Source organism: Zosterops lateralis (assembly GCF_965231275.1).
Source record: "Zosterops lateralis genome assembly, chromosome: 3".
NCBI lineage: Eukaryota > Metazoa > Chordata > Aves > Passeriformes > Zosteropidae > Zosterops > Zosterops lateralis.
Window position 1 is genome coordinate 51,284,450 of NC_139764.1, and position 144,179 is coordinate 51,428,628.

The following is a 144,179-nucleotide window of genomic DNA, read 5'->3' on the forward strand; positions in this document are numbered from 1 at the left end:
TTATATGGATAATATTATTTAGAACACAGAACTCACAGAGTCACATCACCAGTCAAGGAAGCACATTAGCCTCAGGGTAATTGCTCAAGTAAATTGTTGGGCTTCTGTATGTACAATTTAGATCGTAATTCTGTTCACAACAAAAATAACCCCTAACTTTGCCTAAGTTATCCTTTCAGTGTAAGTTCCTATTCATGCTTAAAAGAGGGAATTTTCTCCCAAGTGAATTAAAAAAACAAATTTATTTATCTTCAGGTATCTGTAATTGAAAAATCATTCCCTGAGCAGTGTCTGTGCTTGTTTATCATGAAATGAAGGCATGGTAAGAATTGAAGTAGAAACCAGTATGCACACTGATTTAATGCAATCTTGCTTTATAAACCATTTGTAAATCTAAGCAGGAAATGTATTCTATTGCATAAGACAGGATAAATGGTGAGTGATAAGCCAGTCGCAATGCAAAAATCACAAAGCCAATTATATCAGTTATAACTGATAGAACAATAAACACAGAACATTGCAGATACATTTAGTTGATTTTGTTGACAATGGACCAAAGCCACTAAGTTCATGAATTTTAGCCTTGCAGGGAGGACTAATCTCAATGTGTTTTGCAAAGTAGACTGAGAGCATTTTCCCTTGCACAAGAAAAAAGATAGCTGATATATCTGGACACACTAGGAAATCATAAAGCACACAGATATAAATGGCCATCATTCTTGGTACAGTAATTAATTAAAAAAAAAAAAAACCACCACCTGGTTTAGCAATAATTACTGCCATTCCAGATGAGGCAATTACAACCTCAGCTTAGTTAAAATTTCATGTTGTTTAAAACATCACAATTAAGTCAAGCTGGCTTATAAAATGGGTCAGTGGTAAAGAGAAATGCCTTATGTCAGCTTGAAAATCAATCAGGCTCTGGGGGGGGAAGCATGGAACTGTAGAATAGAAACATTAACTAGCAGATCACTGAAATCAGACCAAAGTAGATTTAATTCAGGATACATTTTCAGTGCAAAGATGTGCTAGAAACAAGATGTATAGCTATTTCCACCATTAAACTTTTTAATTCTATGAACTCATCACCCATCACAAATTAAAATGGCTTTTGCCTTCTTAGACTGTTCAATGCCACCCTAAACACACCTTCTCAAACATGACAGGTGATCTGCACAAATGATCTTCTCTGCTCAGAAGAATTATGCTTTTCTGTGGGAAATTACAGAGCCTGGCACTGTCTCTGCTTGCATTTCACATTCCCTGGGTTAATTGATCCTCCAGCACAAGGAGGCACGTTCTGATCTGTTCTTGAAAACACATTCAGGTTGCTTTGAAGTCTCTAGCAGTGTTTCTGCTGACTTCAAACAGCTTAAAAATAGCTCTGTTATGGGTAAACAGGGAAGAAAAATAAGGTAAGCAAGGAAAATTAGCTTGGAAAAAAAATACTGTTGGTACTAATCTAGAAAGAAAACATATATATGACGCGGCATACGATAACAAGTTATTCTCATGTAAAAGCTGCATCATAAATGATCAATTTTACATGCACAGGCATTTAGGAGGGAAGTTTCAGCAAAACTATCAAGATTGCAAGCAGTACATTGCTGAAGTTAATGCTTCACCTTTGAGGTAACTTTTCCTAGACTAGTTTCATGCCAGCAGACTCCTCAGACTATTGCTACCATTACTCAACCCATCAAGGCTGACAGCCTGGAAGCTGTGTGCACCCAAGATTGCCCCTGAACTAACATGCCCTGCCTCCAGACAGCACCTCCTGCTGTGGATGTGACCTCTCACACTTGCCAGGCACTGCTGCTGCACCGTGTGAGCTTGTGTCCAATGATAAATTAGGGACTCCCTGCATTGGTCTCCCATTTGTACCGCAAGCATGCTTTCAGGCATCTGGAGCATTAATAATCCATGGTATCTGCTGCTTCTAAAGATAATAAATTAATCAGAAGGTTTCATCACAACTGTACAAATGTTCCAGGTATCCCTGGCTGCTCCTAGTCTGCTCAGATTTGCCCATTGCAAAATGAGTTCCCTTCTATTTGTACAAAGCCTTCAGTAACTAGAAAAAAATAGGTAACCTTCTGCATGAAGAAGCATTTGCTTGACTAGGACAGTTTTCTAATCTTAGGCTGTTGTTTTGACAAACAGAACCTTAGAATGCTGCAACTGTGCTTTTAAAAAAAATTATAAGATGCTTTTAAAAAAAAATTGTAAGTCCCCATGGCTGATTTAAAAGCATGAGGGAATATAGGCTAGCTCTGCATTGTAAGTGTTTCACTTTGCAAGCCACAGTCCCAATTCTAGTGCTATAAACAAAGTCCTACAGATGTGTCAGCTACAGTGCTGTTCTGACTGTACATCTGCTCAATCTTTGCATTTTGGAGCAGAAATTCGTGGGGTGTATTACCACTCTCCAGATTACATAGCTGGAGGATATTTATATACATATTTGTATATGGAAGCAGCATTGCCTCATCTCCTTCAATATGCTTTATGAATTGATCAGTTGAACTGGCAAGTGCTATTGGTAATTCAGACATAAAACCATTTTGCTGAGTATTACCTCCATCAACCTTCCTTATCTTTCTAAAAAAATCATCCTCAGTGTAAGCTGGCTGTTAGGTAACGACCACAAGAGTTTTTGGAAGAAGAAAGGAAAGAAGAGAGAAAAGTATTGCAGGAGATGTACAGAAACCCATTTCCCCTTTTCAGCACTACTAATTCACTCCCACACACACATCCCTTAGGTCTGCTCCATGTATTGCTACTGAATACACAGTATACTGGCTTAAAAAGGTAGGTTTGAAAATGCTGATGAAAAACCCAAAAGCTAGGAAAAACTAGCCAGTTCTTTGACTTCTAGTGTATCTTGAATTTCTCTCAGTTATTTTCATATTAACCTCACTAATTTGAATTCAGCCAACGTGCATTCCCAGAAATAATTCAAGCTTCATTTGAAAATCTCAGTAAGTGCGATAATAAAAATACTGCTCTTGTTAATATTTACAGCTTATCTTGGTGGTTTGGATAATTGAGTAATTATGGCTTTTGTAAAAGTGTACTTAATTTTTCTCATCTAAACTATACAGCTTTAAGTCCAGAACATTTACTTTCTTTACTTTTTTTTTTTAGAGTGAGCAGGAAAACATCCTAAAATACCTACCATTTTTCTTCCTGAAGATACTCTTACAACTGAATCACCGTGCCTCTCTTACTTTCCTTAAATACACTTTAAAAAAGTGAACCCTTCAATTCTTTGGAAGAAAGCCATGTTTTACAGATCATTCGACACTTCTAGACTTAGACCCTCCATAAATGCAAATTTTAACAAACCTTCTAAAAATATGGATACCCATGGGATTCAGCGTGTTCCTTTCGTAGGGGAAAAAAAAGCCATTTACAGAGGTAAAGCCATGTATTTGCTAATTCCCTCCCTCTATAAATAAGGATAACACTAGATGTTGCAAGCCCCAACAGGCTGTGATGCTCAGAGATGTTGGTTGAGAGCCCACAGTGGCTAAGAAGAAAGATGGACACACTCAGATGCAATCCGAAACAGAACCAGTTTAATAGGCAAAATAACAAACTGCTGAAAGCCAAGCACCAGATATGGGAATGCACCAAAGGATAGGGTCCAGGGTGGACACAGTATTTATATAAGGTAGGGTTAGGGTGGAGTTTGAGGGGCTGGATCCAACTGGGGAACCTGATGACAAATATTCATAACAATGCAGCAAAAATAAACCAATCATTGAACAAAGAACAGAGAACTTTCTAGTCTAATTAATATAGAGAACTCATGGGGCTTTGAGAGAGAGATTTCTGTCACCCTAACCAGGTGAGAGAAATTTCTCCCACACTTAACTCAAAATTTTCTTTGACCTCACCACCAGACTCTTTGTCTAATGTGTACGCTGGTATTATTTTATTTTTTTTAATCTGGTTCTTGGTTACTGATGAGTATGTTGAGTCATGCTGCACTGAAAACTACTTGAAAATCTTCAATGAAAATTCCCACACTAGGTACTCCATTCACCTCTTATTTCTTGTTAATGACAAGTTTTGAGAGCTTCGGGTCAGCTCTCATCTAATTATCTTGAGCATAAATGCCAGATTTCAATCTGAAGGTCATAAAGTACAAATCAAACTGCTTACTCAAAGACTTTGTGTTTTACAGAGCCTTTATCAGCCAAAGTCATTATGTAAATTCAAACTGATGTTATATATTGTAAAACAGATATACTCGGGGGGGGGATTTTTTAGCTTCTGAGGTGTTTTTTTTTTCTGATGTTCTTTTCCCACACAGGAAGCTACAGTGGCTGCCATTAATCATCTTCTCTTCCATCACTTCTTTATGAATTGAATCCAGTCTGAATTTTTCTTTTTTTTTTTTTTTCTTATTCCCAAGAAGACTGTGACTCTCCAAGCAAAATAGTGTCCGGTCTGCGGGAGAGATAAAACAGCATTTGATGCTGGTGTCATGACAGGCCATCTACAGAAAAAGATCAAGATTGTTAATCAGTGTAATATATGCAGTAGCAACCACCACAGTAGGTTATTTTTCTAATTCACTGAATCTCCAGGAAGTGGGGAAGTTACCACCAAACACCCTGCACACTGCAAAAAGACTTGCATTTCACAAGGCACCCTTTCAGTTACTAAAATTTGTTATATCAGTAGAAATGCAACCCAGAGCTTTCAAATTTACTTATCTGTGACCTTTATACTTGATTTTGTATGAGCTCTGAATCCAAAGCAAAATTTGAATGATGATTGCACCTTTGCTTGCGAACTTTGAACACTATTGATTTTGCTGTTTAATTTTTGTCTCAGTTGTATCAGTCAACAGCAGCTTTTGAATGTATATGCTTGCTTATGTTGCTATGGTTCCCTTTGCTTTGCTGAGCAAAACCCTGTGAAATCAATTCACATTTTGCTGAGAGAAATCTGTCTTTTGCCTCTTCTCACCAGGAGATCATTTTTTGTGATATTTCAGTCTCTTGCTGAGAACACTGTCTTAAAATTGCCAAGAATTAGGCTTTTTATGGGCTGATAATAACAAAAACTATACATGATTATTCTTAAAGCGAATACTATTTTTTTTATCAAAATGCTATGTTGAAATGTAACAAAGATTATTTCATCAAGATAAAACAAGAGGACTCTAACAAAATACAGGACAATGTACTTAATATTTTGTTATAATGCAATAAAAAGGACACCTCAAACTTTGTTTCCTTCTTTTATTTTTTTCTTTACACATAAAACAGGAAGAAAAGAACTATGGTATTGAAATAGGTGCAAGGAAGTAAATAAAAATTGAAATTGTTTTTATTTTCATAACTCCCTACTAGAAAAAGGTCAGTCATATATCGAAGAAAACCTTCTAATATTTAAAGTTTTAGCCCCAAAATTGAGCCAAAAATAGAAATAGGCTATTGCTTATATACAAATTTTGTAAGCCAACACTTTGTGTTGCTGTCTGATATACTTAATACTGATATAACCTAACTAAAGTGCTGAAATCATGGATTAGGGAATAAAACTCACAAAATATCTACATCTCCTGAACTGACTGAATTTTTGAAAAAAGATACTGTAACTGCAAAATGATGTAGTGGTTTGCCAAGCTGTTGAAAATTCAGGGGTGTGATTTTGCTACTGCATCAGTCTAGAAAAGGCTGCACCCCAAAAGTCTAAATGATACTCACTGCCAGCAACCATGCAAAGATGCAAAGATATCTATGTACCTTGAGAATATATAACTTGTTCCTCTTCTTAGCAGGAAAGGAGCCGACAAAATCCGGAACTGGAGCCCTCAGGACACTGTAGGTTTTCTGTTTATATGCCACACATACTGGAGTGCTGTTGCCAGTGTAACTTAGGGCAAATTGAGTGCTTTTCAAAGCAGAAAGAGTTTAAATTCCCTGCCTTAATGAAACATGGACTTTGGAGTGACAGGCACCCACATCCCTCATCCTTTCCCCCCTGGGGCTAGGGAAGGAAGAACTGGGTATTCACAGGGTAAAGTGGTAGCACTCTTTCTGGTGTTAAAAGGTGATAATGCTAGCATGTGGAGCTGCAATTTTTGTCAGAAGGGGAGACAAGTTTTTTGTTACAGGCCAACAGGCAGAAAAAAAGTAGCACACTGCAAGGATCTCTAGGAAAAGAAAGACTCTATTAATAAGTGACACTTTTTAACAGTAGGGAGAAATTAACCTAATCCAAGCATAATGTGAGATCTAATATTACATTCCAAAATAATCAAAATGTTTAAACTTATTCTTTGTAGTATCTATCTAGTAGCTTGAAGTTGCTTAATATTCCAGGTCTAGCCATCAGAAGATGGTGACATCTTCAACTCAAAATGAGAAAAGTTGATGACAAAAATAGCCATATGTGGTATTGGAATTATTTTCTAATGCTAGACTTAGACTCATAACACCTGCAAGCCCTACAATATCAGAAAACATTGCTAGAGTGTTTGTGTCTAACACAAATTTTCTTCTCAGAAAGAAATCTAAGAGCACATGTTCATAAGCTTAACTTCACCCAGGCATAAATAAGAGCAAACATCCTCTTTAGCTTCATGTTAAAGGTCATTCTTCTTCAAAAGCTGTCAGGTGCCTGATCACAGCCAGCATTTTTTCAAGCAGATAAGTCAAGATTTTGTCCTTAAGGGAGATGATAACAGAACTACACTGATTAATGTAATTAAGTGTAATCCAGCATAAGTTTAAATAGCAGAAGGAAAGCTCAGTAATGCCAACATACCAAACATCTGGTTAATGGTATTAATTGGCAAGGCAGATTATGGAGCCACAATGCCTGGAATTACCCATTTATTTCAAGCAAGAAATCTGCTGTTATAGGGAACTCACTTCAAAAACTTTTTAAATCTTTTAAAGTTCTTCTCAATTCATCTTATTTCAGGCTTCCCCACTACATCTCTTCTTTCACCCCAGTAGACACAGAATATTATTTACGCCTTGAAAAAGTCTTCATTGGAGATTCCTTAACAAAAAAAAAAAAAAAAAAAAAAAAAAAAAAAAAAAAAAAAAAAAAAATTAATCCTTATGGCCTCTTCTATAAGTGTGCTGTCGCTAATACGAGAACAATTGCACAATATAAGAACATGAAAGAGTATTCAGGAGAAAAAAAATCACAGAAAGTGCTTGGATGTAACAGAAAAGAACAAGAACAAAATTAACACACTTAGAACAATCAGATGAAGATTTTAATTTTGTATCTCTGTGGTCCCTCATGGGTTATGCATGCTTTCCATTTCACATATCCCCTTAGGCATTGTTGCAGGTAAGACTGCATTTAGCTGTCTGTTCACTCACCAACACACTTCCCAAAGGCAAGTTTGCATCTGTTTAACCCTTTGCTTCTCCTTTGAACACGTCTAGTTCCCTTCAAAAGACAGTATCTACCTCCCAATCCCCCTTTAAAGAAACAAGTGAATTATTCATGCAAAAAAGTGCGTGCGTGTGTGTGTGTGTGTGTGTGTGTGTGTATGTATGTGTGGTTGGGAGAGTGGGGGGTCATGAAATAAATAAGAATAAAAGAATAAGAAAAATAATATCAGAATCATAACAACGAGAATAAAACGCTGCAGAAGAAGATTCCGTAGAAGTAAATATTAGAAATAAGAACAAAAAATTAGTAAGAATACAAAGTTTTGAATAAGAACAAGAATTATAGCACTATAATGAAGACCTGATGGAGAGCATTAAGGGGACATCATTGGGATCCACAGAGCAGAGAGGTTTTCTACTTAATCTGGCTCAGTCACTCACTTTCTCTGCTCCCATCCCTTTTCTCTTTCTTTTTTTTCTTTTTTTTTTCTTTTCTTTTCTTTTTTTTCTTTTCTTTTTTCTTTTCTCTTTTCTTTTCTTTTCTTTCTTTTCTTTTTCTCTCTTCCTCTCTTTCTTTCTCTCTCTCTCTGTCTCTCTCTGTCTCATTTACTATTAAATACAACCCATAGTATGGCCATACATATGGCCTCATTTGCATTCTAATTCAGGCAAACGCATTTCTGGTAATTTTAATGACCAGATCATAACAAGCGGGTAGAAGCCCACCGGTCTGGGCGCTGCTCCATGCAACTTCCAGTGAAATCGGCTTTGGAAGGGGTGGTGGGTGTGGCCCTTTGTGACACAGGAGCATTCTGTCAGGGCCCTCAGTGATTCGGGACATTGTGGGGCCTAGAGACTCTTGCGGCATGTCAGATCCACGCCCTGCAGGGGGTATGTAAGGGGTGCAGGCACTCGGGTTCCCAGTCCCAGGACAGTCACTCTTTCAACAGGAAGCAGCTCCAGAACTCCTCTGCACTAGATGATGTCAGAGACAGACGAGGACAAGGCAAACGCCAACTCTCAGCCACCCAGCCCCTTGCCCTGCTGGCTGGAAGACCAGGCCCTTAGCAGGCAGTGGGTAGGGGCAAGTGGCAGCTTGGTCCTGTCACTGTAGGAGACTGAGGAGGAAGAGGCCTTTGTCACCATGGACGAAGAGTGGGAATACAGCACGAACCAAGAGCTTTCTCAGTGGGCTGATGTCAGCAGCCCCAGAGCCTTGCCTGTGGGAAGTGACAGTCTGAGAGTTTTACCAATGGCAAGAAGTCCAGGAAGTTTCTCCATGGGGAAAATTGTACCAGTGCAAGGTAGGTGTGGGAGTCCAGTGGGGAGATGGCACACATCAAGAGCTGTACCACTGGGAATAAAGTGTAATAGTCCAGGATCTGTATCAATGGCACCTCTCTTACCCTGGAGAGTCCCACAGTGGCTGAGCCAGCAGCTGCTGTTGCCCCAGGCTGGACTGGCTGAGGAGGAGGAGCCACCTGAACCTCTTGCTCCTGAGGTGGAAAAAGCACCAGATTCTCCTCCCCTCAGTGAGGAAGTGCTATCAGCAATGACAGAGAGCCCAGTCCCTGCCTCACACAGCCCCCCAGGCTGCAGCCAGACTCTGCTGGACTTAGTGTGGAACATTAACATGAGCAAGGCTGTGCTGGAGATTCAGGCATCTGTTCAGATGCCACCAGCCAGTGGAACAGAGGGACCTGGAGCAGAGCATGGCTACACAACTAAAAGCAGCAGCTCCAGCATGAAGGGTAGAGACCCAGATCTCTATCCCGCACAGCCCCTGCTGCACCCCCAGCCCACCTCCAAGCCCCCTAGGAGCACACACCCTGAGTGAGCAGCAGGAGAAGGTGGAAAGGGGGTCAGTACTGCCACAGGAAGACAGCGAGGAACGGGTTTGACTGGTGAGCTTGAGCTTTCCCAATCAGATGAGAAGGAAGACTAAAAGCTATCTAAAGGAGTAAGAACAAATACCAAAAAGTGACCCAAGGGGAAGCCTGCACTGAACCAGAACTGACCCCAGGAGATGCTGGTTGACACAAGGAAATTTGGGAGGAGGAAGCCTGCATGAAGCACAGGCTTACCCCAGGAGAAGCTGGCTGACTCCAGGAAAAATGGTGTCTATTTGGAGGTTTTCCAAGGAGAAGCCTGTAGTGAGCCAGAGCACTCCTCTCAAAGTAAGATGCTGGTAAACACTAGGAAGAATCCAAAGAGGAAGCCTGCACTGAGCAAGAGCTTGCCCAGGGAAATGCTGGTCACTACCAGGAAATGTTCCTAAAGAAAGCCTACAGTGAGCAGGAGCTCTCCTCAGGAGATGCTGATATTTACAAGAATGTATCCTGAGGGGAAGAGAGCCAGAAAAAAAAGTAAGTCCTAACAAGCTACAGCTAACTATCAGGAAGCTTCCCAGGGGGAAGCCAGCATTAAAAAGGAGCGGATGCCAAGAGAAGCTGGTGGCTACCAGAAAGAATCCCAAGTGGAAGCTTGCAGTGAGCCAGAGCTGTTCCCAGGAGATTCTAGTATCTACTGGGATGTATCCCAAGTGGAAGCCTGCAGTGAGCAAGAGCTGCCCCCAGGGAAATGCTAGTAGTAACAAGGATGTTTCCCAAGGGAGAAGCCTGCAGTGAGCAGCAGCTGACTCCAGGAAAAGCTGGTAGCAACCAGAATGTATCCCAAGGTAAAGCCTGCAGTGTGCCAGAGCTGTCCAAAGGAAAGGTTGATGGATATCATGAAGTATCCAAAGGGGAAGCCTGCAGTGTGCCAGAGCTGTCCCCAGGAGATGCAAGTAGCTATTGAGAAGTGACCCAAGGAGAAACCTAGAGTGAGCCAGAGCTGTCTCTTGGAAATACTAGTAACTATGAGAAAGTGTCCTACCAAGGAGAAACCTACAGTGAGCCAGAGCTGTCTCTTGGAAATACTGGTAACTACAAGAAAGTGTCCTACCAAGGAGAAACCTACAGTGAGCCAGAGCTGTCCCTTGGAAATACTGGTAACTACAAGAAAGTGTCCTACCAAGGAGAAACCTACAGTGAGCCATTGCTGTTGCCTGGAGACGCCGATATCTACTGGGAAGTATCCCAAGGTGAAGCCAAGAGCTGACCCAGGGAGATGCTGGTATCTACTGGAAAGTATTCCAAGGGGAAGCCTGCAGTGAACCAAAGCTGGCACCAGGAGATGATGGTAGATACCAGGAAGTGTCCCAAGGAGAAGCCTGCAATGAGCCAAGAGCTGACCCCAGGAGGTGCTGGCAGCTGTCAGGAAGATTCCCAGGGGAAAGCCTGCACTGATCAGGAGCTTACCCCAGTGTTGACAACTTGATTGGCAATTGGATGCACGCGAAGTTACACCCTGCCAGTTCCTGCAGCCTGGCTCTGGCCTTTCAAATCAGTTGAGCCACCAGCTCTTGTGGCTTAGTGATGCTTTTGGATTGTTGGTAGCTGAGGAACACCTACTCTGTGATTAAGAGGGGATCCCTCTTGCCCTAATCTGTGTCCCACTGAAAGATCACCCATGGAGGTGTGGCAATCTTCCAAACACAAATTTGAATGGCTGGTCCGGCAGGCACTGACGAGCTTGCCTGTCGGACACTGCAGCTTGCACTTTCTCCAGAGTCAGTTTTGCCACTGGGGTCAGTTCCCTAGGTGAATCCAATTCCTTTCCTCCCATAAATTGAAGAGGAAGGCTAGGTCTCGGTGGGAAAACCCAGCCAGGGCCTGATCCAATTCAAAGCTCCACACAGTTGATAGACATCCACCAAGGTCCTAGGATTGTCTTTGATTACCAGCTTCTGAGGTCGAATTTTCTGCTGGGGATCTCCAGGCCCAGAAACCTCCAAGGGGGCATCCTTTGAATCTTTTCCTGCTGGAACTTGAACCCTGCAGACACAAGAGCGTTAACCATCACGTCAAGTGCATACTGGAACGTCATTATCCGGAGTGCACACGAGCACATGATCCATATAGTGCAGGATGATGGCTTTCCCTGCCTTTGTGTGCACTGGGGACAGCAAGGAGGCTGCATACCATTGGCAAATGCTGGGACTGTTCTTCCATTCTTGAGGAAGCACTTGCCAATGGTAGCATCTCCTTGGGTCTTCTCAGCTGATGGAGGGAACTGAGAAGGCAAGCCACGGGGCATCAGCAGGGTTGAGGGGAATTTGGAAAAAGCAATCTTTGATATCTATAATGGCCATATTCCAATTTTGGGGAAGGTATCCCGGATTGGAGAGACTCCATGTCCTCAATGACATCATTGATCTTTCTGAGGTCATGCAAGAGCCTGCACTTGTCCTTCCCCAGCTTTTGAATAACGGAGAATTTCAAGTGCTAGTGGTTGGCACGATATGACCTTTTGCCAATTGCTCTTCCACAAGCTCCTCAAGCACCTGTAATTTCTCTTTGCTAAGTGGCCACTGATCTACCCAAACCGGGCAGTTTTCCAATTAAGCTCCTGAGTAGGGCGATCCTCAATGGCCAGTATGTAAAATCCCAAGGGGTTTTTGGGATTTTGATTTTCACCCCCCACTGAGACACGGTGTCCCTTCCTCACAAGGGAACCGCAAAATCCAAAACAAATTGACGTACACTCACCAACTGCCCATCTGGCCCCTCAATTTGAACAATGCTCTTAGATTGTCTTGCAAATTGAATGCCCCCTATACCTCAGACTTTACCCTGCATGGGTTGCAAATCCCAATGTAACAGCTATAGAACGGAATGTATGATCATCACATCCACCCTCATGCCCAGCAACCCCTAAAGTTAATGTTCTTCACCCCAACAGATTCTACATTGTATGATGGGCCTGTCCTCCCCCCACCACCGCCATCCAGGAGACTCCCAGTCTACTGGGCACTTGGCCAGAACTGGGATGGCTTGCCTGACCGTTTGGCTTTGGGGACGAAGTAGGGCAAGTAGACACAGCACACCACGAGAATGAGTTCTCCCAGATCTGATGTTATGATCTTGGGAGAGATCTCAATCTCATGGGGTGTGTGCTTAGTAACCCCAATGTACTTACAGTCAAGTCCATTAATAGAAATCCAGTCCTGTGGGTCCACGGCAACTACCTGCCAGCAGTGCAATCTAAAGTGAATGTTCTGTATTGTCACCAGCATAAATGGCCTGTGTGGTTCCCAAATTTTATTGCTGTTAACCAATTTTCCCCCTGCCCCCTCATGACCTGCCCCATTTTTATCTTCACACAGGGCAGGCCCGCACTCCCATTTAGGTTTGTCAAAGCTGAGCTTGCCCCATGTTCTGGTTTGGGTTGAATTAGGGGAAAACCTTCAAGGAATCCCCTAATAACAAAACCTCTACCACCCCTCCCCCCAACCCTGGGTTTGGGAAGGAATCTCTTGAACACAAAGTGGAAAAAACCGGTTTATTAACAAATGAATAAACACCCCCCGACACAAGGGAAAAAAAAGAACAGAAAAAGCTCAGGTTACTGTGAGGGGGAGGGCGCGCAGCTTCCTTTACAAGCCCCGGCGATCCTCTTCGGACTCCTCCAGCCAGATCAGCTCCGGGTGCCGGTCCTAAATCTTAAAGGGGGGGGGGGGGGGGAAAGGGAGAAGAGGAAAAGGGAAAAAAAAAAAAACAAACAGAGCACAGAGGCGGCAGAAAGAAAGGAAGGAAAAAAAACAAAAGAACGAAAGGGCAAGAAACTAGCAGGAAAATTGCGAGACAGCAAGCGCCTAGAAGCAGAAAAGCCAAAGCCAAAGCCAAAGCCAAAGCAGCAGCGGAGCCAGCCAGCAGGCCAGTGCCCGCCCCCCCTAAAGGGGACGGAACCTCTTAGACATAACAAGGGAGTCCACGATATGGGATTATGGGATAGAGAGCACTGTCAACCCAGGACACCCCACCTCATCCTGTGTGTTCCGTTTTCCTCCCTGCTGAGGTTTTGCCTGCAGGCAAAACTTTGCCATGTGTCTTTGTTACAAATGAAACACTGTAGTAATCCCAACTGCCAATGGGGCAGTCCCAACCATGGTCCCGTTGGTGTTGATGCAACCACTAGTCTTCTGGTCCCTCCTCTATGTTTTGGCAGCTGCGGGATGACGAATTGGCGCAGATCTGCAGCATCATCTCTAGGGTCAGTGGTGGCTCTAGCAGCAGGCCCAGGATAACTCACTTGCACACTTCATTGGCGTTGGCCTGTGCTATCGCTCTTAACACTTCCATCTGTACCAGCCAACCCTACACCTGCCATTCGACAAAATCTACAAAGGACTCATGGGAGGACTATTTGATGTTAACATAGCTCATAGCAGGTTCACACGTGGGCATCATGCTTAAAGCTTTTTTGGCAGCTTGCTTCATGTGATCTAACACTAACTGTGGAACCTTTTCCACGTGCTTATTTGCCATCACCCGTTCCCCTTCACCACACAAGTGTTCACATATGATCTGATTATCATCTGTGTCAAAGACACATTCAGGAGCTCTTAAAATCTCAGGAAGGAGCTCCTTCAGTAACCTCTTTCCATGCTCCTTCCTACAGAAAATAGTCTGTGGGGGCGAGGAAGCATGAAACAACTATGGAGGTCACTGAGAACTAGCACATTCAAGAAGATAGTGGCCTTAATAAGCCCTCTGAAATATTTGATTCCTCTCCCAAACTCTTTCTGAGCTTTACAGAGCTCCTTTTTGTTTTGGTACAAAAACAGTTCCTATGAAGGGTTCTGTCTTGTACGACAGTAATGAACTGGTGCAGCAAAAGGAATGGGTTCCTGTTCAAGGTTCAGGTTCCCAGGCCCATCACATCCCATCCCCAGAGCGTGGGAACTGGAAGTCAAAAGGGGGGGCGGAGCTGCCTCAGACATGGGAGGTGCCGGGGAGGAGCAACAGCCTGAGCGGATGGAGCTAACAGATGAAATCGTGGGAACAGGAGGCAGTGTGGCAGTGCGCCTCCTCCCGGCTAGCCCCGGCACACTCAACAGCAGCTGTCCAGTGGGCTCTTCTGCCACCACCCCACCAGCCTGTCTGGATATGGTGGCGAATGAAGGAGGGGACTCAGAGGTTGAACAGGAAAGGAGTTTATTGGAACACTGGGGACCCTCACCTCCAGACCCGGTGCCTCAGAGAGACTCCGAGCCTGGGATGAAGACGGTTTTTAAACGCTAGGCTAACTCAGGGTGGGTACAAACACAACCAATAGCAATAACTCGGGGAGTGGCTGCATGCCTGACAGGAACAAATCATAACAAACTGGGAGGGGGAGTGCTGGGACCCAGCCAATCACCCACTGTCCCCTGGGGGAGGTTCCCCTGCTTGTGGGACAAGCCTGAGGGTGACTGACAGGGGGGGTAAAGTAACCTGGAGAGACTGACATTTAACAAAGGCGGGAAAAGAAAACCAATGGGGAGCTGTCTCTGGGGCAGGGTAGGGGAGAACGCATAAAATGTATCAAATGATGACTAAGAATAACTCGGGAGAGGGGAGCAACCAAGATGGGGTACAAACAACTTACAGAACATTACATGGAAGCCATATTAAACTTTAACAACAAACTTGCCTTAGCTGAACACCCACAAGGCGGAACCGACTGGGAGGAAAGGGAGGAGTCAAGGGGAAAGGAGGGGTTTTAGGACAGGAAGGGGTTGGACAAGGAAAGAAAGGGATTCTGGGAAGAAGCAGCACAAGGGAGGGGCCTTGCCAAGTGGCCTCCACCATTTTGTGCCCTCTGGAGGCCATTTTGGGTACACAGGAAGACTGGGGGAACTTGGACACTCTCCCTAAAAATAACCTGGGGATTACCAAATGGGGAAAAGGGTCTCAGGAAGGGGTCCCTGCCAGTGGGTACCTCACTGACAGGGCTAGGGTGCTGAGGAGGCTGGAGGGAGCCAGGGAGACGGTAGCTACCCAGCACTTATCACAGTCTGCTTCATGCATGAGCAAGAGCTGCCCCCTGGGAATGATGGTAGATACCAGGAAGTGTCCCAAGGGGAAGCCTGCAGATAGCCAGAGCTGTTCCAGGGAGATGATGGTAGTAACAAGGATGTTTCCCAAGGGAAAGACTGCTGTGAGCCAGAGCTGTCCAAAGGAAAGGCTGGTGGATATAATGAAATATCCTAAGGAGAAGCCTGCAGTGTGCCAGAGCTTGCCCTGGGAGGTGCTGGTAGCTACAAGGAAGTGTTCCAAGCGGAAGGTTGCAGACAGCCAGTGCAGGTGCCTGGAGATGCCAGTAGCAACAGGGAAGTATCCAAAGGGGAAGCCTGCAGTGAGCCAGAGCTGTCCCCAGGAGATGCAGGTAGCTATTGGGAAGTGACCCAAGGAGAAACCTACAGTGAAACCTACAGAGCTGTCCCTTGGAAATACTAGTAACTATGAGAAAGTGTCCTACCAAGGAGAAGCCATTGCTGTTGCCTGGAGACGCCGATATCTACTGGGAAGTATCCCAAGGCAAAGCCAGAGCTGACCCAGGGAGATGATGATAGATACTAGGGAGCATCACAAGGGGAAGCCTGAAGTGAGCCAGAGCTAGCCCCTGGGAGATGGTGGTAGCTGCCAGGAAGTTTCCCAAGGGGAAGCCAGCAGTGAACCAGAGCTGACTCCAGTAGAAGCTGGTATCTACTGAGAAGTTTCCGAAGGGGAAGCCTGCAGTGAGCCAGAGCTCTGCACAGGAGATAACAGTAGATACCAGGAAGTGTCCCAATGGGAAGCCTGCACTGAGCCAGAGCTGTCCCTGGGAAATGCTGGTATCTACTGGGAATTTTCCCAATGGGAAGCCTGCAGTGAGCCAAAGCTCTTTCAGGGAGATTGTTGTAGCTACTGGGAAGTTGCCCAAATTGAAGCCTGCAGTGAGCTAAAGCTGACCCCAGGGGATGACAGTAGATACCCTGATATGTCCCAAGGGGAAGCCTGCAGTGAACCAAAGGTGACCCCAAGAGGTGCTGGTAGCTACTGGGAAGTTACGTGGGGGAAGCGTACACTGAGAAGGAGCTGACCCCTGGAGAAACTACTAGCTACGGGGAAGTATCCAAAGGCCAAGACTGCAGTGAGCCACAACTGTCGTAGGGAGATGCCGGTAGCTTCCAAGAATAGTCCAACTGGGACGAATGCATTGAGCAAGAGCTGTTCCAAGCAGACATCAATAGCTTCCACCAATTTCCTGATTGGGAAGAATCTATTGAGCAACAGCTGTCCCTGGAAGTTGGTAGCTACCATGAACTCTCTGATTGAGGTGAATGCAACAAGAAAGAGGTGTCCCACAGAGAAGTTCATAGCTACCTAGAACTGTCTAAATGAGAAGAATCTGCTGGCCAAGAGTTTTCTCAAGAAGAAGACTCCATTGGTCAGGAGGTGCAAAGAGGGAATAGTAGCCAACCATTCATGCTGTCTAGGTGGGAAAAGGACAGTGACAAAGAGCTCATGCAAGACAACTTGGAACACATGAGACTCCAGAAAATCAGGGTCAAGCCCTTGCTGCGGGAGGAGGACGAGTGGGACAAAGTTACCATCCTTAATCTGTGCAAAGAAGACAGAGAGCAAAGACTGGGAGGTTTTGCAGGAGATGGGCTCCCAGTGCCTGTCCCTTGCAAAGCTTGCCTGGTGGAGTGCCAGGCATTTGAGCTGTGCCCCTAAGAGTCGCTCTGTGTCTCAACTGCCCAAACCTCCAGAGGACAGGCAGCTTCTCCTGCCTTCAAGGAGGAGGCACCAGAGGCAGGGACAGAGACCCCAGACCCTGCCCTGCACATCTGCTCCAGCCCCTCAGCTTCCCAGCGGGGAGCCCAAGCCCTCAGCCAGCAGCCGGCTCCCCCTTGGAAATGTCCCTCCCTCCTCAGGCTGGTGCCGTGGGCACTGCACAGCCTCTTCCACTCTTCCACCTCTTCCAGGTGCCCCTGCCTGGCACCACAGTCAGAAAATTACTGCCCACTTGCCAGCGCCAGAATGGGCCCCACAGATTGTGGCTAGCCCACAGCCTGCCCAGTGTCCTGAGGGAGCCACACGGGCTGCCTTTGCCTGGACATGTCCTTGCAGGCTGAGCAATCCCTGGCTGCTTTGGATGACCCCAAGTGGCTCTCCCCAAGACCAAGCATTTCCCATGTGGCCGGCCCCAAACGAGCTATTTCCTCCCATCCTGAAAGAATGACTCGTGATCCCTTGGGATTTTATCCATGACAAATGGGTATAAACAAAAAGAATTGCTCCCAAGACTCAGAGAAGTGAGCACACAATGGGCAAAGGTCTGAGCTGGGGAAGTGTACAGCTAACAGCTTTTTAAGAATCTCCATTTTCAGTCACTTCAAAACTACCAGTGAACAAAGCGAAAGTTATTGTAGGGAACTGCAGACTAAAAGTGATAGTTTAGGTTGTGAAATGTTTGTTTTCATTAAAAGCAGAGGGTTTTCAAACGCAGGAGTTTCTGTGGGCATTTGACAGCGTTGTCTTCACCAGACATTTCCCAAACCACGACCTGTCCTGTTTCAGGAGTACAATCTTACACAGCTTTGCTGCGTGGAGACCTTTAAAACGGAGGAGCGCCTGCTCGGGGCGTCCCGCCTTGGAAGGTCCTGTCCAGGCTCTGAGGAACCGAGCCGGGCCAACCAAAGCAACCACGGCTCCCAGCCCGGCAGGTTCCCGGGCGGGTCAGAGGAAGCAGAGCCAGGAACGTGAGGACGGGGCAGAACGCCTTGAGGCGCCGCTCTCCCGCCCATGGGCTGGCGAGGAGCAAGGGAGAAGGGGCCCAGCAGCGACCCGCGATGGAGGCGGGCGAGCAGCGGGGACGGCTGCGGCGGGAGGAGGCCGAGTGTGCCGAGGGCACCGAGCCCTGCAGGGGATGGAGGGAGCGCCGAACGCCGCGCTCCCGCTGGGCCACGGGGTCTGCCCCGGGAGCTGCCCCGGGAGCTGTCCCGGGAGCTGCCCCGGGAGCCGTCCCGGGAGCTGTCAGCGCGGGCGGCGGAAGCTCCTGGAGGGGGCGGAGCGGCCCCTGCTGGCCCCGTGTCCCGCTGTGGGTGCCCGCCGTGCCCCTGCCCCCCGCCAGCCCCTGCCCTCAGGCGAGGAGCTTGACGGCCCTGTGGTGACAGTTCAGTGGTTCCCCTCAGGCCCGGGCAAGGACTGCAATGGTTCTGTGTTTGTGGCCACTGGCACTTGGGCGCTGCGCCAAGCATATATCCGCAGCAGCCGGGCTTGTCTGGACCCAAAAAACCACAGCAGTCCACAACATAAACGCCCCTTAACAAAACTGCTCACAGTGACGAGTCTGGGTGGGGCCAGCAGCGACAAGAGCCTGGGTGCTGTTGGCACTGCAGCTGCTCATGAAAGGCAAATGGGCCTCGCTGGAAGGGCCGAGAATCAGACCAATTTTATCTGTTCCACTTGGCAAAATACTGTTGACAGTAGACCTAATTAGTTGACAGCAAGCTCAATTAGTGTCAATACTAGAATTGCCAGTACTAGAATAGTAAGCTACTCATGAAAAAAAAATGAATTCTAGTATGTTCTTTGATGGGAGAGTGGCTGTGGAATTTAAGTATTTGATTCCATATTTGTAAAAATATTTGATTCTTAAACTGTTTCCCATCTCCAAGTGTTTTGCCATCACTAGTGGAAGGGACCAGAACTGGTAACACCTTTCCTTGCTGGTTGGCACGTTCCTCTTCTTTGTAACTCTTAGTGATTTCCTAGTTTTCCCATTTGGTGAGTCATGGTTTGCTGAGTCTGATTACAGATGAAATAATGAAACTAGGAAGGAGTCATGTAGTAAACCTCAGGTGGCAACTTAATCCTTTTTCTAAACCAACACTGGTGTTTATTAACTACAGAGACACAAATATATTTGATTATGATAGTTCATCAGGCCCACTGCAGACCACATTGAAAGAAGAAAAAACTGCCTACTATAAGGTTTGATTTCTAAATTTCTCACAGGCTCAGAGCTTGCTGGAATGTATAAATCATAGAATATGCTGAGTTGGAAGGGACTCGTAATGGATTTGTTCAGTGGTGGATTTGATTGAAGCATATTTCATGGAACAAAAAGCTCTTTGTCTGGAAATTGACTTTTAATGAGGTTCTTTCTCATTCATTTAAGGCTAACTTACTTGTCTAAATGTTCAAAAGCTCCAGTAAATATGCAAATTAGTTGGAAGAAAAGTTCTTGATGGAGTTAATCAGCCAATTAGAAGTGGAATTATACTGCACAGTTAAAAAAGATAAGAAGGTATGAGCTGCATCTTTCTGTTTTATTTTACTAGGTCAATATCAGAGAGAGGTGCTGTTCTTCTCACATCCCAAGAAACATTTTATTTTCCATTTTTATGATGAGAAGTAAATCTCTGTGACTCAGTTGAGTTACAATTGAGTATTGTAATTTGGGGGAAAAAAGGTGTCATGAAAAATTAGATAGTGGCAGCAACTATGAAGACTTTGTTTTCCATTAATTAGACAATATTTTATAAGTGGGATCTCATAGAATATTGTATATTTTTGTAAATTTTTGTATATTTTTGTAAATTTTTGTATATTTTTGTGTATATTTTGTATATTTTTTTCTATCCTAATGATTGTGTAGGTTTTCCTTACACGCCATACTAACCTTATAAGTTCACTTTTGTTTTATCTTTTTCTTTAAATTTCAGATCCTTATGTTTCTCTTTGTATGATACTCTCTCAGAAAAATACAGTAGAGGTGAAAGTATAGGTGAAGGCTCTTCTTTTACACTAAGCTGATAGGTTGTTGTGGGTGATAATAAGTCAAACATATCCATGTAGGACCTGCAGTGCAAAATCGATGACTCATCTTTTCCCCAGCCTGAAATATTCAAGTTAGGTGTTTGCAGCTCTAGCTCTCGCGGAGAAATTATTTCTAATTTCCCTAAGTTAAACTCTGGTTCACTTCATTCTTGAATTATGTGTAACTTCATAGATATTCACTGGATGTAAAGCTAATACTGTTAATGCAGGCAACTTTGTGAAAATTTTAAATGACGTCTTCCTAAAGTGAATTTTCTTAATATCATTTATTCATCTTTACAGAAAGATAGGTTTAAATTATCTAAGACAAAAGGAGCTGATCATGAGAGATGTCCTTAAGCATGAATGCTGCTAAATCATGGTACAACAGGCTGCCAACAGCTGCCATAAAAAGTGTCCTAATGACTGTATGGTCCTTAAAATAACTCCATTCTACTCTGATAGCATTTTATGTATATGTAAAGCAGATCTGTCAGAGAGTTTTTGCGTATGTAGTTATAATTTAGGTCAAAAAATTGAATAATGTGTGCAATTACCAAAGTATAAGAGGCTACAAAGAAAGTGCTGGATGAGAAAAGATAAATGGAGCAAATAGATGTGGAGATATGTACTTGTAGAGTTGGTAAGGACATGGGTCTTAGTCTTTCAAATGACATTTCCAAGTTATAAATTAAGTAATGTTTTAAAACTTTTTACATTGTTTTGTTGTTTGCTTGGTTTTTTTCAGAGGATTTGTTCCACTGTAATGGCTACTCATTCTCAAAAAATGCTTTAGTTGAATGCTGAAAATGCTTTAGTAGAAACAACTGAACATGATGAGAAAGAAAGAAATCACTCTGTTCGTACTGCCGTGGAATGGGTCAGCAAATCACTGAACACAATGTTAAGAGACATGGGGCCTACTGGCCAATGTCAAGCTGATAAGATGCTTGGTAGGTCTTGCATATTATGAAAATTACTACATTTGCAATATTATGAAATATAGTGTCAAACAAAAGAGAAAGAAAGAAGGGGATGAGATGGGAACAGTAGGTAGTATAGAGTAAAAGGAAATATATAAACATCCAACTAGAGGAAAAAGGAAAAAATGGTGTGAGAGTAGAAAAAAAAAAGGTAAGAATACACAGCCAAAAAAAAAGCAACCCAAAGGAAAAAAGCACACTATGTTATCTCCATCTATTCATTAAACTCAGACAAAAAAGGTTGTTACCATTTATTGGAAAAGCAGAAAATTTTGGCAAATTATTATTTATCAGTTTAGTTGCAACTATCATATACTGCCAGTAAAACCTTCCAATTCATACGCTGGACGTGTGCACAGTAAATTCATCTTTGACCTGAAATGTAGCTTTTGCAGCTGTTAAATCCATCCAGATGTCATCATGGTGTATATTATATTTTCAGTCAAGCTGCTGCTGATACATGTATTACTGTTTTGCACTAATTGAGACATTACATACAGTACTTGTTTTCATGAATTGTGACTTGACTGTGTGTTGGTGCGTGTCCTCCAACAGCTAGCTTGGCTAGCCCCAACACGCCCCCACAGGATCTGTAGTGTGTGGGATCTTGGCTGCCAACCTGCCCTGCTGCATTGCGATGGTAGAGGAAGAAAGACAGGACCCTCAAAGGCTTAACAAGAACTCAGGTTTATTGGGCAGGAAGGAGGGAGCCCTCACCCCAAGACCAGTGCCTCAGAGAGACCCTGAATCTCAAGGGGGAGAGGGTTTTATACAGTGGGTGGAACTCAGGGTGGGTAGACACACAACCAATGGGGTGTAACTGGGGAGTGGCTGCTGACATAACATACATTGACATCAACCAATGAAACCGGAGGAAGGAGGGGAAAGCTTGCAACCCAGCCAGTCACCAGAGATCTCCCTTCCAAGCATCTGGACCTGGGGGACAGGCCCTGGAGTGACTGACAGGGTAGGAGGGTTTCCTAACATGTGATGGACAGGTAACCAAGGCGGGAAAAGTAAACCAATCAGGGGCTGTATCTGGGGAAGGTCGGAGAGAAGCTTACAACTTGTAACAAAAGGGGAACTAAAAATAGAACTGCACTGAACCTGCCTACAAAGAACAACTGTCTTACAGTAAAACTTATTATGAAAATCACCACCACCACCACATGACTGTAATATTATTGTTAGACTCAGTGCCTGACTGTTTGGAGCCAGTATAAAACAGTCCCCAAATACAGGGGTTCTTGGGAATCAGATCAGTTATTACAGCTTCAGTAGGTTCTCCCTGTAAGTGTTCATGTAAGCACTGTGGACAGTAAATGTGGTAGTGGGAACTGCTTGGGTTTAAGCATTTTGGATCAAACTGTATCTGAAAGAGAAATAAATTCCTATGACAATATAATAAGACTGTGGATGTGTAATATTTAAAACACCTGTTTTCTATTTTAAAATGCCAACTGAAATAGGCCTATTTTTTCACATTAATTATTAGAAAAGTATGTGTACTCCCAGTAAGCATAAAACAACTGACAAAATTAAGGTTTTCAAAAATCATTGTTTTTTAATAGATTGAGTACACACTGAAATGGCAATACTGTATTTATTCACATAACTGTGATACACAAGCATATGTTTCGAACCAAGAAAATATTTAGATACTACAACTGTCTCTTAGGAACACAGGTGTCAGTGGAAGAGAAACCCATCCCATCTGCAGAACATGTTGAATCAGTGCTGTGTGGCAGCTTGGCTACTGGGGGAACATCACTTGCCATAGCAGAGGATGGGGCCGCCATTAGCCATATCCCATTGTACTTATATATTGCACTGCTGAAACATGAGCAGGTACATGAGGCTTTTGTTATTTGGTTAATTTTATCACAGTTATCATAATTATTGCAGAATTCTGATGCCAGTTGTGACAGCATTATTAAATTTACCTCATACAATACACCCTTTACCCCATTGCCTGTAGCAGTCTTTGAACCCTGTGCCATACTTAAAATACGTCAGAAACTGTTCTGATTTTTTATTTTCATCTGGTATTCCCGATTACAGGAGTCACATAAAGAAACCATTCCAAATGGTTACTCTGTTGAGCTGTGAAAAAATTTCTGCAAAACTGAAAGTAGTGACAGAAGTTATGCTTATACCACCAGTTGAGTTATCACTCAAACAGGTAGTTTCATTTTTGCTTTTTATAAGTGTATTCTATAGACATCATACTAACTGTATATGTACATAAGCATATAGGTCTTTTCAATATAGTTCTTACAAACTATATTTTTTCATGTTTTGTTAGCTTGCAAGGCCAAAGTTTTAACAAAGGCCAGTGCAGAATTCTAACATCAATAACATTAAGTAAAAAAAATATTTAAAAGAAGAACTATGAAGATTTAAGTTTAAAACATAGGTTAATTTAGAGGAATAAATCAATGAATTGAAGATGCTGTCAGGGAATTGTGTTACAGAACAATAGATTAGAACATGGTTTTGCATTAGTAGATGATAAATATTAACAGTTGATTGATGTACCATACAAAACAGCAAAATGTATAACAAATTCCCAGGAAAGCATAAAATGTTTGGAAATAGGTTGCTTTAAAATTAAATTCTGACACTAGAAGGGAATACAGAGAGCAAGAAAGATGGGTGAGATAGATGGGATCAACCCTCTCTTTTTTTGTTTAGGCATGTGTTGCATTAAAGAATCTGCACAAGATGCCTACATTACAGCTGTGATTTCAACTTTATATGCTGGTGACCTGAACAAATAGCTGGGCCTAATTCTCTTTCTTTTTGCTTTTTCTTTAACTTTTCCAAATTCTCCTCCGGATCTGTTAATAAGGTTACTAATTAACAGTATAAAAATTTTGGAAGTTAACGAAGTTCTTTAAATATGTTTAAGCAAGACATTCTTCCTTGTGATTTAATCTTTTGCTTGAATTCCCATAAAATTATACAAGTCTATTACCTGTGAAGGAGCTATGACTAGAAAATGCAGATTTTTAAAATTGATTTTATTTTCCTTTCACTGTGAAGATTTTGATTTTTTTTTCCCCTCTATCCTCTGTCTACTATTCTTCCCCTTCTTTTCTTTTTTTTCTGTTCACTCTTGGCTACAATAGTTGTCATAATAGTAACTCATGCTCTTAAAACCCACATGGTGTCCCTGTAATGAATCAGGAGATTAGGAAAGTGGTTGCAGCAAACTTTTTTGGACCTAAAATAATTTGCCTCCTGGAGGACTGTTCTGTCATATGTTGGCAATGCATAGAAAGGAATAGAAATGCATAGAAATATTGTTGTATTAATACCTGGCAAATAAATCAGAGAAAGGGATTAGACCAGTATTTGCAGTGCCTGTGATTTGGATTGGCTTTCTTCCCAGTCAAAGAAATCAAATGCCTTTAATTTTATCAAGAACTAATACTGTGTTGAAAAGGCAATAGATTTTGTTAACTCATCAAAGTGGATCTATATATTCAGATCTAAATGAAAGATACTTCATTTATAATCATCCCCTCTTTTCTATACCTGCATATCCATTAGTTTAGCTCTTTCTTATCACATTACTGAAAATGAGTTTGCTCACGTTTCTATCATCATTTGCAAGCAATTCAGTGAGAAAAGAACACCTAAACTCTCTTTTCGATTTCAAGTTCTTTGGTCCTTGAAAAAAGCATTTCCATGGTGTGGCAACTGAAATAGAGCAACTAATCCCAGTGATGGAAGAGCCTTCTTGTAGTTCTCATAAGAGTTAGCACACTGTAAAGAATGGTAGGAAACCAAGCACGTACCCTGAGTTGGTATCCTGGTAAGAACTACTGACATTTCATCTCTGCTGTTCCATGCTGTTCAGTGGCCATCATTATCAGAAGGTTCTGCCTTGGGGCACAACTGAGTGTCCACCATGGAAAATAAATAAGTAATAAAATAGCTAGAGTGAAATACAGCAAGAAAATGTATATTTCTGTTACTTAAAGATGAAGTCCATCTCCCATGAAGACAGAAAGTTCTCCTTGCAAAATCATTAATACACCTCTGGGATAAGTCTACACTGCCCTTCCTGCGCTGCAACTGGCAGTGACAGGGACATTACTTAGAGCAGCTTTAAACTGGTCTGTCATTGGCAGCAGCTTTCTCTTAGTTTGTACTGCCTCAAAAATGAGCTGAAATGTAAGAGACCCTGCAACACACTGTCCACAGATTATTGGCTAGCAATTAGCTAATTGTCAGGCAAGTGTTTTTTAGGCAGACCTATGTAGAAGGACAACCAATTTGTTCTGCAAATAATAAAGAACCTGCAGTAATAGTGAGCAGCTGCCAATGAACCAGCATCTGGAGCTTTCATCAAAGGCACACAAGGCTTCTGTCCAATTCATTATTTGAGCCTGCCTCTTCAAAAGATAGTCTCAGAAGTACTTTCTCTGCCTATGTCATGAAAGCTGTTGCAGAAAATACCTGGATGTTCTCTGGAGCATGGATCCTGGAGGGTTTGAGCTGAATGGTTTTCATTGACCATGTACAGGGAGATGACAGTATCCACCATCCCCTACTAGAATCCACCTATTTAATCACTTTTAAAAATTAAGGTATCAGGTGATTTGTGCACCATCTGCAGGTTTCCTCCCTTCCCTGTTTTTTCCACGGGATGAAGACTCCAGAGAGTGCTGCATGTGTCAGGCAGCATCACCTAGAAATAATCAACCTTCCTCCTTGCTTCCCAGCTAGATCTTTTTCACAGAAAACAATACACAGTAAATTGAAAACAAATCAAGCTGATACCGCAGCTGCCAGAAGTCCCACAGGTGCTGCACGGTTTTATCGTGGAGTCATTATCTCTTAGTGCAGCTGTCTTCCTTGAAGCTCTGGGAGTTTCTGCATGGCCAAAAGGCATATGTGACAGCAGCCTACTGACACACTCACCAGGTGGCTTCAGCTTCCCCTAACCCAATTTCCTGCCTCCAGGATCACTGCTGCATGTTCCGTATCTTCAGGCTGTCCAATCCTGAGTCACTGGTTGGTTTCATCTGCTTATCCCAGCCTTTCCTGTGTGTCCTCTCACACCCCCGGGATTGTATGACAGCCTCTTGGCATCTCCCTATTCCTCACACCTGGTCTTGTCTTTTAACACCTACTTCACTCTAGGTAATGCTGGCAGGCAAATTAATCATTCTTTCCTTCCTCCCCCATTCACTTTTGTCATTTACTCAAGGCATGATGGTCACAAGCAGATCACTTTCTTTTTTTCTAGCAGGTAACTCTTCAGATTTGAAAGCTATGATTCAGTCCAATGTGTGGAAACTGCTTGTGGTCCACACTCTGCTAGGATTATTGGCTTCCCTGACAGGGTGAGTGGAACACATGCTTTATAAAAGCTAAACCAAAGTGTGGAAGGTAAGATGGGAGCATGTTCTATGCATGTTAATCAGAAATCTAAGTGGAGAATTATCAGACTTAAACTCATTGTGAATGCCCAGAGAAGGTGGTAGATTGGAAGAGTACACTTCTGAAAAACATTTAGGTGTTGAAACTCACTGCATAGGTTTCAACTCCTTGTCTACTTACCACATTAGTGCCCATTGTGATGCTTTCCTGATTTTTAAAATCCCAAAAAGGGCATTCAGAGAATACTTCCTCTCCAAGATGACTATTGTCTTTGTGTGTATCTTAGACAATTGCAGTCACTTCAGTTATGAGTGATGGACAAACCACTGCTACTTTTGGTCCATCACATTGCTGTTCACACACCAAAAGAGCACCCCTTTGCCCAACAGAGAATATTACTCTTTTTGCAGGGTTGACTCTTCATTTCTTCCTCCCAAGAAAAATCTTCTCGTTTGCTTATATTGATGAAAAACCATCAGCAAAACAAAAGAGTTGGCTTCAGGCAAATAGCTAGAGGATTAATTACTTGAGAGAAACATATATTTGGACACATTTTTGGTCAGTTCTGAGTACATGAATATTTTGGAAATCCTGCCTCAAAATAGATTATTTTTCTGCAGAGCCAGAATATCTGCCAAAACCTATTAAAAAGCAGCAATTGTGATTTAAGGTACTACATCAAAAACTTGTGGAAAAAAAATTAGGTGTGAGGTCAAATATGAAATACTATTCTGGGGAAGTGAACTGGCAAAAAGTTTGAGAGGCCAGTTTTTAGGGATTAAGTAACTTCAAATCTCATTCAGCTGTGTCAACTGAAAGTTTAATCTTTTGTGGATTGCTACCAAAATGTGAAATTCACTCTTGGAGAAAAAGCCCTAATTTGAAAAGCTACCACAGTATGTACTAATCAGCCTTCTTCTTGAGACTCATTACAGATATGCCAACAGCTGAATGAGCATGAAGTGTGGAAACAAGAAAACTGCTGACAGTTTTTGAAAATACAATGTCCACCTGAGGAAAAAATATTTTATTATATGTTCTAGGAAATTAATCTTGTACTTAGGGGAGAGGACTAAGGCTCATATATGCAAACTAGGGACTAGGTTTCTGATTTTCTCCCTTCTTTTTTACATAATAACCACCTTTCTGCATTTCTTTCCCTTTTTTAACAGCTGAATAGAATAGTTTATAAATAGGGAATGACAAATCAAGCAATACACTTTTTGTCAATTTATCACAAACACTTCTCAAGTGAAAGCTGAGGCGTAGTTCATAGCAACATTTTTTTTTGTTCTAAGTAAGATTTCATTTATCATGCCAAGAAAGTAGGGGAAAAAGGAAAATATTTCATGAATTAATGTTTATGTGGTTTAATGGTACATCTGCTTGTCAGCTCGGTGCAGGAGACGGTAAGTCTAAGTTTATAAAATGTTCTTATAGAAATAAACCATAAGAAGGGTAAAAGTCAGGCTCTCAAACCTCACAGTGTTATTTCCTGAATGGTAAATCACTGAGTCATAGAGTACACCAAAAGTAACCAATTTATTTATCAGCATTTACAGAAATGAATAAGAGTTATGTAGCAGAATTTTTTTTAGTAGGATGTAATGAAAATATTTGCCTAACATTACACTCAGACCAGAAATAGATAACATGAGCTTATTTTTATTAGCACTAGTTTCATTCTGCTAATGCTTAAAATACCAAGAAAGAGAGGGAACCTTCAAAGGTATTACACATACACATATTTGCAGGACAAATAGATAATCTGGTAAAAGAAAAGGAAATAAAATGGATGACACATCTTAAAACACATCATGCCCAGGAAAAGACTTCACTCTTCCAGCACTGTTTAACATCTTCTTGAGCAACATGGACAGTGGGATTGAGTGCACCCTTAGCAAGTTTGGCAACACCAAGCTACATGATGTAGTCAACATGCTGGAGAAAAAGGATGCAACCCAGAGGGACCTTGAGAGGCTTGTGAGGTGGACCTGTGTAAACCTCATGAAGTTAAACAAGGGTAAGTGCAAAGTCCTGCACCTGGGTCATGGCAACCCCTGCTTATCAGTACAGACTTGGGGATGAACTGATGGAGAGCAGCCCTGCTGAGAAGGATGTGAGGGTACTGGTGGACAAGATCCTGGACATGAGCTGGCAGTCATGTCCAGGAAGGTCACACAGACTCCGGGCTGCATCAAAAGCGGCACAGCCAGCAGGTCGAGGGAGAGGATCTTGCCCTCTGCTCTGCTCTTGTGGGATCCCACCAGGAGTACTGTGTCCAGCTCTGAAGGCCCAGTTTAAGAAGAATGGAAACCTTCTGTACTGAGTCCAGAGGAGAACCACAAAGTAGACCAGTAGGCTGGAGCACCTCTCCTACAAAGAAAGATTGAGAGAGTTGAAATTATTCAATATGGAGAAGATAAAGACTCTGGAGAAAATTTATAGCAGTTTTCCAGTATTGAAAGGGTTCTGCTAGAGAGCTGGAGAGAGACTTTTCACAAGGGCATATAGTGGCAGGATAAGGGAGGAATAGCCTTAAACTGAAGGAGGGTAGGTTTAGATTAGCTGTTTGGGGGAAATTCTTCCTGCAAGGGTGGTGAGGCACTAGAACAGGTGTCTCAGAGAGGTTGTTTATTCCCTATACATGGAGGTGTTTAAGACCAGGTTGGACAGAGCTTTGAGAAACCTGGTCTACTGAAAGGTTCCCTGCCCTTGGCAGGGATTGGAACTAGATGCTCTTTAAGGTTCCTTCCAACCCATTCTACAATTCTATGTAATTATCGTGTCTGTGTTCATCACACTGAACTAGTGGAACATCTCAGCAGTGACCTGCCCTGTAACACATCTAAAGCTACTCAAGGCTGGATGTGTGACTAGGAGAGTGAAGCACTCAGAGCCAACACATAAATATTTTAAATTAACAGTTCTGGTTAGATTTACTGCTGATCATCTTTTTCACCAGAGCTATCTGCTTAACATTAATTCTTACCAGTACTTCATTTGTGTGTGTGTGTGTGTGTGTTGTGTGCATGTTAAGGGAGTATTTGGACTCTTGTCATGGGCCATGATTCTGTTTTGCTGAACTGTGCCCAGAGACAGAGCCTGTGACTGTTAGGAGTACATATAGCAGAAGTGTAGTGTATCCATCAGCAGTTTCCAATCTGTGCATAAGATAAGTTATGGACGATATTTAGGGAGTGTAAGGTCTGCTCAGCCTAAACAGATAGCCCCAACACATTGCTGCCTTCATATCTTGCATGCCTGAGAGCCCTGAGTACAAGCTGTGCTTATGTCAGACTGCTCAGCTGGTGTCCACAATGGGACATGTACTGTGTTTGCCAGTTCTCCCAAGGCTGTTTTTTTGCAGCAAGGTCAGGCTGGTCAGTCAGCACAAAAGGCATATTCATGCAGTGGCAGCCTGATATGTCTCAATCTTCTTTGGGGCGATAATAGTTTGAGAATTTTTCCAGACATGATCTGCTCATGAAATTTCCTTTATTTGGTCTCTGTAAAGTAACAGTGTCCTATTTCAGTAAGGCTTTTAAAACAAATATAAGACCTCTTCAGTCAATACAGGATGCTGGGATTTACTTTTTAAAGTAAATAATATCATTTTAAGGTCCTTTTGCCTACCTTCTCAGCTACTTTCCTCTCTCTTTGTCGTATCTCTAATAAAGTGCTCATCCAGATCACAGTAAGGGTCCTATCACAAAGACCTACCATTCTTTTTTAAGAGATCACTAAAAAGAGAAGTTTCCTTTTTACTAAAACTCTTTCAGTGTGGCAGCCTTAACATAACTGTATTTTTTCTTCCTGGAAGGCATACTGGTGCAGTAAGAATGTTTTGTATTTTTAGACATTTTCCAACTTTCAGGTCTGAGTGAATGTCCTACCTATATCCAAGCTTCATATCAGCACAAGACTCTGGTACTTGCTATATCCTCCAGAACATCACAGACAGACTGCTGACAGGTCCAGGAATTTTCCTTCCTAAACACTGTAAACATCTTGGAGGCAAAGTTAGTTCTGCATAGCCTGTGAAGTCTCCTATATTACCTCTTAAGACTTAAAGGCTGTTCTCAGATGCCTTCTTTCCCCATCCATAAAATTATAATCTTATGAGGACCATTAATTTTTCAAATTAATGTTCTGTCTTCAATTCGTACTATGGTGAAAATGAGCTTGCCCTGTTATTTGCACCATGGAGTTTTTCTAGAATGAACAACACTAACTTTGCCACTGTAATGGGGAAGGAGAGGAAAAGCCAAATGTTATTTATCGCCATTGCCTGAGGGTGTAAAAACAGACTGAGAATGTCATATTCCTCCATCTTTTCTTTTAAGGCATTTCTATCATGATATTACTGTATAAAAGATTAATTTCTAGCTTTGGGGTTTTCCTTTCTCTTGTGGAGTTGAAAAACTTACTGAATTTAAATAGGAAGAGAAAAAATAATTCTCTTAACTGCTACAGAACAAACTGCAGCATATGAAACTGTCCAGATGTTTCTCATGGTGTGAACAATCAGGAAGTCTTTGTGTGTGTATTACATTGCAATACACAGTTAGAAAGGCCTGACGAAAGGAAGCAAAAGAAGCTCCATCTCTGTCCAAAATCCCTGATGATTTATTGCTAGATTCTTCCTGTTTGTTCATGTCACCCTTAACCCAATCATCTTCCTATAGAAAGGACTCCCCTACTAGGAAGATGTGCATAGATAGCATCAACTTGTTCTACTAGCCATAACCTAAGAAAATACAATGAGGTCCCTTAAGTGTGCTTCCACTTGGACTCCAAGTCCAAAATGAAACCAAGTCAGGTTTTCAGAGAAATGTCTCCTATTTTGAGGAACTTTAGGGGCTTCTCCTCTGGTACCTTTCTATTGTCTTCTTTCATTATTTCCTCATCTCATGACAGAGGAATTCCTCCTTCTGGGTAAGCATGTAGCACCCACTGTAGCACCATCATAAGAGCAAGTGTAATGCCCAACTTATTGGGCATGCTGAGCAGCTATTGAATTGCACAGGAGAGGCTGCAGGACTGACTGACCAAACTCTTATTCAGACGTGGAAGGGAGATTTTTTTTCAGGTTATCAGTGAAGCGTGCACTATGGTAGTGATACATTGTTCTCTGAAATACTCAACTACTTCTGCTTCAGCACTGGTCTTACAGAGGTTATGCCTTTCTGTCCTGGCAGAGCACCATGATTTGCAGATTATGGGATTCTTCTGTTAATGAGTCTTCAAAAGCAAGAAGAATTTTCCACCTTCTTTTCTGTAACAGTTCTGAGGACTATAGTGAGAAAGGACTTTGTACAGAAAACAAAGTGGGCTCATTTATGACTGCCTAGCAAACACTTTGCTTTTAAAGGACTGTATAAATATCCAGGCATTCAGGCTGTGCATAACTCTGGATGAGGGCATAGACATGTACAGAGCAACACACTCTGTAGAAGGTGAATTACACATGTATGCTAGATGGAGTGGGTTGCAAATAAAATGAACACCAATCCTGGAAGACATGTCTAGACTACACTTTGGTGAATAATTTCAGCCAGATGAAGCACACTCTTAATTTTTACATTAACTTTGTTATATTAAATTAACATGATTAATATTTAATATCTTAATTGATTCATCAGAAAACTGATAACTATCTGGTGTTGTGGGGTTTTGTCAAGGGCATTTTCCTGGTGGGTTTGGTGCTGTTATCCATTCCCACTTCTGACCAATGCCATAAGACAACACACTCTCTGAAGGGTACAGAAGCCACAGCAGTCCTATGGGAGTGTCTATTCAGCAGTATCAGATATGTGCTTTATTCCAGTTCTCTGTATTTATGGATTGTGACAATTTTATATCTTTTCAAACCTATTTGTCACTTAGCAAAAAAGTGCAAAACAGATGCATTGTAAAATGAGTATTTTCCCATTGATTATATCCCCCACAGTATTTTCTGCTCACTTATCAGACATTATTTCCTGCATTTTTGAAAACACGAGAGAATGTAGAACTCAGACGTGACATTTTCTCTTATTCCTTATGAGTACTGCACGCAGCCATTGATCCAACAGGATTACATGAAAGACAGCTACAAAAAAGGAAAGTTTTAATCTATCTGACATGTCTGAAAGGTGTACCCAAGGACTATACCTGCTGTGTATATTCTTTCTTCAGTAAAAAGAGAAACTGCTTTTGCATTGAAAGGTTCTCTTGGTTCTGCCAAGAGAACATTTGCAAACTCTGGGAAAACACTGAAGTGTTCTGATGTGCCATGGCTTCTTTTGTTCCGTGTCTGATATTAGACTGTGTCAGAAAATACCTTTATTTTTATCTGACAGTCTGATGGAATAAACACTTTTCCTTTCTGCCTTTCAGTCAAATTACTGTGTTGTGCTTGTTCATATCTTTCACATAAATAAAATCATAATCTTTCACATTAAATAAAAGCCATATATAATGTTGCTAAATATAAAGGTGATCCCCTAGTAAAAATTCTCTGTATACATGACAAATCCTTTAAAATGTGACCTTTTACACATATCACTTCTGCATGGGGACTGTCAAACAGTTCCCTAGATTTAAGATTTATGCCAGAGACTTAGAACTGGGCGGTTTGGGTTCACAGAGTCACAGAATAGTCTTGAATTGGAAGGGATTTACAAAGATCAGCTCTTAAGTGAATGGCCCATACAGGGATCAAACCCACAACCATCCCATTATTAGCACCATGCTCTGACCAACTGAGCTAAATGGAAATGTTCCTCTCCTCAAAACCAGAAAAGCTCGATCATTATGTAAAAACCTGATTTTTCTCTGCTTTTTTGCTCAGATTCAAGAAGTACTGTAATTTTTCTTAAAAGGTTTATAATTCATTTTTTCACATAAAATGTGACATTTTCAATAAAAATTGTTGATATCTTTTGCATAATTTCTTTTCTTGGGAGCAATTTCCATTTTTAAGACAATCCTAGTGGATAGCATCACACAGGACAATTCGGTTGTTAGTTGTTCTTTGTTGATTTTGTGCTTCTATGGGAATTATAGAAGCTAAATGAGATGAATAAATGGATTTTTAACAGGCTTATTACAATGAACACTTGCCAACATGTTCTCAGCTTGAAACATAAAGCTCTTAAGATTTAATTTTTAGCTGCCTTTCTCCAAAAGTAAAATTTAATTAGAACCCAATTACACTGAAATTGAGGTAACTGCTGAGGTAGTGCAATGGATACTCAGTCCCATATGATTTGATTTATAATCCACAAGCACTTTGAAGAACTACCTTGTTGTTTTCTCTACATTTATATGCGTTTCCTATTAATATGATTTAGAATTGCATGACTGCTTTGCATGTATTTGAGAAAAAATAAAAATAAAGTTATATAAGAATGTCTATTTTACTATATAGACTATAAGAATGTCTGTATTTACTATGGCTTTACACTGCTAAGAATAAACATGCATAAATTGATGTTATATTTCAGGGCCTGAGAGTTTCTGTTGGAAAGATAAAGCGGAAAGTAAAAAAATCTTTCAGAAACGCCAGTATCACCTTAATTCCTTAGTGCAAAAAACCTTCCTAGAAACTACAAAAAAAGGTTTCCTATTTTGTACTCACACCTATGTGAGCCCAAAATAACGTTTCTAAACTCATGATTTCTAATTATTCCAGACTTAAAATGAGGTTTTAATAAATATCTCTAAGCTATATGTGAATCTATTAAAATACTAATTAAAATATCCATTAAAAATTCCCAACAACAACAGAATAACACAGAGATACAGATTATTTTCTTACCTTCACCATTTTTCTTTGAGGGAATTCCTAATGCTTTTAAGGGATTTTATTTGAGATTTCTAATTAATTACATGACTAGAACTTAGAGCAGAAAGTATCTTCATGCTATCTCTACGTAAGGCACAACATAAGGTTGTGAGACCTACTCTCTTGTGACAGTGGAGGATCAGAAGGGTCAGAAACAATAAAGAGACAGAGGCCTGAACAAATGGCCCTTCTTGACTCATGCTCTAATAATTTTTGGTCAAATTTCAAGTCACAAAATGTTGCCATTCCTTATTTTTTAATGTTTAACAGGAAATGTTAACAATTAAATGGTAATTATTTACCTACCTGATTAGCATTTCCTGCAAGGTAATTCAGTGTGGCCTTAGGTTAATTTGTTAAGCTCAAGCTATTTTCTCCAAAAATCATTTTGTGTTTTCAAAATTGTTTATGTAGGATAGTAATCTATATTTTAAGAACAATTTTCTGGATGATCAATATGATGATAAGGTTTGGCAGGTTAGCTAAATGGCAGTAAGGTAGCAAGTACTAAGTGTTGTGTAATGAACTAAAAACCCTTTTTTTTTTTTGTTTTGTTTTTTTTGTTTTTTAATGGAAAGCTCCTCTGACTTCCTCTCATTCTCTTACATACAAGAAGCTTAAAAAGATATTTATTGTATCTATTTTCTCCAGTTACACATCTGGTTACAGATGTGATATGTCATGGGAATTGCCAACAGCTCTGCTTCTTGGCAGCTGAATGTCACTGAATGTTGATACTGCACATCACCACATAACTTCTCAGATCACACTTGCATCTACAATCCAAGCACTGCCACAGAAACCTGATGACTGTTCCTAAAGAGGAGGAAAGACTCTACAACCCACCAGGTAAACAATAATTGATCCGCAGCATTCATACAACCATAGAATCACTAAAGTTGGAAAATACCTCTAAGATCATCAAGTCCAACTGTCAACCCAGCAGCACCAGCATGCTCACCACTAAACCATGTCCTGAAGGGCTGTAGCCACATGTTTCCTGAACACTTCCAGATATGCTGACAGCACCACTTCCCCGAGAAGTTGAAATGCTTTGCAAACCCTTCTGTGATTTTTTTTTTTCCTAATATCCAATGTAAACTCTCCCTGGCACAACTTGAGGCCATTTCTTCTCATCCTGTCACATGTTACCAGGGAGAAGAGACCAACACTCACCTGGCTACAACCTCTTTTCAGATACCTTTGGAGAGTGATAAGGTCCTCCTTGAGTGTCTTTTTCTCCAGGCTAAACAGCCACAGCTCGCTCAGCCACTTCTCATAAGATTTGTGCTCCAGGCCCTCCACCAGATTCGTTGCCCTTCTCTGGACCTTGCTCCATCATCTTAATGTCTTTGGTTCAGTGCTTGATTACATACTGTTAACAACTGCCAAAAACTCCTTAGCAATATGCTCCATATTTTTAGCCCAATTAAATTTACACTGTCATTATAAAATAATCATAAAACATCTTTACATCTTTGAAGAGCAGTTCGGAAGTTGGGTAAATTCCTAGCATGTGCTTGCCCATTTGGGAGTCTCACAGGGTGTGATCATCAGCATGCTGCTCCTCCCGTGCATAATGTTTTAAAAGGATCATTTCCTCCTCTCTGCACGTAGTCTCTGTTCCCTATTGCACTTGTGGGCAAAAGAGTCAAACTGGGAGTTTGCATCTGCTCAGGTTTTAATAATATTATTCAGAAATACATCATGATTAGCTGATTTTCTGGTCAGCTGCTGCTAAATCCTTTCCAGGTATAAGCTGATTTGAAGCTTTGATGTTTAATTGAAATGCATTTTTGAGCCTGTTGTTAGTACTGGTCAGCACACTGGAAAGTGCAGCCTGACTTCTTGTGATATGAACTGCCAGAGTGATGCAGACACTTTTTTTCAGTAAAGGCTAAACCCACAAAACTGCTCTTCTCTATAAACCACACACAGAACATTCAAGAAAACCAAGGTAAAAGGTCATTTTTCAAGTGGCAAAACAAAGATCACCAAAATAAGTAAATACAGGATTTACAGTGATCCTTACTATGTTTATCGCCTTCCCTGTGTAGTGCATAAAGAGAAGTCCTTTGGGACTGGAAGAGATTGTGGTCCTAGAAGTAATGATATCAATAATGTCTCACTCAAAATTTAAAAGTGACACACCACCAATTTTAGCCTTTTCTTCTTTGTGCTCTGGTCTGCAGCTGAGACAGATTGCTAGAGCAACCATATGTCATAAAGTCATGGAAGAGACCTTAAAGATCATCTAGTTCCAATCACCCTGCCATGGACAGGAACCTTTCACAAAGCCAAGTTGCTCAGAGCTCCACCCAACCTGGTCTTGAACAATTCCAGGGAAGAGGCATCCACAACCTCTCTGGGAAACCTTTTCTGGTCCCTCATGACTTTCTTTCAGTTTGATCCCATTCTCCTTTGTCCTGTCACTATGTGATCTTTTAAACAGTCTCTCTCCATCTTTCTCACAGACTTTCTTTTTCCCTTTTACTCCTGGGACTTTACCTCACTGCTATGACTTTTCTAACATCTTAGGAAATAAGATGTTTGAAAAGGAAACATCTTTTCAAACTTAGGAAAGTGACTTGGTAACTACATCAGTCAATTCCCTCAGAACTCTGGAATGTGTCTCATCAGATCCCATTGACTTACATTCAAGTTCCTCAGTTGGTCATGAACCTGATCCTTATTTACAGTGGGAGGGACTTCACTCCCCCAGTCCTCATCCTGCTGTACATCCCCTTGAAATGTGCAGGAAGAGAGGTTGCCACTGAAAACTGAGGCAAAGAAGTTGTTGAATACCTCAGTCTTCTCATTTGTTACTACCAGTTTTCCGAGATTGTTTATTGGGGTGGTACACCTTCTTTGACTTCTTTTTTCTGGTTAATATACCTGTAGAAGCTCTTCCTGTTATTTTTGTGTCCTTTGCCAGGTTCAGTTACAGCTTCACCTTGGCCTTCCTCATCTCCTCCCTACAGAACCAAACTTCACCTTCTCACAGGTTACCTGTCGTTATTTATACTATGCCTTCCTTGCCCTATATCTTACTCCTGGCGATTGCTAACTATTGCACTCTGTAGAAGACATTCTTACAAATATACCAGCTCTGTTCCACAAGCCATTGTCCCTGAGGGCAGCATCCCAGGGATCCCACTGACTATCTCCTTGAAAAGCTGAAATTCTGCTTTCCTAGAGTTCAGGAGTCTAACCTTACTCCTTACTTCACCCATATTCCTAAAGATGGCAAACTCCACCACTGTGGCACTGACTGCCTCAAATCTTGATATCCCCAGCTAGCTCACTTGCATTGGTTACCATCAGATACAGTCACACTTCCCCTCTGGTGGGACTGTTACCTGGCTCAAGAGGTTATAATGATGCCCATATCACTCCTCAGAGCACAGAGGTGGTTTAAAACCCTGCCATTCCTTCATTGCATGGAAATCTGCTGCAGTCCATGTGTTTTATTCAATGTGTCTGTATGAAAGTGGTAATAATGGAATGTGTCAAACACATCAGCTTTTGCCATCAGAGGAAAAGAAAGCAAACAGTGTGTAGACATAGGAGAAGCATTTAACAGAGGCTGGTGCACAGTGAAAGCTATAATATTTGCCATTGCTGGCATTTTCTTCTACAGATAGATACCTCCTCTGCTGCTGACAGTTTCATTCTCCACAGCCACAGAATCAGATTGGAGAAGCTGCCTACCTAAAGCTATGCTTTTATGAAATGTGTGCACTGTTACAGAGGTTAAGTAAATCTGCTCTCAGACAGGCTAAGCTGATTGGACTCAGCAACATTTAGTTGCAGACATTGGGATGTTCAAAAGTAAGAGTACATTGTAATTTTAGACTTGGCAGCAGTTTTAGATCATATTGATTATATTGCACTGTCTTGAGATCATCTACCCTTAGTTCTGGATATATCTCCAGACTTTCACATCTCATAAAATACATCCAAATTCTAGTTTGGCTTTTCTAATCTTCTCCCTACATAACATTGCAATATCCTTATAGTCCTCACAAGATACCTGACCCTCCTTCCAGAGACAATAGATTCTCTTTTTTTTTCCCTAAATTCTCTGTTTAATCAGGCTGGTATTTTTCCCTTATGACTTGTCTTTCTACAGTTGGGGGCAGCCTGGTCCTGAGTATTTAACAATTCCTTTCTAAAGCACATCCAGCCTTTCTAAACTCCTTTACACTTCAGAACTGACTGAAGGGACTCTGTCAATCAGTGTTCTAAACAGGCCAAAGTCTACTCGTTGTAAGTCCAGGGTGCAACTTCTGCTGGTACCCCTCCTTATTTCACCCAATACTGAAACTCTAACATTTCCTGGCCACTATGCCCAAGATAACCATTGACTAGCAAATCACCCACTAGTCCTTCTGTGTTCACAAACAACAGGTCTAGCAGGACACCTTCTCTGTAGGCTCATTTACCAGTTGTATTAGGAAGTTGTTTTACACACTCTCCAGGAACTTCCTAGATTGTTTCCTCTTTGCTGTGTTTCCAGAAGGCATCTGGCAAGTTGAAGTCACCCTGAATGCAAGGGCTAGAAAACATGAGACTTCAGCCAGCTACTTTTAGAATGCTTCCTCTGTCTGTTTGTCATGGTTGGGTGGAATATAACAGACTCCCACCACCATGATGTCCACCCTGCTGACCTTCCCCCTGATCTTTGCCCACATGACATGCAGTTCCACCCCACCACCTCTCCTGCTTTGCCTGTGTCTTCTAAAGGGCTTATAGGTATCCTGCATATAGGTATCCGGCTTATATTATACTGCAGCACTCCTGTCATGAGAGTCATCCCATGTTTCCATGACAGAAAATACATAACCTTCCTGTTGTACAATGGCTTCCAGCTCCTTGTGCTTGCTGCCCATACTCTGTGCATTGGTGTAGATGCACTTCAGCTGGGCTAGTGGTTTTGCCCTCCTCACAACCCTGCTACCCTAAGGCTGATGTCTAGTAGCCTGGTCTTACCCCTTTCCCCCTTTGAGCATGGTTTAAGACCTCTCAATTAGCCCTGCTAATTCCTCAGCCATGGTTTCTGTGAATCTGTCTTGACCGAGTTAAGAAAAATATCTATGGGGCAGATGTGTTGTAAAGATTTGTCCTGTATTTTAAGTGAAGTGCTTTTGTTGAAGATAACTATCACATCACAGTGTAATGCTAAATGAGGTATCTCAGGTCGGTTGAGAATTTAACCATACTGACATTTCAGGATTCAGCAGTGTATGTAATATTTCTAGTATTGACAGGGTGGAGTGAGAAAATGCTATCAGACTTATGTTGTACTAGCTCTAATCTACAAAACAATAAATGTCTTACACTGAGGAAACAGTAATTATCTCTATTCCCTCATTTTTCAAAGACTAAGAAGGGATGGTAGTTTTCTCAATTGTTGCAAAAAAATTTTTGAAAGAAACCATCTCAAAAGTCAGGACAGGAAGATAGAAAAGAACTGACGTTTCTGAAATAAGAAAATTTTCATAACAGAAAAAAAAAAAACAGATGGCATTTTAACAACTATTTTGGCATAGATCTCAAGGTAGTATATGAAAAGCTGACATGATCTTATTTGCAGATTTCCTTTGTTTCTTTGAGTTAGAAGAAAATACTTCATAAAATGCATTCTACAGTCATTTTAATTGTTAGCAAGCAGTTGTCTGAAAATAGCTTTATACATACAGCTTATATACAATGTGTACAGAAGCACAGTAACAGACACTTCCAAAATGTGCACATTGGGTTAGCAACATGCCTAGTAAAGCTCCAGACAGACTAACTGATTCCCCCACACCATGCTACAAGAATTTGAAAGGAACTATATACAATTTAGTTTACTTACTTGAAACAGACTTTGAATATTAGGTCTGGGAAATGAAAAAGCAACACTTTGCTGATTTCCTGACAAGAAGGAGCTATAATCTACCCCAGAACACCTTCCCCTCACAACGAAAAGGGACAGACTGTAGCTTTCCATTCTGCCAGAAAGTTGGCTCACGCTGTCCATACCACACACAGCAATTTAAGACATTGAGTGGAGAGCATGAATCAAACAGAAGCATCAAATCTACTACAAATTAGATTACTATTTTTCTGCTACGGCACCTGTATCATCTGGTAATGTCCACATCAGAAAAATTCATTTAGGAAATAAAAAGCCCAGTGGATTTAGAAGTTCCATGAAAAGCTATGCAGTGTAAAAAGATTTTCAAACAAAATGAGGAGCAGAGAACCACAAAAACTGCAGCAGAAATAAACAGAAAACTTGATCACAGTCAATGATAAGCATCAAGAATTGACAAAGGAAGATTTTAAGCTTTAATGCTTTGCAGGTGTAAATATTTATGAGTGAAAAGGACTTGAGACAGATCAGAAGAGCAGAATCCAAAACTTTGTCTGGCATCCACGAGGAACTAGTGATATAAAATTAAAAAGTCACTCACAGAACATGCGGGCTCATACAAAACTAAGACATGAAGAAAGAGAAGAGGCAAAATGGAGAAAAAGGAGGATGAGGCAGTGTTAGGCAGTTATGGATGTGTCCTGGTTCCAGCCAGAAGAGGGTTCATTTCTGCAGTAGCAAGGAGGGACATGGCCAGGACCCCAAGGTTTCTCTACACCACCTCATGCCAAAGCAGGGGATAGGGGAAGGATGGGTTCCTTCCAGTCAGGCCAATGGTGAAGTGAGTGGTCCAGGTAGTGTCAAGTTCCCTGTGGTGGGTGCTTGCATGTGAATCCTTCACTTCATGTTATTTAATTTTAGTAACACTCTCTTATTAATATTGTTGTTGCTATTATTTGTTGCTTATTTCATTGCCTTTTCTAGTAAATTATCATCTTAACCCTTGATTTTCCCTTGAGGTACCTTTTGTGCCTCCAGTTTCTCCTCTCCATCCTGCTGCAGGGGGAGGGAGAGAGGGAAGTGGGGAGTGAGACAGCAGCACATGGTTTGGAGTGTTTCAGTAGAAACACTAAATTGGGGAATTCCATTCCTAAACTATGACAAAATGACCATTTTCTAAAGCATTCTACATAGATTTACAAGTTTATGTTAATCAGCTCCATTGTATAAAGATTTCTAAGGAGCCACTGAAGCCAGACAGCAACTGCAACCAGCTAGGTAGGCTAGGGCCATATGCAGCCAGTCTAAACCGAATTTAGTAAGTTCTCTCATTTGAATGCTGCACACAACTTTAACTACATTACATCTTCCTATAGCTCTCACCAGCTGAACCATGCTGGTTTACATTAAGAACTTCAATCTGTTACTTTCCCTCTTGAGTGGTCACAACTAGGGATTTTTTTTTTTTTTTTTCAGATAATTTGCTAGAAAACTTACAGTTTACATCAATATAACTTCTCACTGCTTTAAAAATTGGAGTAGGGATATAACTAGTCTTGAAGAAAGAGGAATTGAGAAAAAAAAATTTCAAACTTCAGGTGGTTCACAGAGTTTCAAACAGAACTAAATAAGCACAAGTGTATCACTAAGGACAAAACAAACAATGAACTGATGCATTGCATTTAGCACTTCAGCTTTTGAAATTAAAAGACTAGCAACTAATTCCAAAATCCAATCTAAATTTCTAGTGTGGTCTCTAGTATTCACCTTAGAGAAGTCACTGCAGAAGTACAGGATACAGTGTTCTGACAGAGACAGACCTGTGCTGGAGCAGGGGTAGTTGTAAAGAAAAACATACTGGAAATTACATTTGGCTCATGAACTGGCCATAAAAAACTGCTTCCACAAGGCGCCTTTGTCTGCTGCTACTGCCCCTTCTAAGAAAGATCCTGTGAGCACCTTCTCTCTGGATCTCAGACACGATAGTCTCACCTGGCTTAGGAATGATTATTTGTCAGATTCTATGCCACTGTATAAGGAGGGATTCAGCTCTGACATCCCCCTTCAAACTTTTCTATGAACAGCCTTGTATAAGTTGCAGCAATAAGCTTCAGACATTGTGTCTATTTGACTACCTGTGCTGACATGTGAGCTGGTTAAAGAAAAAATAAATTAAAAATAAAAGTTTAATTGAATCCAAAATGCGTAACAGTCTTAATCAGCCAAGTTAGCACACACCACAGAGCTAAAATCATGCAAAATCTATTAAAGCAAAATGTAAACCTGGATCAATATTTAGTTAAAAATACATATTATCAGATCAGAAAATCTATACTTTTTAAAGCAATGTTATATCAGATACACTGCTTTCCGTTATGTGAAACATCTATCAGCATCACCTTTAAAGCACAATATGATGCCAGTCAGTTTTGTTTTCACAATAAAACATACTCTTCACTTTTAAGAGTCAGATGGTGTGAAATAACCTCAGATTGGCCAAAATTTAGCAGATCTTCTCTTCTGAGGATTGTCTTAAGAGTGAGATTCAAAAGTGCTGCAAAGGAAAAGTTCAGATTTGTTTCACAGCCAAAAATCATTAGATCATAATGACATTTCTTGTTTCAAGTTGTGCCCATTCAGTTGTGTCATGGTAGTTACTGTGTTCCTGGTATTGCTTTTCAGGGAAGTCATTTGAATGGCAGAAGAGTTGCACAAGTAGCTGGCAGATCTCTCTTTCTGAGCTTTCTTCCTGCAGCGAAGCTGGTTGTTGAAATGTCTTCTAAAACTCTCACTGAGAAAATACAGTGCAAATGGGTTGACGCAAGAGTTGCAGAAGCTTAGCACTCGGGCCACTAAGGTAACAACCATATGTCCCATCGATGGATCAATCTTATTGTAATGAAAAGATCTGTACATGTACAGCACGTGGTTAGGAAACCAGCAGATAGCAAAGAAGCCAACAAAAACTAAAACAATTTTTGCCAGACGTTTCCGAGTTTCCATCTAAAAAGATGAAGAGAACCCAAATGAACAACAACGAATAGAGCTACACCATATAACAGACTTAATTAAAATATGTCGCATTTTACTCTCTATTAATTTCAACAATTGTCATGAGTAAGGCCAGCAAAAATGCTTCCTTCAGGGCCTGAATTACTTTTGCTATCTCATTTACTTTCCTTTTCCTCTTTCAGTTTAGTATCAGTGAACTTTCTTAGCTGTTCAGAAGGTTGCTTGTTCTATATGATACACACAGCAAGAGTGATTCATGACCCAAGGAAACACTGCCTTTAGGCCTGTAAGCATGCACCAAAGGACATCATGAAACATAACCTTTTCTGTCAAGATCTCAGTGCTTGGCTTGAAAGTTAAGTTTTAGTTAGAAAGCTAATTGGAAGCTGTCGGCTTCAAAATCTAGAGATACCATGAGATAGACATTACAAGGGTGTTAGCTACAGAGTGTACTTATATCCCTTTGTTTTTCACTGAGGGTCTCAGCTTGCAACTCTCTCTTAGGGAAACCACCAAAATTGCATCACACCATCTGAAGCATCATAATTCCAGGGTAAAGTGAAAGGTTCCATAATTGCAATAACATCACAAAATTACCTTAATTGCAGTGCTAAGCTATAACAGAACATTGTAGATACTGAGAGTGGCTGAAAAGATGGCAGGATATGAGCCTACACAGTGGTTCCAAATTGAGAGAGGGAGATAAACTGGCCAGGCAGAAGGCACCAAAGAGGGGTAGAAAGTTTCCCCATATTCCTCTTAAAAGATTTATTAGCAGGCATGAAAGTTTTGCAGAGGAAGGAAAGTTTTCTACTCTGCTCAATTTTCTGAGAAAAAAAAATCAAGTGAATTTATTGTAACAGTTTTTCAAAATCTGTGAAATTAAATAGTTTTCTTGGGTCTATCTGAACAAAAAACAGTGGGGAAATCAAAAAAGATGGGAAAATTCTAACATTCAAATTTGGTAGCATTTGCACTCAGACGGATTGCAAGAGCAGACTAAAAGGTGCAGAAGTATAGTGTGAATATTACACTTGGCTAAAGTAACATGAGCTGATAGCAATAGTCTGAATTTATTTCTTCTTGCTGGGAGATATGTAGGTACACCAGAATTTTCTATTCTTCTGAGCTTCATAGATTAACAAAGAGAATAAAAAGCTAAATATAATGAAAAAATGTGTTCTTACTTTGAAAATACATGTGAGTTCAGAAATGTGGTATAAATTAAATATTGTTTCCATTCAGAGGGTTCAGCCAAAAGGCTCTCTATATTTCATAGGAAAATAAAATAATACATGAAGTGCTAATATGTATGCACTTTTGACAAGAAACAGACTAGAGTAGAAATGAAATGTTGCTCAAAAAGGACGTTAAGGAATGTTGTCTTTCTAAAAGAATGTGTGCATGCGAAGAGATTTCTGTGAGTATGAAAGTTTTCTAAATTACTGGCAGAGAAAAGCACTCAAAACTGTATAAATGGGCATAAGTATTTTTCTCTATCAACACTAATGGTTTTGCACAGTAGTTGAGGCACTTTCACTGCAAAAGCTGTTGTTTGTACATATGTGTGTTCCTACTAATGTTACTATCTTATTGCTTCCTGTGTCTTACGGAGAAGATTGGCCTTGTAAGATTGGCATTTTAAAAAGCTCTGTCTCAAAGATATACAGCATCTATACCAAGAGTTTTATAGCATTTCTAACAGAAAGGATATTAGAAAGGTGCAAGTTCAGTATTGTATCCCAGAAAGTAAAAAAAAAAAAAAAAAAAAAAAAAAAAAAAATCAGTTAATCCTTTATGTTCACGTTTCCAGCACTGCTTCATCTGAGAAGAATCTTAGATGCCCTAAGTAAAGTTTTCCCTGCCTATGTCAGTCTGTTGCCCTGAATTTTCTTGCTTTTGAGTCTTTGAATCTTTGTAGTGAAGATTCTCACACAGCTTGATGTAAACTATGTATATTTTTAGAATTTATCTGTGTGTTTATATATTTCTTCTCTGGCAGGAGAAATATGATTGATGTTGATGTTCACCAATGAGGTCAGAGGGGTGGAAACCTGTATAGCCAATCCTTGGCCCTCTGACCAAAATGTATATAAGATGGAGTCAGAAAATAAAGACTGAGCTTTCCTTGCTTAACTTTCTGCTGCCTACCTTGTTCCTTGTGTGTCGTGAATAGCGACATCAGTCTTCTCATTTCCAAGCACAAATTAAAAGGAACAACTGTCAAAACATTCATGTAAGATTTCTTTCCTAAACTGACTGCCTATAGAGACAGGTGAAGCCACTATCATTAACTACAGAAACATCATTCCTTAGTAAGAATACAACTTACAGCACATGCAAACATATATACCAATCTCACTTGCTGTTAGTAATGTGCATTCATGGCAATGAATTTATAATTTTCCTTGTTCACAATGACTTACATACTGGACTGAATATTGAGTAATTGTGAAAACAAGGAAAATTTTGAGATAATTCTTTGCTTATTTCATGTGGAAACTGAACTAATCCTCTGCAAAATCCAACAAGTTAGATGTTATAATTCCTTGACTTTCATTTATAAATGTATACAGCACACAAATCTTTTACCAGGATGTAAAAAGCAAATTGCTTACCTGTCTTTTGGAATGCTCACTGTGTTCCCCAGGGATGTTGTGAGCACTTTTTATTAAACTCTTTGCAATATGATAGTAGTAGATACTGATAATTACAAGAGGGACAAGGAAATACACAAGGAAAAGCAGTACAGAATGGATCTTCGGGTGCATGTCATCTGTCATGGGGTATGGTATGCAAGCTGTGAAAGTGGCATTATCTGTGTCATTGATGTGAGCCAGTTCGGAGAACACTGCTTCAGGAACTGCTAGGAGCATGGAGATTACCCAGATGGCACTGGCTTTGAGACAAGTCCATAGCACTGCACTGGAGGTCTGGATGTCCATGGGATTTACAATTGCTTTGTACCTGAAATTGATCAAAATGCAGATGCAAATTAAAAGGTACTCAAATTCAATACACAATGCACAAGCTTACTTCATATCTGTGATTAAAATAATGTCATGTTTTTTTCTCATTTGAAATGTCAAGGAGCTTGTAATCTTTCTTTAACTTGCATTCTCTAAATCTTTACCTTTTTTTGTATACACTCATCAGAGGAGGCAGAAAGAGCCCTGGATACAACCTTTGACTGTAGGTGTCCATTCTGTGCCAGTGTGGTGAAAATGAAGAATCAGCTATGGCTCTGCCCTTTGCTTTTCCAAATACTGCCAGCAAATCTCCAATTATTCATCCTAGCTCCATACTCCATGTGTACCAGCACATGCACACTTAGTGTTTCCTTCCTTCTTTCCTCAGCTCCTGAAGCCCAGGGCTCTCTCTTGCTGCCACCATAACTTTCCCACTCTAGGACACTCCCAGCCTCTCCCAGAGGAATATATGCATCTTCATAAACTCAGGCATATATGACTCCCAATGGCCTGTGCAGAAAGTATTAAACTCTTACATAAAATAAACATTTCCATATCAATAGCTGGAAGCTGCTGCTCTACACTGCATTTTGGAAACTGTCTCATAATGTATGATCGCATATAAACCTTTGTGGAACTGAAAACTTCATAGAGCCCTGCAATGGAAACAGGAAGAATTGCACAGCATGGAAATATCACTCTAGACCAAAGTAAAATAAATTAACAGAAGTAGACTTTGGTCCAGAATTCTTTTATTTAAAAAAATCATTGCAGGTGGTGATACAAAGTCAAACTTTCCACAAGAATATGTACATGTAATAAGGACAAATACAATTTTAGAAAAATATTTCAAGGATACCTTAAAGTTCCACTTAGATTTTTAATTAATTTTATTTTTTTGAATGTAAGTAAATTATGCTTTAATGATTTTATTAAAAACTAAACCAAAACATTACATTTTGTCTAAGCTCAAAGCTGAAGCTCATGGGATTTTTTTAAGCTTCATCATTTTTTTGTTTCTACTTTCAATATCATTTGGAATGGCTATGATTTTTTCTGAAAGAGCAGAAATTTTGAGAAGCACAAAAAATTATTCTTCTTTAATATTCAAAGAAAAGTTGACAGAATAAGGGGAGTCAGGAGGGATTCATACTCCAGATACATAAGTTTGTTCATCCTCAGGTGTTTGTAGTCAGCAGAGAAACACTTTCAAAGAGTGATTAAAATTTTAGGTATATTAAATCACCCTCTGGGGTGCTTGGTTTTTTTCTCTGTTAGCTACACAATGAGCTTAGATTAAGGAGAACAGTAAATTAGATGCCTCTACTTTGTGATAAAATTCCATATCCATGCCTGTTGATAGATATACAGGCATATAGATGTGGAAATATGTACGGGTATGAGCAAGTGTCTAAATATTTACCAAGTTTATACCCAAATATGACATGGCTGCTGAAGGGAATGCTGATAAATGCAGCTGTGATCCCAAATATTCCTTAGGGCTATTTTGCAGGTCCTGACAGGTGGTTCCTAACCCTTCAACGCCTTAAGCAGATGTTTGCAACTGGCTATGCCATGAAAACCTCTGGAGCAAAGCACTGTCATGGTACCCAAGGAAACCTTTCCTTCAGAGAATATATGAGTCAAAATGTGCCTTGGGGTCCTCTTTCTCAGGTTTCTGATAAATTTTTTGTATCATTAAATAATTAAAAATAATGGCTATTAAGGTTCATATCCTCTTTAAATTCAGAGAGAAAATTTTTACTGTATTTTCACATATCATGGAGTAGAAAACAAAACCCACCAAACTGTCTCTGTTAATTTATAGTTACCATTTCTGCTAACACACAGTGAGAAACTCCCTGGGCACCAAGGTGTAAAGAAAGCCTTTATACTGCCATAGGAAGGACAGAAGTTTCTCCACAAAGCATGAATACTCCCCAGCACAAACTGTGACCTTATTATTTAATAATTGCTTCCTATTGCTGTCTGTCTTTATTTCATTACATAAAGACAGACCCTCTGTTTTTGATGTGATGTCAGGTCCTTACATCTGCTCCTTTTTAAAAAAAGTTTGCATTTGCAGGGAAGAGCTAGTTTGGGGATTTTGGGGTAGGGGGAGGACACTGGATAAAAATAATGTTTTGCATTACAGATCTTTTCCTCTAATTTTCTATTTCATTGCTTCAAAATATTTTTACTACAGTCCTATGACCCAAGTAAATGACCATGTCACAAATAATTGTTTTAGCAGCAAATTGGCCGAGTTAATCTCTAAATAGAAGACTTTTTCAGAAGTCTTTACATTAGCACAAGATGTGACATACATTTGTAGTTTGGCACATATTGCTGTTTCAGCAAATAATGTTTTCCTCTGAGCTATAACTTACTCCAAGTGGAAAGGCATTGGAGCAGACTGCCCTTTTTCACAAAACAGCTGAGTTTAGTGCAAGAAAACCCCCTTATTTTATTCTACTTGCTGCTTTACTGACTACAAGGTGGCACTTGTCCTAGGACTCAGCCCTTCGCAGTACTCAGTGTTAACAGGAAGAAAAATGCATTGCATTCTACAAAACCTGTCATCTTGTTTATGTCTTTAAAAAGCTATTAAGTTAAAAGAAACAGGTTACAGATAAAATAAAATGTGAACTGAGTGCAGTGAGAAGTGTTCCCAAAGTTCTCTTTCTTTGTATAAAACCAGTGTAAGGCTAAAACATACCACCAACCATTCAAATTACAAAGACCGTATTTTCCATCAATAAAACCAATGTCAGTAAATTAGACTAATGGTGCAAATTAGCCAAATTAGTAAGTAAATTTGTCTTTTCTTTTACTTCACTGATGAAAAAAGAGCAAATTATAGGTTGTCATGAAGTTCAGGAAATAATTATAAATATGCATTTGGTTTTAATTAAAAGCTTTCATTTAAATTCCATCTTCCTATATACTCTATTATTATCACTGCTGAGAAAAGGACCCCAACTCAGGAAACCCTTCCTGTCTTCGGAGCTGTGGTTTCTGCCAACAAACACTAGCACAGATTTACCCTCTCCTTCAGCAGATTAGTTTTTTTGTATAGTGTTTTTTTTTTTTTTCATTTTAAAGCAATCTCCTCCCTTCTATGCAATCCCAAAATAAATTCATGAAAAGAATATCCTCTTTCTCCAGAGGTATAACATTTTGCTGCCTTCTAAACTCCAATCTATTTTATCTACTTCTCCTAACTTTTGTTTTCCAAGACTTTCTAAAGGTATTTCTCAGCTCCATTAGAATGGAAAGCTCTGCTTCTGTTTCTGCTGCATCCACAATGCTGTTTCCCTCCCACACACTCGATTTCAAAAGGTGCTCCTTTACTGGACCTATGCTATCCTTCCTTTGCTTTCCTACCTCTTTGTCTAGAGTAATTTGCTGTGATGAGCTTAAAAAAAAACTATAAAGAAAACCCCAAAACAACTAGTCAGTACTTAGGTAGCCACTGGAAAATAGCCTCCCATTCTAACTAGATTAGTCTCAATATCTCCTTGCCCTTTTGATTCTGTGTGGTCTCTTCTCTTTTAAAAGCCCTTCAGGTCAAGGATTTTCTTCTTGTTGCTGTTTATATAGTACCTACCACAAATAGGACCTTAATTTATTACCTAATTTCCTACATGACATCACAATGAAAATAAATATAATAATGAAGTGTGAGAAGCCAAGCAGAGACACAATTCAGACAGGAGAGTTTCACATTACTTTGCTTTAATTTTTATTTGAATCCTGGAGCTGGAAGGGTTGGTATTATTTGCCTCATTATAAATAAGCTTTTTAAAGTGATGTTGCCGTACCATTGTACTGCATTTCCTGCAAACTAGACTAATTTATCACAACCATTCATGTGTTAGTATTTTATTGCGTCCCTGCATAGTGCTTTCAAACACAAAAATTTTAACAACATAAAAGCTTATAAATATATGTGAAAAGGAAACCTAGATATATAATCAGTATTTGTTAAAAATACTTATATCATGTCCAGTTATAGTCCACTTGACTACAGTAAAATGAAATTTTGGATGGGACCAAAGCCCTTTGCCATGTATGGGCAGTTCAATTAGCCCAACTCCAGTTGAATTGCTAAGAGGAGAACAATTTATCTAGCTGAAAACATTGTGAGATCATTTTATCATTTGATTTGAGATTTGCATTGTTCTATTTTATTCTTACAAATTCTTGCAATGTAAGGTCTCTTTTTTTTTTTTTTTTTTTTTTTTTCCCAGGTAATATCAATATTTTTATTCTGCCGTTATCTCTTGAGAGCAGAGAATTTCATTCACTCAAGAATGAGCATCTCTGAGCTCTGATAGTGAATATAATGAACAGTATTTGAAATGCAGACTAAAAGACCATGTGTAAATATACTTAAAGTCAATGTCAATGACATGTGTTCTGTGTTTCTCAGGGGAAAAGCCTTAAGATTTTCCTAAGTGGAAAAAGTTTTCCACTCTGTAAAAATACACTCTGCTGAGCCAAAAACTATCAATAATGCTTCAACGCTTGTTGATGATTTCTCCACCCTGAAAAGAATCAAACCAGAAGTTTCCCAGGATGGTGGAGGGGCTTTTTTCTGCATGAAATGTATTACCTGTCCTGTCCACCCAGTGTTTCAGAGGAGAAATTTTCTCTTTCCTTTTCATTTTTTCTTCTCTTTCTACTTCTGCTACTTGCTATTTGCCTCACATTAGCTAACTATGCTTCTTACAAGCTTGTGCAAATGTTGCAATGCCAGCTCATTGCCTTCAATCTGGACTTTTAGTTCTACTTCTCTAAAGTCATTCATTTATATCTGCACTAGCTAAAAGTACCATAAGTAATTTGTTCAATTCTACTCCTGAAAGCAACATTAGTAAATTGTTTCACCAGCTATTATTCAGAAAAGTTCATATATGTCAATATTGCCAGTAAATTTATATTTAAGTTTGATAATTTCAAGTCATTGATATGTTTTTTACATATCTTAAGACAGACTAATAGGTCTTCAGCAGAGTTGCAGTTTCTACTGAGGAGAGGAGAGGAGGGGAGAGGAACCAAATCTAATAAAGATGCTACATCTATATGAACAAATTAACAGTGTCATAGTCTATTTCTAGGGCTGGAGGCCAAGTGGCATTGGCTGGACATCCACGACTATTTAATTAATCTCTTTAATAGCCCAGTATGAGACCACCACATCCAAACAAATTAGGCAGTTTACACTTCTGTTGGTAATGGCCCCTGGGCTGGTGTTTAATCCTGAATCATGGCTAGAAAATGTTTAGAGAATACTGATTGATCCAGGTCAAAACCACATCATAGACCTCTACAAAACCAGTTTGAAAAGTGTCCAACTGTCAGTCCCATGCTCTGGTACTGTTGAATATGGGTTTAAGCATAGATAGATAGATATACACAGACATATGTATGTGCATAGAAAAAAAAACCCACACACTTTCAGGTGCCTGAAAGCATCAACCAGAAGCCTCACACAATGGCTGGCCCATCCCAACCCACTGTGCCCATTCTTTCTTAACTTTTAAAATAAGCAAGCAGTTGTATTTCCCCTGCTGTGCATGTCAGTAGATTGCATCTACTCTATTTGCACCTAAGCTTCATTTACAATCCTGAAACTAAGCAGGTTGAGGAGTCTAATTTCAATGGCTGGGGAACACCAAAGTAATCAACCTTCACGAAACTGCCACAGCAAAGGCAGCTCTGGCATGTGCCTCTCCAGGAACAAAATAGGACCATTCATGCAGCCAGGGTGTCTGGGAGCCATTGCCCAGGCCTGCTAGACAGTGGCTCAAAATTAACATTTCACCTATGAGGAGAGAACTTTATTCTTAGCCTGTTGCATCACACAAACAACTGGATATATACTGTTTCCCAGGGGAAGTATAAGGAAGCTTAGTATGTGTATTCTCTTGGCTTCTAAGACCTTTCTGGACTATTTATCTCATTCCAACATTAATTTCGAATTCTGGATTTTGGATTGTGCTCAGGAGGGGTGGATAGGAGGAGGGGAAAATCAGTACCTAGGCTAGATATTAGGCCTTGCAATGTGCAGCTTGGACAATGCTAGGTACTGTTTCGCTTTGTCCCCTAGTTCTTCTCTGTTCTCCTTTTAAAAAACACTTAGAAAACCACAACTAACCTTGTTTAATTCTTTCAGCATTTATAGTCTCAATCCTGAAGAGTCAAAGGACTTTGAGAAAAGAGAAATCCATTTCTCCAAATGAGTTTGATCCAAATCCCATCAACACCCCAACGTTTAGACAGATGAGACAGAGTTGCATGCCTATCTGCATATTTACTATGTTCTTACTGCATGGGTCTCAGCAAAAATATCTATACATACTTGAATGAAAAAGATCTCAAAATCATCACTGCTGGATCAGAAGGTCGATAAAAATATCAATTACAAAAACTAGAGTGTCTGAAAAAAAAATCCCAAGTGTAAAATATGCTTAGTGCCAGTTTACCTTTATAAAATTTTTGCTGTTACAAAACAATTTCTCCTATTTCGTTGATGAATTCAGTTATAACCCGGCAGATAACATAATGTTGTGCTGAACATTACATGGTCAGATGATTTTTAGAAAAGTTACAAGTCAGGAAGAATTAAATAACCAAACCTCTACTAATATATCCGGAACAGACTTAGATTTTCCCATTTGAGAATGTAGACCCTAAATCTCTAATTTCTAAATTCAAAAATCAGCAAATTCATTTATTTGCTCCACTATTCTCATGTAAAAGCTCTACTCTCTCACTTCTAAACACATTTCCAGTCCAATTTTATTTGCAAGCTCTGATCTTGTCTGCCCTGAAATCAATGTAGATGGAAAATAAACAAGTACACACCATGGTAAATATATATATATATATAACATAAGCATGAAAGTATTAAATACTATGACAAGCAGTTGGAAAAAAGTGAAACAATGTTTGGGTAATCATGTGAAGGAAAAAACAAAATTATATGAGATATAATGACAACATATCAGAATAACCCATTTCTCTCATGTTTGTACACACACTACAGTTTTATTTCTATATATGCTCCTACAAAGCTGGAAATACACAAACGTACATGCAGCAGATGCAATTATGAGAAGCTTATGTGGGCTGTTTGTCATATGGTTATTTTCTCTGATATCTAAAAAGTTATGTCAACTTAATTCCAAAGTATGCTTCTCTTCAATGGACACTAAAGTAGGTTTCCTCTTATTTCTACAAATTTAATGATCTTATAAGAACTTACTTGCTATTTGTAATTAGATTGTCAAATTACGCTGAATCTCAGCACGGATTTAGAAGTTGCTAGTGGAACACGTTTAGACCTAGGGATCATGACTGCATATGTTTTTATACATATAAAAACCCATAAAATAATTTAGCACCAGAAATATATAGTCTGGTTCTGCAGCAGAACTAATATCATAAATACACAAGCTCTTCTGTAATTAAACAATTTTAAATGAAGATTCAATTAAATTATCCCTTTTCAGGAAGATATTGAAGTGTTCCATCACACTGCCCACATACACAGAGATGTATTATTTATTCTCTAACAAATTTATCATGTGAAATCTTTTCCCTAAACAAAGGATTGATAGAGCATACTTGATCTTTGACATAATTTCTGAGGATCTGCTAAATACAACCTTGAGTATTCCAACATTCCAATTCACATTAACTCACTGCAGTGTAATAGATAAGGGAATCATATCACATTATGCTGCGGGGCAAACAAAATAAATGAATGGTGATATACATGCTTGTTAAGAATTGGGCTGGATCTGCTGTTTAGCAGCTGTTTCGTCTGTCACAGACACAGGCTTTTATTGGATAGCTCAAAGAGGCAGGAAATAGGCAGGATGGTTCTGAAGCTGTTTCTCCGTGTTTAGGTTGCAGCCTACAAGAGGCAATCAGACACTGCATTTGCAATAGTTAAAACAAAGTGGCTTCTGCCAGCACAACACAGGCACTGCACTGATCACTGACTGGGATAAACACCATAGACATTTCTCACTTCACCATCCTCAGTCTAAGCTGTTTCTGTATGGGTTGGAGAGCACACAGGACATGCACAAAGGCAGGAGTTTAACAGATGCATGTGTCTGTATGAAGTTTGAGAAACAGTTGCCTAACTTGGCAGGAAAATGTTATTTGCTGAGAAATCATTTTCAGCAGTGCAAAGACAGTCACCAGAAGAACTTCAACAGCTGATTTGAATTGCCTGGCTTGGACAATACTACCCTAGGATAGTTAACTCTTAATCTACTCCAGACATTAAATTCTTTCTGTATTGCTGGGGAGAGGTGGTTCTCCCATATCTCTTTTTTTCTGGAATATTTTATATCATATTCCTTTTATCTGCATAAGATGGATATAAATTAATTGGAAAATTATTGGGTGGAGACAGGAAAAGACAGGCTTCATTGTTTAATTTGACAAAGGTTTTCTGGCAAGCTTTATTTTGTGAGTCAAGTTTGCATATATGAACTAAAAGGCAAGTTGAAAAAATGTGACAGACAAAGTTTGCCAAACCTCTCTTAAATTCCTTTTGCATTGCCTGTTATTGTGTAATTATAACCATACTGCTACAGCCTACAGTGTGAGAAACATCTGGACCATCATTCATTTTAATGTACTTCAGTAATTCATTCATTCAATACATTTACCTGAAGTGTTAGGTTTTCTAAAATATATACTTTTAGAATCTCATAGTTCTATTTGGTCCATATATTTTTGTTTTTCCATCTACTGTATAAAGCTAAGGCATTGTTTTTCACTTGTACAGATAATCTTCCATTTTACCTTTGATTATTTTTTCTTTGGTTAGTTATAAGTAATTTTCAAGATGTCATTTAATACTACTTTCCTCATAAGGACTCCTTAGTCCCTGACTATCAGCTATTAGAGCTCAAAAGGAAATTGTGTCCACTGGCCTGCTTCACCTGCTCTCGTACAGGTAATAAGAAACGCGGATTTATATTTTTTCAGTCACTGTATATCAGCCTGAATCAGCACCTGCCATAATGAAAGAAGTAACTAAAAAAATTCTGAGAAAAGTAAAAAGTTTTCATTAAGGTGATATTACTAATGAAAAACACAAAGAAGTTGCTAGGGCAGGTTTTCACAGTTCAGAACATTCCTAAAATTCCCAAAAAAAGGAGACAATAGACCAGTAAACTGAGCCCAAACAGATTTTGCTATCAGATGCCATCAAAAGTCAGCACAGAGTATAAACTTGCAAAGAACATTTTTGATTTTTTTTAAATACGGATTGCAGTCTTCCAAATATAAAACAAATAAATAAAGAAAAAAGAGAAACAAATAGTTTAGCTATGGAAATCTATAAAATACATTTTTAGCATCCCAGGCACTATATTTAGCTATTTAAGTATGAATTTAAATTTTCAAACTCTTACCTGTTAATCAGTACTTATCTCATCAAAGGTGTCTTTATGTCACATTACTTAGGAAGAAAGCAAATACGATGCTTTTCCAATTTTAATAGGGTGAGTTCAGCTTTGCTGTCTCCATTAGAGTGCAGTAAAACTGTATTAGAGCTAACACATTTAAATCTTTCATTAGAAACAAAATTTAGTGTAGGAAAAGAAACAGAATTAAATTTAATCCTATTTTTACAGATTGCTTTAAAAATGAGGCATAAATTACAGCTAAAGAGGAAAGGAAAGACTATGTGAAACAAATCTAAAGCTATTTGAAGTGGCTGCAGTTTATTCCTCCAAAGGCTATTGATTCCAGATGTCTTGGCATTTTGTGGGTACCACACAATAATGCAGTAATGCCAGAGGTGCACCCAGTCTTAGTTCACTGGCTCCTGAGCTGTCCACACCAAGGTTATAATGCCGTCCAGACCTGTAACTCTGAAAATCATCCTGGAAACACCTTTCCATACCTTCCTGCTTATGTTCTTAGCCTACCTAGGCTCCTTCCTATGCACAAAACAGCAAGGTCCCTCACCCTGAGAAAAAGATGAGGAGCCCTATGGGCCCAGTTTGCCTTCTGAACTAGATGTATGGTCCATTGTGGACACAGATTGGAAAAACACTTTGTGCAACACTGACCAAGTTCATTGAATGGTTGAAGTTGGGTTCATCCCTGGCTCCTACCCTTTTTGCAGTGAGGAGATGCTGGCACACATTTTCTTCATGTGTTCCATACTGCAGTCCCTCTAGCAAGTGGGTCCCTCTGGCACATATTTTCTTCATGTGTGCCAGTCCCTCTGGCAAACATTTCTCACTTTATTTTATCCTCCTTATCAAAGACCACACAAAGTCCTGAGACTTTCTCATCAGCATCCATTAGCCCTAGCCAAGACTTTCTCATCAGCATCCATTAGCCCTTGCCAAAAGTGACCCTGGAGAAACAAGCTCATCGAGACCCCATTTCTCAATTCTTGTCCCACCACATCTTTAGAAAATGCATCCCTGGCCATGGCACACCAGCTCTGGACATTTTCAGGGTGTGATCACTGCTGTTGGGAGTGTTCTGTCCTACACTTCACTTTGTTCCCCTCTTTTTTTTGGTACATTTTTTTTCTTTGAGCCCTCTTTCTTTTCCTCATTTGTCACCCACTCTATTAAGTTCTCTTTCTGTTAATCACCCTCTTTTTTTCTTTGGTTTTATAAACAATATTAAAGTTTGTAGAGGTAGTCTGGTTTCTCCACGATAGAGAAAAGTCAGTGGCCATGAGGGGCAGGGTTGTTGTCCCTATGTATCTCCTGCGTGGCAGGGAGAAGGGACAGCTGGCTCAGCAGCACAGCTCCTGTGCTGCCTTCTCTGTCTCATAGGAGAGGGAGATTGCATTCTGCTCTGACACCAAAACCTTGCACCACAGTGCCACCAGGGCATCATCTCTGCTGCCACCATCCCCACCTTCACCCCTGACCTCCCACCTCTCTCTGCCCCCACATGATGCAACAGGGCATCACTCCCCACTCCTGGCAGCCAGACATCTAGGAGCTCAGGAGTGGGAAGAACCAGCTGCTGTTCCTGGGGTGATGGGGATGGGAAATCTCAGGCAGATAGGCTGCTAAATTCCATCTGCATGTAAGGGAAGTCTGGAAAGTATTGTTAATACTATCTATTACATTTGTACACAAACACAAAAATCCCCAAATTAAAACTCAATCTCAATACAAGATAATGAAGCTTCTGAATAAAAGGTGCATGTTTGTCATACTGAAAGCATTACTGATGCTGAGAAAGACTTCTGTGACAAAAAAAAATTGTATGAAATAAAGCAGCTTTAGACAATATACGCAATTATATACTATTACTTTTACTAAAGTAGTAGTAGTTTTAGTAGTAGCAAAAGTACTACTTTTTCTTCCTTCACTTTGTTGGCAATGATCATTCAAAGTTCGTAGCTTCTGTAGCTACTTCTGTTAAATGTATCACACATAAGGAAATTGTTGTGCAGAATTTCCACATAAACAGTAAGTGTTAATTAGACTGTGGAAACCAAGCCAACCTCCCTTATCCTAACTTACACAGCCATGCTCCAAAGAATCCTAAGTATTCCTAAATCTGTTCTTTAGTGTAATCAATACTTGGCATTCTATACAGTCTCATGGTTACAAGAAGCAAAAAGCAGGAAGGGCTTTAATTATCTTATATTAAAGCGCACTTTGAAAGAAGGGGCACTAAGAAGACATTGTGTACCAGACCAAATAGGTACTGGATGATAATGGAGTCCTCTTGTTGACATCACTGCCTACAAACTAGTAACATCCTACCCTAGATTCAGTTATCTGGAGAAAACACTGCCCCCAGCCAGGCCTCACCTCCTCAGCACCTCTTGGGTGCAGGATGCTGCCAACACTTCTGATCTGCCAGTATAACCACCCACAATTGATCTAGTTATGACACACATTAGGATCTGGCTACAGATTAGTGTCCCAGAAACCCCTCCAACACCAGTGCCTCCCCTCTAGCTCAACACAAGTGTTGTACAAAGACTGTAGATTTGACTCCAACCCAGACAGCACTGAAAGTTCAGCCAGCTTCACTCAGCAGTCTCCTCAGCCCTAGAACACTGGTCTCTGAAGACAGTGGAAGATCTTCTGACTAGAAAATATTTTTTTTGTTGTTTCTCAGTAACCTAAAATAAAACTACAAAGGTTAAAGAAATACTGTAAATTCCTAGTAGAACCATTACTGACATTGGTATATACTGTGGAGCCCAAAATGCTGGAGAAATGTATTTATTAATGTATTTATTATGAGCTTATTTGGTCTCAGCACACAAACTGTAACTGTTTTTAGTATGTGTAATTCTAGATGCATTAAGCATAAACAGAGTCAGTATTATAAATTCTTGTCTCTTTACTGATATAAAAAGAAGGATATAAAATTATCTGGAAAATCAAACAATGAATGCTCCAAAGCTATATAAAAAGAAAATTAATGAATCCTTAAACATTAAACTACCAGCATTCCCTCACATTACATTTCTCTAGAGAGATGATCTCCACTAACTCATTCCCTTTTCAAATAAGAAGTACACCACAAGACATTAAGGAGGGGAAATAGAGCATACAGAGAACTGCAGGGTTTCCTTGGATCTCTGAGGACAGATTTTGAAACACTATTTAACTGAGGTAATCAGAGAGTTACAGGTGTTCACCTTAAGGTATATTTTTCAAGCTCTTCTTCAAAACCATAATCCATTTTCACAAGTTACAGTCTTTATAGATAAATATGTTAGGTCCTGATTCAAACAGAAATTAAATTAATGTTCACTGAAGACTACCCTCAAGTGAAATCAAACAATTGACTGAATTAGTTAAAAAAAAAAAGAAAAAAATAGCTATAGTCTATTAAAGAAAATAAAAGATTAAAAATTATAAAGAAACAGTAAGTGTGAAGATACATTTATAAACTCAACTCTTCACATCATGCACTAATATAATGTAGTGGCTCAGTTCAAAACCCAACAAAAGAAAATGGGAGAATTTCTACAGAGAAAGAATTAAACATTTTTGGTTTTTGCCAAAAAAAATTGCTTAGATAAAAAACTAAAGACAATTTCATATAATTTGAGTTTGGAATTACCCTGCAAGATTTTGTCTTTCAGAGCCTGAAGCATAGTGCTACAGCCACTCAGTTGCTATAAATTCCTTAAGTACCCTTTCATAGTAATTGGGAGGAAACAATGGGAATCCAGCTCTTTGTTTCTTCCTAATTTGACAAGTACTGGAGATAAAAGTGTTACCTTCTCATTTGTTTGGGGGTATTTTCTTTTTTTCTTCTTCTTTTCTAAAAATTCTGAAGATAATAAGGATAGTTTGAACAAAAGTTTAAGACTGACAATTAAAAGAGAGCAAATTGGTGTACCTGAATTCCCAGATGCTAAACCAGTTTTGGCAGTCACTTCTTGTAACCTGCTCTTCTACTAAGGCACAGACACACATACACACCCACATGTGTACACCTTCCCAGCAGAAAGAAATTAATTGGTTAAAAATACATCTGTGCCTAACTTGGTTGAAGTCACTCACTGCCCGTTGACACAACACTGTGAATAGGCATCGTATCTGGCATCTAAAAACCTTACTCTAATGAATAAAATTTCCATCTATGGACTGTTACAGAACCATCCCAGAGGTGCAGAAGACAGGGTTAAACTCACTTCTTGCAGCTGACACCCTGAAGCTGAGGGCCAGGCACAACCACCTCCAGATCCCCTTTAACTTCAGTTAGTACCACTTGCCATCAGTCAGTGAGGGAAGAAGCATGGGCACCTCACAGGCTGGAATGAGAGGATTGTAAACCAGGGATACCTTATCTAGAGAGGTGCTTCACCTTTCATCCAGCCTCAGCCCAAGCTGCAGAGAGCTGAGGTGGCAGCCCTGCTTTCCTACCTGTCAGCACTGAGGGCAGTGAGGGTGAAGACAGAGACACCAACGGAGGTCAGCTGGATGACAGGGATGAGCTTGCAGCCCACTTCCCCGAAGAGCCACTCTTCAGAGAAATACCGGGAGGCGTCCACAGGCACACAGGTCACCAGCAGGAGCAGATCACCAGCAGCGAGGCTGGAGATGAAGATGTTGGGCACGCTTCTCATGGCGCTGTTGGAGATGAAGACCTTCATGAGGGTGATGTTGCCCAGCAAGCCGACGGTGATGATGAGCAGGTAGAGGGAAGGGATCACACAGCGGATGATGAACACGGCCGTGCCTCTCCCCGGGGACAGCAGGGCTGTGTCGGGCACCAGGTGGACACTGCCATTGTCCCCGAGGGGCACTGCTGTGAGCTCGCCTGGGGGCTCCATCCTCCGGCTTCGCGCGGGCTGAAGGTCTCCAGTGCAAAGCGCAGTGGGAGCCACAGGAAAGCTTCACCTCTCTGCAAGTCAATCAACTTTCCTCCCTCCTCTACTGCCTTTCTTCCTACCCCCTCTTTGCCGAGTTTCCTCCCTTAAGAAACGCAGAGGAACGTCCGCCGGCGCGGTGGCCGGGGAGGGAAGTAAAAACTCCCGTGCGCGGCTCTTCGGACAAGCCTCTCGCGGTGGGCAGGAGATCCTGAGCCTGGGGGCAGTGAAGGCGGTCGGGACAGCCGCCACCTGCCCGCCACCCCGGGAGCGCCCTCAGCATGTCACCGCTACCAAAGTGCGGTCCGGCCGCTCTTCTCCCCGCGCCCGCGGAGCCGCCAGCGCTGTCCGGTGCTGCGGGGCTGGCAGCGGGGGCGAGGCGCAGAGCGAGCCCGCTCCTCACTCCGCAGCACCGGCTTATACCTGTGCCGGGAGGGGCCGCCCCGCCCCGCCCCTCCTCCTGCCGCGCCCTGCTCTGGCCCCAGCCCCAGCCCCAGCCCCGCCGAGCTGCATCTTGCGCTGAAGGAGAGGCGGATTCCGGAGCCTCCCGCGGGCTCCCAGCCCCTGAGCGCGATGGGCACGACGTGGGGAGAGGGAGGGGAGAGGGAAGCCTCTGTCCCCCAGCTGGCCACCGCTAAGCAGCCCCCGCCGGCTCTGTCCGACACGGGATCGCCTCCGGAAACTCGTCTTGCAGCATCTTACTCAGGTGAAACCACAGCGCTGTGAAACGCAGGGTGGCAGCGAGCGAGGGGCGAGAGAATGAAGAGATTTTAGTTCTGACATCCAGCTGTGGGTTCTGCATAGGTCCTATCAAAGACATCGGCTGTGTTTAAAGGTTTGATTTGTGAAGCTGCATTTTACTGGTCTCGACTGTGGAAACGGGGGCAGGTGATGTGTTTTATCCATGATTTACTCTGCAAATGGTGTAACACAGTGGAGAATGAATTTTGTTTGCCTCTTTGAACAGTAGAATTTGTCCCTAATATTTCTTGCATTTCAGTGATGTAATGTCTTTTGCCTTACGAGTGTCTGCACATGTAAAGCCTTTCCAAACAGCTCCATCTGTTCCCAGCAGAAGCCATGAATGTAAATATGCTGGCAGACAGACAGACCCGGTGGACTGAAGTTTCCAAGATAAAATGTTAAGGTAGAAGAATAACAGCATTTACCAGTAATCTGCAGACCGATTTCTTTATTTCTCTTTCTCAAAAGAGAGGATTCATTAGCTGGAACCAGCTTGTTCATATTACTGCAGCAGTTCTCTTGAAGCTCTGTGAGTTTATGGCATCTCTATGGAGAGTCTGACCACTGAAATTATCAGAAGCAAAGCATGTCATGTGTGCATGGCCTGTCCATGGCATGCTGTCTTCTGTAGGAATTAAATAGTCTTAATTTAATCGTCTTAAATTTAATTTAATCTTTAAAAAACTTTTGCTATGATTATTAAAAAAAAAGTTTCTTAAAAGTTACACTTCTCTATATCTATTCATTGATCATTGTGACTTTTCTTTATATATTCCCTGAATATATAAATGTGTTAAAGATGTGTAAATTACCGATTCATATAATGAATTTTTTTAACCCAGCCAGTGCCAGGCCTCAGAAAGGATCAGGCTAGATACTTCACCTTTACCACTAAGCAGCTCATCAGAATCATCACAGAGCTCCTCTGGAGGTGATTCTTGTTACTGATCAAGTTTCCTCCACACGGTTTTAAATTCAACTATGTTCCCTCTGAGGCAGGCTTACTGACGGCTTACATATTTATATAAATTGCTGTGACCCTCTACTTTGTTGAGCACACATGAAGTTTTCTAAGATCAGCAATAGTCATGTTTCTGGTTCCCATTGGCTGGATCCAATATAAGTCTTTAACACCATGAGTTTAACACTGGGAGTTTGCTAATTTGTTTGATAATGGGTTTATATATTAATAGACAATATGATTCACATTGGGAGAGCAGTTTAAATTCAACATGTCTTTAATATTGAATTTCTTGAGACAAGAGGATGTTGAGTCTTTTTGCATGAATATCAACAAAAGAACACTTTAAAAACTTCTATTAGTATAAACTTACTGTAGTTTGCATGGAGAGAGGTGAGATCCATTGCTTTTTGTTGCACAACACCACCACTCCTACTGCTGCCTTCCAGGAAAACTTCTTCTATCCTAGAGAATCTTATCTGTCTTTTAGTCAATGGGATTGAATTCCTAAGGTTGAAGGATTAGAAACTTTTTCAGTGAAAATTTATATTCCTGATTTTTATTAGTATTTGATTTGATCTACTCCATATCTTTTTAGAACTCTAACAGCAAGGAAATAAGCTTTGAAGAAAGGGAGTGTCTTCAGCTCAGGGAAAAAAGAATTTTAGATTATACTTCTAATGTTGTCCAACAGATGCCTGTGAAAAGTCAATGGATACACTCAACCAGTACGGATATAATTTCCTGCAGAGGTAAAAAGGCATGTGTGGGGAAGATCCACAGAACGTGACATAAACCAGTTGGAATTTAGATCTCCACACACAAACTGTTCATCATTATCTTTCCAAACAAGAGTCCACCCATGTCTTTAGATGTTATTTCAGATTTCAGCCTAGAGACAATTCCATCGTGCAGCTCTGACACAGTACTTGGCACAAGAGTTAGAGAGAGAGTGCCACACCCCACCAGGGGTGAATCTCCCCAGTGGGAAAGAAACTGCACAGGCACAATCAACCACCACAGATGGAGTGCATCCAGGAGTGCAGCACCACAGGGCAGAAACCACAACAACTTGGAAACGTGAGATACAGATCCACATCATCAGTAATTCCCAAACATAGGAATTCATAATCAGTTCATGTAGGAATGAGGAACTCCACATATCCCACAAATGCTCTCTACCAAGAAGTGGGTCTGACAGGAAAAAAACACTCTTTTCACACATGTTTATGCAGCTCAAGGTACTTGATAATTCCAGGGCTAATTCCAGATTTGCACATCACGTGTAGTCCCATGAAAAGCCAAGCATATCTGCCACCAAAACTACCTGCAGTAAGTAGTCTTTAATTAAGTATGTGTCCTTGCACATTAAATGAAAACCGGGTTCAAATGGAGCCCTTGAAGTGATCACATTTGATCCTTATCATCAGTCAAATTTTAAAAATAAACAAACCAACAACCAAGGAAAAAGTACTACCTGATTTTAAACACTGAGCATTAGGAAGCAAAGCTTCAATAAATTTTGTAATATCACACATTACACCAGTAGATACAGCTAGAAAAAGTGGGCATGTGTTGCAGCACAGAGTGACTTCTTCCAGGCAGTCAAGTGTACTATAGCCTAAAGTAACTCATGGGTTGTTTTTTTTTTTTTCTTGTTACTTCAATAGAGGCTTTCTAATTTCGATGGAGGGATGGAGGGAACTCTGCAAACCAAAATGGAAAATTCAGTTGTTTCCAGCACCAGACAGAGCTGGAAACCTGGCAGAAGTGGCTTTCTCCAATATTCATGCAAGTTCTCTTTTGGGAAACAAAACCTTATCTTACTCATACCAATTCAATTTTTTGTACCATTTTCATAGTGCTGGTTTTATTCATGGCATGAGGATAACAGGTGCCATTATATATAACCACATTAATAACGCAGTGAATTGAGTACTTAATGTTAACAGACAGGTCATCCCTCTAAACACAACTGTAGTTTTATGCATGCATTTAGATTCCATTTGTTTTACTGTATTCATTCTGTAGGACTTCAACTCATTAAAAGGTTAAAGAGCACACCACTGAGCTATAAACTGTCAAAATCCAGGCTTCAGGCTCACTTAGAAACAAATGTAATATCAACATCTTCCATCGCATTTGTCCATGATATACAACTAACAGACAGCTGCTCTTACAGATTCAAAACAAATAATGATTTTCTGTCAAGGAAGTCCCGAGGAATGGCTTGAGTTCCCTCAGCAGACTGCACTCAAAAGGACTGCACAATGCCAGCTTACCCTACTTCTATCTCAAGTTATCCTCCTAATGTGGTGTTACAAAGCACATTATTGAACACACATGACAAAAGAAAAACATTGCTATTAGTTCCTCCTAGTGCGAAGATAATGGGATTCCTGTGCTTGAGGTCACATGACACTGGAGCCATTCCAAAGAAAGTGACAATTTTATTGTGGCCCATTCATCACACTCAGTGGGGTTTTACTGCAGACAGCCATGGGGTTTGTATTGGTTTATCTGACAACTTTCCCAGAATAATTTTTATTTTTATTTCAATGCAGCAGTATTCCTTATGTGTTCTTAGAAAAAATCAGAGCATTGCCAGCTAAGTCTTCTGTAAGCACCTTTATCACAGGACAGAGATGCAAGTTTCTATATTGTTACTGAGATTGACTCCTGATTGTCTTGTATTAGACAGTCCAGTCAGGTAAGTAATCTCACCTAAAAATAAAAAGATACAAAATAGCATTTGTATAGTGCATATTTTTTACTTAAAATGTGTTCTAAAATATTGATTCTATTTGTAGTGGAATCAAATCCTGATCAAACTTCATGGGTTCACGTTCATCAATTAATATGTAAATAATCACTACTATACCAAGCATGTTAAAAAGCTTTGAACAAACCATCTCCATTTAGAAACTAGGAATTGTTGAGTTTTTCTATTTTGTTTTTAAACATTTCTGTTTAAAGAGATCCTAATAAATACAAATACAACTTTTTTTTGAGGTACATTCAACAGCAGATTTTGAATGGACAATTCACATTTTAAAATAATTTAATTATTGAAATATTACTGATATTAAACATGCTGAACTAATTTAGTCATTTTGTGGGAACACTAGAATTGAATTTGGATGATAATTAAGCTCCATATGTATTGAAAAACAATTCACTGTAGCTAAAATCACTGCTTTTTGGTGAAGGTTAGTCACCACACTGAGAATCACAGTACATTATTGCAGATCACACACCAGTGTGAGACATTATTGCTTTTAGTTCATCTGACATACACAAACCTCAGCATTCTCTCTATGCAGCGGAGCAGCAGATTGCATTAAAAATGTTTGGAAACCCAGTCTAAGTGCTACCGATCCAACACCTTTTACAGTACTCCAGGAGACAGACATTTAATTAGCTGCCTGAACGAGTCGCTGTAGCAAATAACATGCACTTATTGGAGCACTTTTTACCTTTGTAATTTATCCACTTCAGTAGATGCAGTGCAGGTTCCCTTCACAAAGGATGTTCTGATGTCTTACAACAATTATTTCAACCATGCCATTAATGCAATCATTGCGGCACCTTTTAGAGACACAACAACTAAATCCATACATAAAATGAACACCAATTCCCATCACATCCCTTCCTCTGCCTGTTTCCATGCCTATGAGCATACATGACAGAGGGAACAATGCTTTTTGATACATCAGCTTGAAGTCACGCTGCAGCCAGTTACAAGGGAGGCTGCCTTGTGGGTTTAGAGGCAAAAGAGTAATTGCCCCTCTCTGGATTCGGTAACCTGATTTCACTTTCCTGTGCACACCAAATAAACTACTGCATGTGAATGACATGAGTGAGTGAGTGAGTGAGTGAGTGAGTGAGTGAGTGAGTGACAAATCTGCATTTCCCCTTTACTGGTTTCCCATCTCCATTCTTCCACTCTCCATCTTCCCATAGAACTCCCACTGGGTTCAGACTACTGAGCTGAAGCACTTCCTTGCGGCAGTTCACCAGTAGCTGCTTCAGTTCTACATACTGAGCACGCTGGCAAATTATTAGTAGCAATCATTGCCATTGAGTTATTTGCAGCAGTTTTGAAGGGGGCAATACTATTTAACTCAATTTCTGTTTCTTTTGAATTCAAGATCGTGGATCTACAGCTTCCAAGTCCTGCTGCATTCTTTTTTTATCGGACTTGGTTAAAAAGTTGATAAACTCCGGCCAGCCGGGTCCCGGCTCTTCCCTGCGGGGCAGCCTCGAGAGCTGGGCCGGGGCTGGGCCGGGTCGGGGATGGAGGCCGGGCGGGGCTGATGGTCGGTGCAGCGGGGACCCGGGCAGGGGCAGGGGCAGGGACAAGGGCAGGGGCAGGCGCGCAGCCGATGGCGGGGCAGTGGCAGTGGTGGTGGCGGTGGCGGGGCTGCTGACGGCGCTGCCCGGGGATTATCGGCGGGCACTCGCCGGCCCTGCTGTTGCTGCCCCCGCTGCCGCCCGAGCCGGGGCCCCGCCCGGGCCAAAGGGCGGAGCGAGCCGGGGCCGGGCCGGGGTCGGGCCCAGGGCGGGCTCCGGCTCCGGCCGCCGCCGCCCACACAGGGCACCTTACCCAGCCATGTCCCCCAACTACATCCGGAGCTTCTCGGAGGGATGTGTGAGTACGCGGGGCGCCCCCCTGGCCCCGACCGCAGCGGGGTCTGGCCCCGAACCCGCGGAGCCCCCCCGCCCCTGGGCCCGGCCCGCGGTGCCCCCCCCGACCCCCCGCCCGCCGGCGCTCTCGGCCCAGCACGGCCGGACCGGGCCCCGAGCGGGGCGACCACCGCCCCTTTGGGGATGCTGAACTTTAATTTGCGGGAATAAGTGTGGTGCTAAGCGTGGTTGGGTTTGCTGGCGGCGCGGCGGTCCGCGCTTTGCCGTCACCTGACATCACATGAATGAATCAGGACAACAGCAGAACGAATAGCCTTTGGGTCGAAGCGCTCAGCTCCGTCTGGCGCCTTCTGCAGCCCCGGAATACAGATAAAGGCGGTGAAACAAATGAACTGGCAAGTGCTAGACAAATTAACGTTTATGTGAAGTTAGTGGGAACAATAAAATGTTGTAAGACATTATTTTGTTAGAGAGCTACTGCACCTTTCATAGGCAAACTGTATCCTTTAGAACAAGTAGAATAAAATAAATATTTTAGATTACGAAAAAGAGCATGTAGACCTCCAACAATAACACTGTTCATTTTTGTTTTACATGTTGAATGAACCCTCTGATGTGCAGCTCAGGCCGCCAACAGTAATTGGACAATTCCACACTCTTTTTTTTGGCTCAATTCGAATGTTTTTCCTTGGTGTTTTGGGCTTTGCTGTTTATGGAAATGAGGCATTGCATTTCAGCTGTGATCCAGACAAGAGAGAGGTTAATCTTTTCTGTTACAACCAGTTCAGACCTATAACTCCTCAGGTAAATATTTTTTCCCTTTTTTTTTTTCATGGTAAAAATCCAATGCAAAAAAAGATGCAAAAATTAAAACATGATTGTTGAAGTACTAACTGACTAGGCTAATTATCACTAGCTTTTTTCATTAATATTTTCCTTTAAATATTTCTTTATCTGTGACTAAGTATGGAGCTGTGCTTCCTGTCCTTCAAAATAGCCCTCATGTTTCAGAACCCAACTAAATTTTTCAAAACAAAACATAATTGCTTTTTTACCTGTATTGTCATCTAAGTTTTTATAGATTTGATATGTTTTAAAAACAGACTTGCAAAATGTTCCAATATGCATGTGTTTTAGGCTGTTCCAAAGCAGTTGTAAATGATCTGACAGCTACATTTCTGCTACATTTTAGGTATTCTGGGCATTACAGCTGGTGATTGTACTGGTACCTGGAGCCTTTTTTCATCTTTATGCTGCTTGTAAGAGCATCAAACAGGAAGATATTCTCCAAAAGTCATCCTACACTGGTTTTTATATCTTCTCTGTTTTCTTAAGGATTGTCCTTGAAGTTGTGGCTTTTTGGCTTCAGATTCAGCTCTTTGGTTTCAAAGTGAACGCAATCTACATGTGCGATGTGGGAGCACTTGAAAAAAAGTTTAACATTACGCGGTGCATGGTGCCAGAGCACTTTGAAAAGACAATCTTTCTTATTGCAATGTACACATTTACTGTGATTACAGTAATCTTGTGTGTTGCTGAAATTTTTGAGATCACATGTAGAAGGCTAGGTTTCTTAAAAACTCAGTGATGTCAACCACTTGCACTCATTTACTGCTCTGTCCACCTGCAGTTTTGTAACAGTGATTTCAAATCACAGCAAAAAACATCTTCTGTCCTCTATGCTGCGCTGCAGAAGAGAGCCACACTCATGATTACTGAGGCAGAATAGTCACTTGACATATACTCCTTATCTAAAAACTTGAACACTATGAGAACAGTCTTTGTTTCCGTGTCAGGGTCAAAGGCACTAAGATCTCCAAGAGCAATATATTTTCATGACCTGCAGCCTAGGACAGTTCTGCCTCCAGAGGAGTGTCTGTGAGAGAGGAGAAGGTTGTTTACAAACATACTTCTATTCACAGCCTTTCTGAACACATGCCATTGGAGATAATAAGGTCATTGCCCTTCTAGAAAAAATCACTGCAAATTTCTTACATGTTCTTATGGCTGAGAATTGAACAACAATAGTGGATACTCTCTGGGTACTAGAAAGCATTTGAGCATCTTCCCAGGAAGTACCACTGAGATGCAACCTGCATCTCAGCCCCCAGGGGCAGAGACTCCTGGTTAGGCTTTGGTGACAACATATCCATTGATATCAATTTACTTTGCAGAGGGTCAGCTGTCACCTGCTGGCTCAGAATCTCCTTTTAAAAGTGTAAGAGTAGTATGGAATTCTTTGTGCTGACTCCAATGCCTCATTGTGTTTTGGCTTACCTTGTAGAAGATTTTTACCAATTTAGTATGATCACATTTTGAAGGAGGAGAAGGGCTTCCTAATTTTGCATAAGCAGCTTAAAATTGTGTTGTGGTTTGAAAGCAAAATGAGTGAGAGGCTCCAAGTCAGAGATACAATTTAATAAGAAGAAAGGTAAAAAGGTAAAAATAAAATAAATGCAATAACACAAAGGACCACTGACAGAGTCAGAATACAACCTGAGCAGGATGGTGGAAGCAGTCCAGATGAGGTGCTCTTCCTGAAGCAGTGATCCTGTAGAAAGGTCTGGTAGCTCTGGTCGTCTGGGAATCCAGTAGGTAAGGGCTCCTTGCACTGTTCCAAATCCCAGCTTATATCCAGGTGAGAATGCTTGGCTCCTCCCCCTGGGCAGAGCATCTCACAATGGGATGATGAGTTGTGAAGTGGGTCCTTGATGGCCCATTAAACAGAGATAACTCCTGGAGGGAGTTACCTGTGAGTCATGGGCAAGGCGTTAATGGGCCATTAGCAGAAGACAGCCCAACACTAGAGCACTGCCCCACTTGGTTTTAACAGTTCATGAAGATGGTGATAGAATACTTTGTGTACATCCTACACTACAACCCAGGACAAAGTGTCAAAATAAAATCTTGGAGAAAAGCTTTTCCTAGGCCCAATCATGATTTGATTTCAATGCGTTTTGCTTGTGTGTGACTGCAGAATTGGGCCCACAAAATTTTCTGCTGTTTGTGTCACATCTAACTTTTTCTTGCTCTGACCAAAGCTGCTAGAATAAGATGGAAAAAAGAACTCTGCATATTAAAATTTTTCTATGCAGTAAGTGTATTTGGTCAAGTTAGGTCTCAAACTTTATAAGGGAATCAGATCCTTTTGTGTGCAGCAGCTTCTTCTTAAGGGCTAATAAACATATTAAATTTAGAAGTGATTTCCTTGTGCTGAAGTGAGATAAAGGAAATAAAACAGATTTCAGAATCAGAAAGAAAGGATGAGGTAGTTTCTCTGTATAAAATATCTACAAATAGCAATAATAGCAATCAGTCCTTTTCCATTTGTTTTTCAAGCATAAAAAGCTGAGATCCTGGTAACAGAATTTGTATCATTTCAGAAACATTTAGAAAATTCTGGAAAAATTCTTACCAAATGTTTTACGATCAAGTGTTAGTTAATAAGTCCCAAACATAGCCTTGTAATTCTAACCCAAAAAAGTAAACCTGCTAAATAAATGGAATAGCAAGTTTTAGGTGTCTTGGATTTGATTGAATCTGGGCCGTTTAAAACAAAGTGGGCTAAAACTAGATGTGTGATTTTTTTAATACGCTGATCAAGAACAAGACAATATATTTCAATACATTTGCTGTATTAAAGCATTAATATTATTTTTCCCTATGGAAATAAGTTATACATTGTCTTAAATGTCCACTCAAAGCTATTGATTAATGCAATATTAAACTAGTTATTTGATATTTGCAAGCATCACAAGTGAAATAAAAATCACTGTGTTCAGTTCTTGTTTGAATAATATGCCATGGTCTTTTGTTGATACATGTTTAATTTTTCACTGTATATATCAATATCCATGTGTAATTATTCTTTACAATTGAAACTTGTAATCTCAGGTAAAAAAAAATATAAAAACATACAGTATATAGAACTGCTAAGAAAAAGAATTTACTTTCATGTTCTAGGTACAGTTGTTACCAATGGTACACAAATCCCACTTCATCAGTTATTTGTATAATAATAGTTATTTGTATAGTAATAAAATAACTGAATCACAACCTTGTCAGTATTTTCCCTGGTGCTTAATATGTCATTGCTTGCTGTTCTTCTGTAAATTTCCAAACACATCAGAAGAGTGCCAAGACCCCCAAGCCCTCAGAACTTCTTTAAGTCCTTGTTACCATCAAGAGCCTTGAAAAACAAGTACTGACATGGGACTGCCTGAGGATCCCTGGAGTGCTTTAGGAGCAGAGTTACCCAGCACCATGGCCTTTCTTTTTGTGATCAGATTCCGGAACATATTAAAAATTTTCCTTCTTCCAAAACCAATTTTTTTTTTCTGCATTTCTTGGAATTGAAATTGTCAAATTCCTCAGTCTTTCATTAAAAAAAAAAAAAAAGGAAGTGCATTATTGCCTTTTAGTGCAAATGTTTCTGTGCCTGAATCTGCCATTAGTTTCTGGAACATGTTGATGGAGATACTATGTCCATGTAAAGAAATCATTTCCCCATGGATGTCAACACTTCTCTTTCCTATATTTGCCATTTGTTTTCCAGTGCTTGTATTCTCAAGTGTCTCTAAACTTTTCTTTTGCTTAGTCTTCCAAACTCCCACTACATTCATGCTCATTTACATTGTTTTCTATCGGCTTCCTTCCACCTTTACTTCCTCTGAGATTGATATGTCTTATGCATTTTTTAGCATTGAGTTGATTTTTGCTCAGCAAATACTTGCTTAGCAAGTATTTGAGATAATCATGAAGGGTTTGTTTTTTTTTTTTCTTTTTGCGATTAAGAAAGGAATTATATCATATGCTTGGGGATTCTTTGATTCAATTCTGTTTCTTTACACAGTGAACATGAAGTCCTGTCTCCCAGAACACTGAGGAAGCATTTTTGTTGCTTACATCAGGTTCACACTGTAAGTGCTTCTTTGACTTTTTCATTGTTTTCCACCATACTCTAGCCATCTAATTTTCACAGAGAGCACTCAAAGCAATCCCCAGCTCATGTGTTTGCAGTCAGTTTTGTCTCTAGTCAGACATCATGACCATTTTAGTTCTCATTTAACAAAGAGCTGTAATTGTGATGTGATTGCATTTACATCAAAGGTATAGCTGCTCTGGGCCAGCCAGTTTCTAGTGTAGCACCAGAGCATCCCACACAGTCCTGTAACCACTCCCTGTTCTGTTCCTTTCATGGATTCCTCTCCTCTGTTCAGACATCATTTCCCCTCAGTTCCCTTTTTGACACACTTACACGTCAGCAATGAGACAATGCAGCCACCTCTCTTTCCCTGTGCCTCCCTCCAACATGGACCTTTCTTTATGCCCTGGAGCACTGACATTCTCCTCTGCAAGCAAACACTCTGAGATCAAGAAGAGGTTCGGCAAAAGGACTACCTAAAAGAAATTTAAAAGTAGCTTTAACTATGCCATCAGAAAGAGGTAATAGACACTAAAATAATTCATATTGCAATAACTTGTGAGATCCATTTGAAACCATTTTGCTTCAACAGTTCACATTTCTTTTGCTGTTCTTATCCCCTGTCTGCAAAGCCAGAAATTCCTGGCGGCTCCTATGAGAAAAAGTTATCTGGGAAGTGGTGATCCTATGAGATGCACATTCCAGGGCTGACAGACTTTCTGACAGTCACCAGGAAGCAGCCCAGTCCTATTAGCCAGGCCATGGTAGTATTGCAAAATGTGGAATATGTTAAATTTTCTTACGAAAGGATTTTCTTTGATGTTTAATCTTTGAATACTTTCAAGCTTAATCAACAACGAGGGAGATTTAATCCATGAAAACAGACAGCAGCTAACAAGCAAGCTCTAACTGATGTCCAAGTGTTAGAAAAACAAATCACTTGGCGTAGAATTGCCTCATTTACCAGGTTTACATTGTTTGCTAGGTTTAGAGTTTGACATTTTTCATCAATCTCAGACCCTGGAAGAGGTTAACAAGCTTGAGAAGAAGGATGCTCACTGATAGTTGACACATGAAATGCAGAATTTACAGGCCACAGGGCCATTTGACAGAACTCACAAAATAAAGAAGAAACTAATAAGGTAACTCAGTAACTGTGCTGCAATCAGCTCCAGCTGGATAAAAGGTAATTCTGGCAGGGGGAGATCCTGGCCACCAGCTCACAGACCAGTGACCCAAGAAAACCAGTGACTCAAATGAGAAAGACTAAACATGCTCAGTAATTAGCATAAGAAGCAAGGGAGTCATTAACTAACAGAAGACAGAAAACTAAATAATAAGAGAACTATATAACCTGTAACCTTTGTTTGCTAAAATGTATAAATAGTAAAGTGTTGATAGTTGGGGTGCTTGATTTATGGAATACCCCCAAACACTCGGGCTTGCATAACTCTGAAATGAATAATCAATGTCTCTCTTGAGTGTGCATTTATTGGCTTGTTGCACACCAGGTAACTAATCCGATTTTTGCAGACGGGTTTTTGGGGATGAAGGGCAGAGGCCCAGAAGTAAAGGCACAGTTCAGGCCCAAAGGGCTTCACCGTCCTTGGTGTGCCTTGGCACAGCCCACGGAGAAGCAGCTTCAGTCTGAGAAGGGGTTTTCTTTGCAGGTGTCCCTCCAGAGGCCAGGCCTGCACAGCTCTCCGGGCTGGCCGGTCAAAGGAAGGGAGTCAGAAGCGATGGGGAGGGCGTCACTGCTCGGCCGGGGCCAGGCGGCCCTTCCACCGCCGAGCCGGGGAGCAGCCCCGAGGTCCGCCGCCCTTCCTCACGGCTGCCGGGGGACGCGTTTAAAGCACTAAGGGGCCACGCAGGTGGCGCTTGAGAATGTAGGTCCCCAAAGACAGACAGATAGACGGACGGACAGACGGACGGACGGATAGCCCCGCCCGCCCCCTCCCGGCCAGCAGGGGGCGCTCCCCGGGCCCCGCCGCCCGCCCGCCCGCCCGCCCACGGCGCCCGAGGCGGAAGCGGAAGCGGCGCGCGCCAGCCCCGGGAGCGAGAGCCCCGCGCCGCCGCCGCCGCCCGCGCCCATGGCGGCCCCCGCGCTGCCCGCGCTGCCCCCGCTGCCGCCGCAGCTCAAGAGCATCCAGCACCATCTGCGGACCGCGCAGGAGCTGGACAAGCGCGAGCCCGTGGTGGCGTACTACTGTGAGTGAGGAGGCGGCCGCGGCGCCGTCCCGCCGGGCCCGGCCCGACCCGGCCCGGCCGCCGCTGCCCCGGGCGGAGCGCCCCTCCCCGGGCCGCCCGCGGGGTGCGCGGAAACGCGGGCGGGGAAAGCCCCACCTCTGGGCGGTGCGGGGTGGTCGCGCTGTGCCTCGGCTGCCGCTGCGGCCCCACCCGCCCGTCCTGTGCTCCGGCGTGCGGAGCTAAAGCCGCTTGGCAGCCCGGCCGCCTCCTGGTGCGCCGCCCTGTAATGCGGTCCCGAGCGGACTGGCCTAAGAGTGTGGCAAAAAATAACATTCAAGAGCCTTTTCACAGGTTTTGTTCTCCTGAAAAGACCTCCCTTCTCGCCCGTGTAACCCTGAATAAGTACTTTGAGTTTGAGAATCTTTAGTGCTGTTAGAAGCTTTAATTTTCTTTTCAGTGAGGCTTTGTCACTTTCTCGAGGTTCTCAAAAGGGAGCGAGTGGTTTGCGCTTTTTTTGCTTCTTTCACCGAAATGAACACAGCAACACCTTACTGTAAAACTTCCAAATTAATATGAAGACTTTTCAAGCTGATGTGGCTTCTAAGCTAATGTTTGTCAGCAGGGACTGTGAGCCTTTCTAAAAGACTTTGCATAGTGAATTGAGAAATGTAAGCTTGCTGTTAGTCTTAAATTCTGTTCCAGTTAAGCCACCCTTGTAAAGGGTGTAAGACAAGCAGATCACCAGAAATATATGTTTATGTTGTTGACAGCCCATCCTTTAGGGGAAGGAAGATGGGTCATCACATCATTGGTATTTTTATTGAGATAAGAGGTCATTCGAAGGATGATTGGCTTGACTTCAGGAAGAATAAAATAAAAAAAAAGATGTAAAACTGTCAGTTTTTCTTTGTAAGGTGATCTTAATTTAGAAGAATGATTCATGAAATTCAGGTTTCAGATAGCTCTGAAAAAACTCTCATCTGAGTGATGGAAGAATAATTTTACTTTTTCCGTGTTACACAGGAATAGTGTGCTAAGGTGGAAAAGTGCAGCCAGGAAGGTGAGGTAGCCACGTTTTAAAACGCTGGACGTTCTCAGTAGTACTCACTCTTTATTTACTGGAAAAACACAGGACCAGTGACACTGTGTGAGAGGAAGCACCAGCTAGGTCAAGTTGCACAGGGTTTTGTTTGTTTGTTTTTCTTTATTTCTTTGGATTGTTCTGTCTGGCTGTACAAGAAAATGACATGCATTAGTGTAGGTGATAAAATACAAGCCTGTTTTAAACCAGAAATGTTTTAATGTACATTCTCTACTTTCTTTTGTCTTTTGCATTCTGAAACTTGCGTCTTAGTGTAGAGGAAAAAAAGCCTATGTTGGAGAATTACCATTTTTTGTAAAGTCTTTTGCCTTGTCTGTACTAAGTAGTCTGAAAATCTTTTCGTTTGATTACTTCAACACATCTGGTTCATTACTGAATATAGCAAAGACTGTACTCTAGAGGTATCTGTTTCATTACAGTATTACGTAAAGTAAAAAGCACTGACGCCTCTTTTTCACGTTAGGTCTTGCTCAGATCCTTTGTTTTTTTAAATACACAGAGGAGAAGAATTTGTTTTCACCAACGTTCCACCGATGACACTTATTTCCTCTCATGGTGGATGAGTTTGTCTCGATTGACGAACATGCAGTACTCCTGCTCCGTAGGGTTGGGGTTTTTCTCTTCATTTAGTTCTGGCTTTGAAGCAAAAGTAAAGTTTATGAACCATTAATTTTTAACGTCACAGGTTTGGAATAATTACGTGGAATCCCAGAGTATTAATTATTAATATTGCTGCTGTGAATAATAAAAGCTTTACTAAAAAGATTTTTAGAAGTGTAGAGCAGGGGATACAAAAAAATTTCAGGGCTCTTTTCAGATAATGTTTTGAAAGCAATGCAGATTTGGTTAAAACAACGCTTCTCATTAGATGCTTCACTGAAAAAAGTGAGCATCTCTTTGTTGAGCCTTCGAAATGGTTTTCAGAGGCGCTCTGTACATTTTTTGTAATATATTGTGTGGAAGGAATAGAAGAAAAGTCTGTGTGTGTTGGATTTTGTGGTGTTCTCTGCACTGGCAGAGAGGCTCCACCAGCCTCATCTGCAGGCACATGCCTGGCACCCTGTGTGCCCCAGGGCCAGGGGGTGCTGTGGCCTGTGTCTGGAATCCTGCATGTCCCAGGACCAGGGGGCTGGTGAGCCCTGTGTCTGGAATCCTACATGTCCCAGGACCAGGGGGCTGGTGAGCCCTGTGTCTGGAATCCTACATGTCCCAGGACCAGGGGGCTGGTGAGGCACAGCAGAGTGCATGCACCCTGTGTTGAAAGGCCGTGTTCCATCACAAAGCTGCTTACACAATCACTCTGTGAGGGGGATCATTGGTTGGCTCATGGGTGTATCTACCAGTCTGAACAGTGATGTGTTTGTGGCTTTGGAATGTTGCCATAAGTGGTTCATACCCAGAAAAAAGCTTTGGTCACAATATTATTAACGTTGTCATGACACAGTAATTTTGCAGTATGGGCATATGTATGCTAGGTTTTGATTTATGTTAATTTTAGTTCAATTGCACTTTTATATGTCTAACAATAAGAGCTGTGACACAAATTAATTTGAGGATTGGAAGCAAGCGAACTCTGTCAAGATGTGTTTGCAACATAAAATATTGCTTTCTATACCTTAGCAATAAAATTTTCAGAGAAACTGTTTATTGCTCTTGTTACTGTTTCTGTCTCTCATCATAGGTGCTGTAGTGTACTCTTAAAGCTGGGAATTTATATGGCAGTTACATGATTTATTTGCATACACCTTTCTTTTTTTCTCTTGTGTGCAGTGTGCTTTGAGCATTAAGCTCAGAAAAATCAGTAATACCACCTAAAGAAAATGGTGTTGTCTGCCCTCTCATTCCCAACCCTAGAGTGCCTTAGAAGCAAATGTTGATGTAATAGTATGATAAAAGACAATAATAAGCTATTTTTCAGCCAGACCAATTCACTGCTGCTTAAACAGCTGTGTTCCTGCACAGACAAAGAAAAGGAACGAGACACTGGCCTGGGGCAAAGGCAGGACTCCTGCTTTTTTGGTACTGCTGGCATATGTTGATTTACAGAAACTGTAATTTAATTAACATTAATCTATTTTACACAATATAAATAGCTACAGCAGGGATTATTTGTCTTTTTTAACTGCCACATAATTTTCCACGTAAAAAATAAAATGTTGAATATTGATGTTCTTGTACACTGTAACACAACACTTTTTTGTTGTGGTACTTCCACATTGCAGAAATTAAAAAAACTGGTTTATTGCTAGTAATCCTGTGTAATCCATGAAACCTTCATTCCTAACCTCTTTTTTAGTTATTCAGAATATGATCAGTATCTTTATATGTTGTGTGTATACTGTTACCTTTTTAGCCCTATCTGTTGTTAGTAGATGGACATAATTGATTGAAGTAATTAAAATGTGTTTTTTTCCTGATAGTGTGCACCATAAATTCACATGGTTGTAACATTTCTTCTGCCCAGAACACAGACCGTAGAGAAATAAAGAGACCAGCTTTACTTTTTTAAAATTTTTTAGTAGGACATGACCTCACCGAAAAAGCCTCCTTTTAAAGAGATTAGACACTTTATGGTTAATATAAATATCCAGCACTCTGGTAATCTACCATTTTATTTTAAAATGCTTTCCTCCCCATATGATACTTTTTTTAGTTTTGTGTTATTTGTTAATCATTGTCATTAAGAATGTAGCTATTTCAGGTTCAGTAAAGGTCAGCTTATTCAGCAGGTATAATGGAATACCTGAAAATACTACATTGGTTGCCTAGCAAAGGGCAAATACGTAATTGGTAGTCAATAAAAACTCTTTTTATTAAAAACTTACTTGAGTCCAACTGTTTGACTACTTTGAGATATTAGTTTGCTGACACAAGGAGGCAGGCTCTGATAAAATAAATCTGGCCTGTAATAACTGAAGAAATCGTATCTCCAACTATGGCATAGGCAGTTGGACTGATGAGTTATTTTTATTAAAGAAATTGCAAGGTTTGAGAGGTAACTGTATCTTCCAAAAGCTTCAAGTTTGGAGTTAAAAGCAAGATTTTCCTCAATGGCTGTTGCTTCAGCCTTCCAGTGGCATTGTTAATCTCTTTGTAAAGATCAGTGGTAGTTTGTACTTACTGGACATTGATGTTCTAATTCAAAAGTATTGAGAGAATGCCAGGGAGTTGCCAGAAAAGGACTGATGTTTCATGAGCAGTGTTTGGACAGTCAGTGAATTAATGTGAGAAATTACGATTCGAGTAACTTTCAAAAAGCCAAGTGTGGTGATTTTTTCTTTACGGTCTACTAAACATCAGAAAACGATCATGTAAGATCAGTAGATGTGATCTGTATAAAAGAGGCGTGAAAAAAATCATCAGTTTTTAATTCCTGAAATGGAAAAGCATCAAAAAATGCTTCCAAAGGATTATACTCTTGTGTTAACATTAGTGGTTTTGTGAGATGAAGTGGGAGAGAAAAGCAAAAGAAGCAAGTTTTATTCCACACCTAGTTGACAATCCCTTGAACCAAAAATCATTCAGCTTTTAACAGAAATATCCATTTGTTAAATGTGACTGGCTTGTCACTTTCAAGTGTAGTCAGGCACCTGTGAAACAAGCGTCTCTCTGCATATGAATTATAAGAGTTTTTAGTACTGTTGTTATTATTACAAAAAAAAAAAATACCGTGAAGTTCATGGCGTGATTAAGAATTTGGGAAATACAGTTACTATGCAAGTTTACTACTGAAATACTGTTATTTTTTTGCCAATTCTTATCTTTACCAATCCAATTAGTCCTTCTTAACAGGGACTAATAATGGTCATATATTTTAATTGGGCTTTTAAAATATTAAGCGTTTTTTTTGTATCTTGATGCATTCTGAATGATTAATTTAGAAGATGCATGTAATTAAGAAGTATTAATATAATTAAAAGTAACTAGAATTTGGAGAGATTCAGCACATACTTAGGGACTTCATTTATACTGGGGTATTGTGGAATTGAAATGCATTAAAAAATGTGTAGAATTCCATATCTGATATGATCAAAGCCCTGAGCTTTCTGGTTTAAATAATCATCTTTTGTACTAGTTTTATATAGTCCAATTGTAAAAGTACATTTTCCGTATTCTCATATTCCTGGTGGCAGAAAACTATTTTGTGGGCTACGAATAGGACAAATGTTTTAAAGGCTTTTATTAGAGCTTGCATACAGAAGAATAGATTTAATCTGTTCTTTACTCAGGGTAAGTTAATATGTTTAAGTAAGATATCTAAGTAAATACCAATTTCATAATGTTCTGTGAGACTTATTTGTATTCTGCTATGAGTATAAGCTAAATTTTTTCTCAATTTATACTTTTCCCTTTGCTTTCTATTTTTTTTTTCTGTTTTCGGTCTGTTTTGCTCTGATTATTTCAGAGATCTTTAACTGGGGAAGACTGCTCTTAAAACTGCTTTGTTTGTGGAGACAAAAACTAAAAAAAGTGGTAGGAATAACAAAGATAATTGTATAAACCCCACAATCCTCAAAACAGACTGTGGGTAGTCGTAAAAATTAGGATGATATTAACTATTGTGTAATATTTTGGGCACTTGCTTTGATTGCATAGGTAATTTTTTAAAATAATCTTTTCTGACAGAGATAGGAATGAGAACATACAGAACAAGTGTACTTCAGAGATTGAAACCTTTTCTGAGTTACATGTATTTGTATAAAACTCCTGAATTTCACTTGTATGTTGCAAATATACTCAGATGCAATTTTTTTTCCACCATATACTTCACCATTTTTTGGTATATATTTATTCCACTTGAACCTCTGGAAGTAGAATTAACAACTCTTTTTTCCTGAGATTTGCTGCTGCTTTTGGGGTAGGGATGCATCAATATCAGCATTCTGGTTTGCAGAATCACAAAGCTGTTGAGGTTGGAGGGCTTTGTACATCACCTCGTGCAATGCCCTGCTCAGAGCCAAATCACTAGGGCAGGTTGGTCAGGACTGTGTGCAGGCAGTTTTTGAACATCCCCAAGGATGGTTCCTCCACGACTGCTGGAAGCAACCTATTCCAGTGTGTGATTACCCAGTAGAAGATTTTTCTTATGTTTAAATGGGATTTCTTGTATTTCATTTTGAGCCCGTTTCCTCTTGTCCTGTCACTGGAAGCCACTGAGTAGAGTCTGGCTTTGTCTTTGCTCTCCACTGCCCCCCTCCTCCGGTCAGGTATTTACACACAGTTATACCCTCTGATCCTTTGCTTTTCAAGACTTAATCTGAGCTCTCTGCCTCTCCTGGTGTGACAGATGTCCCTCGCCTTTCATCACCTTTGTGGCCCTTCCCATGTCTCATCGTGGGAGCCCCGGGCTGCAGGTGTGGCACAGCAGTGCTGAGCAGAAGGGAAAGATCACTTGCCTCAACCTGCTGGCAACACTTTTCCTGATTCAGCTGTGGATGCTGGTAGCCAGTAAGGTCAGGAGTACACTTTGGAAGCTCATCTCATCTAGAGTGCTTTGGTTCACCTCACAGAGTAGTTTAAAGACGTGAAAGAGGCTTCTTCCAGTTTAAACTAAATAAGAGAGTGTTTCAGATTTCTTCTCTAATCACTAAAAGCTGTTTTATCCTCTTGACTTGACCACAACTAATCCAGAGTAGCTGCCTTCTCTTTCTGCATCCTTCTCAATTACTGTAAATCCTATGCTGAATGTAGTTTTTCTGTTTTAATTGGAAATATTTTATTTTCTTTATTTAACTGTAGAGAGAAGCTTTTAAAAATACAGGTAGTTTAAATATTGTAGAAAAGCTTAGAAGCTTTTAGAAGTTGTACGTGTAACACTTATTCAAATTTTACAAGACCAAAATAAGTCTTTAAACCAGACCGAAGTGTGGTAGTGTAGAACACAATCATTTCCTGAGATTCATAGTAGGTATTACTATGTTATTTGTTTTGTCATCTAATCTTAATAGTTACCAGTCGTGTTTTTCATTGGAAATTTTGTTTTGCCTATTTAGCTTGTCTATGAGTTGCTATTACTATTATTACTACTATTATTATTATTATTAGCGAATTGTAAGGGGGCTTGCTGTAGCTTTCAGGAGTTCTAAGAGGCAATTGAGATCATTTTGACTTAATAAAATTTGTCTAGCATATAACATACTAAACTGTTATCCACTCATTTTCTTCAGTAAGATTTAGAATACTGTAAAAGAATCTGGGAGGACAAGAAGGTCATGATGCTATTCTCTCGAGTTTCTTAATTATATTTTTGTAGTCCTCGTTTCCCCCACTTTCACGTTATGGATTTTTTCTTACATATTTCCCTAAGTTAATTTTACTTGAAAATAGGTATTTGAAAGTAATTTGATTTCTCTGGAATGTTTTAGATTTTCAGTTGATGCTGCCAGCCCAGTGTCTTGTGTTTTGCTAGTTTCCTTTGGCATCATGAAATGAAGAGACAGTGTAAGGCCTTCCAAGTTTGTTTGTCAGTATGTTAAATCTATTTTTAAAAGTCATTGAATTCAAACAGCTTGGACTTAGCCATGTAGAAATATATTTATGACCTGTGTGCAGAAATTACATGATTGGAATATGACACGTTAATGTTGATGAGAACAAGAATAACGCATTTTCATATGAAAATGTTTCCAGTAGTTTTGGATTTGAGTAGAATCTAATTCAGTGTCTTTGTGCCCTTTGTTTCCCACATTTGTATTCCAGCTGTTGGCTTCCTGTACCAAGCATTTAACAAACGTTTTTCTGTCAGTGGTTTGACAAAGGGATGTAGAATATGAATGAGTAATAAATTACGGCCTGGTAAAGCTTTCATCCCTTAATCAGAATCAAAAAATTGCTAAAATTTATTGCAGTGTTATTTGTTACTATTTTATGTCAGTTTCTTACTATCAAATATCAAAAATAGTTCAGTTGCTAATAATTTATTTTCTGTGCTAGAGAGTTAAATACACACAGGGAAAAAGAAGTATAATCTTTTGATCCTGTTAGACCAAGAAAAAGAAAGTTGGATAGTAGGACAGAATTTAGAAGATAGAGAATCAACCTATTGTGCATGCTTGCTGGCTGGAACTTTTGTCCTCCAGTATTTTTTACTTGGCACAAAGTTAGTTTAAAATGGGAGTGAGGGGAGTTTCAGTTGTTATCCAAACATAAATCTGGAGTAACTTACAGTGTATGAGGAATGAATGTCTGGCACATACTAGCGACAAAATACTTGCTCTGAAATTGTACTGTGTATTAGCAAAGGAAAAATAACATGGTATTACGTGACATAAATAAAGGCAGAGAAGTTTCTGTAAAGCTCACTATATAATTCCAGCCAGCACACCCACACTTAGTGTTTACTGAACAAAGATTAAGGGCAGCAAATCAAGATGTATATTTTGTAGTTGTCTTGGCAAAATATTTTTGTGAGAATGATTACTTGCCAAGTCTTTATGAATTTGAAGATAAATGTCCTGTCTACAAACTGAGAGCAAACTCTCTGAGTTAATAATTGGCAAAACAGTTGTGTCTTTGTGTGTGAAATTATGAGTGACTTTAGCTCTACTTCTGATGTTATTTAATATTTAAACATTAGGGCTCTGTGGCCTCCTTTACCTCCTTAGTGCTTTACTTTCTGCACATACTATACTACTTTGTTGGCCACATAAAAGTCTTTTTTGCTACTTGGTTTGAATAAAGGGGAGCAAAAAATAGTTGTATCGATTATAAAACTCAGTGTATAAAACAAAAAGGAAGAATAATTTCATTCACCAGAATCTTAATCATATTAGATCTTAATTATAAATAGTGAAGAGAGATAAGAAGTACAAGTCACTTAATTCCAGGGTTGTCTGCATTTTTCATATACGTTTAGGCTTTAAAACTTGAAAATTTTTGCAGCTACAATTTATGGGTTTAGTTATCTTTTATATCAACATTTTCAGAAGCTTGGCTTTTCACAGAGGATTTTTTTTATCAGAAGTTCTTAAACAAATGCCTCCTGTAAGCTGAGTTCTTTAGTTTTAACAGCATGTCACTGGTCATTGGGGACATGCACTTTAAGCATTTTGTTCAATGTGTAGAGAAGTTCTGAAGAGAAAACCAAAATGATTTTGATGTAAAATGGCCTTTCAAGTGTGTTATTCTATAAGGTAAAACGATGCATTTGTAGTACATAACACTATGAGGGTTCCTTTTGTGGCGTCTGTACTGTTCAGGAGATTACATTCCACTTATTAGAAATTGAACCACTTCCATTAAAGCAAAAGTTTTGTGACTTACCAAGCATAGTAATAACACTGTCCATTGCTTCTGCAATATTACAGAAACCAGAACAGCTATATTTAATGGAATGTAAATTATTGTTTTCTTTTAGAAAAAGGGGAGAAGGGAGCAACTGAACTCATGTCACTGTCAACTTTCTTAGCAGAGATGTTGGATGGAGGTGGTAAACTTTTGACCTCTTGCTTATGAGTTATTTGCTACTGAGATTACAATTACATCATTACAAGATGAACAAAAACCTCCATATCAATATAAATATGATAGTTCTTCAACCATTATTTGCCAGTTAAAGTTTGACTCCTGATATTAACACAGGAAAGGTATTTTTTGCTCTTGCTGCTGAAAATTTAGTAATGAAGTGCATTTGCCCATTTGCTGCAAGTTAGGCAGGAAAAGGATATTAATAGATTTCCTTCACTAGGTGAAAACATATTTTGCAGTTCCAATCATGTGTCTTTACAATAAGTAATACTTGTATGATCAAGCACACGCAAAAGTTACGCCAGAGAACACCTTAACTGGCAAAGGCGGTAGTGTCAAAACCAACATAGTCTTACAGATAGCCTTCTTGTAAAGTACTTGTGACATTTTAAAAATTAGAGCAGAGAGGATAACAGAAGACACAGATGTGGAAGAACTTGCATTTGGAAATAATTTTTTTTTTCCTTAGGAATATGATATAATAATACTCAAAAATGGAAAAAGTATAACTAGTAGATGCTTTTTCCTGTTGACAGCAGTAAGACAAAGGATTGCTTACTGCTTTCCGATTCACTCATCGCTCTCATAATTTCAAAAGCAAAATTTTAAAGCATTCAAACATTATATTTATTTCAGTATTGTCTTTAAAGATAAATACCAAATTATTTCCTCCTCTTCATATTTTGTTTCTGTCCCTAGAAATCTTTAGTTCTTTCAGTTTTTCAGCAATTTCACCTTCTGTTTGCCTGGTGAGTTTAATGATAGAAGTTTTCAATCCCAAAGCCTTACTTTTGACTAGAGCAGCACTGAGTAAAGCTGTAAATGTACCTAAACATACTTAACAACCTTCCGTGTGTTACTGATAAGATTCAAACTGGTAGGGTGCACTTTTCTTCTGTTTCTTCAGTTCATCAATTGAAACTGATGTATGTGGAGATTTTGACTGGTAGTGTCTGGTTTGCATGTCCTGACCTGAAGGTTGCCTGATCTTTCATTGCAATCAGTTTATCAGTGTTTTATCAATAGTATCTCAGCCGAGACTACCTTTTGGCACTGAATGCTACTAGGTAGTGATGCTCTGTCAGTAGTAGTTTTCACGTACATTGTGCTTTTTTTTGGTCACCACTTACTTGAGAAAAAAGGAATAGCTTTTGCCTTTATCTGAACAACTGCTTAGTCAGAGGCCTGTCTCTGGACAGGTTAGTCCTTCTTCCAAACATATAAATGTAGGTTAAGAAGTGAGCGTGCAAAAATTCCAGACTTCGAAAGCTTTTAAAGATCACAGTAGACTCTCTTGTTAGGGTAACTTAAGTGTGCTTTGACCTTTTACTAGTTAATAAGATCTTTCAAGACATCTTAACAATTTCTGTAGGCAGTGATACAAATTGGGCCTTGATGGCTGCATGTGATAACTGTGCTGTGGTCAGTTGTGTGGTACAGAGATGTAATTTCTGTGACAGGTGGAACACATCTAATCTTATCTCAGGTGACATTAAAAGTCTGTCTCTAGGATGTCTCTGTTCCCAGTATCTTAGAGCTGCTGCTGCAAGAGCACCTTCACACTTTGGATAATAAATAGTACTTTGATTTTTAACAACCTAGGACCCTTGAGTACCTTGGTCCTAGAATCTTTTGTTAGGATGAAGTTCTTGGTGTGGAAGGTCACTCACAGTGTAAGGTTATACATGGATAAGAAAAACATTTTTCTTGTTTCTGTAACTATTGTTCTCTGACGTGATTTCTGTGTGGTCAACTGTTGTTCTGCATTTGTTCATTGGAGTTCCTGAAGGAGTCTTAAAGTCTTTTCAGCTTCTAAAATCCTAAGAGGGTAAAGGGCTGGTTTTTCAGGGCTTTATACAAAGCATACAGATGTCTCAGTCCTGTAAATATACCCTTTTGGATATTAGTGAAGAAAAAATTATCAGGCTTTCACGATTTAAATGGATGTATTTGCAGTAAGGATGAAAAACCCTACATACAGGTAACACAAGAGTAGCAGTTACGACGTAGAAGATCTTTTAATTTCTTAACTGATTAAGACTAAAGACATTTGCAAGATCCATTTATATGGAAACAGAGGGGTTTTTTATGTAAATGAGTTATGGACAAGATCTGAAGATGCATCCTTAAGCTAGTAAGGTAATTCTGTATTCTGTAATGAGCAAATGTATTTGAATTTGTCACCCTAATGCATATTAGTCTAAAATTAATTTATTTGCCTCTGAAAATATCTGATCTGGGCATCCATCAAAAAGAAATAACTAATCTAGATGGCTCATAGGATTAGCAACCTTATGTTAATTCTTAAGTTTTATATTGTTAAATTATACCATGAAGTGGGTTCAGGAGAACTTACAATCAAGTATGCACTTAAAAATCAATTTAATTGAAGATGGCAGATTTGCTCCTTGTCATGTGATGATGGTATTTTAATTGATGGTTGCTTTTAATATTCATTTTAGTGCCTTACGTGCAATTCTCTGTATCTTTCTGTGTTTGGATTTCTTTGAAATTGAATTTCAGCTTTACATGTGTAAATGTGTAAATATTAACATTGTAATGTTAATATTAACATATCAGCATCCTGAAGATAAATTAGGTGGGCTTAAGAGTACCTATCAGTAATTAGCTTAATAGTAATGTTGTCACTTGATGAAACCTACATAGCAATTCTTCCATTTGTCATGGTCAAGTATTGTAGTTGTTCTTAGTCTTTATTACTACTTTAGTTTCGTTCAGGACTTCCGCTTGGTTGTTCTTTACTGAAAACTTGAATATGAAGATGCTAGATCTTTTTTTTACATTGTAGTAGTAAAAATAGAGAGGCATTGGAGAGCAGAAGTCGTTTTTGGTGGTTTTTTTTTTTTCAGGGAGAATATCTTTAAATGGTTGGGCAACCCAACAGCTTTAACATTGAAAAATAAGTGAGCTTTGCAGACCCAAATAAGGAATGTATGCTTAGTCTGGTTTGAACACTCAGTTGTATATGAAATAGGAAGTACTATTTCAAAAATCCAGAAAAAATAGTTAAATTATGGTGCTCAGCAGCAGAATCTAAGTAAGTTTTGTAGAAAGGTATCTAATTTTTTTAGATAAATTGCTAATAGATGGAAGAGGCAGTGTATAATATTTTCTTCTGCAGCAAGCATCAGGATAAGTGCAATGTGATTACAGTTGTGTCATATTCATGTTTACTGAGGTAATTTGAAGAGAAAAGATTCTCTCTAGTGTTTGAAAAGAGGAACGAGATGCTACAGCTGTGAAACAAGTTAGGATTCCTGCAGAACTCTGTGTCCTGCAAGAAGAAGGACATGGGTATTCCATAATAACTACCGCATATAATATTTGGTGGAGTTACAGCTTTTGATTCTTAAACTCTGCATTTGAATGTGTTTTGTAGGGTTCCCTTGAGAGTTAGAAGAATGGGTTTTTTGTGGAAAATGTTCTGCATTTGATTACTCTATGTTTCTGGCTATTTTCCCTTCTCAGTGTGTATTAATCCTAGTAAATAATACTTGCTTGGCTTTGCCCACAGTTTCATGAAGCCTGTAAAGTTCTGCCATGTGCAAATCTAAAACTCACTGACTTTTGGTAGTAAAAAGATAATTTTAAATCCAAAGATGTTAATCATTCATTTTCAAGATCTTATTAAAAACTGGCAACTCCACTTGCAGAGGAAGTTTGATAAAGTCTGTCTTGTCTAATTTAAAGATCAGGTTTGTGTGAGTTGAGTGTTTTGATGCTATGTATACATGTATGTGGAGGTGGTAGGTGCTTAATGCCATTTGTTCAAGTGTTTTAAGGCTTATTGGCTCCTGCTACATGAAGTTCCATTTATATCCATACCCTCTCTCAAATCAATTTGAAGTTCCTGTTTGGGTGAGTTGCAAGTGAGGGCGGTGATAGGTTATGAAAGCACTTGATATTGCACAGTAGTGATACAAACATCAGTTCAAAATGAGTAGGAATAGTCATTGGGGAAAAATAAAACATAAATCTCCCAAAAATATCTTCTAGTGTCTGCAAGGCCAAACCCGGCATTTCGCTGTCACTGCTCACTAGTCCATGGTTAAATCATGAGTTTTGTCCTTCAGGTGTGTTGGGGTCATTGCTTTGTTTGCTTATGGGTTTTGCCTCATAATCACTTCCAATATTTTCTGTGTCTTTTGTATCCTTTCAAGGTCGTTTGTATGCAATGCAGACAGGGATGAAGATTGATAGTAAAACTCCAGAATGCCGTAAATTTTTATCCAAACTTATGGATCAATTGGAAGCTGTAAGTAGAATTTATTGCTTTCCTCAAAAATGATCATGATACTAATTTAATTTTTGTTTAAATTTATGGAAATACTGTCTTTTCTCTGCAGTTCTTCTGCATGCAAACATACTGCTTGAACTTCAGTTGTATGTAAAAAATTGCAGAAGTACTGGAAGGAGATAAAGCTGTATATGTGTGTGCATGCACAAATATAATTGAAATTTTGCCATAAGATTTTGTGTAGACAGCATAAATTACAGTGCTTCATTTATGTATGTTCTCATGACAAATCAGAATTCATTGTGAACTTAATGCAGGTGTTCCAGAAGACTTTTTTGATTGATTGGCCTTAGATTCCTTGAAGTCTGTACAGACTTGATTTTATTTTATTATTTTCACTGCTGTAGGACTTAATAGCCTAGTTCTTGGATGCTTTTGAAATCTCTAACCTAAACTGTTGTATCCAGGGAGTTTTTAAAAATATTCTTTAAAAGATAAAGATACTTCTGATTGTATCCTGTGTTCGAGATTGGAGATTTTATAAATTCTTGTAAACACAGTCTAATATTTGTGAATAAGGGATAGCTATGTTCTTCTGAATGGACCTGATACTATTATAAAGACTTAAATAGAAGAGTTAAAGGAAGGTAAAGTTGTGGTACAGATTGTCAGTTTAAGTTCCAGGAGCTGCTGGTGTTCCTACCCAAACTATAGTTTTCAGTATTCTCAAAGGACGAAGGTTGTTGATTTTAAGGTCTAAGTGCTCATTTGGAACCAGAAAGTAATGCTGAAAAATGAAGCAGCAGTTCTTTTTTTGTTCAGTATTGATGGTTCCATCCAAAGTCTATCAGTGCCTGAAGAGTTTGTGTGAAGCTGATACAACAGCCTTCAGTTATGGAAAGATGGATTGCTCACCCACGGAAGTGTTCAAGGCCAGGTTGGATGGGTTGTGAGCAACCTCTTCTAGTGAATGGCATCCCTGCTCACAGCAGGGGAGTTGGAACTAAATGACCCTTAAGATCCTTTCCAATCCAAACCATTCTGTGATTCTTCAGGAAAAAAATGAAACATGAACCATTTGTCTTTTTTTTTTTCATAACTTGTGCTTCTTGGTTTTTTTTATCAGTGATTTTTTGCAATGGAAAATTCAGTGTACAGTGATTTCTTGATGTGTTATTTCATTGGATTTTGACATCTTTAATAGGACTGGGTTTTGTGTTCAAAGGGAGAGAGATGACAGGAGAGGTGAGATTAAAACTCAAAAGGATTTTGCTCTTCATTTCCTAAGAATTTTTGGAATTTGCTGGATTGCTTGGGGTACTGCAGCAGTTAATCTGCAGTGTTTAGTTTCCCCTTCTGTTTCAAAATTCGAAAGCACAAAAAAGCAGGAAAAATCCATAGTTTCACCTTTTGGTTACTGGTAAGATTGTCTGTGTGACAACTGATGCACAGGTATTGAAGATTCCTCTATGTATCCGGGTAGTGGAAGGATGGAGAGAGCACTCCTAATCGAGTCTAATAGGGAGTTTTGGGGTTAGGAAGTTTAGGTTTATGGAAAAGTTGACCCCTGCTGTAATTTGGGAGCTGCTGTTTCCAGTCTGCCATAACCACCAGGGGGCGCAGAGCAGTGCGGTTTAAGTTTTTTATAAGATTAAACCTAAATGCCTTGAGTTTTAGGCTGAAATTTTGTATCAAGTTTTGAAACACCAGTACTGTTGTATTGAATCACAGATTGTGTGAAGATTAATTTCAACAGTAAACAATTTGGTTAACTTTAATACTTTTAGAAGTGTGTTTAACAGTGTCTTTTGCGTGTTTGAAATAATTGAGCATCAGATCAAGTATCATAGTCAGTTCTTTTCTGAGTGTGAGGTATAGGCTAGAGAAATATATTTGTATATAAACAGTTTTATTCCTGAGTTAGCTTCAGTGTTTGAGTGTTTCATTTGAACACACAAATTTTGGTATTTTCACAAGAAAATTGCACTTTGTGGAACAAATACTTTTTGAAAACCACATAGAGTTGTTTGATTAAAGCCTTTAAATTTAAAATTCTATTTGGAAAGCTTATGTTTAACTACTGAAATCAAGTAACTTTTCTGGCAACATTCTGTGTCTTAGAAAGTTGGCAGCAATCTAAAAAATATGGAAATGCTGCCTGCATGATTAAATTTTCTTCGCACGCACGGTGAAAAATAACTGCCTTTCAGAGATTGTTTTTAAATCTTTTGGCAAAATAAAGACTGCAGGTTAGTATCATGCAGTGTTCCTGTTTTTGTTCTCTAAGGATAACCTGAGATTTCCTTATGTGCAAACAGTAAGCCTATTCAGAAGCTGTAAATCCACCTGTTGTAACTGTTAGAGGGTTGTTTGCTTTACTGATTTTTATTAGGAAACCTGAGGATTCTTGTACTCTAACATCTTTGAAAAGAGTTCTTTGAATTGAAATACACTGCTTACACTGAAAATTCCAGTAAATCCATAAGTCACTAGACCAGTCGAGGTAGGGCTCAGATACTTTGAAAGGTGTAATGAACTGCAGTGAAATAACCTTACAAGAGGGAAGATACATGATCACTCTGATGTACAGCACCTTTATAAAGCATGCATTACTTTACCAGTTGAACTGTGTTGAATTCTGACACAGGCTTCAGTGCCAGGTCTTTCAGACACTAAGGGGAAAAATATCTGTTTCTATTCCTTCACAGCATTGTAGTTGTGTTTATTTTTAACTTTGGGGGAGAGGATGTTGGGGTGTTGCTGGTTTTTATAAGCCACCAGCTGTTAAAATGTATAAACCATCAAATGCTTATAATGCTGAAAGCATTTTGTGACCAAAGATTCAGAGCTACTTATTTGTAATATTTCTCTCTCCAAAAGAATGTGTGTTTAGCATTTGTTATGTTAGAAGCTGTAGATTTGTAAACAAAGCATAAGTTGTTTCTTTTTCAATTGTAATTGACTTTTGTTTAAATCAGCAGGTTCTTTTTGTGTTTGCAGAATTTCTAAGGTCTAATAAAGTAATTAATGTATTTTTCCAATATTTTTCAGATGAAAAAGCAATTTGGTGATAATGAAGCAATTACTCAGGAAATTGTTGGTTCTGCTCATGTGGAGAATTATGCCTTGAAAATGTTTTTGTATGCAGACAATGAAGACAGAGCCGGGCAATTTCATAAGTAGGTGAAAATCTTTGTTTTTCTTATCTGAAGATACTGGCCAGGGAATGTGAATGTCCAAACTCTCTTTAATTTGACTGGAAACAAGAATCGGGCTTTAATACATTCTTTTCTCTTCTGGAAAACTTTATTTGTTACTACTTTTAGGTCTCTAGCTTCGGACATTAACTGGTTTTCTCCTCCTAATATTCCTTAGGGAATTGCTTACCTGCTGCAAGCACAGGCTAATACTGTGCTTTATTTTATCAAGCATGTTATAGTTTCTATTGACCAGTGATAGTGAAATAGTTGTGATGATCCCTTATGTGGTTGTGTTTACAGCAATTACTACTGCATGTTCATGTATTTTTCTAAGCTAAGACAGGATTTCTGATGTCCTACACAAAACATTCCAAACTAGAAACTAAGTGGAGAACATGTAAGTTTTAAAAAACACTGAACATTTCCTGCATAGTAGTTAGGAGACTAATCAGTATTGCTGGATTTAAATGTTGTGAAGCAGCTTCTGTAACATCAGATTAAGAGGGGAAAAAAAAGGGATGTTTGGCTTGAAATAAGCCAGTATGGTCTAAGATTACAGCTCCTAAAATGTGATTCTGAGACTGACATTACCAAGTTAGCAAAATGCTTTCTTTTTTGCAGAAACATGATAAAGTCCTTTTATACTGCCAGTCTCCTGATAGATGTTCTAACAGTGTTTGGGGAGCTCACTGAAGAGGTAAGTGTCAGGCATATGAGTGTATTATCTGATTGCTTTTCCAAGCACAGATGTTGCTTTTATAAGCCGTGAATATGAATTTCAAAGAACATAGTTTCTAATAGTGTAGCAAAATACTTGTTAGTAAGCCATAAAGAACCATGCTAAGTATTTCAAATAAATCGTAGGTGAAATACTAGACATATGTTAGAAGATGCTTCATGACAAGTATCAGTTAGAAATTCAAAGTTCGATTTTTACTGTGGGACACATAGCATTCCATTGAGCAAGTGGGAATGCTTATAGGGGAAAAATGATACAAAGTTCCTAGCTTTGTACAGCTTCACTTTTTTCCATGTCCTCCTTGAAATTCACAGGCTTGACATCCTGTATGTAAATCCCCAATCCGGTAAGTGTGCCTAAAGCACAGTTGTACTTGCTCAGTTTAAAATGCAGTTGTTATGGCTACTTTCATTTGTAAATACTGGAAAGAAGCTAAAAGCATGGTCTTGATAGTGGTGCACTTCTTCAATACTACAGGATATAAGTGTAGTTACCAAAGATAGGTCTTACCCAAAAGAAATGCTTGGTGAAGAGATCTTCTAAGATTCTCCATCTTCCATAGCCTGAGACTCTACCAATCCAAAATGTTCATCTTGAGAGGCACAAGTAAGTTTGTTCTTTGATGTGTTCTCTTAAAATTGTCTGCTCTGCACACTGACATCCTTTACTAGACCCAGTAATAATATTTCCCAGAGCCAGAAAGTGAATGCCCATTTGCGCATTGAATTGGACTGAAAAAAACAATCTTAGTCTGTAGGAATCCACTGCACAGGATAGTGCACTGATCAGTTGAGTCCTCAGAGTACCTGAAGCAATTCTGCTTTGAAGATGAAGAAATTGTTACAAATGTCATTACAGAATGCTAGCAGTGGTACATTTTCTACTATGTGTTGGGTTTTTTTATTGTTGATGCTGAAAGGACAGAAATGCTTTGTAATTGGAAAGAAGCAGAATTCTCTCATTTTGTTTAATTGGTGAACATTGATAGGAAAAGAGAGTGTACAAGAAACACAGAAAATATTTGCTCTTCTGTATAGCATCATTACATTTCAGCAGTTTCCTTATCCATTCTTGTGTAAAGGGATGATGGGAGAAGTATGACTTGACTGTCTTAGACTTTTGCAGACGTTTTTGTCAGCCTGAAATACACTCAGCCTGACACCTGGTTATAGAGTATGACGTCTATATTCAGACCACCTGCCTATTTTGTCAACAGATAATTGAAATTGCTGCCATATGTATGGACTATCAACTAATAAAAGGCTTTTAAATCAACAGCAGAGGGCATAGAAAGCAGATATTTGACACCTAGAATCAGAAAATGGGTGTTGAGCATAATATGTATGTTTTTAAATGGCAAGTGATTGGTTATTGGGTAGTATGAATGGATTGTGTCACAGATGAAGAGTGGTTGTTCTATATCTCCATATTAGAACTAGGCAAAAGGATTTTCTGGAAGATGTGTTTTACATGACACAATTTAGATCAGAGCAGTAGGAAGCTCTGCAATGGCAGTGTTCTTTTCATTTACCTCAGTAGTAACATTCATTCAATAGGGCAGCCTTCTGAAAAGGGACAGCACTGTGTGTTAAAAACAAACCAAAACCAACAGCTTTTCACTGCTCGGTTCTGGAATGATAAGCTTTGCAGTCACGATGCAGGACAGACATCAAACACTTTGTTCCCTCCTCTTTCCATCCAGCATGTTGGGTATGGGGTTGGGGGTGCTTGGCCCCTCCCTAAATATGGTCTCCCAGGGGCCTCACCAGGTGGCTGAGGGCCTCAGCTGTGTCCTGAGGTGGGTGTGCTGGAGCTGGTTTTATCCAGCGTGGGGCAGCCCTGGCCTCTCCTCACAGACACCACTCCTGCCACGCTGAGGTGCCAGCACTGGGAGTGGACATGTGATACAACAGCATCTTCACACTTTGTCAGTCAATAATGACCATATTAGAATAGAGGGGAGATGTACAGGCTCTTAAATATTGCATAATAATCTTCCCTAAAAGCAGCATACTCCAGGAATGTGTTTTCTGCATTTTGTGGCTTCTAAAGTGTTTGTTAAAATGAAGGAATTTAATCTGTAACGCTGACTGACCAGAAATGATTATTAAAACAAAGTTTAACCAAAGGCCATGTTTTCCAATTGCGTTTTCCTTTTCAAGGTAGAGTGAATGCAGTTGAATAAATATGTCATCACAATAGGCTTTTTTTTCTGGAGAACATCTTATTTTCAAAAATGAAGACCAGATCTTTCTCCTGGATTGCATGAGCATCCTGGTTAATACAATGTATTAAGTATGAGCAAGGGAACTTGCTGGAGATACCTTTTGTATTGTGTCTCTCTACCCTGTTCTAGATGACAGTGCAGTAGGCTTTGTGAAGTACAGAATTGAATTTCAGTTTATGAATTTCTTAGAAATTTTGAATTTAATTTCCAAATATTTTTTTAAATAAAAATTAATTTTTAAAATTTTGATGTTGCTGTGAATGATGCTATCCTAACCTGCATTGTTTATTGGGGAAAATTATTCCACTCATCCTTCCACATTTCTCATCTGTTTATATTCAGCCTTGTTCCTTGATTTATATTACCTCATAACTGTCAGAACTGGTAGTTTCCCATACAACTTTTGACAAAGTAGTTGATTTGCATAATCAGTTTAATATTTCTTGCGTCAGTTGACAACTCCTCCTGGATTAAAAACACTATTGTAACAGTCCTAGGAGATACAAAGTAGCCAATCTTCCTTTCATGTTTTGACATGTTAGAAATTGTACCTAGGAGCAGTAACGTGTATTTTAAAAAACAAAATGAAAAATCTTAATGTCATAGAATATTACAAACAAATCACATTCATCTGCAGTTACATCAGCCTTTCTCTATTCATGCTTTTAAACAAAATTTTAAATTTTAAAATAATATAATTAAAAGTATTTCATATTTCTGATCAGCAGCAGTAGCATTTTTAGTTTCAAGTATTTAAAACTAAAGTAAATAGTCATCTAAGTTTATGGAGATAGGAAGCTTTCTTCATTATTTCATGTCAATAGTTGCTACTCAGTACTATACCTTTCATACCAGATGTTCTTGGTATAATTTATTTCCTTCTCCAGATATGCTGCAGTAATTGAAGATCTCTACATTTTCCTTTCATGCTGAGATCTTATTAGAGCTGTTATTTTATTTTTTTTTTAATTCACTTATTAATTTTACACATGTTTATGTTTAAAAGGGTGTCAAATGACAGCAGAGAAAGTGGAAATGATGTTTATATTTCTGTTTTGAGTGTATCAATTCGCAGAAGTGAGTGGTTAAAATGGCTGGCCTTTTCCCTCCCCCAGAATGCCCAGCACAGGAAGTACGCCAGGTGGAAGGCAGCGTACATTCATAATTGCTTAAAGAATGGAGAGACTCCTCAGCCTGGCCCCATTGGAATGGAAGGAGAGAGTTTTGGTACGTGTTTCCTTTTCTTTTTAAGAGATCAGAAGGCTGCGCCAAGGTGAAACTGTGGTATGCGCAGTTCTTCAGAGAGCACCCGTCAGGAAGCACAGCTTCCCTGCTTGATGTTCCATTCACAATGGGCTGCCTTCTTTTCAGCTTCTCCTGCTGTTATTTTTATTGCACCTTACTGTGTGATTGACTTATTTAATAAAATACTCTTTTCTTTGTAGTGGAGATTATTATTTTGAATACAGCTACTCTCTAAGGAGGTATTGTCAGCTTTGGGTCAGAACCATACATTTCTTTAACAGTATGTTAAAGTACATTTCTTTTACATTTACCAATTTATCCTCTCTCAGAAGTTATGTAGGAGTTAAAAATCGACTGGTTGCAAGTGAATTCAACTTCAAAGCAAAGACCTGTTGTGAGACAGCTTCTTTCTCCCTATGTAATAACGTCAGTTTCAAAACAGGTTATGGCGTACTCTTATTGAGTTGGATTTTCTGTCTCATTCTGGCTCATCCTCCTTTAGCTTGTGTTTTCAGTTGCTTCCCTCTGGCTACCTGAGCTCTCTGTACAGGATTCCTTGAGGTTCCCACGTTATCTAACAGTTAAGGAAGTGATTTCCAAGGATATCTACTGAACCAAACTGAATATGTATCAGTACAAGTTGTTTTGCTTTAGATAGTGCTCAGTTTCATTAGTTTTGGTAGCAAAGACCAGGTTTTTTGCTTTTCTCCTCAATGCAGATTGAATACAAATTTCAAAGGTTGATCTCTTATGAAATAGAATGTCATTGGAATGGATATTTTCAGTATGCAGATTAAAACAGACTAATTCTGCACAATGACAACTTGTCTGTCTTTCTTCACATACCTAATGGGACAGCTGAGACCATCAAATAATTTGAGCTGGCATGTGAGACTTTGTTGCTTGTCAGTTAAATTGATGCTAATTTATCTCTTAAGCTCAGATTTAGTGATACAGATTTCTCCAAATGAGAATAATAAGCAAATCTACAGTGCAAAGGGGAAAGATCTAGCTTGTAAAGTGTGGCTTGTATCTAACCTGTAGAGCCACCTTATAGGGGTGGCTAAATAAAGTTTTGTGAAAATACGTATTGATATAGATGACCAGTGTATTTATACTTGTGCACACATGGGAAATACAGATGTATATACACATAAAAGTAATTATTTGTTTGTTTGCATTCATTTGTGTTTGGGGTCTATACCTGAGTCTTGGATTTTGAAGTCTGAACTTGTAATTTACTTCTAATAAGTTACAAGCAGGCTTGTAATTTTCTACTCATTACTTTTGTTTTAAACATGTCAAAACAGAAAACTGGTTTCTCTTCTGGTTCTCAGTCTTTTCATCATGCAGTCTCACATTTTGATGCATCCCCACATTGTAATTTATTTGTCCTGGACAGTGTTACATTAAAAAAAAAAAAAGGGTATTATCTTTTTTTTTTTTTTTCCCTAAGGAGAATGTGTACTTTTTTTAAGGAGATGTAAATATCTATTTTAGTTTATTATTAACTTTATAGTGTCTGAAAGCCTGGGTGCCAAATATAATTTATTTGCAGTTTCCTTGCTAAAATACTGTTTATATATTAGTACTCCAGGAACACTGCAACATAAGTAAATTCAAATATTTGTGAACAAATACTGAAGATGATAGTTTTATTTCCAAGCTACTTGTTTATTCTTGTTATTATGTTTTCCTAACCTAAAGGCACCCTACAGACTTAAACACTGGAATGGGTGTCTTAACCACTGAAATGTGGTCCAGTCTAGGCACAGCTGTATTTGAAGTGAAGCATTAGCAAACTAATTTCTTCTTCAACATGCAGTCTTTTCCAAGGCAGTTTTCTTAGCTGTCCATACAGCTGTAGCAAGAGATAGTTATGATGCAACTCCAGGTGCAAGCATCACCTCATCTTTGTCAAATTACACCAGATTGATGATTTAATGGAGAATGCAACATGTGAGAGAAAAATCTTTTGTTATATGGAATGTAATGAGTAGCTCAGTTAAATATTTTCAGCTTTAAATGAGTGCTCTTTTAGTGGTCTGGCTCATAGTGTGTTAAAGCTGATCTGAGTATGTGGAGCACGCCTGAGTATGTGAATTTTAAACAACTACAAAAATAAGTAAACATTACAAAGCATTTGCTAAAAATCCATGTGTGCAACTTGTAGATGCTAATTATTTCTCAAAAGCAACAAATAGGCTCTTCCTTCATTTTATTAATGTGCAGAGGTAACTAGCTTGCTCAAGGTTACAAAAGAAACTGTTGTAGGAAGGAAGGCAGAATTCAGGCTTTCCTCAAATCCTTGGTATTTGTTGCAGTTTATTATGGGTGGTAATGGGAATTAGTGAAGACTTGCTTTCATTACCAGGTTATGTCTACATGCAGCTTAAAAGGGACACAAATGCTGAGTGAATCAAAATTTTAACATCCTTTTTGATAGGGAGCCTGCAAGATCTATAGCTTGGCAATATGTTTTTGTTTGGTTTGTTGTTGAATTGCATTTCATGTAGAAAGATTATTCCTTGCACCCCTAATTTTCTGAGAAATTAAATTTAAAATATATGTTGATGTTTATTTTTTACAGTTAGCTCCATAGTGTAGGTGCCCATGATGTTTCACATAATCAAGACAAAACTTTTATGCAAAATAATTTTTATGAGAAGAATCAGTACAAAAGAGTTTCAGTTCCTCTTTGTGCATCGTAAGAAGAAAAGCAGTATTGTTAGAATGTGACTGGACCTTCCCCATTCCTTTCTGCTTGCTCATTTTCTTCCTCCCCTAGCATGTGGAAAAAGTCTGTTTAAACAGAGTGAAACTAGGTCTCTGTAGCTTGACGAATTACCATTTTTTTCCAAAGTGTTATTTTTTTTGTGATTCTTGAAAACCATACTGTAACTCTTGGAGATGTTTTCAAAGTAACATAGGCATGCTTTATGCAGTTCTGCTGTTGGATTTATGGATGCTTTTGTCAGGATGCCACCATGGAAACCTTAAAATGACATGCGTAATTTATTAATGCAGTTGGGATACAAGTCCTAGAGTACACATAAAGGTTACTTACCATTAGCTCTAGGTCATCCAACAAGATTTTACACTAATGGAAAAATAATTGGAATCTGAAAAAGTTTCTAAATAGCTATACTATAGCCATAGTAAATACATTAAATGTAATCGTCTTCATTGCAACATATAATATGTAGGCTATGTTTCTATTACAGAATTCCAGAAAACCTTAATAGTTCCAACTAGTGAAAAGAACAATGTGGGAAAAGTTGATGGCTTTTTGAGTTCATTTCTCAATGTCGCAGAAAAAAATACGTTTGCTTGTTTTTTAGAAGCAGTGCTCAAATAGAACCTTACATTGTGAATCTTTTAGCAACATATCAAGCAAAAGAGAAACAACACAGCAGAATTAGAGAAAGAAAAAGAAATCAAATTGATAGATTATAGTTCTCTGAACTCATTAAAAATAGGAGTCCAGAGAACTGAAGAACTCTGGACTCAAATTTTTTGCTAATTTTATATTTAGTACACTGAGCTGCTGAAATTAAGTGATGACTGATGCGTGCTTACACTAGAAAAGGGAATGCCATTAAGCTTTGAGGATCCTCTGTTTATATAAAAGTATCTTTGGATGGTTGGTTATGGGGCTGGGGTGATTATTTCACAAAGTCTTGCCTTCAGTAAATAAATAATTTAATAAAACACAAACAGGTGGTCTGGGTATACTGTAGCTCTGCAGAAAATTTAAAGAGCATGTGAATTCATTATGCTGGGCTTCAAGCACAAAAGCTGATGAGGTTCCAAGACAAGAGTTGAAATGAAATGTAAAACAATTTCAGCTGGAGCCAAAATGAAATGTAAAATAATTGTGTCATTGTTTCACAGTCTAGTTTCAGCATCTTTAAGCAAATTGTAAGGAACTTTGAAATCTAGGTTATTACTTACTTTCTAATTTTTTAGCATTCTTTCCCATTCCCTGGAAAAGTTTGTTTTTGGTTTTTTTTCTTCAATTGTTATGGACACTCTAACCAGAGAATTTAAAACCTCTGTTGACTTAAATGTTCTTTTATAGCAGCCTGAAATCCTTTTTTCTGGCACTACTGTTAAAAACTATTCACAAATACTGAGAGTGGGTATCTTAAAATGTTTCTAATACTTTAGTCTTTGATAAAGAATATTTTAAATATTTGCTTTGCAGGAAGAATAGCTGCAATTCTTTTATGATATTTGGGCACTTTAAAGACCTAAGGAGAGTTAACTTAAACAAAACTACTTTTAAGTTTAATACAGTTTTAACAGTGGCTGATTGCACAATGAGCAAATCAAACAGTTGAGCTTAATCTTTTGATACATATACCTGATTAAGAAGTAGATTGCCCATTTGTGAATTTGCCTCTTGCAGGCACTGTTATTACAGGTGGTCAGCACTTCTAACACTTTTTGGTTGTTTTTGACATTGCCAGACTTTAACCCTTTGAGTTCATGTCTTCCATGGCCAGCGTTGCCCACAGCATTGCACTGTTACAGGAGTGAGTAGAGATCCTGAACTGTGCAGTGAGGAAGTTGGAAACTGGGAATGGCTTGGAGAGAAAATGAGAGCAGTGCAAGAGGGACACAAGTATGTGGCAAAGGGCTGCAGATACAGGATATGTAATCCTAGTGCAGGGAAAGAAATCAGAATGTGCCTCGAGAACCGGATTGGGGCAACAGGAACCTGCAAGGGGCAGAATAAAGGAATAAATGCATTAACAGGTTAAATATGGGCATGAATTTACAGGTAATATCTCATAGCTGAGGTACTAAGCATGGTGGAAGCATGTTTTCTTTCACTGCCTCATTCTCCAAAGTCACTTAGTAATTTTTACAACAGTTTTCCCAAAATCCTGACTTCAAGCAGACGCCCAGCTTAGAAAATCCAACTTTATGGCTACAGTTTGACCAAGCCATAAATAATTGGTAACAGTGTTCCAAGAAATAGTAGGCAGCCTCACCTTCAGACAGCATGATTAGTGTTGTATGTAACTATTTCATTTATTTTATGTATAGTAAACCTCTGGTTTTTTTAAGATTTTTTTCTGAAACTGTTTTATGATTTTTTTTCAGTTAACACCAAAACCAGTGAAAAATACCGCATTCAAACAATGGTTTCTTATCATTACATTATTATTTAAAAGATGGCAACATTTACTCTTGAATCTCACCTTCTTTTTGGCAGTTTTCAGACATTTAAATTTATTTCCATGCATGTTTGCCACTCAGCATTGCAGTATGAGTTACTAACAAAAAAATACAGCAAAAGAAAAATCTGGCACCATAAGATATTCTTTGTCTTCCAGAAACCTGTCAGGTGTTCATTTATATTTGTCAGAAATTGTACCATAAAACCAGGGTGTATTTATTAAAGTCTACTAAAAATGCTCTAATAACAGTACTTGATTTTACTCTGCTTTATAGCCCTTTTTTTTAGTAAATCATATGATAAATTAGAAGGAATTTAGGCATTTTTTGTAAAGGTAGCATTTAATTTTTTTATCTGGGAGGAAAAAGGACTTAGATGGGAAACAATGCTGATATTTATAATAGTAATATTTTTAATAGTAGACGATTTAATTATTAAGCAGTGGAAGTGTTTGCATAACACATAGTCTTGAGTAGTTGAAGATCAATGTGGATTTCTTAAAAAATACCTCTTTTGCTAGCTCTAAACACATACAAGTTTTGTCCTCACGTATTTTTTTCTTTTTGTTGTTCCCTTTCAAGCACTGGCTGTTAAATAAGCAATTCCCAAAACTGTGCTTATTCCATCTGACATTATTGATACAGGTGAATGCATATACAGTAAATGAAAATTGTTTTAAACTGAACTGAATTCAATTGAAAGAGAAGGAATCAACTATGTATTCTGAATTGACGGGATCCTTAGCCTTTAAAGCAATATTAAATAAAGTAGACCAGAACCTTAAGAACATGAGTAGATTGAAAAATATGTATATTCTTTTTACATGCTATGGGATATTTTGAGCCTCGTTATTCTTATAGCTCATTATGTATTCCAACTGTTCTAGAAGCAATTATGACTTGGCTAAGCTGCATTTAGTTTCTTGTTTGGTATTACTTTTCCAAAACTCCTCTTGGTTCCTATTTGTTTGTGGTTTGATTTGGAGTAAAAGAATTGGCACTGTCTAGCCTTTTATGAAGAGTTTGTAAGGCAAATACAGTTTTCCATATTCTCGTTCATGTATATATTAAAATGTGGATTACTGCCTATTTGTAATAACTTTTTCAACTTCACGTGAATGTAAAGGTATAACAAACTGTTCTAATGTGAGCTTATATTCAGACGAGTAAGGAAACAATTTTTCAAGTTGATTTTTCAGATCAACCCTGTGTGGTTTGGGTTGATGTTTTATGTCACTCTGTATGGTGGCAATTTTTTTAGCAATAAAGATTTGAAAGGAGGTTTTAAGGAAAGCCAAAGTTTTCAAGTGTTTATACATAATAGTTTCAGTAATTCCTATTTTGTGTCATTTTAGCAGATGGTGAAAGGGAAGAAGCAGGGTCATCTTCTGTCCCTAGTGGAACAACTCAGTCATCATCATCATCTACGTATGAAGCTAACAACACACCAACTAGTAATTACACTGGCATACATATACCACCAGGTGCCCATGCACCAGCCAACACTCCAGCTGAAGTACCTCATAACACAGGTATGTCACACCTGAGAAACCCATGCCTTTACTGGGAGATGAATTTTTGCCCAAATTCTAATGCATCACATATAAAGTAGAATAACACAGTATTTGTGGCAAAAGCATCTTCATAAGCTAAAATTGTAAAAATGCTGCTGGAAATATGGAGATATTTTTAATGTTTTCTTAAAATATGTAAATTATAGTTTGGAGCACTTTTACAGAAGACACATATGGACTAAGAAAGTGGCTATTCCTGCAGACAGAATTTATTTATCTTCTCTTAAATCAGTGAAATGGTGTTGTGTTGCAACATCTGCACCATAAAGCACAATTTGAATCTTGCCGTTTATAGATAGAATTGTACTACTTCATTTCATATGTAGCTTTCCCTGTGCAGACAGGCTGCTGTTCTTCATGTGGGAGCTTATCCAGCACAGCGTTGAAATTGTTACAACCCTATAGCAATCATGCCTGATGTACCATTGATACTGGTTTGGTTGGCTTGTCTTGTGCCCCTTTTCCCATGCAAGTGCTTTAGTGTGATTGACTTCAGACAATATTCCTAGTGGGAATTTTGTCCCTACGGCTAAACATATTGGCTCCTACATCCTTCATATTATTATGTGTAATTTTTGGACCAAAACCAAGTTCTTAAAAATTCCAAGTTCCTTCCCAGATGCTGTATTTATTTAAAAAAATAAAAAAAAAAGCATTAAATGATTGGTGAATTCAACTTTTGTACCTTATGGGACCTTTTTATAATAATCATAGAGTAGAATTATTAATTAATTAAGAATAAGACTAAAAAATTTAAATCTCTTTATTTCAATCTTGGTGATGATTTATTGTTCAGATACATTTTTATATTATCAAATGTATGAGATACTTTCGTCACACGGTCCCTCTTTTTCTTTTATATTCTTATTTAAAAAATGTTTCACCCTATGAAGGGTTCAGGATGTTCTTTTTTTCAGCTTTATCAAAGGGAAATCCTTCAGATAGGTGGGGGAGGAGTTTGGGTCTGGGAGGGAGAGTATGTTTGGTTTTTTTATCAGATGTGAAAAATATGGAGTACGTACTTTGTTGGAATACATGAATTCTGTGCATTAAATAGTTTAAACCATGCCAATCTTTCAATGGAGTGATGTAATTTAGAAAACTGATTATACCCTCTTCCTAGACAGCAGATGTTGTGGAAATAACTTTATGCTAGTCTGGGTATGTTCTGGACATATTGCAAAAATAGTTTTGGATCAAAGCACATGAGTGTACCTAAAATGGAAATGCAGGTACAAGAATGCTTCACAGCATAAAGTGCTGTTTATTCTTTTAGCACCATTATTTCCCTTTTAAACTTAGCTAGCTTTTTTATTCTCACTAATTGTGTTCAAAGGGATTGGGAGGGAGATAGTTTGCAAGTGTGAGGTGACTGGCACTGGGCTTTAAAATATAGTAATATAGGTTACCTCTGGTATTAGAATGTAGAATTTAAGTTTCATATATAAAAGTTTACTCACACTTTTCTTTAGCAGGTTTTCCTCAATACTTTAGGGTAACCAGTGTCTCTTGGACTATTATTTTCTTTTTTTTAATGCCTGAAATTAAATTTCTGTGAAATTCTGTATTGGTAAAATGGATGACAATCTGTACATTCTTCTATTTTATTTTATAAAACATTCATATTTGAAGTAAAAGCATTAAAATTATTTGTTATACCATTTCAGAATTAGTACACTATCAGCTGCTTAATTTGAAAACCATAAGGTGTATCTGTTCTGGTTTTTGTTTACTGTTAAAGCAAATAAATAAAAATACTCCAAGTCCATTTTTTTGCATCAATTTGCAGGAGTGACAAGTAACACCATTCAGCCCACTCCTCAGAATATTCCTCTAGTTGATCCTTCCCTTTACAGTGCTCAGTCTGCAGGTAAGCTTATGGCATTTGTATTGTTGTACATGGACATACTCTGTCCTCTGTGTTTCTCCTGCACTGAAAGCAGAAGTTTGAGAAATACCATCACTATTATCTGAATGCTATTTCAGAATTTTAAAGAGTGTTTGAAAACATCTCAGCATTGTGTTGCTAAGATTTTAGTAGTTTCTGAAAGCTGTTACAACATAGCATTGACTGTCTGACTGCTTTGAACCAGTGAGCCAACATTGCGAAAGGCTTTTTATTATATTGTTGCTTCTCAGATGAGGTTCTGATATACTTTGCAAACCTATATTCCTGATGGCCTTGCTAAATTGTCTTTTCTGTAATTAATTCACATTCCCTTTCCTTAAAATTTATTCTACAGTGTCAGCATGTAAATTACTAATCTCGTAAAATAATTCTTAAAACATTCAAGTTGTGTTTTTATGCAAAATAATAGTGTGTGCTTTGATGTTCAAATCACTGATAACCTATATCGTGTATTTTATGTCTGCTTGCACATTCCATGCTTTGAAGTGTACACGTAAGAGCTATCCTTAGGGAAACCATGGCCTGTTGAAGAGTAGTAACTAACAATGAATTTGGAATCATCCTAGATTCTAATTTGAACATTCATGTACATTTGGACAAAGAGTTAACTGTTTTCTAAGGATTTTTCTGTCCATGGAATAGAGAAAATAGCGTAAAAAATCCCCGTAAATTACATCTATTTGTAATAATCAGATTTTTGATGGCAATATAACATATAACATGAGTGAGGAGGAGGTCTAGAAGTCCTGGTACAAAATCGGTTCATATTCTCCCCTACAGTTAGTCCTCATCAGGGAGAGATGGTAGTATATATTAGTATACAATATTATACATAATTGCTATGTTAAGTTCTAGTACTAACCACAATAAAACATTGCCTGTTATGACTACAAAGTTTAGATAAGTATGTTCTTGTATTTTTAAACTTACAAATATTTAGTTACTTTATTATGTTGTTGAAGAGTGTCTGTGTTAAAATAAATTTATTGAAAAAGCATTTTTGCTTCAATCGAATGCTGTAGTAGGAATTCAACTTGGTTTTAGTCTGCTAGCATAAAGAATGTTTAAGGATATTTCCATTTTAATATATTAGAGAGCCATTTTTATAGAAGATGTCTTAAAAATGGCAAATTTTGCCATTGATAGAGACATATTAACTTTTAGTATTCTCTTGAAGAGCAAAAGGTACTATAGGTGCTATACTTTTTCTGGCATATTATTGTAATCACAGAATCCCAGGACGTCTGAGCTGGAAGGGACCCAGAAGGATTGAGTCCAGCTCAGAAGTGAATGGCCCAGACAGGGATCAAACCCACAACTGATTATTAGCTAAATTAGTAGCACCATGCTTTGGCCAGCTGAGCTGGCACTAATGTCTCATGTGGCAGTAACTCATTTTATTGGAAACAGCACCTCAGACCTGGAGCTGTAACATTTGAATTTGGTGATAGTTTTTGAGTTTTGGGGACTGCTGTGGGTGTTTTTGTAGCTCTTCAGCTGAAACGGCTCAAAGGTTTGCTTGAGCCTTGCCATAGTAACTGCTAGTTGGAAGACAAATTTTGTGGTGTTTGGAATCAAAGCTTTCATGTTTAACTAGCTCATCATGATCTTCTAGACAGTCATTTTTTTGGTAGCTACTCTGAAAATTTTAGTCACCATTGTTTCTCAGTTTGAATGTTTGTTTCTGGTTGTCAAAAATGTCATAATTTTGATTGAAACTTTTTTTAAAATTAAACTTAAGACATTCCATTATTCAATATCTGAATAGCATCAGTGCATTGCTCCCTCTTACCACCTACCTGAGATAACCTGGTTTAATAAGTACATAAAAAAGAAGGAATTAAGTGTGTTTATGAGACTGCATAATAAGTAATATTGTGTAATTAAGAGATTAAGACCCTTGCTAAGCACCATGATAAATCTCTTAACTTGATTTAACCTGAGTATCTGCATGCCTGCATTCTTCCTCTGCACATCTGTTGTGTCACTACAAGTTTGGGTCTTGCAACAGCTCAAAGCATTACATTCTTATGAGGTGGTGCTGCAAAAGTGCACCCAAAGAGATGATAAAGGTTATACTGGTTCTTGGTTTGAAAACTTAGAAAACGTGCTGTCAGTTATGCAGGAGTCTCAGAGGGCACAGGGGACATGTCAGCAGAGGTGCAGTGACAGGGGTTCTATTGCATGTGTGGAATTAAGAAGCTTGAGAGCAATGAAAGTGTTTGTCCCTCCTTGCCTGTCACTGTCCTGTTGTGCCTTCTTCTCCTCGTGCTGCTGAGGAGGCCCTTCCCTGCCAGCAGTGGCCTGGTTCTCTAACCCATAAGCAGATTGAGAAATGCCTGTGTCTGTTAGCGGATGTACAAAACTGTGGGACCCAGGAGCCCTCCCCAGTTCCTGAGCTGCAATGTACATATCTGGGCTAGATCCTTGCTGCATATTGAGGTGTGTACCATTCCTGTGGAACTGAGGTTTCTTTTGGATGGGAAAGAGGGATTGGTGTTGCCCTCCATCCAGTAGATCTGCAAGGCCAGCATAGTGCAAGGTACATTTGCTCTAAGACTTAGACACGATGTCTGTGTCTATGCCAGCAAATTATACAGGCTTGCAAATATTTGGCACAGAGAACGGCTGGCACAGAACCTCTCACATCCATATTATTAAACTTTTAAACCTAAACAAGGTAGCTTGTTAAGACTGCTCATATTGAATGGTCTGTAGCTTGCTCTGACCACAAGTCATGCCCAGGAATTGTTTGGGAAAGTGCTAGTTTGCATGGGCCAAAACCATACTGGAATCTGTTCCAGCAGTTTGACGCTGCAGACAGTCAAGTTTGAGTGCTGAGACGCCTTCCTTGGCAGTGCTGAATATGGTAGTATAGGCATAGCCAAACAGGATATTCCACATATTCCCACAAGACTCTTTCTTGTAGTAAGATGAAATGTATATTTTAAAGATAAATTATATATTTTCTTTGCTTCCCATAACATGGGAGAAGCCATTTGATTAATGCTGTTATGGGAGAAAAACTTTTGGTGGAGAGGAGCAGAATATTTTATCAAAGGAAGATTAAGTTAAAGGAATAGTGTTGTTTGATTTTTAGTTAGCATGAATCTTTCAATAGTTGTCCTATCCTGTGGGAAGAGGTTTCAGAATTTAACATTGACTTTTGAAAGTGTCAAAGCTTTTGCATTTAAACATGGATTAATGTGTTTGACAACAGAATGTAGAATTATGCAGCAACTTAGTGTACATATGTGTGCACTTCTCCAGTATAGTTTTCTTAAAAAATTTATTACCCCTAGATTTTGCTAACACTAAAGGCATTCATAGTTTTGCGACGCAGTTTTATAAGATCCTCTTGTGTTGCCATATGGTCCCTTCCACAGGTGGCATAGTATAAAGAAAGCATTTGTCCATTGTGGTTGTATGTATAATGTTTGATATTCTACACACAAAGTAAAAATAATAATTCGACACTGAATGTGTTTTCATGATCTTAAAAAGAAATCCTTGAGTACTTAAATTTCAAATATTTCAAGTGATTTAATGGGAAAAAAGAGTATCTTGTTTCAAAAACCACTTGTTACCTTTGCCATCACTGTTTTTATGCACCAATTTGTATGATTGAAATCTTCTTAAATCATAAATGTTCTTATATTTGGGCATTGTAAAAAGGAAAAAGATCTGAAAGAATTCCAGAGTAGAAAAGGGTTCCAGGGAGAAACAGATATATTTATGTAAAATGCACATTACTTAAATTCTAAAATCAGTCTTTTTCCCAAAAATTATTTCAGCAGGTCTAGTCAAATTGTTTTTACTTTGTGTTCCTCTTAAGCTAAAAGAATCATGCTGCTTGTTACAGATTCCATATTCCTGTCATGTTTCAGTAATATAACTACAGTCCTAATAATTTCAGATTAACACAGGAAGCAGATTTGTTTCAGAATAAATACAGTATATCTTTCGTATCTCAGTTGTGTTGGGTTTTTTTAGAGCCAAAAATCACTGGATACTTGAGGTTGGAAAGGACTTCAGGAGGTGGTCCAACCCCTCTGCTCAAGGAAGGGTCACATAAAACCAGTCACTCAGAACCACGTCCTTTGTGTCTCCCCCTGCCTGTGCACTCCCCTTGTTAATTTTCTGCACTGAAGAAGTTTGAGGAAAAAAATGTCACTGTGAATTCAAAAATTGAGTTTTGAAACTCTCCAGAGACAGAGACACCACAACCTCTCTGGCCAACCAGTCCCAGAGCTTGGTCAGAGTAAAAACTGTTTCCTGATGTTCAGACAGGACTCTCCTGTGTTTCAGCCTCTGGTCTTGTACTGGCATCACTGAAAAAGAGCCTGTGTCTGTCCTTTTAATACTCTCCCTTCAGATGATACTTGATATAAGATCCCCCTGAGCTCTCTCTTCTCTAGGCTGAACAGTCCCAGCTTTCTTGGCCACTTTTTGTATGAGAGGTGCTCCATTCCCTTAGTTACCTTTGTGGCCCTTTGCTAGACTGACTCCAGGACATCAGTCCTCTCTCTTGTGTGAGGAGCCCAGAACTGGACACAGCACTCCAGATGGGTCTGAAAGGGATAAGAATCATTTCCATCCACCTGCTGGCAGTGCTCCTCCTAAGGCAGCCAGCACAGGATGCCATTGTCACTCTCCACCACAAGGGTGGATTGTTGGCTCATGGACAAGTGAGTGTCCACCAGGAGCCCCAGGGCCTTTCCTCCAAAACTGCTTAACCCTTAGAATATGTAAATTGAAGTCTAATACCAACTTCTGTCGTTACACTTTTGATGTAAGTACAGTCATTACAGTTAAGTTTTACATTATTTGTAAAACACAGAGCTGTTTTTTTTCTGTTTTGCTTTTCCATTGTGAGGTGTTGACTTCAATAGGAGCTCAGGCTACTGAGCACATCAAAAGATCAACCCTCTTAGTGTATAAACTTTGGTTTATAAATTTAAAATTAATAATTTCTTTCCCTCAAGTTATGTCATAATAGCATGAAATCTGAGGTAGATTTCATAATAAATAAGGCTTTATGCCAGCAAAACGTTAATAGAGCTCATACTGTAAAAATAAGATTAGACTGGTGAATTTAGGCTTGCTTCCAATAAATTAGTTGAATACTGGACTGATGCCTTGGCCAGTTTTTAAAGAATGATTTTGTAGTTTCTTTTGGCATCATAGCATAAAGCTACTTTGAGAGGAACTTGGTCTTTTTAATTTCTTAAAGATGTTCAGTAATGTGGTTGCAGATTGACCCCAGCTGCTTTTAGTCTGTGACTTTATTGAGGTTACAAAATACCCGAGGTGTGAGCCTGTGTTTATGTGCTCCCTTATGTGTATTTACTCACATGTGTATGTATTTTAAGAGATTTAATGTGACTTCACTTATTATGCACAAAATTAATATACATTGCCATGATAATGAGCCTACCAAGTTTTTATGTCCTTCAATGGTTATATTTATTTATTGAAAGAAAAATAAATAGAGTTCTAGAGTGTATTTTAAAAATTGATAAAATTAATCTTCAGAGTGCTTACCTTTCTGCTTTTTGTTTGGGTAGGGTTGTTTCGAAAACCAGCAGACCAGTCTAGCTTTTAATATTCCCAGGTTTTCTTTTTTTTTGTTGTTCAAAAGCTGTTCTTAAATAGCAAGAAGGAAAAGCAAATATAATAGGCATTTTTTGATAAGAATAGAGATTCTTTAGTAAACATTCTCACAGTATTGCTAGCAACAGTTCTATCTTGAAAGAAAGGATCCAGCTAAATGAAATTGTGCCATAAAAAATGGCATTAAGTATATTCATGTAGTTGCTTAAAAGTAAAATGTACTTAGCTATATCTTTAACTAAATTTTATGTAAAATGTATGGTGCATTTAAAAGCACATTTTTTTCTTAATCTGTGAAATTATTCATTCTTATACCATACTGTGTGGGAAATTATTAAATATATACATAATCTTTAGGGTTTTATAAAATTATTTATCCGTGCCCATAAAAATCTATCATTTACAAGTTAAGTTATTTTGAAAGAACCTGAGTGAAGGTTTTATAATCAGCCCATTGGACTATTGGAGTGGCGTGGGATTAGCCTTAAAACTCCCAGTGAATTTGTGGGTGGAAGGGGGTACAGTAACAGAGCTGTGCTGTATTTTACACCCACATCAGTGATACTATTCATATATAAAATCTTCTGCCAGTTAGGGCATAAGTCCTTACTGTGCCTTCTCCAAGACTGAAAGCACGTGTTTGAGCACTACAGAATTGCTGAAGTTTTAACTTACATCAAGAAAATACTCTGATTAATAAGTAACAGTTGGTTTATACTGTATTATGGAAATATTTTCTGCTAGCATTCTCCAATGTTACAAAAATGGGCACATTTTGTGACATCAATCTTGTTTTCAGTCATCTTACATAAAACTAGAAACATAAAAATTATCTTGAAAAACAGAAACATAAAATGTGTGAAAACATGCCACTGAGAAATGCTTCTACATTCTGAAAATTTATTCCATTTGAGAAGAAGCAGTTTCTAGCTATGTATTATTCCTGAATAAAGCAGAGTAATTATGCTGTAAACACAAAAAGCACTGTCCTTGTTTCTCGCAGGTTGTAACATGATCACAGCTAACTTAATGTCATGTAAAAGTTCTCCTTTTCCTCTCTTAGATGAAGAGCAGATCTTTCTCAAAGGTATTGGCTTACTTTTGAAAGGCATTTTGTCAGGTAAATACCATATGTTTAGAAAGATCCTCACATTTTTCAAAAGCAAAGAAATTAAGTTTTGTATTAATGGAAAGAAAAGAGAACAGAAGAGAAGAAATACTGTAGCTTGGTCTTTTTAATACTACCACACATATTAGCCTGGTTTTCATAATATTACCACAAATATAAGTAAAACATAAAAATCGTAAGAAAGGAAGCTTAAGTCAGATTTCCTTTGTAGTAACTTTGTAATACTTATGTTTTTGCAGGAGAAGTCCGCTTGACTCCAGAGGACTTTGCCAGAGCTCAAAAATATTGCAAATATGCTGGCAGTGCATTGCAGTATGAAGATGTGACCACTGCTGTGCAGAATCTACAAAAGGCCCTCAAGTTACTGATTACAGGCAGAGAATGAAGCTTTAATCCAGCAGATTCATGTCTTTTGCCTAAAGAACTAACAGTTTATTACTGTACCTGTTAGGGAAGTGGAGTTACAGAGGAATTCTCAATCCCATCACTTACGACAATGAAACCACTGTTTCAGTGTCACATTAGCAATTAATGGTACAGTAGGAATCTCTGTTTTCATTTTACAGACAGTGGAGCTTGAAACGTGAATACAGTGGCTTGATGTATGGAAAGCATTGAAGGAAGTGAGCACCACTTAAGAGTTATAATTCATCTTGCAGTATTTGGTTTATCAGAATTGGAAAATGCTGACTGTAAAAAAAACTTGAGAATTAGGATGTTCTGTTAAAATTCTTACTCTTGTTTTATTATTGCAAGCAATTATTTAATAGGTATAATAGCTTTAAAGTAATAACTAATACTAGTGGTTTCCTCCTGAAATGAGAGCATGTGAGAAAGCTGACAGGTCCACACTGAGGAGGACTTTTCTATACATAAATTATTTCAGTATTTGTGTTATCTGAGACACAAGTCTAAGTTGAGGGAGTCTTGACCTTTGTATTTCATTTGAAAATGAAATTCAGAGGGAGTAATTTTGATGGTGTTCCAATCTAATCCCCCACAGGTGTGTGGACATGTATTCTTGATTATTGGTTCTTGCTCCTTCTGTGTGAACACTTAAAATTTTGGATATGTATGAGTAATTAAGAGAAAATACTAATCTTTATCAACAATGATCCCAAAACTGGAGGCAGAGATTCTAAATAAGTTGAACTTTCAGGAAGACTTACTGAAAGAACAAAACTGTTCCATCTTTTTAAGAGGCTAGAAAAAAAAGCTTGTTCTTCAGCCATTAAAATGCTATAGGATTGTCTCTGGTATTGGTGTCATAGAGCTTTGTATTTCCAACTAATATTTTTCCTGTCTGCTTTGTTGTGAAGATTTTTTGGACTTGGGATTTAATTAAAATATCTTGGAAACTGAATTTTGAGTCTTTATGAGGTCTACCACTGCAATTATAGAGCTCTTGATTGTTAAAAATCCCCCCATGGTGTTTAAAAGAAAGCATACACAGTCTTTTAACTGGCATGACATAATAATTGAGTACACCACAAAGCATCTCTGATATATGTAATAATTTTAATGACATTTTATCTGATCTCTCTGTCTTTCCAAGCTGCTGAATCAAATACATGTTATTTATAGCTGCACTGCTTTGGAGTGACTAATATAAGTCTTATATTCAAAGCAAAAATATGAGGAAAAGAAAATCAAACATAAGCAGGCATTAAAATTTAGCTGATTGTCTCCTTTAAACTGTGTAGTGTCTTTGACAGCAGATTTGAAACGGGTAATATGAAACTTAAAATGTATGCTTAAGCACTTTAGTTGACTAAGACTTAATAGATAAAATGTGATTTTTTGTGTTGCTTTCTGATACGGTATAGCATGTTAATCTGGACAATGACTTAGGTTAGACTTTAATCATTTGGGGAAATTTAGAATAAAACCATCTGGAACTTTTTTGACAGTAATGCTGTACAGACCTGAGCAGTAAGTCTGTATTTTGTACAGTGTGTCATGCAAGATAGATCTCTCACTTCAGTATCAAACTGAATTACTGCAAGGTCTTCTACATATGTAATTGTTGCTTTACATTGTAGCATTGCTATGAAGTATATGCAGCATTGCTATAAAATAGTCAGAAGTTTCTTTCAATTCAAGATCATACTAGTATTTTTTAAAACCAGCTTCAGCCCCCAGAACTTCACTTTTCCTATTTCTCTTTATAAAATGATAGAAAGAACTTTTGGGCTTTTGTTTTATGTGCAAAAATAAGTAAGCTGTGATACAATGTTGTATTGATTTGAGGCTTTTAAATTAAAGTTCTTGGGGTTTTTTGTGCTTGAATGAACTGAAATGGAATACATAACTATGCTTGAAAATGAAAATTTAAGTATTTCTTAAAGTGTATAAAATATTTTCTGTTGGTCCTGATTATATTGTACCTCTTGGTTCCTTCAGGGAATCATCAGCCAAAAAGTGATAAGCAATACAAAAGTCATAAGAAATTTGCTTGAATGATCATTTACACATCTGTTAACTTTCTTCTGCCTAGAAAGAAATTAAAGTTAGTGTTCCTGAGGGGAATGGAGATGAAAATGCTAATACAAAACTTTAAGAATTTCTTAGAGAAGCTAGCAAGACATTCTTTCTGAGAATAAATTAGTGTTTAAAAGGTTTACTATATAAATTTCATGTAAAATGGAACATATAATACCAGCCTTCAAACCACAATACCTGACACAGCCTATTGAATTTATTTTGCAGAAAATTACTGTAATCATTTATTTTTTAATTGAGAAGTTTTGTAACAGCTCATAAAACCATGCTTTAAACCCCATCTTCAAGCTGCTGATTTTTGATGTAACAGGCTGAATATTTATCATCTAAACTGATGGCTAAAGTAAATTATAGCAAAGCATTAGCTTTCCATTAAGTATAGCCTCTGGGACAGCTTTAAATACAGCAGATAGCTCGAAAGTACAAAGCAATGTTGCAGAACAGTTCAGAAAGTGTACATATTTGAAAATGTCAGGAGAATGTAGGTACATCGGCTATAACGATTCCAATTTGGAATTTGTGGCACGCACTGAAATTTATGGCCCCATTGTTAAATGTTGTGTGAGCTTTTAAGTGTTGACTGATTCATTTTACAGCCATTCTGAGTGATAAAGTATTAACACATAGCTTCTCTCAACTGCTTCCCCACACAAACAAGTACAGTATTAAATAAAGGAGAGTGCTGATTTTGTTCCATACTGCAGTTAACAACTCTCCTTTTCAGTGTGACTGCCACCTACATACTTGTTGGCCATCCTCCTTTGGATTGTGAGTTCTCAATCCTCTAAGTCTTGCTTAAGAAAAGAGAAGGAGACATCTCTCAGATTTTTATCAGGTATTCCATGTTCAGTTTTGCTATTTATGTAAGCTAGAATTTTAGTCAGTCTGTGTTTGTTACTTTAAAAGCTTCATGTTTTTTCAGTTCTTGGTATTTTCATTTCTCTCCAAGGAAAGTTCCATAATATACTTCAGGATTCCTACAGAAGTCTTTAAAAAGTGTATTGCACAGAAGATCATCCTTTATGAAGCGGCGAAGATTTTTTCAAATTAATTGGATTTACTAATACTGGAGCTAGTGTTCTCAAATTTTTGAAGTAATTTCAAGTGGAATATTTAATAGTGTCCTTTGTAAGTGAAGTTTCAGAAGCACACACTTATGTATGATCATATTCCAGAATGTCATTATAACAGTAGTATTTGAGACTATCTACTGACCTATGAGGAACTAGCAGCAGAAAAACTTCCCGCCTGAAGCAGAATTAGGGGGTACAGGTGGTTTGTGTGCAGACACATCAGTGCATTTATATATAATAGAATGCATGGAAATTCAAGGGTGAGCTATAGGAATACCTTTTAAAAAACAATTACTACCTTGTTTATAAGTATTGGGAAAATGTCAAATACAAATACATAGATACTGCGGACAAAGATTGTTCTTAATGTGAGATTTTAAATGTACTAGCATAGGGCCAAAAGTTAGCATTTAATTGTGTGGTAATCCAGATGAATGATCTTTGGTTTTCTTTTTCATGTCAGCTGTAAAATAGGAGCCCATTACAAAAAGAATGAGAACGCAAATTCAGAAGAAGTTCAGTTTACAAAAGATCAAATGTAGTTTCTGTTATTGTAAAGTCTTTGTGCTAATGTTTCGATTGAGCCCGTGCTTATAAAATGTAATTCTTGCGTACTTTTACAATATCCTTTGTCGTGCGGTTTATGGAATTAGAGCTTGAGCCAGAATATCTGGACTAGGAAAACCTAGACTTCGATGCCAAGTTTCTAAACCACCAATGAATGCATCCTGGTACTGACAGCAGCTGTTTTTCACAATCACCTCAGTACCTATTTTTAAACACTGGAATTTTAACCAAGTTTATTGGGAAAAGGAGCAATTCTTCTTTCTTACTGCATCATCATCTTTCAATGCACAGCTGTAGTAACAAGAGAACTGGACAAAACAAGAATTTCCATTAGATATTTTACTATCAATCAAGAAAGGAGTATTAGTGCTGCCAGCAGAGCGCTCCTTGGCTTACAAGAGTATTGGAACATTCTGATTATAGACACAGTTGTAATGCCCTAAATGATCTCAGAATAGGAAACTTACTTATAAGAGCATTGAAAACAAACTTGAAAGAGGGAAGAGGTATGCCAGGCGAGAAAAAGAAATTGCATTCTCCACAGAATGAGAGGGGCTGCAGAAGTGATTGCAGAAGAAAACAGAAGAAATACATAAAACCCCACATGAAATGGGAGCAGGACAGTGACTGGAATGAGGTTAGAGTTGTCTGATTTCTTTAGAACCTTGAAAATGATGAGAAAAAATGCTGGATTTTAAGGCAGAAGATTATAGGGGGATAGGAGAGATGGAAAGGAGCACTAGAATGATGGGAAAAAAACCAACTTTTTTTTAATGCAGACTGGAGCAAATGTGAGTTATAGCACAGGAGAAAGTTAACCTAGTTCACAAAATGATAGCAGAATCTTAAGTCTAGCTATAAAAGGGAAACAAAAATAAATACAATTTGACAGCATTCTGAAAATGGCAAGTAGATCCTGCCATTCTAAGAATCTATGCTTATTAAATATGTCATATTTATTAAGTAATTAAAATATACTTGATGTGCCCTTTTGGAGAACTTGGGAGATTGCATAAATTGCTGCCTGGTATCTGCAGAGAACTACAGAGATCTGTTTCCTTAAAATGCTATCTGCTGATTTTGTGCTTTCCTTCCTGTTTGATTTGCCTCCCCATTTTCAGTGTCTATATTCAATCTGGTGTTCCCATAGCTGGGAGGAGGTTGTTCTAGTTTAATACAATGCTAAATCTGAGTGATAGTTTGCATGTTTGGGCATTCTCAGGTAATTTGCAAAGATTATCAGGTCTGGGTTTTAGCTGGTATGTGCTGTAAAGAAAGAAGTGCTGATTGTACTTCCCTTCTTTGAAAAGCTTCAGAGTCTCTTTGACAGCACTATGACTACAAAATCTAAAGGATATATGGAAATTACCTTTACTCAGAGCTATTTCACAAGTCAGAGCCCAACAAACTAATCTGTAGAAGTTTGGAGACCTCCAGCTAAGAAGTTTGATGCAATTGTAAACTTTCCTTTGCCTCAATTAGCCCATCTGTAAAATGGGATTTTTTAGATTTAACACTTATTAATATAGTCAGGATTTTTGTAATTCTGACAAGTAAGAAGAGAAGGGCTGATCATTGTAATGAGCTCCCCAAATAAATAGAATTTTTAGGAGAGGTAAAGAAGGTATTAACTTTTTTTCCTTAACTCAACCCGCTAGTTGTTTTCCATCTTGTTTTCTCTCCCCTGTCCCGCTTGGAAGGGGGGGAGTGATACTGTGGCTTGGTGGGCACTGGTGTCCCGCCACAGTCAACCCACTACAAGAAGAAATGGAAAAAAACTTGATAAGATTATTTAGGGAACAATGGGCAGAAATGAGAAGATTTGAGATATGGAAACATTGTAGTTGTAAATGACAGGCAGGAATATATGAAGTAGTAGCATCTAAGACAAATCTTAAAATGTTGAATTTATCAGAGGTCCAAAATAAACTTCATTCTACAATACTGAAATACGTATAAATGCAGTAATAAGAAAGTTTAATTGAATTAACCAATTGTATTTTAAAAGAAGCTGTGATCAACTTTAGACATCTTATTTTAACCACAAGACTAAACAAGAGATTACTTCAGATGGTGAGCAAAAGCCTTGGAAGTTCAAACACAAGTATGATAGCATATAGTATGTTTCCTCCTTGCCCTTTCATTCTTCCCCTCACCCTGAGTGGTTTGGGACACTGAGTTTTTCGAAAATGAATGCAATTAATTTAATTTACTTAAAATGAAGTAATGCTTGATACAAGGCTCTAAAAATACTTGGATGGAAATAGATGAATATGAGAATTGAAAAACAGATTAAAGCTGGTGGAAAAAGAGATTGCAGTAAATTCTAAATTATTTTCAGAATGGAAATGGAGAGAAATCAGCCTAGGGACATCCTGTTTCACATATCAGTGAATTAGGTTGAGGTCACCATCTAAGTCAGGCATAATTTGTGGATAGGATGAAGTTGGGAAGTAGTGCAAGACCTACAGAGGACTGGGGAAAATTCTGTGATTTTAACTGAAGGATTAGAATGGAGTGAAACAGAAAACACAAAATACAATGTAATTCACTTGGGTTCTAAGAAGACTGTGGTTTTTTTTAATAAAAATTAGGATACTGGAAGCAGAACCAATGCTGATCATAATGTGAATTCAGTATGCATTGGATGAGGTTGTATCAGTACAAAAAGTACATTGTCACTTACAGTACTAGGTTTGATTCTGGTCATTGTTGATGAAAGTTATTCACCAGTGTGAGATGCAAAGAGCTACTGAGATGATGAAAAGCTTATTTATTGAAAAAATTATTAACCATGGGTACAGAATGGCTTTCTTAAGGTATTAATGATGAAGCATTTATTTTAAGACATCTTGATAAATTGGTGGATTAGATTGCAAGACTGAAGTGATGCTAGGGTTAAAATTTTGATTTGTCAAGGGCTTTTGGGACTTTTTTTCTTGCTTCTGCTAAACCCTGAGTAATGTTCCATCTTCCAAAATACCTGGAGATGTTACTTTTGAAAAAGCTATTGCAGAACTTGAGCCATTGTGATGACCTGATTTCTCCCAGTGTTCTCCAGTGGGAAAATGTTTTCCACAAAAAGTTATCTTTATTAGGCCTAATGTTTGCTACAATGCATTGTAAGTGTTTTTTGTGAATAATAGTGTGGGGTAAAATGAAGAAATATTTATAGATTGCATTAATTCAATAACTAATGTGTGTTTGCTTGTAACTGTGAAAGAATATCCAGTCTGCATACTTCTCAATTCAATCACCTTTTCAATTTGCAGTATGAAAAGCTTTTCAAAGATTGAGATGTATAGCATATTGTTAAGATACAGCACTGCTCAAGATAGAGCCCATATCTCTTGGTGTGAATTCAGCTTTGTAGGGAATGAGCCCATACTGAAATCTCTGTAAGCTGTTGTAAAAAACAGCAATATTTCTTCTGTGCTGAAGTCTATCAAGTGTATCTGCACAGTCTTGGGAAAAATACTTCATTCAATGTCAATACTAAATCTGTGTTTGTAAAACAGGCATGCAGGTACTCACAACTGCACTTCAGCTGCACTTCAGCTCAACAACTTTTGGTAACAGAAACCACACACATCTGGCCTTCATCCTACACTTACTTGCCTGAGTAACTCCATCCATTTTAATGGTCTTAGTGAGGCAATAAGAGTACTCATGTACGTAAGTGTTTGCTGTGTTCAGAAAGCTTTGCTTGCTGTTGAGTAAAATACAGCAAAAACAATGGCAATGGCATTAATGGATCCAGGTGTGGAATGCTGCTAGCTCTCCAGAATGGAGGTTCTAATCTCATAATCTTTATACTGACTTCTTTTTTTCAGCCATTTTTCTGAAACTCTCCATTAAGACTTAAATTTAAAATAGTTTCTTGAAATTTTGGCATCAAGTGGCAGAAGTACTTTGCAAGGACAGTATGTTTTATCAGTCTGTATCTTGGTAGGTTCCTTCATCACCACTCCAAAACAAAGGTCCTGCTGCCTAGGTCTCATTGGGTGGCAAGGTTCAAAATACTCAGAAAACCAGGAACTTTGACAAAAAGTACAAAAGAGTGCAGAAGAGTCTTGTTTTGTTCATGTGACCTAACTGCTGGACTGAGTGGCTTTGTTCATAGTAGGACCTGTCAACCACTTGGTAACATTTGAAGACTCACTAAATAATTTCTTCTGGCATTTGGCACAAAGCATTTGTCACGTGGCTCCTTGGGCTTCCCAGGAGAATACCAGAGCACATGCATTTATGTCTACTCAGTGTGTGCATCCTGATTCCTGAAGAAAATTCATCATGCAGTGAGAAATCATTAGCATCCATATAGTGAAGTGGTCACTTTGGTAAGGATAGTTGCTTGACACTTTTTGTCACTAGGGGACCTCCCTCCACTCTAGAAAATACAAAATCTCATCTTTTTGTTGAGTGCTACTCAAATTGTTTATTTTCTGTGTGTTGTGACTTTGATCTAGTGTCATTTTGGATGCCATTTATCTCTAGTGTTTGATACCTGGTAATCTCAGACATGTTTGAAATTATGAAACAGTTTTTTTCTTTGTCTGCTGGAACTCCTCCCACGAGACTCCCATTTTCTTGTTAGACTTACTAACAGAATCAGAGGCTCATCATATGTCATTACTAAAACGACCACAGCAGATATTGTTCATGAAGTTGCAATGTAAATTACAAACTTAATGTACGTGCAAAATACAAAATTATAGAAAATTTAGGGGGACTATTCAGAGTCATCCTTTTTTCCAGCTATGTGCCCAGTAAAAGGACTTTATATGGAAAGCACTTCTCACACAAGAATTTCCACACAGAAGTGGACGGAAGAAAGGAAAAATTAACCCAGAATCTAAAATAAAACAAATGTAGAAAATGTAACTGCCTGCATCTATATTGTTGCAAGTGTTTGGGGAGGCATGTATGCTCATTCAATACTGTGAGCTTCTGGTTTTATTCTGTGTGGGAGTATGTGCTTCATGTAAGTGTAAAAGAAATTGAAAGTTTTTAATGTAATTAATATTTCTCTCTGGCAAAATATAACTGAAACCTAAATTTTATGTATTTGAAGTCTCACAGTGGTAGAATATAAGAGGGGCTGATAGTGGGAGGGGAAACTATACCAACACGATTCACTCATTCTTCAAATAATTTTCTTAGTGGATTACACCATTGATTCATCTGATTGTCCAGAATGAGAGATTTGCACATACCTTTTTTTATTCAGTTCTTACTAAGTTAATGTGATCAACTAATTACTGTTGTACTTAAAATTGTATTTTAATATAGAGGCCAAGTAAAAAATTTAGGAAGTGTTGATGCAAATTTGTTATTTGCCTTATAAACATTCAAACATAGAACATCTATTTCTATCTGGCATTTTTTTAAATGCTGCACTTGCCACCAAATGCAGGTTCGTAACCTGTCTTATGACATTCACAAACAAGCCAGTGATCACACTGGAATTAGTTGCAAGCATGCAGCTATTAAATGCAAATAAATATTCAGTGATTCCCTTCCCTGGCACCACAGATTTTGATTAGTGTCATCAAAATAGGCAAGGAGAGAAGAAAATTATTTGGTCCAATTCTACATGAAAAGAAAACTAATAGAAAGTTCAATGTATGAACATTGGTATCTGTCTTAGTAATGTCTGAATCTATCATATCTAATTTAGCATCAAGGCATCAAAATTTCTGCATATGGGAGGAGAAATCTAGAGCCATAGGGATCTTTTCACTTACATGATGAAATTAGCACTTCCATGGGAACAAAATCTGCACTTTCAGTAAGTATGAGGAATTCTCTGCAGAGAATATAATGCAATGCAAGTATTTATGTGGAATAAAAATTATTTTTCCTCATCTGTTTATATTAATTATTAATTCCTATTATATTTCCTATTTACCACTGTGTGACTGCTTTCAATTACTGTTCCATGCATGCAACCAGCCCCAACATGTGTCATGAATAAATCACATAAAAAATTTGAAAGCAACCAAATCCCACCCCTACAATGTGGCAACAGGAATGGCAGGTATTTAAGACTTGTTAGTAGGAGTTTTTTATTAACATTGTATTGTAACAATTGTGTGAGTTGGCTGGTGAATAACCTGCCTTATTCTCTTGAGGTGGAGCACACTCACAAATGTGTGCTGGTTTATGAGTTGCTGCAAGTGTGATTTCCTTGAAACCCTGTTACTGCAACAGGAATGGTGGGTTCATGGAGAAAGGACAGATATTCTTTAGTGATATGTGATTGCAGAGCATGTAAAAGAGAAGAGAGGAAAAGGATGGGAAGACATGATTTGAGGATGCTGGAAAACTTGTATTCAGATTGGCTTAAGTGGAAGCAAAGATGATTAAAACAAAAACGTACTCCTAAATATCAGTTCAGAGTTTCAAGACTTAATTTGTTGTAAAGACTTTAGCTCTAAAACTGTCCTCTCAAATATTTTAAGACAGGTTCAAAGTCTAGAAGGACTATACGTCATCAGTGATTGTCATGATTTTGTCCATTTCCTTTTAAAATACCAGGGTCTGGTATCCGTGGAGCACATGGTATAAAAAGAACTATGTATATATTAAAAACTTTTTCTCTGTCACATTTGTACCTGTATTTGCCATTTCCGAGATTTGCTTGGGAATGGAAGTTGTCATTGATAGAGGCTGACATAACCCTGTTTGGGCACTTGTGGATAGTGCAGTGCATGTGCCATGACACTGGCATGCTCCAAAATGATCTTTTTTTATTTTAATCAGATACAGGTTTCCACAACCTCTCACTTTTTGTTTCAGGTTAGCATTCTTATTCAAAGGAGCCCAGCTTTTGCTTGAGTGATTAAAAGTCAGCAGACTAACCAAAGGTGATTTTTCTTTTTTTCTCTTTACTGTATTTTTCTTGAGCATCTTATACAAAACAGGCAATTCATAAATTGCAGGGAGAAAATTGCATCACTGATTTTTTTTTTTAATATAGCCGTATTCCACACAAGCCAATACTATTTTTTCAGTTGTTCCTTCCACTATAATTTTAAGAATATTATTTCTCAACAGAACACATCATTGTTAATTTTCTCTTATTACAGTGTGGGATGTGAAACTTGACTAATGTGCCAAAGTGACAATCCAGTGAACCAAGACTCATTTAGCTGAAAAGGGCGAGAATTGGTATTTTGCAGTGCAGATTCTATTTTGATTGGGTTTTGCTTTCTTTTAGAAGATTCTCGGATAGCAAAACCTGAGGTTACAAACCCCATTAACCAAGGAGAGGGTTGAAAGCAGGCCATTGTGTCAAGTAGCATCCCTGAGCTCTGCATAGCTCTGGCTGTTATTACCCTACGTAACTGCAGCCTGCTTTCTAAATAAATTATTTATCTATTCAATAGGTGTGCTGCTTTTCTATTTTGGGATTTTTGGTTTCTTTCTTTGTTTCTGTCTTTAGTTTGGACTAATTTCTTTCAAACTGGAGTGGTATTTTGAAAACAAAATGAGATTTAAGTGTGTATTAATTTAATCTTGGAAGTTGCTCTGATGGATATACAATAGCAGCACTTCTGGCCACAGTATGATGCATTGCGAAAGAAACAGGATGTAAGCATGCCAGAGTTTTACAAAGCCCCCTTTTTTAAATATGGGAGTGTACAAATGTGTTGAAGTATATCCAGTGTCAAACTACAAAGGAATGGCCATCCCTTTGCAGACTAATTAGACTTCCTACTCTTGCCGATTTGGAGTCAACAGTTATTCTGTACTGTTTCCTTGGCAAAACTAGGAGGCGTGCAGAGAGGAGGATCAGACAGAGCTATGACTTTCCTGCCTTCATAAAGGATCTGAACTTCTAAAGGGAGAGCTGTGCATTTTTATGTGATTACTTTACAAGTGATCACTAGCACGGAGCTAGCACCAGAGGGGGAAAAGGAAAAAATGTATACTCTGTTTCTCTGATGGATCTATATTATAATATTTTAAGATTTTATTTTATTTTACTGGTAAATTCTTATTCAATTGCTGACCCTTCATCTCTTAAGCATGTTTTCTATTTTCTGTAGCAGAAGCTTAATGAAACTGGTAAATTTAAAGAAAAAATTCTGTTGAAGGGAACCAAATTCATAAAAGATTCAACAATCAAGTGCTTCTTGCTTCACCTGATACAATTTATTAATCATAAAATTTATTAATGGTGAAGTTCAAGTATATTTTACTGTATTCCCATAGGAACATGGCATTGGTGTACAAAAGACTATGTTAATTTGTCTCCAGAAAAGAGAGATCACCAAGCATGAAGAAATATTTATGTTCTAATTTGTGCTCTATATAAATGCAGGACCTTTGATTCTGCAGTATACTGCTGCAATAATTTAGACACAGATTATGTCAGTGGTGAAGAAGGGAAAAACTGGGAACCATATATTCCCTCCAAGTAATTTGAGGACGGGATATCTGGGTAAATTCTACTTTCCATAACCTGTCATGGGTTCTAAACCTTACAGAAACACATCTAAACACTCATAATTTCTAAGGGACTATACAGGAGCCACACAGCTTGTTTTGCATGGCATTTGAGTTATCCAAATTTTAGGAAGACAACCATAGATCATAGAATCATTAACCCAACACTGCCAAGTCCATCTCTAAACTGTGTCCCTACCATTTGAGCAACAACCATAGCATGAGATCTGTGTCCAATTAAAAGGTTGATTTATAAATCTCTCATTTTTTAATAAACCTGGCACAACTGCATTAGAGACCAAGTAATCCATGCCTGGAATTAAATGAATGGTTATTTTTCAAAGCCTAAACCAACTCTTCATTCAGTGTTTGTTCTTCTAATTTCATACTGAGGCTACGCTCATGTTTTGAGTTTTAGCTGTGATCTAGGCCTGGCTGAGCACAATGACACAAATTAAGGTTGTGTACTACCATGTGGAAATTATCACAATGAAAAATAAGGAGTATGTAAACAAGTAAGTGAGTGTAATAGGAACAATTGTATTGTCCGAGTGAAATAAGGAATTTCAGATGATACTTTTTTAACTCTCTAAAATTACAATATTAAAATTGCATCTTTTTAGCACACCAATTCTGGACAGATACACAGAAACATAATCTGAGAATGACAACAGGCAATGTAACAGTTACTTTTAAATACACCAAATAAATAGGAGTTTTAATTGTCTTGCAATTTCTCTCTTCCATAACTAGAGAATTTTGTGACTATTTTCACCGGGGAGAATTAGCTTTAGTGATATGTCATAAACTTACTACATGTGTAAGAAAAGGATAAATTGTAAGGCCATAGTGTGAATTCTGCTGATGGAACACAGTATCGGGCTGTGTGGAATTTATGGTACATTTTCACCAAGAATTAAAAACTCATTTTTGTCATTGCTCTTATTTCCACCTCTTCTTATATCCAAGTAGTAAGAGTTAATTATTGCATATATGACAGTATGATACCGTATAGAATGAAACTTTAGAATCATCATAATCCATTCTAAAATGCCCACAGAGAAGGAAAACATTTGCATTTCTCTGGTATGTTCTATTACATCTTCTCTGCAAAATAGCAGGCAGATTCCAGTTCTATTTAAGTTACCTGTCTGCCCAGGTTGTTCTGGGGACCAACTCTCATGTACCCCTACAGTTCTTAGGACAAAGTGAGGAAGCCTCACCTATGTGTGGTCTGTGAGAACTGAAGTTGTAAGTGTGTAAAATTTAGGGAGAGAAATGTATTTGTAAACTCTGATGTCTTCTCAGTTACTGATCAAACACTGTCCATTCCAAAGGTAGCCTCCTGGTTTGGTATTAACATTCCCCATCTCAGTGATAGTTTTGGTTTTGGCACTGGTAGCTTTCTGTAGATAAATTCCTTGCATAGTAGTATTCTCTGATATCCCTCTTCAGTTGTTTCACCAGAACTGTTGCTGTTGTCATCTTACACTATAATCTTGCACAAGCATGTGGAGAATAAAAATCAATTAAGTAAATGAGAGCCTGATCCTTAAAGTATTTCTCTACAGATTACTTGAAGTAGATTAATGGCTCTGTTTGTACACATATTTTCCCTGTTTAGTATCAAATATAATAGCACTATCATTTATGAAAAATTATTAAGTGAGTACTTGTCATGTGAATTTACATCCTGTTTCCTTGCCACTTATCACAAAGCTAGAGGCGATACGCCGTTTCTGGTGTTCTGTTCCCAGAGGAGACAGAGGTGCTATAGCTGCAGCAAATGTAAACCTGGCAGACACTGGAGACAAGGAGGGGGAAGGAAGTACATTGAGTGCTTAAAGGTGGGTAGTGTAAATATCATTTTCCCACTCCCCATGCTGTTGAAATCCCAAATATTTAGACCAACTGATAAAGCCAGAAGAGAGCTCTTTGTTTCCATGCGCAAAGCAAGGGCGTATTTTTGAAGGCTGCTTAGCTTCAAGTGAGGGGCATTATTGCAGCAAAAGTAACCATGGTTTAAGTTGTCTTAATACTTCTAACACAAAACTGTGGCAGCTTTGGTTTCAGCCTGGCTGGTTATCCCTCCTGGCCTGGAGTTATGCCTGCTAGTACAGCAGCAGCAGCCTACACTGAGGTGCCTCACTGCCAGCAGTACTGCAAGTGGTCACAGCAAGTCGTTTATGGTGCTTCCTGGACCAAGGTTTATCATAATATTGGTATCTCTGTGTTACTGTTTAAGTAGTCAGATTATGGTTAAATCATTAAATTAGACAGGTTTCTCTGAATAGTGAAGTAAGAGTGTCCTCAATTACTCCTTTGTCTGTCAAAGTAAGCGTTTTGGTGATGCCCTTTACTGAAGAAAAGCTGATTTTAGGAATATTTTTTCTATTACACTAAGTCTGCATTTTCTACTAGCAAAGAAATTAGTTGCTGATCGTGCTCTGTTTTTTCCCCTCAGATCAAAATAGCATTTTTACTGCTATACAATAATTGTTCAATTTTGAAACTAATGTGCACTGAAGCACCTTTGGAACCATACCAAATCCAATTTAGCTGCCCAAATGTTTCCTGTTTTTTAAAAGAGTGTGTGCAAAACATTTCTAACAAATCATATATCAAAAAGTATTCAGTATAAGCTATACTTCTGTAGTAGATCTCTCTAACAGAAACGTAACAAGTGTGGGGGGGTTTATATTAAGATATGTTAAAAGTAAAATTTTCCTGTGATTTCTTGCACTTCAGATGAGGTTCTTTTAAAAGAACTGTGTCTTGAAGGAAGAAGAGAATTTACGAGCTTTTGTATTTCAATACTGATATGGAACTTGTGCTAAACCAGTAATTATGATAAATGTAATTTCCTTATTGTATAGATACACTGTGGCTAAATGCAAACACAATTTTCAAACACAATGCAGCCAAAATTCCACACAGATTCACTGAAGCCAAGTGAGACAATGTAAGAAATTTCACACAGTGTATTCCCATGACAAGCTGCACTGTATTTTCCTCACTGCCTTCTAGTTTGCATCTCAGTATAGAGGTATAGATATGTATCTGTTGCAGCTAGCTTTATCCCAGAAAGGTAAAATTTCTGAAAGTAGATTTCTAATCTTCAGTTCCAGCTAATATTGGTGACATCAGCAATGAAGTTTGAATCTGGAAATTTTGCTGAAGCTGTATCCAGTTCTGCAAGAGGTGTATAAATACCTGTTAGGTATATTAATTAATTAAGGTAATTAATGTAATTAATTCTAGCACAAAATATTTTTATTTTCTTTTTTTAAAGTGAGAAAAGATGGATTTTAATTAATAATAATTTGGATGATATTTTGATTATTACCTGAAGAAATGGGGAAGATAGAAGATTTTACCAAAATAAAAACCCCAACAAACCAAACAAATCAGTCTGCCCATATTTCTGCTAGGTGTTACAGTTCTCAGCTGTATTTGTAAGGCTGTTTAAAGATGTGTTTTACTTTTGAGTGTAGCCTGATTCTCTTAGTTGCACTGTTAGCCTTTATTTGCTGTCCTTTGAACTAAAGTTGAGTTTAAACTGGCTTTGTCTACACTGCAGCCATCTCTTTATAAGCAGCATATTAGTACTATAGTTTTTAGTTCTAGAGAAGATAAATAACATGTTAGTTTCCGAGGAAACTGTAAAAAGCAGTAAACACAAATACTTTCATTAATGGCAGTACTCTGACATGAAAGATTTGTAAACAATAACTGGAAATAGTAAATTAGGCAAGAAAAATAAGTCCTTCCTTAAAACTGCCTCTATGCTGCTCCTTGAGTCTCTTCCTATTGTGAGACTGCCTGTTTGTATTCATTTAATTAAATCTTGGTGCTAAGAGCTCTAACAATCCTTGTTAATGACAGACAATAGCACAGCCTTCTCTTTCCAGTATCCTGGCTTTACACACAGTTTAATGTTGGGAGGAAGAGTGTATCTGTTGTCCTGGCTCTGGATTTTATTGACTGATTGCTACATCAAATCCAGTAATTCAGTAGCTGATTTGTGTAGTTGAGATAGTATTTGGTAATATCATTCAGTGACGCCTTAGTGTCATATCTGTATGATTTCTGGTTTTGGCAAAACTATGTAAGCAGTTGCATCAATATAATACCTTCTAGGAGCATCAATAGGCTTTTTTACTAGCATCTGGAGGGAGCCTTCCTTCCAGGTGCATGTACATTATTTCAGCATTAGCAGGTGAGGCCAGGGTATGATTTACCTGGTGCCTCAGTTGACAACATGCAGCTATCTCTTTTCTTTCTTCTTTCTTTTTTTCTCCTTTTGAGTATTCTTTACCTTTGGAATTATCTTTATATTTAATTTACCTCTCTTTTTTTTCCTGTTGAATCTGAATAGGTACTGTGTAGTATTTTCAATTTGCAACTGCCAAATAAAGGAACTGGTATAGATTGATAGTTGCATCTAGGCAAATGAAAATGTCTTTTACAATAAAACAAAGAACTAAATGAAAACCAAGATGTGCACATGGATTCTGTGTGTCCAGTGGAGTGCAATGAAATCAATGAAATGATTAAATATTGCTCTGTTCTCCATACATTGTATTTCTAATGGAAGCCAAGCAGTACATGCATCTATGAAATAGACTGCACCAGGCATTCCAAAAAGTGAAAAAATTCTCATGTGTAAGAGGGAAAGGAACACAAATGCCAGAAGGATTGACTTGGAGCAATAAGGAAGAAGGAAGTAAAGGAAGGCTCCAAATGTGGACAGAAAATGATACCTACTTACTTGCAAAAGTTATGTTTGACAAATATATTTTAATCTGTTGCAAAGTGAAATACTGTCACCTTTAAGAGCTTGGTGCTTGAGTAATGAAATGCACTTTATAAATTGTTTCACATGGCTCTGTAATGTCAGTAAATAAAAGTGGCCTATCACATAGGGCCATTTTAGGGGAGAATTAAAAACTTAAATTCTAATTCTGAACAGTGATGTATTGGCAAAGAATTTTTTTTATAAATTTTAAAGTTCAGGACTTCAGCTTACCAGAAGTCTGCTGGAAATTCAACACAGCATAGAAGAAACAGGCTGGAAGTATCAATCAAAAAACAATTAGGTTTATTCTGGCATATTCTCACCCTGTCTTTCAATTTCAGTGGTATTTACATTTATTGCAGAGAAAACTATTCATGTTACAGGTTTATAGTTCTCAAAAAGGCCTCAAAGACAAACCTTCCTATCTCAGCCTTATTATATCTCACACATTTTATAAGATGTATGTCTGCTTAGTGGGAAAATGTAGTTTCTAAGTGTTTCCATCCTTCAGCTGGAAACCTGACTATTTACAGGCTACCACTTTGCAGAATGGAAACCTGAGATATTTCTCCACTATATCATTAATTTATTTCCAAGTAAGTTGGAGGGAGAGTTCTTGCTGATATGGCTGGTAAAAGACAAGACAGAAATGCTCATCCATATCACACTCAGATGCATTCTGTCGCTCATACTAAGGGGAGGGTTGGGTTGTAAACTTCAAGGCCTGCTGACAAATAAATCCAGATAGAGGGCAGAATCTTGGCACACAACAGAGAAAACAGAAAAATAATTTCTTACAGTGACAGGATAAAGTCAAGTAAATTTTCTATTCCCATGTGCTAATTTGTCATCTGACAAAGCAAAAAAGACTTCGGAAGGAAGCTCAAAAGTTTTAGAAGCTCTTCTGCAATTCACCTAGACTGGAGAAACAGTCAAGAAAATTAATCTCAAGAGAAGGACAATACCAATAGTTTAGCCTAGAAGGAAGGGTAATACAGACTTTTATCCAAAAAAGATAGGTCTAATTTCTTAAACCACACAGTGGAATGTTGTTATGTACATGTCTGCCATCCCATTACCCCTGGAAAGACCTGTAGAGAGCAAAGACAATATCCCATTAATGCTTTCAGATACTGAAAATAAAAAAAAAAATCTGAATTTTTGATCATACAGATGCATATGTAAAAGAAAGATGCTCTGATTTCCCAATAATACTTTGTGCTGTGGGGTTTCTTGAGGGGGCTGTGGCTGGAAGACAGAAAAAGGAGCATCTTAACTTCTTGTCTTGTCCAGGCTGCCTCAGGCCTGAAAACATGGAGGAAGAAATTGAAGATTCCATGATTGCTCAAAGCAAGCAACCTTAGCAAGGGCAAAGAATTTTCAAATGCTTTATTTTTTTGCTAATTTATCTACAAGATCCAACAGCCTGTCTTCAGAGTCATCAGGCTGCAGACTGTGTTTGCGAATGCCTCTTATGGGTAGAAGGTCTTATTGGGATGCTCAGTACACTCACTCCCAGATCCACCAGGGAAGTTTGGGCTGTCTTGAGATCCCATTATGGAATCCGACAGCTATGTCCTGTGCAGCTTTCAGTAAATGTGTCAGGACTGCCACATGCAGTGAAAAACATATAACCAACATGTTTCAAAGGCACTTGGTAGAGAGTAAGATTAAGCAATATGCATTCCAATTGAAGGAGGAAGTGAGATTCAGAAAGAGAGGTAAGGTGAAGAGTCAAGCCCTGTTACAACCCCTGATTGATGTAATTGCAGCAGCAGACTAGTCAGGAAGGTGGATATAAGTCTGTGAGGGATTGGATGAAAACCCACTTGGCATCTAAGTGAGCTGGTGCTGTGCTAACATGGAAACAAGTGGGTTTGATGGTGACAGAACAGCTCAGATTCTTAGGAGCAGTGAGGGGAAAGAAGCTGGAAGATTGTAGTCTGAACGATGCATAACTTCTTTTAGGGAATAGTGTTCCTAAAGACTGGGACTTCATTCACTGTTTAGGAGAGGGGAAGTGAGATTGAACGAGGTGGAGAGAGCACTTGTACCTTGAATTTTGAAACTGTGAAATAGGAAATTGAGACCAAAGGATGACTGCCAAAGCCATTGTAGAGATGGATGTGTTATTGTCTCCACAGACGTATTGTTGGCTTACTGTTATACTTTCCAAAAATGAAAGCCAGATTCCTTCTTCTCCTCAAATTGTCTTTGTTTAGATGCCAGTATCATTCTTAAGAGAGAAAGGAAATACAGCAATTGTGTGGGGTCTGTTTCCATCCTTTGCTTGCTCTGATTGAATTAAGTTGCGGTCTATTCTCTTTTTTGGTAATTCTTTAAAGGAAAGAGTAAAAGTGGATGACAAACTAACAAATATTATAAATAGTCATGACAACCATTACAGGAAGGTTTTCCTTTGGTCATTTGGTGGCCACCTGAGAGAAGTCTGGTCACTTTATTTCTGTGCAGACAACATAAACTGCCCTTGGCTACTGAAAGGATCTTCTGAAGAAACACTGGCAAACCATAGACTACCAACCAGTTTAGAATAGTTCCTCATGGAGTAACGATTTTACTAGGAGTAAAAGGAGCTATGTGACTCTAAGAACAATAAACTCTGTGACTAAGAACAATATCATAATAAGGGTGTATACACAGAACTTGTGAATCATTGGTTTATGATCATCCTGATTAGATTAAGCCTAAAATAATTGCTTGCACCAGGAAATTGCATTTTCCTATCTTAAAACTCATAACAGAGTATGTCAAGAGTTATATGTCAGGTTCTTTAGTACTGTATTTAATTATTCACATTTCACTATCTTATATTTAAAGTGCCATACTGGATAAAAATGCTTCTCATTATTTTGAAAAATGGCCAATAAAAATGATAATGCCAGTTGCATAATAGGGATTTGGGTTTAGATGCTTATATATATGTACATATAAATGTAACTGGCTTTTCATTAAAATGAGCCTCAGTTTGCATGGAAGAAGATTTTGCCTGTGTTTTCTCAGTATGTGAAATTCAACATGTTTATCAGTGGCATGCACACAGATAACAAAATCAATAGTAATTTAGCCACTGCTGGAATTTCTATTTGGTAGATCTAGTTAAGATCACAACGTCACCTGAAACTTTTTGAAAAATGCTTGGGCTTATTTCAAACTAGGGAAGAGCATTCTTGCATGTAAGAAATAGAAGGGTAAGATGTAAGAAAATGTTTGCAGCAGCTTATAAATAAAAGAGGACTCCAAAGCTCTCACAGACAAAACAGTGCCAAACTGAGAGCTGTTCTGAGAAGGGCTTTGTTGGTGGATGAGAAGCTCAATGTGACCTGGCAATGTGCTCTTGCAGCCCAGAAAACCAGTTGTGTCCTGGGCTGCATCTAAAGCAGCTTGGCCAGCAGGGTGAGGAGAGGATTCTGCCCCTCTGCTCTGCTCTGGTGAGACCTCACCTGCAGGGCTGCATCCAGCTCTGGGGCCCTCAAAATAACGAGGACATGGACCTGTTGGCCAAAGTCCAGAGGAGAATAATGGAGATACTCAAAGAGTTGGAGCACCTCTCCCATGAAGAGAGATGAGACTGTTCTGCCTGGAGAAGTCTCTAGGGAGATCTTGCAGCAACCTTCAAATACCTAAGGGGAGCTACAAGACAGCTGGAGAGAGTTTTACAGGACCATAGAAAAAGGAGTGATGGCTTTAAACTGAAAGCAGGCAGGTTTAGATTACATATTTGGAAGAATTTTTTTACTGTGAGAATGGTGAGGCACCAGCCCAGGTTGCCCAGAGAAATTGTGGATGTCCTATCCCTGAAAGTGTTCAAGGTCAGGCTAAGATGGGGTTTTGAGCAACTTGGTCTAGTGAAAGGTGTTCCTGTCCATGGCAATGCGGCTGGAATTACACACTCTTTAAGGTCACTCCCAACCCAAAACATTCAATTAATATATATATATATCTATATAGATAGTTAGACAGATAGATATAGATAATTTTTTTTTGCTTGTTAACATAAGCTTCTAATAACTGATTTAACTATTGATTTTCCTTCCTCTTTTCTAGGTTCACCTTCAGTCAAATATCATTCCTCTACTCCTCCTGGTTTCAACTTTCCTCATTTTCACCAGCTGATACCTGCATGAAATTGACATTGGTGAATAATGGTTACTTTCTGACAGTCCTTGTTTACTCTTTCTCCTCTACTCGACTTGCTGTCCTCTGCCCCAGTGTGAGCACCTCTAGAGTTTCCTTGTTCTGACGTAGGTTGTCCATAGCTAAAATCCTTCAAAGCCATAACTCCTTCATTGTTGGAGCACCTCCTCCCAAGAGTGTATCTCCAGCCATGTCCCAGGCAACATCCCTTTCTATTTCTTCCTCTGTTCCTCTTTCCCCTAGCAGCTACTGCTCTTAAATATCTGAGCATGGGTGCTGAGTGCTCCCTTGCACTGGTGTGAAATAGGTTACCCCACAGGTTTCAGAGCCAGAATGAAGGATTGTCTATGTGGGTTTAATAAACCAGATTAACACAGCCTTCAACAGCCCACAGATTGGTTAAGTTCTGTCAGCTGCCTTTCTTTCAGCTGGCTTGTGCCAGCTTGCCTCCTGCATTTAACAGATCTACCTGCAGAGTCTGAGAAGGCAGTGAGGCAGGCTGGGACAGAAAGTGTGTGAAGGAAAAGAGATGCTATGGTCTGGAAAAAAAAAAAAAAAAAAAAAAAAAAAAAGAAAGACAGTATGGAAAACCACTTGCTCCAACAAAGAGGAAAGCAAAATGGGAGAAAAGGAGGATTTAAGGTTGCATTGCCCTAGGCACCCCAGGGAAGAGTGCTGTTAATTGGGATGTGAAGGATGCTGCAGGACTGGGATCTCCACAGTGCACTGAAGGTCATGGGAGGAAGAGGTTTTGTGAAGAGGAGTGTTGGAGATAAGACCATACTGAAGGTATCAACATTTTTCCAGACCATTCCTTTCACTGTTGGGTATCAACACCATGGGGAGTGAGTTCTGCATCTGTCAAACAGAAGACAATTTTGAAATTTTAGTGCTTCATGGCTGTGAGAAGAATGATTTTAATCATTCTACATTTTCCATGGTTCAGGCAGCTTGAAATACAAGGAGAGATAGATAGATAAAGCATTAGCTGAAGGAACAGAGATTATTGGTTAGACAGTGTTACTCTCACTTGGATTCTGTATCTTAAAAGTTGTTTTGGTGATTTTACTCACTGGGCTGTTCAAGACTAGTTTTTATTACATCTGTAATTTAAATTAGTAATTCCATCATAAGCTAGAGCAAACAAACTTGAATATAGTTACATCCATACAGACACAAGTGGATTCTTAGCTCCTTTATTAAGGTAATATTTCACTTGAGCAACACACATATTAGTAAGATGATTGTCCTTCCATGTTATTTTCAGAATGCAGCACTTCTTTTATTGTGTGCATCTATGAGTTCTCAGTTTCTTTCAGTCCCTACACAGACAAAGGATTAATTAGTTATTATTAGTTATTACTCAATACACACATACACATATATATGAATGAGTAGTTAGTACAAAAGAGTTCCTCTTCAGAGAAAATGTGTGTTATGACCAAAATATACTCACATATATCCTATACACACACACATATAATACTCATATGGTCTTGCTGTTTCTTATGCAAAGCAAGTAGAAAAGGCTTGGTGAGATGCCAAGGAACTCAAGGGAAAATAAACCCAGAAGCTCAGGCATTCAAATCTACTATGCATTTAAAGTAAAAAAAACTATTCCATGCTAAAAGAAACCCAAATCAGAAGACCTGCAGTGTCATCAAGTCTCATTTCATCAAGTACAAGAATACAAAAGCTTGCATCCAACTTACCTGCAACTACTTTTGCATTATTAACTGAAATTGAACTGAATTTGGCCCCATGCTTTAATAATCTAATTGTTGAGATTTTTTTTTAGGCATGCCATGATAAGGCAACCCTACTGTATTACCAAATATTTTCCTGCTAAGTCTGGCTTGGGGTGTGGCAAATGGGTTACAGTCAAGGGATTTTTTAATTGTGTTTCCTAACTGCTTTTAAATAATTCCCACCAAAAGAGGAAAAAAAAAATTGGTGGGAAGTTTAACTTTGTATTTTTTGAAGACGAAAACCTCAAGGGCCACTTTTTTTTCAGAAGCTTAGACAGTAATGTGTAAATCGCATGTATTTTCTGACACTGGGAAAGATGAATGTGCTTTCTGGCTCAGAAAGGGACAAATGATTTTCTCTGCACTGAAAATTCACAGTCTTCCAACTTCATTGCTTCCCTGTACCAATTTTTATTGAAACCTGGTTTTCTGGCAAAAATTATCTATTTGTTATTTCTCAAAGACACCAGTATGTTACATTAATACGATATATTTAAATTTAATACAGTGTCCACATTTGCTGGTTTTTTCTGAAAATCGGCTTGAGCAGAAAATGGTTGAAGACAAAAATTCATTGATGGTCTAAAGAATACAAAATTTAAGAGCTTGGAATGCCTAATATGATTATTTCAATACATAGCCAGCCTATAGAATCATAAAATCATTTTGATTGGAAAAGACCTCTAAGATCAAGTCCAGTTGTTAAACCAGCACTGCCACTAAGCCATGTCCCTAAGTGCCATATCTCCATGTTTTTGAAAATAAGTCAGTGTGTTTAATTCTGGTCTAGTATAAAAATTGCTTTCAAGGTGCTGGTCCCCTCTTTGTAACAATTTCGGAAAACATTAACACATAGATTATTCAAAAATACGAAAACCAATGGAAAATTAAGAGAAACATTAGTCAATATAAACTGGAATTTTTTCTGTGTCCCCACACAAAATCAGCTTTTAGAAGGATGTTTTACTATAATCTCATTAAAATGGAGCATTCAATAAAGGGATATTCCTCAGCCCTTAAGACTCCCAAAATTGATAAAAGGGAGGAGTAATGTTGGATATTATATTGAAGAAGATGTCCCAGTATGTATCATCAAAGTATTCCCAAACAAGTACAGACTAGATGCTGATGGGGAATGGAATTCTCCAGTGTACACTCTGACATTTAACCCAGGACTTTGTTTATAGGAATTGTCCATGGGTTCTAACACCACTGACTAGATCATCCCTTCATATATTTTGATTATTGTCACTGTTAGTAAAGAGTGTTTAAAACAAAATGTTTCTCACAAGTGTATTCACATTCTGTTGAACATTTCAGAGCAAAAGAAAAATTCTGTCTTTTCTCCTGTTTCTTTCCTCCTGACCTTTTTTTGGATGGGGGATAATTAGAGCTAAAAAACAAAGGATAGAAAGTCTCTTCTCTTCCAGGAACAAAGCATTCTGAAATTCCCCATCTCTTTCTGTGTTTATCTGGCAGAGCCCCAGATTCTGTCACCAGTATTTACCCTGTGCAGATCCTTTTTCACAGCTTAATCCAAAGCCTGCTGAAGTCAGTGGGAACCTTTCCCTTAACCTCAGGGGGAACCACTCTGCTTGTGTAGGCAGAGCAGTTTCAAATTATTTCCATTGCTGATTGCAATATAAGTTCTGGTTGAAATCAGTAACCTGTCCTGAGATCCAATGTTACAGCTAAGCTGATGACATCTTAAGATTATATTATGTTCTTTTAGCTGGGCTTTCAGAAGCTTAAGTACTAACAGCTGCCAGAAAAAAAAATCCCCAACAGATAAATTACTTTACTGAGAGTAAAGAAATAAAGAACAATGTTACAGCTTCAAGAGACTGTCATCAATAACCATCACTGGAGACATCATAATGATTCTTCTTGTCTTTCGAAATGTCTATGTCAATAATGCAAAGTTATTTAGTTATTATAACTCAGGGGAAGAAAAACCCCAACTTTAGTTTTTGTCTGGAGATTGTTTTTAATGATAGAGGAAGTTCTTCTGACACAAGATAAAGGGGGAAAATACAGAGAGCAACTTCATAGACACTCTTCTTACTGACTACATATGAATTTGGGGTATTCAGACCTTTCTGAATCTGAGCTGGCTATTTATGGAAACTCTACAAAAAGACTGAAGGTCTTGCTGACTATTGAACTAAGTGGTGTTGGGAGCCATTCCAGGCAGACTACTGCAAATTCAGCTCCATTTTCCTCATGAGCTTAATGAAAGTCTGCATTCAAGTTCATAAAAAAGGAAAGGAATGAGAAATGGAGGGAGAATATAATGATTGTAAATTCATGACTTTTAATGATTTAGATTGTTCATCTTTACAATAGTTAGTATAGTGGGCATTATCTCTACACACACATTCTCACATAATATGTGTGATACTGAAGAACAATGGTCTGAAAAGTGCATTTACAGTTACATTGTTAAAATATTTCCAAAAATACTTGCTTGCAGTGTATGAACTTCAGGCGTTTCAAGTATCTTTTTCACGCCCATTTTTGGTTTTATCTCATAATTTTAATTTTAATAAATTTTAGGCTTATTTAATATTTTTTAAAGTTTTTCTGGTTTTCCAGTTTAATTTATTGTTCTCCTTCTGTACCTCCTTCAGTCATCTTCCATTCTCTTCTCACTGCAATGTCACTTGCCTTTTTTTATCCTGTAGCTCTATTTCCACTTATTGTCTCTCCATTAGGTGGCCCTGCCTATGCTTCTTTTGTACCTATTTGGTTTATCCATCGAATCTTCTTCCACCAATTCATTTTCAGTGCTTCTACCATTTCTCTGCTTCTTCTTTCTGAAATTCCTGCCTCCTTAGATTTTCTGTATCTTCATAGTCACCCTTAGGTGTTTGTCTTGTGCCACCTCATACACTCACCATTTTTCCTCAGCAGTGGTTAGGGGTTTGCACTCCTTTGTTTACCTGCGCCTTAATTGCTAAGATGCTGTGGGAAATTCCAGTGCAGGGTGGAACCAGTTGCCTATTATTGAGCAAGGAGAAGGTGGAGTGCCACATGCTTAGGGGAAAGAAGGATGTTTAGGAAGCCCCTGCGGGGTCTATGGACCTAGTGCCAGTTCCTTTTTCATCCTCCAAAAAGGCATGAGGAATGGCAGAGGGGACAGGGAGGAAGCATGTTTCACAAGAAGAGAGAAAGGGCAGTGCCCAGAGGAACACCCACTCTCAATATCTGAATGCAGCCTTTTATGACAGGATCACGTAATGATACACAGAATAACTCTTCTAATGCATTTATATTTCTAGCACGTTACTCTAAATCCTAAGTCCTAAGGTGGTTATTTGAAAGTGGGATTCCAGCACTGCAGACCTTTCTATAGAAGGAGTTTGGGGCAGACACTGCCCTTCCCAGGCCATAGAGCTAACATGTCTTGTCCCTAAGGTGAGTGGTATATGCTTCCCACAGGAAAGAGGTTACTGCAGTCTTGCTCACCTCTCCGCTGAGACTTTAAATAGGGATCCCAAGGCAGATGTTTGGAGCTATGACGTGATGATGGTAAAACCAAGTCATTGAGAGCTGGACTCCAACAACTTAGGACATAAAAGAACCTGTATATGAGATCATTGCTTTAGGGACATATTTGAGCTGCTGAGTCATTAGCTCAAACTGGTTTGCCAAATACCTCTAGTTTAATAAATTACTGTCTATACTGGTGTTGTGAAATTAATAAGCAGCACTAACATTCAACTGCCTGAATTTCCTTTTCAATTTGAAAAAATAAATAAGTACGTTCAGGATAGATTAGACAAAGGTTAGCTGCAGGAAGACATTTCAATATCATAATGAAAATGGTGAACTTCAAAAGAATTACTGTATGTTTTTTGATTAATCTTTGAGGCTTATCCAAAAAAGATTATTAAACTAAGATCAGATAGTTTCATACAAGGCATTTCTTTTGAATTTGTTCTTCAACCCTCTTCATTCTCATGACTGTCTATTTCTAATGAAAATAATTTAAAATAGCAAAATAAGAAAGTTAAATGGGAATGATGTTCAAACATCTTTATCTTTGTGAATCTTGAATATTTATACTTGTACATAAATTTACATTATTTGTAGTGGTTTCTCTCTGTCACTGTTCTTTGTAACAGATTTCAGAGATTAAGAGGGTATATAAGTAATCAGTAATTACTATTACTAAGAGAGATTTTGCCCATTTCTTTTTATCTTGGAAGCACAGTAACCCAAATAAATGCTATAGTGTAAGATTTAGGGCACGTAAGAAATAGCAGCTCTCATGATTTCTGGTGAAATTCAGACCTTACACATGAAATACAAAGCAAGCCACAGAAACACTGAAGTGTCCCCAATTCCTGTGCTCTGGGATCTGTTCTCTCCTCTGGTGTCCTGGTCTGTGGTCAAAGCTTGCTCCTCACTTCAGTAAGTAAGGGGTGATTTCTTGCCACAGGCTGGAATTGGCTCTGGGAGAGCCACCATCTCCTGCTGCAGTTGTTTCACTGTTGAGGGTTGTCTCATACCTCTTTAACCTCAGCACTGGGGAGAGGGTGTTGGTGTGGGGAGGATTACACTGGCAGCTACATCTGCACTTAAACCCCTCCTGGCAGCCAGGGGTACAGCTGGCAGGATTATTTTGTATGTCCATATAATCCCTGATACTGCCCTATATCCCAAATGTTTAGGGAAGTAAACAGTCCCCAGGTTCTAGGAAAGATACAGCAGGCACCTCTACTGAGGCTAGGACTGGTCCATATTTCCCAAACAAAGGAAAAACAGCACTTAAAAAATAACAAAAAGTTAGAGGTAAGGGGTTTTCTTTTTTTCTCTCTCTCTCTCTCTTTTTTTTTTTTTTTTTTTTTTTTTTTCTCTCACAAAGAGGCTTTGACTGACTGTTCTGGAATACAGTTTGTTCTTTCTATGATGTTTGGAAAGTTTCAGTACAATTCAGGGAAATGACTGAATATACCTAGGTAATACAAGCTTGGAGTTTGTGTTTTCATGTTTATTTTTTCTTCAAACTTATATTAATCTTACTATTTTTCGATACTTTAAAAGCTGTCATATTTTTTCATTTAAGTAGGTAGTAATATAGAGTGAAGTTGAATAAAGTTTATTTCAGAATCTCTAATTGAAGATCAACTACTTGTAGGGGAAAGGTGCAGGGAAAAGGGGCAAAGAAGTGGGGGAAAACAGGGTAGAAAAGAAAGAAGGGGAAAAGAGGGCTCAAAAAAATTATAATTTTAAGAATAAAACACCAAAATTTCACACCAGGTTAAATGGAAAATATGTTATTTTCTCTTTGCATATTTTCCGGTGACTTGCCAAGCCCTAATTTTGAGTTAGGGAAGTAGACATTCTTTATTTCTTTCCCCTTCCCCACAAAATTTTCTAGGATTTATCTATTCCTCATGAAGAAATACAACCTCAACTCTTTTACTCCTGCACTCTCTCTTAAATTAAGGGAAAAAGTATTGATATAACCATCCAACACATGCCCCATAGAAATAACACTATAATATCACACTAATTCAGTTCCTGAGACTATATTATATGATATTTTGCTATGTCTTACTATACAGTAAAAATATAAGAAAATGCCTAAAATTTCACACCGGATTTAAAATATTTCAAAAAGAAAATTAAGTGTGACTTGGGCTATGATAAGTAAAAAGAACAGACTACAAACATAGTCTTAATTACCCCCCAATAAATGGAAAATTCAGGGGCTTGAACATTGACACTGTAGTAGAAATAGATAAAGTCTTGTTTCTATGATGAGACTCACAGCAGTGTTTCAAAAGAAATAAATCAAAACCATGCATCTAGCTCAGCTTTCACAATGAATTGAACATGTTCAGATGCTGGACTAGAACTTCCATGACAATTCTGAATTAAAGTTGTCCATAAAGCTTTGGTGTCTGTTTTTCCACTGCTGACTTCCTTTCCCTGTTTTGCAGCTGGCCTGTGGAACCGCTGATAGCTCTCATCCCCCACAATCACAAAAACATACTCCTGTTCCAGTAGCACTCTCTTAATGAGGTTGTGCCTTTGCTTTTTGGGTTTTTTTCACTGACTTTCACCTTTGGTTTCAATTACATTCTGCCTGTGAAAGGAAAAGAGAAGACACAAAGAAGAAATATCCAGGAGGTTAGCAGAGGTGTGGATTCCTACATATGGAAAAGTTCAGGTTTAGGTGAGGCAAATAAACATTAACCTAGTGATTCTGAGCTCCTTTTGGCTCATCTCAGTGGTATTCCATTGAGTAAACAAAACCTGTTTCAGATTAGCTGCTTTCCCTCACAGCTTTTTATTCTATAGTCTCAGGGTGTTGTATTTGCATCAGGTTCACTTGGAGTATGGTGGCTTAACTGGAGGTTCTGGAGGTGGGGGGTCCAGTTTCAAGTGGAGCTCAGTGAGCTGGGCATGGTTAAGTAGCCATATAACAATAGATATTGTGATACAACTTTTCAGTTCTCACCATGCCCTCCTCTGTTCCAGCTCTGTTCACTTATAGGAATCTATACATGCACCTGCAAGAATCACAGTTACTTTTAGAATTTGAGATGCCTCTTCACTGCATGCAATATCTGCAACCAGTGAGGAAAGGGGATTGACACATGGGAAAGGAGCTGAAGGCAGACAAAAACCATTTTAAGGATGATATGAAGAACTTGTTCCTACTGCTGCTGTACTGTTTTAGACTGAAAAAAAAATCATTACTGATGCACTTCCACTTCCCTATTAGTTTTTACTATGAGGAAGACTGAGCTCTACAGGAATGTATTTTAAAAAAATCAGAAACGTTATAAATATAGCACAAAATTCACAAGGGAAAATAATACCCTAAGAATTTTAGGTTGGACAGTTATTATGGGGGTACCTTTCTGTAATTTGGCCCTTATTCTCTCTGTCAGCTCCCTTTTTGGAACATTACAGTAAATCCATGTATTCTCTCAAGGGTACTGTGTAATCAACCATTCAGATATAATGGTGAGGGCAATTCAAAATGTACATTGAAAAGTTCAGGGTTTGGTCTGCTTTTCTCAGCTCATTCTTTTAATGGAAAGCACTTTTTAATTTCAATTAACTGTTCTCATACTGACTGGGGCCTGTGAGTCCAAAGCACGGGTTTAATCGTTACTCTGAATTCACACTGGAGTCTCTCCTACTTAGTTCAGCTTTTAAAGAATTCCTAATCATTCAATTTGAGGAGCTGAAGTCTGTCAGAAGAAGTGTTACTTGTATCACTCCATCATGTTCTTCAGGCTCAAGAAACTGTCTCATTTCTTCCTCTTGTGGAACAGATACTACATGCTTCTGTTATTTATCACGATGCAAATGCACAGGAAATGGAATTCAAGTTCTGAAGGCAGGTTAAATTTTCTCATGCTTCTGAAAAAATAAAAAATAGTTTTGTTTATTTGGGTTTTCTGTATAATTTACTGAAAACTGAAATTGCAAGGACTTCTACCCATATCTCAAAAAAAAAAAAAAAAAAAACCAAAAAACTTTGCAGTAATGTTTTAAAACATTGGTGTGAAATTCCTATGGTTTCAGCGTGAACACAGTGAAAAGTTTCAAAAGAGCTGTGGATAGCTAGTTAATCACAAAAATTACTAGCTCATTTTTTCTTTCATTTTCTTAAAAGTTAGAAAGGGTTTATATATTTGTACATTTTCTGCTTTCACCCTAAAACTCAGCTCTTTGAATCCTTCTTTTAATTTAATGTTGCAGTTGTGTTTAGCACCTAATTTCCATTTTGCATGGAAGTGTATTATTTTTCATGACATGGGAAATAATAATTTGCTTATGATTAACATGCAGTTGTTTCAATTTCTATGTAATCCTATGATTTTTAACCACTTGTGCCATTATTATAACGAGTGATGAATGAACTTCATGCAGTTCCTTCTGGCTTCAGTTCCAATAAGCATCCAAATATTTCAATACTTAAAACTTATCCAAAGTTTCCTAAGCTCTTAAGTCTGCAAAACTAGTCTGAACACTTAGAGAAGGGCTTTCCTCATGAGGTTTCCAGTTGTTCCACTAGTGGAACCTGATGGAAATACCATGAGGTCAGCTTTTCTTCCAGTTGTTCCAAATATTCAACATCTGGACAGAAAACGGAAGTGAGAAATCCTGCCCAGAAGTTGAATTAAAGGAAAAGTTTGGTTCTAAAAATAGGTTAAGAATGACTGTTTTTTTAACTTCTCCAAACTGGCCAAGGCATGACTGAAAAAAATATCAAGACTCTAGAACTAGAGATGAATCAAGTCAACTGACACCATAAAAATATAGCCTGCTTAGCTGAAACCGGTCACTCCTTAGAATTTGGTTATTCATGAAGCAACATATGTGGAGAAAAATGTAAAAAATGTAAATTAGGTGCCATTTTAGAATCTTTCCGTGACAAGTATTTATTTCAGTCAAGTATTTGTTCATTCATCAGTAGGTTGTACACAGATCTTGGTGGGAAAATGGTTTTGCACAAAATTATCAGTGTGTTTCTTCCCAGTACCAACACTCTGGGAGAGACCTTGGCTATCAGTGTTACCTTCTCTAAATAGCTCAGGAGATGGGGCAGTTTAGGTGGTGATGAACTCAGCATTGAAATTACTTGTAGCCATCGAAGCACATTTTTAGACAAAAGAATTGGATAGATAAATTATTTTACCCTGTTAGTTGGTATCTATTAAGTTCAAAGTGTACTTAGGAGAGACGAATTATCTCTTGTCAAAGCCCTTCTTTTCACTACTGGGCCCTGTGCTTTATATCACACCACGAATGACAGAGTCTCTTTGCGTAACTTCTGATTATACAAGCTTGCTCTTACCACATTTATCTCGCTGTTTGAACGCCAGACACCAGCACAGATTCAGGCTGCTGATTTTTCTTTACTGATAACATCATCCTACAGAGTCCTTTATAATAAGAGTACATCACCATGCAAAGTGAGCACCACTCCCAAGTTCATTCATCTGAAGCTAGAAAATAGTTATGAGGTTCCTCTTCCCCTTTACAGAAATGAAAGTTCAGGAAGCAGGGACCTCCAGCATCCTCCCACCTCCACAGATCAGCAATGTGTGGAAAGACACCAGTGGCAACATGCCCCAGCAGGCTAAGGTTCAGGACCCCTGGAGTGCTTGATCCACAGTAAGGAGTTGAAATAGGCTCAGAAAACAAGACATTGATCAAAGACATGAAATGGTTTGTAAAAACTATCCAAATTAATTTGCTGCCTGATCTCTCTCTTGCTTTGTTTGAGGTCACAGACTTTACAGAATTTTATGAAGGGCAGTGTGTGCCATGCTCTCAGCACCTCATCAAAGACATCTCATCTGGCACAAAGCACAGCATTTTAGCTGGTGGTAACCTCCCTGACAGGAAATATTTCATAGCCCAAGTTTTATGCACATGAAAGCACATAGAGAAAGTACCAAATGAGATAAACATACAAGTGTATGTTAGCCCCTGAAATCCTGCACAGGCATTTTGTAGAAACACATTAGAGTTACAATTCACTTAATGCTTGTTTTCAGGAGACAAAAACTTAAATTCAAGAATATATAGGTCAGTGCAACAATTTATAGGCAGTTTCACCATTTACGAACATTAGTCGATACAGTCCTCACAATTCCCTTGTCTCCCAAGTCCTTGGAAAACTATGCTGGCTTGGTTCTTGGCTAAGCATAGAAACTGTGTGCCATTTCCCCCTGTCAACTGGGTTAGCAGCCTCTAAGACATGCTCACTCACCCAGCATCCAGCCATCCCTGCCCAGCACTTAGGTGAAACCATTGCATTAAGGCCCACAGTGAAAACTGAATTGACACCTCTTCAGCATCTTACTAATGAGAACGAGCCCTGTCTGGATGGCATTTTAAATCTGAAAGGAAAACATCTCTTCAGAAACAAAAAAAGGAACTAAATAAAGAAAAACACACTTCTGATCCTGTTTGCACTGCATTTACACATGAAACAGAAAGATAAGGCCCTTACTCTCTCAGATAAGAGAAAATAAGGAAACATGAGCTGCTTAGAGACCTTCCAAAAGTAGAAAAGCCAGGAGGTTTGGTCAGATTGTCCTCTGGACTATGAAAAATGGGTTCAGCTGTGACCCAGAGAGGGGTAAACGTGGCTGATTTGTGCTGGCAAATCTGGGAGCTAGTTAAGTTGTCTTTAGAGGGACAAAGGATTTTCAAAAAGGAAAAGCTGCAAGAGAGATTACTTTATGAAATTTATCAGATCAGTTTATTATTAAAAGCATCATAAAAAGAGCTGTATGTCAAATGTATGAAGTAATTAATGTATTGATGTGAACTG

The 144,179-nt window shown here is 38.6% G+C and overlaps 3 protein-coding genes across 4 annotated transcripts; 2 read left to right on the top strand and 1 right to left on the bottom strand.

Moving 5' to 3' along the window:
- Nucleotides 1-42,719: 42,719 nt before the first annotated feature.
- Nucleotides 42,720-60,212, bottom strand: NMBR (neuromedin B receptor; the record flags this gene model as incomplete). The annotated part of the gene is made up of 3 exons (XM_083857976.1): nt 42,720-43,121; nt 45,749-46,097; nt 60,010-60,212. The coding sequence occupies 3 exons, from the start codon at nt 60,210-60,212 to the stop codon at nt 42,720-42,722; spliced, it is 954 nt and encodes a 317-aa protein (XP_083714102.1).
- Nucleotides 60,213-66,700: 6,488 nt separating this feature from the next.
- GJE1 (gap junction protein epsilon 1) lies at nt 66,701-70,863 on the top strand. Its single transcript, XM_083856081.1, has 3 exons — nt 66,701-66,811; nt 67,429-67,611; nt 68,000-70,863. The coding sequence occupies exons 1-3, from the start codon at nt 66,773-66,775 to the stop codon at nt 68,393-68,395; spliced, it is 618 nt and encodes a 205-aa protein (XP_083712207.1). The 5' UTR covers nt 66,701-66,772; the 3' UTR covers nt 68,396-70,863.
- A 2,957-nt stretch (nt 70,864-73,820) lies between these two features.
- On the top strand, nt 73,821-111,930 carry VTA1 (vesicle trafficking 1). 2 transcript variants are annotated; one of them, XM_083856079.1, is made up of 8 exons: nt 73,821-73,939; nt 87,668-87,762; nt 90,796-90,923; nt 91,566-91,641; nt 95,026-95,137; nt 101,698-101,874; nt 103,706-103,786; nt 110,807-111,930. In XM_083856079.1, the coding sequence occupies exons 1-8, from the start codon at nt 73,822-73,824 to the stop codon at nt 110,950-110,952; spliced, it is 933 nt and encodes a 310-aa protein (XP_083712205.1). In that variant the 5' UTR covers nt 73,821; the 3' UTR covers nt 110,953-111,930. The 2 variants fall into 2 exon arrangements, with proteins under 2 accessions (XP_083712205.1, XP_083712206.1); XM_083856080.1 differs by having other exon boundaries at nt 101,701-101,874.
- The last annotated feature ends 32,249 nt before the right edge of the window (nt 111,931-144,179 follow it).

Coding starts and splice junctions, on each gene's coding strand:
- GJE1 (XM_083856081.1), top strand. CDS start 66,773: ATGTCCCCCAACTACATCCGGAGCTTCTCGGAGGGATGT. Junction 66,812..67,428: donor GGAGCTTCTCGGAGGGATGT/GTGAGTACGCGG, acceptor TCTGATGTGCAG/CTCAGGCCGCCAACAGTAAT. Junction 67,612..67,999: donor TCAGACCTATAACTCCTCAG/GTAAATATTTTT, acceptor GCTACATTTTAG/GTATTCTGGGCATTACAGCT.
- VTA1 (XM_083856079.1), top strand. CDS start 73,822: ATGGCGGCCCCCGCGCTGCCCGCGCTGCCCCCGCTGCCGCCGCAGCTC. Junction 87,763..90,795: donor TTATGGATCAATTGGAAGCT/GTAAGTAGAATT, acceptor AATATTTTTCAG/ATGAAAAAGCAATTTGGTGA. Junction 90,924..91,565: donor AGAGCCGGGCAATTTCATAA/GTAGGTGAAAAT, acceptor TCTTTTTTGCAG/AAACATGATAAAGTCCTTTT.